At 49.4% G+C, this 107862-nt stretch overlaps 9 protein-coding genes and 1 long non-coding RNA gene across 29 annotated transcripts; 4 read left to right on the top strand and 6 right to left on the bottom strand.

The window, feature by feature from the left end:
- Positions 1-6465: 6465 nt before the first annotated feature.
- TNNC2 (troponin C2, fast skeletal type) lies at positions 6466-18131 on the bottom strand. Of its 3 annotated transcripts, none has more exons than XM_078371778.1 (7): positions 18035-18131; positions 17624-17701; positions 8271-8322; positions 8015-8158; positions 7812-7926; positions 7515-7651; positions 6466-6631 (listed from the first exon to the last, which is right to left on the bottom strand). In XM_078371778.1, exons 3-7 carry the CDS (start codon positions 8278-8280, stop codon positions 6600-6602), a joined length of 438 nt encoding a protein of 145 aa, XP_078227904.1. In that variant the 5' UTR covers positions 8281-8322; positions 17624-17701; positions 18035-18131; the 3' UTR covers positions 6466-6599. The 3 variants fall into 3 exon arrangements, with proteins under 3 accessions (XP_078227904.1, XP_078227903.1, XP_002747643.1); XM_078371777.1 differs by having other exon boundaries at positions 17992-18131; XM_002747597.4 differs by lacking the exons at positions 17624-17701; positions 18035-18131 and adding an exon at positions 10695-10761.
- Positions 18132-18172: 41 nt separating this feature from the next.
- On the top strand, positions 18173-63879 carry SNX21 (sorting nexin family member 21). 9 transcript variants are annotated; one of them, XR_004742894.3, is made up of 5 exons: positions 18173-18319; positions 18576-18846; positions 19327-19484; positions 24112-24203; positions 24294-26561. XR_004742894.3 is itself a non-coding variant. In XM_078371768.1 (5 exons), the coding sequence occupies exons 1-5, from the start codon at positions 18299-18301 to the stop codon at positions 24371-24373; spliced, it is 615 nt and encodes a 204-aa protein (XP_078227894.1). In that variant the 5' UTR covers positions 18173-18298; the 3' UTR covers positions 24374-26561. The 9 variants fall into 9 exon arrangements, 6 of the variants coding, with proteins under 6 accessions (XP_078227894.1, XP_035154617.1, XP_035154619.1 ...); XR_013535214.1 differs by lacking the exon at positions 24112-24203 and adding an exon at positions 21003-21138 and having other exon boundaries at positions 19327-19477; XR_008481325.2 differs by lacking the exon at positions 24112-24203 and adding an exon at positions 21003-21138 and having other exon boundaries at positions 24294-24428.
- ZSWIM1 (zinc finger SWIM-type containing 1) lies at positions 18496-63879 on the top strand. Of its 3 annotated transcripts, XM_078371765.1 has the most exons (3): positions 18496-18846; positions 19327-19484; positions 62114-63879. In XM_078371765.1, the coding sequence occupies exon 3, from the start codon at positions 62260-62262 to the stop codon at positions 63628-63630; it is 1371 nt and encodes a 456-aa protein (XP_078227891.1). In that variant the 5' UTR covers positions 18496-18846; positions 19327-19484; positions 62114-62259; the 3' UTR covers positions 63631-63879. The 3 variants fall into 3 exon arrangements, with proteins under 3 accessions (XP_078227891.1, XP_078227892.1, XP_002747647.1); XM_078371766.1 differs by lacking the exons at positions 18496-18846; positions 19327-19484 and adding an exon at positions 60704-60756 and having other exon boundaries at positions 62014-63879; XM_002747601.6 differs by lacking the exons at positions 18496-18846; positions 19327-19484 and adding an exon at positions 60704-60756 and having other exon boundaries at positions 62019-63879.
- On the bottom strand, positions 22069-41516 carry ACOT8 (acyl-CoA thioesterase 8). 3 transcript variants are annotated; one of them, XM_002747599.6, is made up of 6 exons: positions 41306-41516; positions 39282-39418; positions 32095-32320; positions 27978-28135; positions 27210-27404; positions 22069-25637 (listed from the first exon to the last, which is right to left on the bottom strand). In XM_002747599.6, exons 1-6 carry the CDS (start codon positions 41431-41433, stop codon positions 25519-25521), a joined length of 963 nt encoding a protein of 320 aa, XP_002747645.1. In that variant the 5' UTR covers positions 41434-41516; the 3' UTR covers positions 22069-25518. The 3 variants fall into 3 exon arrangements, with proteins under 3 accessions (XP_002747645.1, XP_017827565.1, XP_035154621.3); XM_017972076.4 differs by lacking the exon at positions 41306-41516 and adding an exon at positions 39555-39825; XM_035298730.3 differs by lacking the exon at positions 39282-39418 and having other exon boundaries at positions 25403-25637.
- On the top strand, positions 41733-58902 carry ZSWIM3 (zinc finger SWIM-type containing 3). The gene is made up of 2 exons (XM_002747600.7): positions 41733-42098; positions 56483-58902. The coding sequence occupies exons 1-2, from the start codon at positions 41944-41946 to the stop codon at positions 58416-58418; spliced, it is 2091 nt and encodes a 696-aa protein (XP_002747646.3). The 5' UTR covers positions 41733-41943; the 3' UTR covers positions 58419-58902.
- A 1546-nt stretch (positions 63880-65425) lies between the features above and the next one.
- SPATA25 (spermatogenesis associated 25) lies at positions 65426-66511 on the bottom strand. Its single transcript, XM_002747652.6, has 2 exons — positions 66425-66511; positions 65426-66040 (listed from the first exon to the last, which is right to left on the bottom strand). Exons 1-2 carry the CDS (start codon positions 66477-66479, stop codon positions 65457-65459), a joined length of 639 nt encoding a protein of 212 aa, XP_002747698.1. The 5' UTR covers positions 66480-66511; the 3' UTR covers positions 65426-65456.
- Positions 66512-66883: 372 nt separating this feature from the next.
- NEURL2 (neuralized E3 ubiquitin protein ligase 2) lies at positions 66884-70808 on the bottom strand. Of its 2 annotated transcripts, none has more exons than XM_002747602.5 (2): positions 69751-70808; positions 66884-67762 (listed from the first exon to the last, which is right to left on the bottom strand). In XM_002747602.5, exons 1-2 carry the CDS (start codon positions 70496-70498, stop codon positions 67647-67649), a joined length of 864 nt encoding a protein of 287 aa, XP_002747648.1. In that variant the 5' UTR covers positions 70499-70808; the 3' UTR covers positions 66884-67646. The 2 variants fall into 2 exon arrangements, with proteins under 2 accessions (XP_002747648.1, XP_035154622.1); XM_035298731.3 differs by having other exon boundaries at positions 67532-67776.
- A 44-nt stretch (positions 70809-70852) lies between these two features.
- CTSA (cathepsin A) lies at positions 70853-77247 on the top strand. Of its 3 annotated transcripts, none has more exons than XR_013535213.1 (15): positions 70853-70897; positions 71087-71271; positions 71425-71536; positions 71767-71817; positions 71901-71987; positions 72230-72385; positions 72720-72811; positions 73486-73570; positions 74145-74236; positions 74317-74395; positions 74488-74627; positions 75513-75588; positions 76193-76282; positions 76382-76581; positions 76835-77247. XR_013535213.1 is itself a non-coding variant. In XM_035298721.2 (15 exons), the coding sequence occupies exons 2-15, from the start codon at positions 71087-71089 to the stop codon at positions 76916-76918; spliced, it is 1434 nt and encodes a 477-aa protein (XP_035154612.1). In that variant the 5' UTR covers positions 70853-70943; the 3' UTR covers positions 76919-77247. The 3 variants fall into 3 exon arrangements, 2 of the variants coding, with proteins under 2 accessions (XP_035154612.1, XP_035154611.2); XM_035298721.2 differs by having other exon boundaries at positions 70853-70943; positions 76477-76581; XM_035298720.2 differs by having other exon boundaries at positions 76477-76581.
- LOC144582480 (uncharacterized) lies at positions 75793-76545 on the bottom strand. Its single transcript, XR_013535215.1, has 2 exons — positions 76406-76545; positions 75793-75983 (listed from the first exon to the last, which is right to left on the bottom strand). It is a non-coding gene; the product is annotated as an uncharacterized LOC144582480 (long non-coding RNA).
- Positions 77178-92030, bottom strand: PLTP (phospholipid transfer protein). Of its 3 annotated transcripts, none has more exons than XM_035298718.3 (16): positions 91957-92030; positions 91231-91341; positions 91033-91132; positions 89509-89637; positions 89084-89239; positions 87717-87780; positions 87570-87633; positions 86601-86692; positions 84158-84334; positions 84015-84074; positions 81082-81246; positions 80909-80976; positions 78200-78242; positions 78035-78098; positions 77875-77951; positions 77178-77480 (listed from the first exon to the last, which is right to left on the bottom strand). In XM_035298718.3, exons 2-16 carry the CDS (start codon positions 91328-91330, stop codon positions 77358-77360), a joined length of 1482 nt encoding a protein of 493 aa, XP_035154609.1. In that variant the 5' UTR covers positions 91331-91341; positions 91957-92030; the 3' UTR covers positions 77178-77357. The 3 variants fall into 3 exon arrangements, with proteins under 3 accessions (XP_035154609.1, XP_035154610.1, XP_035154608.1); XM_035298719.3 differs by having other exon boundaries at positions 91890-92030; XM_035298717.3 differs by lacking the exon at positions 91957-92030 and adding an exon at positions 91436-91550.
- Positions 92031-107862: the final 15832 nt, after the last annotated feature.

A 107862-nucleotide genomic window follows, 5' to 3' on the forward strand; every position in this document is an offset into this window, starting at 1 on the left:
AAAAACACTTGGGATCTTGTCAAATTAAAATCTTTTCAGTAGGTCTGAAATGGAGCCTAAGGCTCGGTCAGTTTATTTTAGTTTCTAAATAGTAGTTTCCAAGTGATGTCATTGCTGTGGTCTGATTGAGAATAAAACTTAGAGCAATGGGCTGGGCGCGGTGGCTCGCACCTGTAATCCCAGCACTTTGGGAGGCCGAGGCAGGCAGATTACCTGAGGCTGAGAGTTCAAGACCAGCCTGATCAACATGGAGAAACCCCGTTTCTACTAAAAATACAAAAATAAACCAGGCATGGTGGTGCATGCCTGTAATCCCAGCTACTCGGGAGGCTGAGGCAAGAGAATCACTTGAACCCAGGAGGCGGAGGTTGCAGTGAGCCAATATTGCGCCATTGCATTCTAGCCTGGGCAACAAGAATGAAACTCTGTCTCAAAAAAACAAAAAAAGTTAGAGCAATAATCTTAGAATTGGTCCTTCCAGCAGCATCAGCATCACCTGGAACTTGTTAGGCAAATTCTTGACCCCAAACTGCCCTCCAGGTTTTGAGGCTCTCCCAAGTTTGAAAATCGTCAGGTTAGCGGATACTGGAGAAAAGCAGAGCTCAGAACCTGGCACTAAATTGGTTAATAAATGCTGGCCGGGGCCAGGTATGGTGGCTCACTGCCTGTAATCCTAGCACTTTGGGAGATGGACGCAGGAGGATTGCTTGAGTTTAGGAGTTCAAGCCCAGCCTGGGCAACACAGTAAGACCCCTTCTCAAACAATAAATTTTAAAAGAAAAATAAATAAATGCTGGCCGGGCATGGTGGTTCACATCACCAGTCCCAACATCTTGGGAGGCCAATGGGGGAAGATCACTTGGGGCTAGGAATTCAAGGTTACAGTAAGCTATGATTGTAGCACTGCACTCCAGCCTAGGCAGCAGGGTAAGACCTTATCTCTAAAAGAAATGTTTCAAATGGTAACTGTGGTGGATGTGTTTTTGTCTGCCATGTGGTCCTTGAGCATGGTGTTTGGCACCCTACATGGCCACATGGCCTACCTTGGCCCAGTCACAGGTCTAAACTGTAGCTCAGATCCAATCAGTGCTCTCTGGAATTAATCACTGGTAAAGTTATTTTATTGATGGGGTTGCTAAAAGAGAAGGGAGTCAGTTTCAGCTGCTGGGGGAGACTGCTGCAGACGGAAGAAAGCCAAGCAGAGACAAATAGCTGGGACTGGGAGAGATGACATTAACTGAGACTCTGGCCTCCAGCTCATGCTTTGGCATCCCAGTTCCATGAACCAACAAATCCGTTTTTGGTTTAAGTCCGTTTGATTTAGATTTCTGGCATTTGCAAGAAGAAGAAGACTAGTCAGAAAGCATTTGAATTTCTGATTATGATTCCCATTATATCGAATTCCTACAAGATAAAGGCCCTCTGCTTGGGGCTGGGGACAAAACGGAAAAGGACACAGCCCTTAAAGAGGCTGGAGTTTAGGGGATAGACAGGCCTATCAACAGCGGAGAGTAAGTGCCATACAGTGACTGAGAGCTCAGACTAAGGCCTGCGCAGTGACTTGCGCCTGTAATCCCAGCACTTTGGGAGGCCAAGGCGGGATCACCTGAGATGAGTTTGAGACCAGCCTGGCCAACATGGTGAAACCCTGTCTCTACTAAAAATACAAAAAAATTGGCCGGGCATGATGCGGGTGCCTGTAATCCCAGCTATTCTGGAGGCTGAGGCAGGAGAATCACTTGAACCTGGGCAGCGGAGACAGTAGTGACCCAAGATCACCCATTGCACCACTCCAGCCTGGGCAACAAGAGCAAGACTCCGTCTCAAAAAAAAAAAAAAAAAAAAAAGAGCTCAGACCAGGGGGGTAGAACTGTTTCAGATCCTGGCTCCACCTTCATGTCCATAAACACATAGGTAGTTACATTTAACCTCTCCAAAAAATGAAGATAATAGTAGTACCTACCTCATAAGACAGTGGAAGGACCTTAGAACAATGCCTGGCACATAATAAGCACTCAGTTAATGGTGCTGAACTCACATGCTATGAAAGTTCATAGGTGGGGCATCTAATAGAATAGGAGGGTTAGGGAAAGGTTTTTGGAGAAGGGAATTGAGCCCTAAGGGAGATACACATTCCTTGGAGAGCAAGAAGTTCAGGAGTATGGTAAGGAGAGGAATACAGAGCTGGGCATGGTGGCTCATGCCTGTAATTCCAGCACTTTGTGAGGCTGAGGAGAGCAGATTACCTGAGGTATGCAGTTCAAGACCACGCTGGCCAACATGGTGAAAACCCAACTCTATTAAAAATAGAAAAAATAGCTGGGCATGCTGGCAGGTTCCTGTAGTCCCACCTACTCAGGAGGCTGAGGCGGGAGAATCTCTTGAACCCAGCAGGCAGAGGTTGCAGTGAGCCAAGATCCTGACACTGTGCTACAGCCTGGGTGACAAGTGTGAAACTCGGCCAGGCGCGGTGGCTCACGCCTATAGTCCCAGCACTTTGGGAGGCTGAGGTGGGTGGATCACAAGGTCAAGAGATCAAGACCATCCTGGTCAACAAGGTGAAACCCCGTCTCTACTAAAAATACAAAAATTAGCTGGGCATGGTGGTGCGCGCCTGTAGTCCCAGCTACTTGGGAGGCTGAGGCAGGAGAATTGCTTGAACCCAGAAGGCGGAGGTGGCAATGAGCCCAGATCGTGCCATTGCACTCCAGTCTGGGTAACAACAGCAAAACTCCGTCTCAAAAAAAAAAAAAGTGTGAAACTCTATCTCAGAAAAAAAAAAGAGAGAGAGAGGACTACAGAATGGGGAAGTCGCATAGATGTCAGGTCATGATGGGCTGGAAGGCCATATTAAGATACTTGGGCTAGCCTGGGTAACAAAGTGAGACCCCATCTCTACAAAAAATAAAATAACCAGGGCTAAGGGGACAGGATCCCTTGCACCTAGGAGTTTGAGGCTGCAGTGAGCTATGATTTTGCCACTGCACTTCAGCCTGTGTGACAGGGAGACTCAGTCTCTGAAAAGAAAAACAAACCTGGGTTTTATCTTGAGGCAACAGCAAGCTAATGAAGCCGTGAGCAGGGCAGCGACATGATCCGATATGTTTTATAAACATCTCCTTGGCTATGGTCTGGGGAGCGAAAGGCAAGGAGATAACTCCTGTTATCAAGAGCTAGGCAAGCAATGGTGCTGACCTGAGTTATACTAATGGGCATGGAGAGGAGGGATGGAGTGACAAGGAGACAGTAGTCGGGGATAGTCAGTAAGCAGAGGTGGAAAAGGAGCACCAGAATTTCTGACTTGGGCCCTCAGGGAACCATCCCTGTGATAGAAAACACAGGAGGCTGGGCATGGTGGCTCATACCTGTAATCTCAGCACTTTGGGAGGCCGAAGCAGGCAGATCACAAGGCCAGGAGATCGAGACCATCCTGGCTAACACAGTAAAACCCCATCTCTACTAAGAATACAAAAAATTAGCCAGGTGTAGTGGCACACACCTGTAGTCCCAGCTACTTGGGAGGTTGAGGCAGGGGAATCACTTGAATCCGGGAGGCAGATGTTACAATGAGCTGAGATCGCACCACTGCACTCCAGCCTGGGCAACAGAGCAAGACTCAGTCTCAAAAAAACAAAAAAGAAAAGAAAACACAGCAGGAGGACAAGATGGAGGGGGAGGGGAACTCATCAGATAGGACAGGACAAGCTTGAAGTGCTCAAGACGTCCAGATAGGGCCAGGCATGGTGGTTCACGCCTGTAATCACAGCACTCTGGGAGGCTGGGGTGGGCAGATTGCTTGAGCGCAGGTGTTCAAGACCAGCTTGGGCAACATGGTGAAACTCCATTTATTTTATTAGTGTATTTATTTTTTAAGACGGAATCTCACTCTCACCCAGACTGGAGCACAGTGGTGCAACCTTGGCCCAATGCAATCTCCACCTTTTGGGTACCAGTGATTCTCCTGCCTCAACCTCTCGAGTAGCTAACATTACAAGCGTGCTCCCAGCCAAGTTTTATATTTTTAGTAGAGAGGGGGTTTTTTCCATGTTGGCCAGGCTGGTCTCAAACTCCTGGCCTCAAGTGATCCACCTGCCTTGGCCTCCGAAAATGCTAGGATTACAGGCATGAGCCATGACCTCTATCTCTACTTGAAAATATGTGTATATTTCAAAAAAAACAAAAAAGATATCCAGGTAGAACCCATAACAGGTAGATGGCATCAGAGTTAAGAGCCTTGCTCCTATGCACGCCACACAGCACATAGCGATACCACCTGTTATTATCTGGGTGCCTATGTACTTCACCTCCCTAGGCCTGAGTTTTCCGACTATAAAATGGGGCTGATAACAGCATCTGCCTCCAGGGATGTTAAGTGAGTGAATGAGACAATGTCTGTAAGCCACAGTACACAGCACTCAGTAAATAGTAACGATTACCAAACCCCAGCACTGATCCTGGCTGGAAATAAAAACGGAAAAACATAGGAATGGGACAACAAAAGGAAGAAGATAAAAAGACAGATGGAGAGGAAGAACTAAAGCAATGAGTGAGGTGACAATAGAGGCTGGGCGCAGTGGCTCAGGCCTATAATCCCAACACTTCGGGAGGCCAAGGTGAGATGATCCCTTGTGCCCAGGAGTTTGCAACCAGCCTGGGAAACATAATGAGACCCCATCTCTGCTAAAAATTAAGACAACTAGTGGGGGAGTCGAGGGATCGTATGTCTGTAGTCCCAGCTACTCAGGAGGCTAAGACAGGAGGATCACTTGAGCCCAGAAGGTCAAGGCTGCAGTGAGCTGTGATCACTCACTGCACTCCAGCCTGGGCAACAGAGCAAGACTCTGTCTCATTTAAAAAACCAAACAGAAGGCCAGGCATGGTGGCTCAGGCCTATAATCCCAGCACTTTGGGAGACCTAGGCAAGCAGATCACCTAAGGTCAGGAATTCAAGACCAGCCTGGCCAACATGGCGAAACCTGGTCTCTACTAAAAATACAAAAATTAGCCAGGCATGGCACAGGTGCCTGTAATCCCAGCTGCTCGGGAGGCTGAGGCAGGAGAATTGCTTGAACCCAGGAGGCAGAGATTGCAGTGAGCCGAGATCGTGCCACTACACTCCAGCCTGGGTGACAAGAGCAAAACTCTGTTTCAAAAAAAAAAAAAAAAAAAATTCTTGCTATAGTCCAGGCACTGCTGTGAGCACTTTGTACACACTAACTTCTCACAACCTGAGTGTACTATCATTATCCCCATTTTACAGATGAGGAAACTGAGGAACAGAGTGGTTTAGTTTGTCACAGGCAGTGAGCACTCACTCAAGCAGTCTGACTCTAAAGCTAAACTACCCCCTACACTTAATCAGCTGTGATCTGATACCCATTGTATACAAATCGCTATGGGAGCAAATAGCCAGTGAGAGCAGGGTTCAAGGGAGGAGATAGTATCTGAGCTGGGTCTTGTAGGTTGAAGAATCTGCCAGCTTATAAGAAGGACAAGAGCATTCCAGAGAGGGCAAACAGCATGTGTAAAGTCCCAAGGGCTTGAAAATGCACCCCAGGTCCATATCAGGAATAAATTGCCCAGAGTGGCTGTAGTCCTGTGAGTACCATGAGAAGGAAGGGAGGGAGCGAGAAAGGGAGGGAGGAAGGGAGGGAGGGAAGGAATTTGGATCTCATTCTAGAAGCAGTGAGGAGCCTTGAAGTACTTTCAACAGGGCAGTGGCCAGGTCAGATATTTTAGCTCCCTGGTGCTGATGGCCCTCTGTAGAGCACACTGGCAGAGACCAGGCAGAAGCAGGGATCTGGGGTCAAATGATGAGATCAGAATCTCCTTTGTGGATACCTCCCCTCTCCCCCACCACCACCAGCAGGAAGCCAGGAGTAAGCACTTGGAAGAACAGAGGAAGTAGGAGGTCAAGCAGAAACAATGCTGCCTGGCATGGATGAGCACCCACTCCCCAACTCCCCAGCTAGGGAGCCTGCAGAAGGTGGCAGCTACAACACCCAAGACCAAAATATTCCAGAAAAGATGGACGTGGGGAAGTGAGGGAGCTCCCCTGCTCCTCCCCTCTGGTGGGGGTAGCCTCCTGCCACCCCCTTACCCTACCTGCCCTCTGGGGACCCCTCCGAAGTCCGCCAGCTCACCCTGACTCAACTCCAAGCACCTGCAGACTCCTGTCCACCACCACCCAGCCACCACCGCCGCCGGTCCTCCAAGTTGCCCACGCCCACGCCAGCTGTCGGGAGGCTGCTGAGAACCCTCAGAACGCGTTGGTGATGCCTACACTTGGGCACTCACAGCCACCGCCTCGGGCTCTGGGACCCAGCTCCCTTCCACATCCCACTGCTTAGACAGCTTCTCCCGGGGATCCCCGAGGGTGCTCCGGGTGGTGCCAGCCGGGATGGCGCCCTGGACCACAGCCCTTGAGACCTGCTGTCTCTGGGGTTCTTCCCTCATTCAGGCAAATTTTGGAACATTTGCTTTTATTCCTTCCAGAAAAAGACCCATGAGGGGCTGCACTTCCCTGGTGGGGACCCGGTGGAGCGGAGTCTCCCAGGCCTTAGGGATGCGTGATCTTGGTAGAGGTGACTGTCCACTCCTTATTGCACACCCTCCATCATCTTCAGGAACTCTGCGGGAAAGGAGAGGGAGCGGGTCACAGGTCCCACCTGGGGATGCAAAGGTCAGGCCAGGGCTCCAGTCATTCAGAGGGGATGACTTTTTTGTTTGTTTTGAGACGGAGTCTAGCTGGAGTGTAACCCAGGCTGGAGTGGAGTGGCAAAATCTCAGCTCACTGCAACCTCCGCCTCCCAAGTTCAAGCGATTCTCCTGCCTCAGCCTCCCGAGTAGCTGAGACTACAGGTGCATGCCACCAGGCCCGGCTATTTTTTTGTATTTTAGTAGAGATGGGGTTTCACCATGTTAGCCAGGATGGTCTCAATCTCCTGACCTCATGATCCACCCACCTCTGCCTCTGAAACTGCTGGGATTACAGGCCTGAGCCACTGCACCCGGCCTTGTTTTTTGTTTTTGTTGAGACAGGGTCTCACTCTGTTGCCAAGGTCTGTCACCAAGGCCTGTCGCCCAGCCTAGAGTGCAGTGGCACAATCACTGCAGCCTGGACCTCCTGGGCTCAAGTGATCCTCTCACCTCAGCCCCTGGAGCAACTGGGATCACAGGAGACCCCTGGCTTTTTATTTTATTTTTGTAAAGACAGGGTCTCACTATGTTGCCCAGGCTTGTCTCAAACTCCTGTCCTCAAGTAATCCTCCCGGCTCGTCCTCCCAACGCGCTAGGATTTTACAGGCCTGAGCCATCGCGCCCTGCTGCCTGGTCGTTAACTGATAAACTGCACGGAGTCGTGGAGCACTTCTATACCAACACTTAGGAGGAACTTGGTGAGGTGACGCCCAGCCCCGCCCACAAGGCCAGCGACAGCGCACGGGAGCCAGTGGCACCAGTACCCGCTGCCCCTGTGGCTCCCACCCTCTCTCCCAAGCTGCCGCGGCCCTCACCATCGAAGTCAATGCGGCCATCGTTGTTCTTGTCCCCGTCTTTCATCAGAGATTCGATCTCTTCGTCCGTCACATGCTCTCCAGAGGCCCTGAAAATCTCAGCCAGCTCCTCCGCGTCGATGTAGCCGTCTGCGTTCCTTCGAGTCCGAGGGATAGGGGAGGGCTCAGGACCGGGGCGAGTTGCCCTGGTTACGCTCGACACCCCGTCCCCACACCCCCAACCCGGGAACCTTCCGGCGCCACCGGTCGGGCTCTGACTGCTCGGCCCCTCCCTTGGCTCCCAGGCCTCCAGCACACCTGTCGAAGATGCGGAAGCACTCGGCCAGCTCCTCCTCACTCTTCCCCTTTGCATCCTCTTTCATCTGGCGCACCATCATGACCAAGAACTCCTCGAAGTCAATGGTGCCGCTGCCTGCGGGGAGCAGGTGGTGGACTGAGCCTGAGCCCGGCCGCCGCTGCCTCTCCCCACCATCCCCTGCCTCCGAGGGCCAGCCGCTCACCGTCCTCATCCACCTCCTCGATGATGGCGTCCAGCTCCTCCTTGGTGGGTGTCTGGCCCAGCATCCTCATCACGGTGCCCAACTCCTTGACGCTGATGTCCCCACCACCATCAGCATCAAACATGTCAAAGGCAGCCTTGAACTCTGCGAGGGAGAGCAGAGGGCAGAGGTGAGGATCGCTGGACTGTCAGCCTCACACCTACCCCCCAACCCTGCCGGGAGGCCAACTGCTTCCCAGCCTGCCGGCCTCACTCACCAGCGATCATCTCCTCGCTGAGGTAGGACCGGGCCTCAGCCTGCTGGTCAGTCTGCAGGAGACACAGAGAAAAAGTCAGCTGAAGAGGTAACCCTAGAGCAGCACCTCACCTCTACCCCATTCACCCCAACCCCCACTCTGCCAGCGCCCCTTGGTCCTCCAGAAGAACAACTTCAAACTCGTCACATATTTGTGTGCCCCCACAGCACCCAATCAGTTTTGTTTTATTCAGAAGACAAGGTCTCGCTCTGTCACACAGGTTGGATATGTAGTATGATCACAACTCACTGCAGCTTTGACCTCCTGGTCTCAAGTGATCCTCCTGCCTCAGCCTCCTAAGTATCTGGGACTAGTGTACACCATGCCTGGCTAATTTTTTAAATTTTTGGTAGAGATGGGGTCTGACTATATTGCCCAGACTGGCTTAGAACTCCTGGGCTCAAGTGATCCTCCCGCCTCAGCCTCTCAAAGTGCTGGGATTACAGGCTTGAGCCACTGTGTCCAGCTGCTGACCCCCGTTTTTTGTTTTTGTTTGCTTGAGACAGAGTCTCACCCTGTCACCCAGGCTGGAGTGCAATGGCAGGATCTCGGCTCACTGAAACCTCTACCTGCCAGGGTCAAGCAATTCTCCTGCCTCAGCCTCCTAAGTAGCTGGGATTACAGGTGTGTGCCATCATGCCCAGCTGATTTTTGTATTTTTAGTAGAGGCGGGGTTTCACCATGTTGGTCAGGATGGTCTCGAACTCCTGACCTCAGGTGATTTGCTCACCTCAGCTTCCCAAAGTGCTGAGAGCCACCGTGCTCAGCCTGGCACTAGTTTTGAGAAAAAGAGAGGAGACAGCAAATTAAGCCCAAGGCCTTCTCACTTGTCAATTGAAGGCCAAGTCAGGAATCCCCCCAGTGACCTTAGGCAAGTCACTTAGTGTGCCTTCATCTCTTCTCTGTAGCTTTTCAGGGATGAGATATCAGGGGTGTGAAAGGGCTTTGTAAAAGGCTAGCACCATTCCAGCAGTATTTTCCAGTTTTCTCTAGCTCCTAATGGTGCTCAGTACTTTAATAGTTGCTCAATAAAATGTTTGTTCTCAGATAAATAATAATGCAACACAAGCCGCGCACAATGGCTCACCCTGTAATCCCAGCACTTTGGGAGGCTGAGGCAGGTGGATCAGGAGGTCAGGAGTTTGAGACCAGCCTGGCCAACATAGTGAAACCCCGTCTCTACTAAAATTACACAGAATTAGCCGAACGTGGTGGCGGGCACCTGTAATCCCAACTACTCAGGAGGCTGAGGCTGGAGAATCACTTGAACCTGGGAGTCAGAGGTTGCAATGAGCTGAGAGCACGCCATTGCACTCCAGCCCTGTCGATAGTGTGAGACTTCAACTCAAAAAAAAAAAAAAAAAGGACACAAAGTTATTGAGCACTTGCTGCATGTCAGGCCACAGATCAGGCACTGGGACCACCAAGAAGAGACCGAGGATACATCCTCCTGCCCCTCAGAGAACTGGCGGAGTCGCAGATCAGCTTCCTTCTTAGGATTCAGTCATTGGAGAAAAGGCCTCTCATATTGGGCAGAATGTGAGGGGGGCCTTGACATGAAAGTGAGATTTCTGTGGGGGCTTCCAGGTCATATCCAAGCCAGACCATCTGGGTCGGAGGCTTTGGGCTGAAGCTGGCAGTAAGGATGGGGTGAGGCTTCCAAGGAGCTCTTCAGCCGGCTGGCCGCTGGCCCTCCTCCTTCTCCCCCTCCTTACTCTCTTCTTCTTTCCCTGTGCCAGGAGGGCAGGCTATTTTTAGTCAGGCATGGGCAACAGCAGCTGGCCTCTGGGATCTAGTTACTCCTTGAGGTGAAGTGAGGAGGGGATTCTCAGACGAAAACCACAGCACCAACTCAGAACCCCCTCTAGGAGAGCAGGGTTTCTCTAATTCTGGTCTGTCATCTTCTGTCTCTTCCCATCGTCCTCAGGGGTCCCGGAGCCCCTGTATCTGAGTGGGCCCCACGCCCTGCAGGCCTCTCATCTTCTGGAGGAGCCTTTCTTCTCTCCATGATGGTAGGAGGGTTTGGCCAGGAGTCTGGCTCACCCCTGCCACTGGCTTGCTGGGTAACTCACTCTGACCCCTCAGGGTCCCCACTATGTGAAAGAAACATAGCTAAGAGCTCTTCACAGGTCTATGAATGACAGTGCTGGAAGTTTCCAAAGGTGCATAGGCAGTCAGCAAGCCTTGACCATCAATCTCTGGAACACCCCAGCCCTCCCCTTCCAAGAAAAGTCAAAGGCCTTCCTCCAAGACACCTGGGTTCCAGGAACCTCCATGCTCCAACCTCACACATCCAAGTTACTGCCCCACAGAGCACCCATGCCTGGCCTCAAAGATGTCCAGAGTGTTCCCGTGAGTGAAGCCGCAATCCCTTCTTGTCCTTACCATGGTTGCTGGTGACCGGGTCTCCTCTGCTGCAGGTCACCTCCTTTGCACTCCACCACCCAAAGATGCCCTGGCCTGCTCTAGCCCCTGGGATTTGTAGGGGCACCCTCCCCTCCCACCTCCCTGCTCCCCAGCACTGGATGCCCTACCCAATCAGATCCTGGTGTCAGTGAGCCCCACCCCACCAAAGGTCTGAACCCATTACCTAATTTAGCCAAGGGCCCTTGCAGAGAAATTTAAGCCTCCGAGCAGGTGGCAGGCCTTGACGTCCCAGATTCTTGTGAGGAAGGCCCGCCCTGTTCCACCGCCTTGGAGTCCCCCTGCTCTCCCCCTCTCACCAGGGAAGCACACTGGCTCCAAGATGGTAAGGACAATCAGAGTAGTAAAGAGTGAGGCAGCACAGTAAAATGAGGAGAGTACAAGCCTTGAAGTCCAAAACCCAACATTCAAGGCCGGCCTCTGTGAGCTGTGTGACCTTGGGCAGGTCGAAATGCCTCTCTGAGTCATTTCCTCGTCTGTAGGATGGACCTCTCTGTGCAGTCTCCCTCACAGAGAAACCACGGTAAATGGGAACCCAGGTATAAGTCACCTAGCTTAGGCCAGGTATACAGGGTTAGTGCTTGGCAAGAGGAATGTCCTGTCTTTGAACCATGGTGAGGGGTAGGGGATAGAAGGAGGAGAAAGTGACAGCTAGGCCACTGTTTACTGAACCTCCATGACGTGCCATACACTGTGCTAAGTATTTTAACATGATCTCATCTAGTGCTCCTCCTATGAGATAGCAACTATTATTATCCCCATTTGACTGCAGAGCTTTATAAATCATAAAGGTCTATACTTGCTCTGTCACCAAGGCTAGTGTGCAATAGTGCTGTTACAGCTCACTGCAGCCTCAGTCTCCTGGGCTCAAGTGATCCTCCCACCTCAGCCTCCCGAGTAGCTGTGACTAGAGGTGCACTACCATCCCTGGTTTTTTGTTGTTGTCTGTTTTGTTTTATTTTTGTATTTTTTGTAGAGATGAGGTTTCACCATGTTGACCATGCTGGTCTCGAACTCCTGGGCTGAAGGGATCCTTCCACTTTGGCCTCCCAAACTGCTAGAATTATAGTCATGAGACACCATGCCCACCCATGTTGATGATTCTTCTTTTTCTTCTTTTTTTTTTTTTTTTTGAGACGGAGTTTTGCTGTTGTTACCCAGACTGGAGTGCAATGGCACAATCTTGGCTCATCACAACCTCCTCCTTCTGGGTTCAAGCAATTCTCCTGCCTCAGCCTCCCAAGTAGCTGGGACTACAGGCGTGCACCACCATGCCCAGCTAATTTTTGTATTTTAAGTAGAGACGGGGTTTCACCTTGTTGACCAGGATGGTCTCGATCTCTTGACCTCATAATCCACCCACCTCGGCCTCCCAAAGTGCTGGGATTATAGGCGTGAGCCACCGCGCCTGGCCCTCTTCGTATTATTTTTTGAGATGGAGTCTCGTTCTGTCGCGAGGCTGGAGTACAGTGGTGCGATCTCGGCTCACTGCAACCTCCACCTCCTGGGTTCAAGCAATTCCCCTGCCTCAGCCTCCCAAATAGCTGGGACTACAGGTGCATGCCACCACGCCCAGCTAATTTTTTTGTATTTTAGTAGAAACGGGGTTTCACCATGTTGGCCAGGATGGTCTCCATCTCCTGACCTCTTGATCTGACCACCTTGGCTTCCCAAAGTGCTGGGATTATAGGCGTGAACCACCACGCCTAGCCCAAATGATTCTTATTATGAATTCCGACTGGAGGAAAGTTGGGACACTGTCCTTTGGGTACCTGTGCAGATAGAAAAGTGTATGGAGGGGAGGGATGGAGGAGAGGAGGATGTGCATTTGGAGGAGAAATGATCATTGAAAGCAAACACCCTTCTTTCAAAGTTACCTTCTCCAGGGAAAGGTGGTTTGGATTCACTTTTAGGGGTGGCGAGTTGGCAGGGGAAGGTTCTTTAAGTGGTAAAAGGGCAGCTGGCCCCTTCCTAGAGCTCAGTGAAGAAATCTGGTCATCTAGGGAGTAAAGGGGTGGGCAGATCAAGTCCAGAGGGATCCCACCCTCAGAATCCACGAGGTGCATACTAGGCACTGGGGAGTAAGGCAAGGCTTGTGGACAGTAGCTACGTCGACAGAAAGAGCACCAAGACAACCGATAGCAGGCTCCAGGGCCAGGAAAGCGGGGCTGGACACCAAGGAAGACAGATGGACAGTGGCAACTGGGCTTCCCCTATATATAGACATTCCCAAGGAAAGTTCAGCAGGGCCATGCCAAGCTAGATAAGGCCTCCCCAGGCAGGCAGGGAGCCAAAGGGTGAGACCCATGGGATTCCAATTCCAATTTGGTTATTTTTGCTTTTTGGGTTTTGTTTTTGAAATAGAGTCTCACTCTGTCACCCAGGCTGGAGTGCAGTGGCACAATCTTGGCTCACTGCAACCTCCACCTCCTGGGTTCAAGTGATTCTCATACCTCAGCCTTTTGAGTAGCCGGGATTACAGACACATACCACCACACCTGGCTAATTTTTTTTTGAGATGAAGTCTTGCTCTTGTTGCCCACGCTGGAATGCAATGGTGCAATCTGAGCTCACCACATCTGCCTCCCAGGTTCAAGTGATTCTCCTGCCTCAGCCTCCCGAGTAGCTGGGATTATAGGCATGTACCACCACGCCCAGCTAATTTTGTATTTCATGTAGAAACAGTGTTTCTCCATGTTGGTCAGGCTGGTCTCAAACTCCTAACCTCGGGTGATCCACCCGCCTTTGCCTCCCAAAGTGCTGGGATTATAGGCATGAGCCACTGTGCCCAGCCAATTTTTGCATTTTTCATAGAGACAAGCCTTCATCATGTTGGCCAGGCTGGTCTCGAACTCCTGACCTCACTCAAGTGATCCTCCAGCCTCCCAAATTCCTGAATGTGGCCAAGCAAGGTCCCACTGGCCCTTCTAATCTCCCTGCTCCTCCCCTCCACATTGTGTTGCTGTCTGTTCTGGTCAGACTTTAAAATACTACTCTAAACACCACCTTTTACGAACCTTCAGGCCTTTGCATATGCTGGTCTTTTCTGCCAGAAACTCCCATATTCCCTCCCTTCATCTGTCTACTTCCCTATCATCTTTCTCAGCTCTAGCGTCACTTCCTAGGAGATCCTTCCTCCCCTATGTCCAGGCTGGGGAGTCCAAGGTGGTCTCCAGTAGTTTCCTCAATCAGAGCACTGAGCATGCCTTATGATCACCACCCATTCTATGTTTCATAGACCATCATATTTTCCAGTACTCAGCACTTGCCACATAGCAGGTGTTCAACAGATATTATATTCTACATAAGAATAACTGGGCCAGGCATGGTGTCTCACACCTGTAATCCAAGCACTTTGGGAGGCCAAGGCAGGCACATCACCTGAGGTCAGGAGTTGGAGACCAACCTGATCAACATGGAGAAACCCTGTCTCTACCAAAAATACACAATTAGCTGGACGTGGTGGCACATGCTTATAATCCCAGCTACTCGGGAGGCTGAAGCAGGAGAATCACTTGAACCTGGGAAGCAGAGGTTGCAGCGAGCTGAGATCGCACCATTGCACTCCAGCCTGGGCAACAAGAGTGAAACTCCGTCTCAGAAAAAAAAAGAAAAGAGGAAAGAATAAAAGAATAACTGAACTGGATGGTATTTAGTTCAGTATAAGGGGGAACTTCCTAATAGTCATAGTTGAAAATGGGAACAGGCAGCCTCAGAAGGTAATGAGCTCCCTGTAGCTAAGTATATGCAAGCAGTAGATAGATGACCATTTCTCAGGGAGGCTGCAGGAGATATCCATACAGAGTTTAAAAATGGGAACAGTAGCTCACATTTGTAATCCTAGCACTTTGGGAGGCGAGATCCTATCTCCAATAAAAAAATAAATAAATAAAACGAAGAATGGTGGATGGTGGCTCATGCTTATAATCCCAGCACCTTGGGAGGCAGAGGTAGGAGGATCTCTTGAGGCCAGGAGTTCAAGATCAGCCTGGGCAACATGAAACCCCACATTTACAAAAAATAAAATATTAGCCAGGCATGGTGGCACATATCTGTAGTCCCAGCTACTTGGGAGGCTGAAGTAGGAGAATCACTTGAGCCCAGCAGTTTGAGGCTGCAGTGAGCTATGATCGCACCACTGCACTCCAACCTGGCCAACAGAGCAAGACTCTGTCTCTAAAAAAGGAAGAAGAGGCCAGGCACAGTGGCTCACGCCTGTAATCCCAGCACTTTGGGAGGCCAAGGCAGGTGGATCATTTGAGGTCAGGAGTTTGAGACCAGCCTGGCCAATATGGTGAAACCCTGTCTACTAAAAATCCAATAATTAGCCAGGCGTGGTGGCACGTGCCTGTAATTCCAGCTACTAGGGAGGCTGAGGCAGGAAAATCACTTGAACCTGGGAGGTGGAGGTTGCAATAAGCCGAGATTGTGCCATTGCACTCCTGGGTGATAGAGTGAAACTCTGTCTCAAAAATAAAAATAAGGCTGGGCACAATGGCTCATCCCTATAAAACCAACACTTTGGGAGGCTGAGGCGGGCAGATCACGAGGTCAGGAGTTCTGGACATGCCTGACCAACATGGAGAAACCCTGTCTCTACTAAAAATACAAAAATTAGCCAGGTGTGGTGGCAGGCACCTGTAATCCCAGCTATTTGGGAGGCTGAGGCAAGAGAATCGCAGGTTGCAGTGAGCCCAGATTGCGCTACTGCACTCCAGCCTAGGTGACAGGGCAAGACTTTGTCTCAAATAAATAAATATAAATAAATGAAAAAGGAAGAAGGAAGAAAAAAGAAGAAGGAATAATATTAATAGTGGAGAATGCAAGACCTTGAGATTTCCTAGTTCTGACCGTTTTTGTAAGCCTGGCATAATCCTTCCCCTCACTAAGCCTCAAACTACCTATCTGTAAAATGGAGGTGACGGGCCAGATTTCTGAGGGGCCCTCCTGCTCTAACAACCCATGGTTTGATGAAGATCAGCTTTGTGCCCAGATATGTAAGGCATATATGAAAGGACAAGTTAATTTTTAACCAATGGTTGGTGAATGAGTGAGTGTTGAATGAATAAATGAAGTGTGTTTTTTTGTTGTTGTTTTTCCAATATCTTGCCCATAAGCCGAATGAAGGAGTAATTTGAGGTGTGAAATTGTGTAAACTGGCCAGGCATGGTGGCTCATGCCTATAATCCCAGCACTTTGGGAGGCAGAGGCAGGTGGATCACTTGAGGCCAGGTGTTCAAAACCAGCCTGGCCAATATGGTGAAAACCCATCTTTACTAAAAATACAAAAATTAGTTAGGCATGGTGGTGCATGCCTGTAGTCCCAGCTAATCAGGAGAGTGAGGCAGGAGAATTGCTTGAACCTGGAAGGTGGAGGTTGCAGTGAGCTGAGACTGCATCACAGCACTCTAGCCTAGACAACAGAGCAAGACTCCATCTCCCTCCCTAAAAAAAAAAGAAAGAAGAAATTGCACAAACTTAGGTTTAAATCCCAGCCTCTCTATTTCCGAGACGTGGATCTTGGAGAAGTCACTTTGCCTCAGTTTCTTCATCTTGAAAATTGGCCATTACTGTCCAGGCATGGTGGCTCACGCCTGTAATCCCAGCACTTTGGGAGGCCGAGATGGGTGGATCACCTGAGGTCAGGAGTTCAAGACCAGCCTGGCCAACATGTTGACACCCCATCTCTATTTAAAAAAAAAATTATTTAAAAAAAGAAAAGACAGTGGGCCATTACTGTCCAGTTACAACCTCTTCCCCAGGACGCTGTGAGGGCGAGATGTGACAGTATGTAAAGTGCCTAGAGCAGGTTGTAGGAGTCAGTGGGCCCTCAGAAAATAACCCCAGCCTTTCTGCTCACATGGAGGCAGGGAGCTGAAACACCTACTTATTCAAAGGCATTTTCCCCCACCCCTCTCTCCTGTGCCACTCAGAAAGGGTAGGAGTTACTTGGGATACATTTTGGTTTTATTTGTTGTATTGTATAACTATCAACATCTGCCCTAACAACTGATATCTAGGCTTTTTGAAAGGAAGCCACAATAACTTTTTCTCCCACCTGAAGCTGCCCTGAGGGTAAAAGATAAAACAAAGCTGGGGGTCCGGCTCCATTGCTCACTCCTCTGCATCTTCTCCTGATGTCCTGGGCTTGGATGCCTGTAATCCCAGCACTTTGGAAGGCCAAGGTGCTTGGAAGGCAGATAACCTGAGGTCAAGAGTTTGAGACCAGCCTGACCAACATGGAGAAACCCCATCTCTACTAAAAATACAAATATTAGCCAGGCATGGTGGCACATGCCTTAATCCCAGCTAGATCATGCCATTGCACTCCAGCCTGGGCAATAAGAACAAAACTCCATTTCAAAAAAAGAAAGAAAAAGCTGAGGAGCCACTGAGATGTTCAGGCCTGCTGCATGGGAAAAGGACAGTATGCAGCAGGGGACCTGGGCTCCAGGCCCCATACTCAGAGACCTCTGGGTTGGGGCGGTGGCTCAGGCCCATAATCCCAGCCTTTATGGAGCCAGAGGCAGGTGGATCGCTTGACCCCAGGAATTCAAGACCAGCCTGGGCAATATAGCCAAATCCTATCTCTACAAAAAATAGAAAAATTAGCCTGTAGTCCTAGCTAGTTGGGAGGCTGAGGTGGAAGGGATGACCTGAGCCCAAGGAGGCAGAGGTTGTAGTAAGTCGAAATGGTGCCACTGCACTACAGCCTAGGTGACAGAGACTCCATCTCAAAAGAGAGAGAGAGAGAGAGAGACAGAGAGAGAGAGAGAGAGAGGAAGGAAAGGGGGAAGGGAAGGGAAGGGAAGAAGGGAAGGGAAGCGGAGGGGAGGGGAGAAGGCAGGCAGGCCTCTGGCAAGCTGTGTGGCTTTAACCAAGTAACTCACCCTCTTTGGGCCTCAGTTTCCCCGTTTGCCTACTTCCCATGTGTGAGGTTCAAACGAGATTGTGCAAGCCTGCGAACACTGTAGAAACAATAATCATTTTGTAAGTGATCATTTCCTCAGCCCCTTCTGTATGCCAGGCATTGGATGTGGGGTTCTTACAAGAGGGGCAAAATTAGTTTTAACAGTATTGTTCCTGTTTTATAGATGAGAAAACCTAGGCCCAGCGAGGTCAGAGTCCAACCCAAATCACGCATCTTCTCCTGGCCTTCGTTTTCTCACGGGAGACATGGCCTCCCTAATATAGCATTATTATTTCGTGAAGTTAAAAGAGCGTTGGGTGGAAATGAGTGGGACAGATTGGAGCTGACCTGTGTCTCGGAAGGGGTGGGAGGACTCAAGGAGGGTACGCGCCTGGCCGAACTGGGATGATTCTGCGGCAGGCCTGGGACTCCCTCAGGCCGACCCAGGCTTCCTAAGTCCCTCCTGAAGCCAAGGGCCCGGGATTCTCGGGCGGCTCCTGCGAGCGGGCGGGGCAGGAGGCGGGGCGGCGGCAGGAAGCGGCCGGAGCTGCGCTGGGAGCGGCCTGAGCCCGGCGGAGTCCCCAAAGAGCCTGGCCGGCCTCCCTGGGCTTCGGGGGGGCTGCACCGGGACCGTTGGGGCGCGGTGCGCTCCTGAATGCACCGTGGGACGCAGGAGGTAGAGGCGCGCGAGGCGGCGCAAGAGACGTCCAGAGGGTCCCGAGCCCCTCCGGGGAGGAACGCGGTCCTAGGCTGAGTGGGTGGGGGGAAAGCGACGCGGGCTGGATCCCCGGGTTCACAGGACGGCGGGCGGCCAGGGGGCGGGGCCTCACCGCGCCCCTCCCTCTCCGGTCCGGGCCCCGCCCCTCCTCCAGCGCCGGGCAGGGGTCCTCCTCCTCCGGGACCCAGGACCCAGGGTGGTGCGCTCCCCCCAGGGTGCCATGGCCTCCCGGCTCCTGTACCGGCTGCGGCACGCCTTTGCCGGCGACAGCCCCGGGGAGGCGGCGGCAGCCAGGCCAGAGGCCGAGCAGTTCCCGGAGAGCTCAGAGCTGGAGGACGACGACGCCGAGGGCCTGTCCTCCCGACTCAGCGGCACCCTCAGCTTCACCAGCGCCGAGGACGATGAGGACGACGAGGACGAGGACGACGAGGAGACTGGCCCCGACCCGCTGCCCCCTGGGGACGGGACGTCAGGAGAAGACGCAGGCGAGTGCGGGAGGACGGAGGCGGGAACCCTGGGGCTCGGTTAGGCCTCCATCCCAGCCGCGTTCCCAGAGCATCCAGGGCGCTAAGTTGATCCAGCTGAAACTCCCACACTTAAAGCGCCTGGGCTACCACTTGGCTATGTGACCTTGAGAGAGTCTTAACACCCTTCTGAGCCAAGTTTTCCCATGTGTCAAGTGGGAGAACTCACTCTTATCTCAGAGTTGCTGCGGGCATTAAATGTATAGGGCCTGGAATCCGAATAGAAATGATGTGCTAGCGATATTTTGAGGGTGGAGCTTTTAATTTATCCCCTACTGTCTACCAGGCATGGTGTTTGGTTCCTCGGTGCCTCTCTGTTCCTCAGTTTCCATTTCTGTAAAGTGGGGATAAGTCCAGCCTTACACTGGGAGGACGAGTGAGGTCATGGGAGTGGTCGATATTGACCCTGACCCATTGATGTGACTGGTCATGTGTCTGCAGAACGGAGCCCCCCACCTGATGGGCAGCGGGGCAGTCAGCTTCTGGCGCGGCAGTTGCAGGATTTCTGGAAGAAGTCCCGGAACACCCTGGCACCCCAGCGGCTGCTCTTCGAAGTGACCAGCGCCACCGTTGTCAAGGACCCGCCCTCCAAGTACGTGGTGAGTGAGGGTCCAGCATCCCTGGGCTGCGAGTCTAGAAGTATGGCTACAAGCAAGTGGGAAAGACTCCAAGTTCCTGAGAGGTCTATATAGTTGTAAATGGCAACCTCATTTTACAAATGGGGAAACTGAGGTCAGAAAGGGGAGGTAACTTGAGCAAATCCTCACGTAAATGACTTAGTTTCCTTGAGACTGAGTAAAGTGGGGATTAAGGACCTTCCTCTTATCCTGGTTTTGAGACTAAGAGAACTGGTGTGTGCACTTCCCCACGTAGCCCACAAGTTTTTGCAAGTTATAGCAAGATGTGAGATACAGAGACAGGTTATCTGGGTCAAACTTGAGATCCCAGTTGCATGGGTTGGTGGTTAAGGAAATAGGCTTTCAATCCAGACCAACCTTGACTCCCACTTATTTCCAGTTGTTTGATTCTGGGTGAGTTGTTTAACCTTGGTCTTCCCTTTCCTCATTATAGCAATGGGGAAAACACAGAGAATTACAGCAGGGGTTAAATGAGACGTGGACAAAAAGCCCTTAGCAGTGTGCCTGGCATTAGGTACAATTAAATGGTAGCTATGTCATTATTATTTAACTTTGGGTTGTAAATGTCTTGTCTGTCATCTAGGGCCTGCTGTGTCCTTGTAAGGCAGGTGAATCAATTCTCAAGGACCCCACCCTGTATAGAATAGTCTTTTCCTAAGGGCTAGACTTAGGGGGTGTGTGGAGGTTAGGGTGAAGAGCAGTGTTGGCGAGGGTTTTGGAGTCCCTTGCTGTTTTCCTTGCTGTTGGGAGACTGACTTGGAAAATGAGTTCTGCCAGGTCCTGCTCCTTTAATGCCGGCAGCAACTCCTGCTCTGGTCACTTTTCAGGCCAGGCCTGAAAGCCAGCTAAGCTAGCCACTCCTGTCAGTGGCAGCCCTCCATCTCTCACTCCTGTCCTCTTCATCACCCTTCTCTACCTCTGACTCAGCAGGAGGGGGCCTGGAGCCCAGTCCCACATCTGGGCCTCTCCACCCTTCTCTGTTGCTGTTAGTGAGCAAGGGCCACACCCATCGGGTTAATACTCCCATTTCAGCAGAGACTGATTCTGATTATTTAGTCTTTTAAAAAATTTTTGAGACATGGTCTCACTCTGTCATCCAGGCTGGAGTCCAGTGGTGCAGTCACAGCTCGCTGCATCCTCCAACTGAGCTCAAGCGATCCTCCCACTTCAGCCTCCCAAGTAGCTAGGACTACAGGTGTGCACCACCACATGTAGCCAATGATGAAGTCTGAAGTGGCAAAAAGGTCTCAGAACTCTGGGGTGGGCGAGGATTCATACACAGGAAGGGGACACCAAGGAACAATTCAGAGGCAGAGAGGAATGGGGGTGACTCTGGGTACCTGGATGGGAAGGGGATGAAGGGGATGACACGACAGAGCAGGATGGCCAAGTTGTTCCCCATTTAACGTGTGAGGTGAAGAGCACAGGCTTTGGAATCAGATCAACCTGGGTTTAAATCCCAGCTGGGCTGTTTTCCAGCTGTGTGACTTAGAGCAAGTCGTTGAGCCTGCTTCCTCAGCTGTCAAGAGATAAGGATACCTTCCTTGCAGTGCTGTTGTGACGATTACATGAACTCATAGATGTAAAAAGTGCTGGGTACAGCAGGAGGCACAGGGTAAGTGCTCGGGTAATGGAACTACTATCATTATCACCCATCTGGCTGCATGTTACAAAGATCAATGAGAAAATGGATACAAAATGTAAACTAGATGAACATAAAGGCTTATAGACCAGTGTGTCTTGTGTCTTGAAGGAAATTGGTGTCCAAAAGTGTGTCTTGCAGAAAACTGGTTCCCTGGAATGTTAATAGCTGTTTCTTTTTTTTGGGATACGGAGTTTCGCTCTTGTTACCAAGGCTGGAGTGCAATGGTGCGATCTCGGCTCACCACAACCTCTACCTCCTGGGTTCAGGCAATTCTCCTGCCTCAGCCTCCTGAGTAGCTGGGATTACAGGCACGCACCACCATGCCCAGCTACTTTTTGTGTTTTTAGTAGAGATGGGGTTTCACCATGTTGACCAGGATGGTCTCGATCTCTTGACCTCGTGATCCACCCGCCTTGGCCTCCCAAAGTGCTGGGATTACAGGCTTGAGCCACCGCGCCCGGCCCCAATAGCTGTTTCTAAATAAACGTTTTGTAGGCAGTATGTTTTGAGAATGCAGTTAAATGAGAACACAGCAAGTTTTTTTATTATTAAACTTTTTAATCCTTAATATTCATGCACACTGTGAATCTTCAGGAGAGCAGAGTAGACAAACCTAACAGACCAGGGGTGGCTAGAGTATTGTAAGTTCACAGAACAAATGTGAAAGAAAAATCTGGATCTGGTGTTAGGGTGCCTTTAACATCTAACACTTGCTAACTCTCCTTTTGAACCTGTTGGCTCAGCATTATTATAGGTTAATCCATATTCAGATTCTCAGACCTGGGAGGCAGGGAGCTTAGTGATCATCTTGTTCAGTGTTTTCCCAAACCTCAGTCATTCCAGTACCTCCCTGATACTTGTCCTGTCTAAAATGCTACTTGTGCCCTTTTCTTCTTAACATTTTTCTTTAAATTAACCTATTTTTTCTTTTTATTGAGACAGAGTCTCACTCTGTTGCCCAGGCTGGAATCTTGGCTCACTACAACTTTCGCCTCCTAGGTTCAAGCAGTCCTCCCACCTCAGCCACCTGAGTAGCTGGGATTACAGGTGCCCACCATCACACCTGGCTAATTTTTCCATTTTTAGTTGAGATGGGGTTTCACTCTTGGCCAGGCTGGTCTTGAATTCTTGACCTCAAGTGATCTGCCCTCCTCAGCCTCCCAAAGTGTTGGGATTACAGGTGTGAGCCACTGCACCAGGCCAAACCTATTTTTTTCTTCAATGAAGTTTGTTTATTTTATTGAGACGGAGTCTTGCTGTCGCCTAGGCTGGAGTGCAATGGCGCCATGGTAGCTCACTGCAGCCTCAAACTCCTGTTCTTCTATGACCCTCCTGCCTCAGCCTCCTGAGTAGCTGGGACCACAAGTACCCAGCTAATTCTTTTTTCTTTCTTTCTTTTTTTTTTTTAGAGACAGGGTCTTGCCATGCTGCCCAGGCTAGTCTCGAACTCCTGGCCTTAAGCAGTCCTCCTGCCTTAGCCTCCAAAACTACTGGGATTACAAGTATGAGCCACACCACTGTGCCCATCCTTTAAATAAGTTTAAAAGACAACTTCATAGCACTACTGTACATGGAAAGCCTCACTTGCCACAAAGAGAAGCTAGCTATAAAAATAAAAGCAGTGAAAATGAAACATCATTAAATCTTGCCTAAAAGCTGTTGCCTGAAAGAGGCCCTGACCTGAGATCCACTTTCTGGCTCTTTTCTTAAAACAGAGATGAGAAGTGTTAGAGAAGTACTTTTTTTTTTTTTTTTTTTGAGATGGAGTTTCACTCTTGTTGCCCAGGCTAGAGTGCAATGGTGTGATCTCAGCTTACTGCAACCTCTGCCACCCAGGTTCAAGCAAATTCTCCTGCCTCAGCCTCCCAAGTAGCTGGGATTACAGGCATGCACCACTGTGCCCAGCTAATTTTGTATTTTTAGTAGAGACAGTATTTTTCTCCATGTTGGTCAGGCTGGTCTTGAACCCCCAACCTCAGGTGATCCTCCCGCCTTGGCCTCCCAAAGTGCTGGGATTACTGGTGTGAGCCACTGCACCTGGCCCAAGAAGTACTTTTTAAAAACCAAACTGAGAGCTCCTCAATTTGTAGTCAGAAAGATTAAAACAGGCTTAAGCTGGGTGCAGTGCTCATGCCTGTAATCTCAGCACTTTGGGAAGCCAAGGTGGGAAGACTGCTTGAAGCCAGGAATTCGAGGACAGCATGGGCAACATAGCGAGACCCGCATCTCTACAAAAAGAAAAAAAAAGTTTTTAAATAACTGGGTGTGGTGGTGCATGCTGGTAGTCCTAGCTACTCAGGAGGTTGAGGCTGCAGTAAGCTATAATCATACCACTGCACTCTAACCTAGCCAACACAGTGAGACTTGGTCTCAAAAAAAAAAAAAATTAAAAGGTGAACCACCTCCTGATTCTGATGCAGTGATATTTACTCTAGTACACATCACCCAAAAAACCTCAGGTACCAATACTTGTATATGTCCCATCTTTGGACAAACACTGGCCTGACCAAGCACTTCCTTTACTAGAAACAGAACAGAAGTGGACCCAGTGGAAGACTGCCTTGCTGAGGTCACACAGGGAGGAAGTAGCTGACCTGGGGTGGAACATGAGTCCTAGGCCAGTATACTTTTCACAGTTATGGCAACTGGGGCTGTCTGCAGACCTGTCCTCTGGGTCTAGTTTGGAAGAGCCTGACCAGGGATGTGGAGGCCAGGTGTCCAAAGTGGAACAAGCTCTGGGCTGGTCCTAAAGGTTGGCTTGGAGGCCCAAGAGATTGGCTTGGGTTTCAGCTTATGTCTGGTTTTCAAGCGGGGGCTGTTAGAAGAACTAACTGCCCCTAAGGGAAGGGAGTACAAAGGGGACAAAAGGGGTACTAGCCCTGGGCACTGAAGCTCATCTCTGTCTTTCTTTCTTCTTGCTGCCTTGGGCCTGGGTCATTTCAGACAAACCTCAGGTAAGATGGGACTGGGCTCCCCCGCCACTGTGGCAACAGCTCCCGCCCTCCTGGGTGCTGTCCCAGGGGTGAAGGGAACAGGTGAGGAGGCACAGCTGGGAGTGTGGGGAATGGTGAGGGAAGGGGTCCATGGACAACTTGCATTTGCCCTGACACCCACCCTCCCTGCAGCTCTACACCCTCGCCGTGATAGGCCCAGGGCCTCCAGATCGCCAGCCAGCCCAGATCTCTCGCCGCTACTCGGACTTTGAGCGGCTGCACCGAAACCTGCAGCGGCAATTCCGGGGCCCCATGGCTGCCATCTCATTCCCCCGGAAGCGCCTGCGCCGTAATTTTACTGCAGAGACCATTGCCCGCCGTAGCCGGGCCTTTGAGCAGTTTCTGGGTCACCTGCAGGCAGTGCCGGAGCTGCGCCACGCCCCGGACCTGCAGGACTTCTTCGTGCTGCCAGAGCTGCGGCGGGCACAGAGCCTCACCTGTACTGGCCTCTATCGTGAGGCTCTGGCACTCTGGGCCAATGCCTGGCAGCTGCAAGCCCAGCTGGGCACCCCCTCTGGCCCAGACCGCCCCCTGCTGACCCTCGCTGGGCTGGCTGTGTGCCACCAGGAGCTGGAGAACCCTGGGGAGGCCCGGGCTTGCTGTGAGAAGGCCCTGCAGCTGCTGGGGGACAAGAGCCTCCACCCTTTGCTGGCACCCTTTCTGGAGGCCCATGTCCGGCTCTCCTGGCACCTGGGCCTGGACAAACGTCAATCAGAGGCTCGGCTCCAAGCCCTGCAGGAGGCAGGCCTTACTCCCACACCACCCCCCAGTCTGAAAGAATTGCTCATCAAGGAGGTGCTGGACTAATCTAGGACGCTTGCCTAGATTTAAGGCCACTATGGGGAGAGAGGCTGCCCCAGAATGCAGGGGAAGGACCTGATGAGGACAGAATAGCTGGGAAGTTGCAGGGGGTGCTGGGAGCCCCTAGAAGTTCCAAAAGAGAATGTGAAGCAGATCAAAGAAACTTACTTGTGTTGAGCTGGGCTCAGGATGAGCTTTGGCCGGAGTTGCCCTAGGATAGTACTATCCTAGTACAGGGAAGAAGTCTGACACAGCCTCTCCAGTTTATAAACAAACAGCTGGGAGCTGTGGCACAGGTCAGGGGGCAATGTTCCCTTGTTGGTTGGCCCCCAAGCCGGTGAGGCCTCCTGGCTGAAGGTCAGGTACTCTGCCCCTGGAGTTGAGGGAGGAAGGCAAGGCTGCAGGTCTGGCCCAGGGGAATTAAAAGCCAGCCACTCCAGTGGTATCTGTCTCTTTATTGGATGTGAGGGCCAGCAGGACTGTAACTCCTGTCCCAGGAATGGTAGTATTGAACCAGCTAGGTTATTGAACCCCTAGGCCAAGCTGGTACCTCTGGCTACAGCTTGCTGTCTGAGACCCGGGGCTTCACTCGGATCACACCCTCTTGGGCACAGGTCACAGCTAGGACTCCATCCCGACGCCACAGTCGCCCATGGACCAGCCCCCGAGAGCCACCTGTGGGTGAGGTGAAGGGTAAGGATGGTCTCTCTACTTTAGAACAGTCAAATGCACTTCTTTGTTTTTTTCTGAGACAGAATCTCACCATGTTGCCCAGGCTGGTCTCAAACTCAAGGGATCCTCCCACCTCAGCCTCCTGAGCAGCTGGGATTACAGGCACACATGACCATGCCCGACCTCCAAGTGGACTTCTTGAAAAGGGTCTGGCCCAGGACAGGGCTGCCCAACACAAGGGTACAGTGAGTGTTGTGGCTGCTCCAAATGCCCCTTCATGAGCTTATGGACAGTCATTGAGGAGTAACTCCTCCCACAGGAACCCCGCTTGACATTTTAAAAGCACTTTCACATATTCGCTCACTTCCTCAAAAAAATCACAGAGGGAGGAGCTCTGAGAACAGTCTCCTTCAACAGCTCGGCCAAGCAGAACTTCTGTACCTCTGGCAGCTTGTGTTAGGAAACCTATCGGCTCCCTGTATAATAAGTCAAGCCAGGTTCTCCAAGCGGTAATTCATGAAAAATACCCCTATTACCACTACCAAGGGGAAGAAGGGGCTCAGCAGAGAGGACCTGAGGCCATGAGGTCTGGCCTCTTCCCTCCCCACCTGAAGATTCTTTCTCCCTTGCTGGCTTGGGGCCTGAGTTTGATGTTTATGAGGGATGATTGCTGGTTTCCCTTACACATAGCAGAGCTCACTCTGTCTCGTAGTAGCCAAGAGAAGCTGTTATGTGTTGTCCAGTTTTCCAGACCATGACTGAAATCCAGAGGGGGTCAGGAATTTGGCTCCAGGCTGAAGCCAAATATGAACCCATGTCCTCACCTCAAAGTTATCAGTCTTGGACTGTGATGCTGTTGATACTTGAGAGTACCCCTTATCTGAGTATAAAGAGTCCATAAGTTTTGTCCTTGGCTTATCAAGCAAAGCTTTTCTTCATTTGAAATTTACTCTCTTGGAAAGGAGGTCAGGGTTCTCAAGCTAGACATTAATGAATGAGTCTCAATTCTCTCTCCCCGCTACAAGGAATGTCCTAGCAATGAGGCCCTTAGAGACCACTGAATGCCCTGAACCCAATCAGGTTAATCAGAATCACTTAGAGAACTGAAAAATACAGTTTCCTGGACCTTATCCAAGACCTACTGAGTCAGAATCTTGAGGGTGGAATCAGAATCTATTTTGAAAAACCTTCCCCAAATGGCAGTCTGATGGGCTGCCGGGTTTAGATACCACTGCTGTAATGTAACCCTTTTTGTTTAGATGGGGAAACTGAGGCTCAGACAAAAGATGCGATTTGCCCAATGTCATACAGAGAATCTGAAGAGGTTCTGGGACTAGAAATAGGTCCCTGAATTAAAGTGAATGACATTCCCACCATGTTCTAGAAATTTAGAGCAGAGCTGTGTCCCGGCCTCACCCTCTCATTTTGAAGATGAAGATGCCCACGCCTGGGAGGGAAGGAAAGGAGGTGACCTGTGCAGCGCACAGGAAGTCGGGGAAAGTCAGCATCACCCAAGAAAGCAGGCTCCCTGCCACCCAAGGTCAGTGCCCTTGTCCCACATGGCCCCACACTCACCAGCCCAGGGGCTCTCGCACTCATAGAGCATCCAGTGGTCAGCTCGGAAGGGGGCGTGGAACCACATGGAATGGTCCAATGAGACCATGAAGTGCACCTTGTGCTGGCACTGGTGAGGCAGCATGGCAGTGCCCAAGAAGGCATAGTCAGAGATGTAGGCGGCCACGCAGCAGTGCATCTTCATGTCGCCCTCACCTGCAACAGATCCCCATCAGCCCTGGGCTCCTGGGCTTTCCAGCTCAGGACCTGCAGGGAGGTAGGGAAAAAGGGACTCCCATGCATGGATGTGCAGACTGGTTGCTGCACAAGAGCACTTGGCCTACTCTGTGTGTGTGTGTGTGTGTGTGTGTGTGAGAGAGAGAGAGAGAGACAGGGGATAAGCGAGATGGGGACATGGGGAGGACAGGGGAGAGCAAGGACTGAAATCCAGTCTTCACTACCCAGGTCTCCCACACTGGGCCCCCAAAGCGGTGTCTTCCTCCAGTTTGCACAGAGGTACTTTACGGTTATCAGCAGAGCTGAACAACAACCCCAGCGAGGTACCTTGCCTTCCCCAGAAAGGCCTAGTGTTGGATTATAGTCACCTCCACATTCTCCCCATGCAAAGGGCTGAGAGGGCCCAGTGAGAAGCTGAGCCAACTTCCCCATCATGCAGATAAGGAAACAGGCCCAGAGAAGGAACTAATGTGCCCAAGGCCACACAGCAAATGAGTGGCAGGCCTAGACCCCTTGGAGAGTGGTTTCCTCCCATCTGTGGGGTCCTCTTACCTATGTAGCCCTGGGCTCGCACCCAGAACATCTGTTTGGGCTCCATTCTCTGCAGCTGGCTCAGGGTGGGTGGGTTTACAGGCTTGATCTCAATGGGCATCTCCTGAGCAGCAATTTTGTTGAGCAACACTGGGTAGCTCTTTTGGAGGTTAGGGTCTCTGAAAGTAAAGGGGGGAGGGACAGGGTGAGACCAAGGAAGAGAGGAAGTCTCATCTCCATCACTCTTCTGACTCCCCTCACTCTTCCACAGGGACTCCTGATATCCCCAAAGCTCCCCTCCCCTCATGGCAGGCCAGATAATGCAGGGTTTGAATTCCTTCTTTGCCATTTATGAGCCATGTGGTCTTGTGCTAATTAGTAATCTCTGAGTCTATTTTCCCATCTGCAAAATGTGGATAATGATAGTAACCTACTTCCTAATCAACACATCATAGTAATAAGGCATACCCTATAATATGCACTGTTGAAAGCACTGTGCATCCGACAGTATTCCTCACAACAACCCTGTGAGAGAGGTACAACATTATCACCCCCTTTTAATCACTGAAAGAAGCACAGAGTCCATGTAGTTTGCTTAAAAATTAGAGAAGACAGGATTTGCACTCAGGCAATCTGGGTCCACAGTATGATTTTTTTTATTTTTTTTTACTTTTTTTTGAGACTGAGTCTCTGTCACCTAGGCTGGAGTGCAGTGGCACGATCTCAGCTCACCACAACCTCCGCCTCCTGGGTTCAATCGATTCTCCTGCCTCAGCCTCCCGAGTAGCTGGGACTACAAGTGTGTGCCACCATGCCCAGCTAATTTTTGTATTTTTAGTAGAGACGGGGGTTTCACCATGCTAGCCAGGCTGGTTTTGAATTCCTGACCTCGTGATCTGCCTGCCTCAGCCTCCCAAAGTGCTGGGATCACAGGCATGAGCCACTGCGCCCGGTTTATTTTTTATTTTTTTAGAGACAGGGTCATCTTCTCACCCAGGATGGAGTGCAGTGGTGCAGTCAGCTCACTGCAGTCTCCAACTCCTGAGCTCAAGTCATCCTCTTGCCTTGGCCTCCCAAGTAGCTGGGACTAGAGGTATACACCACTGTGCCTAGATAATATTTTTACTTTTTTTTGTAGAGATGAGGTCTCTCTATGTTGCCCAGGCAGGTCTCAAAATCCTGGCCTCAAGTGATCCTCCTACCTCGGCCTCCCAAAGTGCTGTGATTAAAGGAATGAGCCTCTGTGCCCAGTTACTTCATTATTCTAAACACTCAAGAAATGGGCTGCCTGACTTGGCCTGAGATACCTAACCCTATATAGTAGGGAACATTGTGCTCCGCCAGGGGGAGGAGCGCATTCCACTGAATTCCCTTCAATAAGATGACAAGCACCCACAGTGCTCTGCACAGGTACTGCCATTTTCACCCCCATCCGCTAGAGTGCTGCCCAATAGAACCTTCGATGATGGAATGCCTATATGCACTGCCTACAATGGTAGTCAGAGGCCACACCTGAAATGTGGCTAATGCAACTAAGGAACAGAATTGTTCTTTTTTTTTTTAGGTGGAGTCTCACTCTGTTGCCTAGTCTGGAGTGCAGTGGCTCAATCTCAACTCACTGCAACCTCTGCCTCCCAGGTCCAACCGATTCTCCTGCCTCAGCCTCCTAACTGGGTTTACAGGAACATGCCACTACTCCTGGCTAATTTTTGTGTGTGTGTGTATTTAATAGAGATGGGAGTTTCACCATGTTGGCCAGGCTGGTCTCGAACACCTGACCTTCAGTGATCCACCTGCCTCAGCCTCCCAAAGTGCTGGGATTACAGGCGTGAGCCACTGCACCTGGCCCTATTTAATTTTAATTAACGTAATATAGCCACAAATGGCTAGAGACTACCTTACTGAACAGCACAGATCTCAATTCAGGGTCCTTTAACAATGTCTTCCTTTCATTTCAGCAAACATTTGTTGAATTGCAACCACACACCAGGCCCTGAGTTTTTCCTGTTAATGTGATATAACTACAGTTTACTGCCATTGTGCTAGTTAATACTAGCACACTAAGTACCTTCTCTCTCTCATCTCATTGAATCCTCACAGCAGCCTTATGAGGTAGGAATATGATTAGCACCATTTTATAATTGAGAGTACTGGCTCAGAGTGGGAAAGCAACTTGCCCAAATTCACACAGCTCGTAGGGACAAAGTCTAGAATTGAATCCAGGCCTTTCAGGTTCCCAAACCCATATCCATTCCATCATACCCTGTTGCCTTCCCAGTGTCTAGCACGAGACTAGAGACCCTCTCTCCTTATGATACAGCTAAGAAGTAAGCAGGATAGAAATGAGCATTCCCGTTTTTTAGGAAAAGAAACTAGGGCCCTGAGAGGCTGGGGAATTGGGCAATGTCCCACAGCAAGTGAGCATTAACAAAGGCACAGCCCTGGCTAGAATCCATGTCTGTCCTGTGTCTGGTCCCAGAGCTTTCCCTTCCACTTGCATTTTTCAAACATTATTAGATGTGATCCAAATAAATATATTTTACCAGGTATTCCAAATATCTAACATGCTCCCTGGTGGTCTAATGGTTAGGGGAAAATGCATATTTGTATTTTTGTGCATATGTTTTATATACATAAAAACATGTGGCCGAGCTCGGTGGCTTATACCTGTAACCCCAGCACTTTGGGAGGCCAAGGCAGGCAGATCACTTGAGGTCAGGAGTTCAAGACCAGCCTGGACACCATGGCAAAACCCCATCTCTACTAAAAAAAAAAAAATACAAAAATTAGCTAGGCATGGTGGCATGTATATATGTGTGTGTGTGTATACACACACACACACACACACACACGTATGTCTCAGCCTGTAATTGTAGCTACTCAGGAGGCTGAGGCATGAGAACTGCTTGAACCCGGGAGGCAGAGGTTTCAGTGAGCCAAGATTGTGTCACTGCACTCCAGCCTGGGCAACAGAGCAAGACTCCATCTCAAAAAGCACCAAGGCAAAGACAGTGACCGATCAAACATAGGCCATAGCTCTGCTGCAGAGTCCTAGAGGACACTCACTCCTGGTGCACATTGAGTCCTAAGCTGCTGGACCAGGGGCTTGAGGGCAGAGAGGGAATCACTTAGGGGACTGGGGATATATATATAAAATCCCCAGTCCCCTAAGCCTCTGGAGGCCGAGGCAGGTGGATCACCTGAAGTCAGGAGTTTGAGACCAGCCTGACTAACATGGAGAAACACCATCTCTACTAAAAATACAAAATTAGCCAGGTGTGGTGGCAGGTGCCTGTAATCCCAGCTACTTGGGAGGCTGAGGAGGGAGGATTGCTTGAGCCTAGGAGATGGAGGCTGCAGTGAGCCAAGACTGAATCACTGCACTCCAGCCTGGGCAACAAGAGCAAGACTCTGTCTCAAATATATATGTGGAGAGAGAGAAAGACGTGTGTGTGTGTACATACACACACACATATTTTTTGAGACGGAGTCTTGCCCTTGTTGCCCAGGCTGGAGTGCAATGGCGCGATCTTGGCTCACTGCAACCTCCGCCTCCTGGGTTCAGGCAATTCTCCTGCCTCAGCCTCCGGAGTAGCTGGGATTACAGTCATGTGCCACCATGCCCAGCTAATTTTTTTTTTTTTTTGTACTTTTAGTAGAGATGGGGTTTCACCATGTTGACCAGGATGGTCTCAATCTCTTGACCTCGTGATCCACCCGCCTCGGCCTCCCAAAGTGCTGGGATTACAGGCTTGAGCCACCACACCCGGCCCTATTTTTAAATTAGAGATGGAGTCCTGCTATGTTAGCCAGGCTAGTGTCCAACTCCTGGTCTCAAGCAATCCTCCTGCCTTGGCTTCCCAAAGTGCTAGGGTCATAGGTGTAAGCCACCACACCCAGCCAAGCCCTTCATTTTATACCATGACCCAATATAGACACATATCGGAAACACACACAACTGAACCTCAAGTTTCACAAAAGGATTCCTGCCCTTAATACATACATATTATTCACTCCAATATCTTCTTTTCTAGTCTATATTTTTAAAATGCTGGTTAAGACCCACTAAACAATCCCATGATCCACAAACAGCAGCTATATTTTGAAAAATCTGCCCTGGAGCCTCCAGGTCTCTCACCTTAAATAATGGTCAGTGAGGGCCTCAGAGTCAAGCAGCTCTTCTGGCGGTGGCACTGTGGGCATGGAGAACTGGTGCTGCAGGGGGCTGGGCTGGGCCTGCTGGAAGGAGGCCTGGAAGATGAAGATGGGCTTCCCATGTTGCACGGCCTTCACAGAGCGCACCGAGAAGCTCGACCCTGTTCGCGTCCGCTCCACCTGGTACAGTACTGGTACCTTTGGGTCCCCTGCAGTGGGCACAAGGGCACAGTGGGTCCACAGGTCCCATCATCATCACAACGCCTAACAGGCACTCTGCTACTCATCTTCCATTCCATTTCAGCTCAGTAACTACTAACTGAGGTCTGCTAAGGTCCAGGCACTAGGGATAGAGAGAGACCACCAGGTCCTGTCATCAGGCTGCTCCCTGTGCAGGTGGAGCTCCTCTCTAATAGCACAAACAGCAGAGACATTGATAGATTCCCTGCATTCAAATCCTGGCTCTGCCACTCACCAGCTGTGTGACCCTTCACTTCTCTGAGCAGCCTGCTCATTTGCAAACTGGGAATCATCATGGTACTCATACCTTAAAGGATTTGAATGATAAGTAAATGAGTCCATAGTTGTAAAGTGTTTAGAATAATATCTGGCACATACTGAGGGCTCTATAAGCGTTTGTAAAATAAAATTAATACTCCTTGCTTCTTTTTTGCTCTATCTGTGCTTGGGATCTTGTCATCAGTCCCAAACCATTATTCCACATCAGTAAATCAAGCCTGCTGCCTGTTTAGTGTTCACTTTGCTGTTGTTCTTTTTGGAGAACAAACAAAGGCTATATATTCAAAGCTTGCTTTTTGTTGTTGTTGTTGTTGTTGGTTTTTGAGATGGAGTTTTGCTCTGTCACCAGACTGGAGTGCAGTGGTGTGATCTTGGCTCACTGCAACCTCCACCTCCCAGGTTCAAGCGATTCTTATGCCTCAGACTTCTGAGTGCCTGGGACTACAGGCGTGCACCACCACCAGCTAATTTTTTTTTTTTTTTGAGACAAGGTTCACTTGGCTGCCCCAGGCTGAAGTGTAGTGGTGCCATCTGGGCTCACTGTAGCTTCCACCTCCCAGGTTCAAGCGATTCTCCTGCCTCAGCCTCCTAAGTAGCTGGGATTACAGGTGCATGCCACCATGCCCAGCTAATTTTTGTATTTTTAGTAGACATGGGGTTTCACCATGTTGCCCAGGCTGGTCTCGAACTCCTCACCTCAAGTGATCCACCCACCTTGCCCTCCCAAAGTGCTAGAATTACAGGCATGACCCACTGCACCCAGCCAATCAGAGCTTGTCATAGCAGGAAGTCAACCACCATCACTTGCTTTCGGCAGAGACTCAGAGGCAGGCAAAGGAATGGGAAAGCTCTGTAGTGGGAAATAAAGGCTTCAGAGATGCTCTGATTGGAGGCTGTTGGCACAGGGAAGCTGTAGGTGGGCTAACTAGAAGCAGGACATCCAGCCAGGCGCAGTGGCTCACACCTGTAATCCCAGCACTTTGGGAGGCCGAGGTGGGTGGATCACCTAAGGCCAGGAGTTTGAGACCACCCTGGCCAACATGGCAAAACCCCATCGCTACTAAAAATTCAAAAAATTAGCTGGGCATGGTGGCATGCACCTGTAATCCCAGCTACTTAGGAGGCTGAGGCAGGAGAATCGCTTAAACCTGGGAGGTGGAAGCTACAGTGAGCCATGATTGCAGCATTGCACTCCAGCCTGGGCAAAAGAGCAAAACTCCATCTCAAAAAATAAATAAATAAATAAATAAGCAGCAGCAGGACATCCTGTGTGATTGGTTAGGAGTGCATATTTGACTTTCTCGAGTTGGTCCTAAGTTGGAAGCAGGGGCAAAAATTAGGGAAGCTGTCAGTTATCCATCAAGTCCTGGCTTTGAGGGCCAACTGTTACAGTGGTCATTATTTGGCTTACTGGACTGGTTGGTAAAGACAGTGGTCGGAGCCAAGTGCAGCGGCTCACATCTGTAATCCCAGCACTTTGGGAGGCTGAGGTGGGTAGATCATGAGGTCAAGAGTTCTAGACCAGCCCGGTCAACATGGTGAGCCCCTAACTCTACTAAAAATATTTAAAAAATTAGCCAGGCGTGGTGGCAGGTGCCTGTAATCCCAATCACTCGGGAGCTGAGGAGAAGAATCACTTGAACCCAGGAGGTGGAGGTTGCAGTGAGCCACTGCACTCCATCCTGGGCAACAACAGAGTAAGACTCCATCTCAAAAAATAAAAAATGAATTTAAAAAAAGATACTGGTCTGACTTGTGGATAGCAGGCTGGCTTCCTTTGCTGGTTGCTGCTATTGCGGATCAGAGTTCTGTTTGTTTTTTTGTTTTTTTTTTTTGAGATGGAGTTTCACTCTTGTCGCCCAAGCTGGAGTGCAGTGGTGTGATCTCAGCTCACTGCAACCTCCGCCTCCCAGGTTCAAGCAATTCTCCTGCCTCAGCCTCCCAAGTAGCTGGGACTACAGGTGTGCACCACCATGCCCCGCTGAGTTTTGTATTCTTAATAGAGATGGGGTTTCACCATGTTGGCCAGGATGGTCTCCATCTCTTGACCTCGTGATCCACCTACCTTGGCCTCCCAAAGTGGTGGGATTACAGGCATGAGCCACGCGCCTGGCCTCAGAGATCTGTTTTCATACATGGTCTAGCCACTGGCTGTTTGTATATTCAGCCTCTCTCAGGCAACAGCTGCTGTCAGTCACTTCATGCCTGATGTATATGGAACCCATCTGGTCCTTCCCTGTCAGGTGTCTCTGCTCCAAAGCAGAGAGGAAGAGCCTGGCAACACAGGGAGACCCTGTCTCTACAAAAAATAAGAAATAAAAATTAGCTGGACATGGTGGCATGTTCCTATGGCCCCAGCTAATCAAGAAGCTGAGGCAGAAGGATCACTTGAGGCCAGAAGATCAAGGCTGCAGTGAGCCATGACTGCGTCACTGTGCTCCAGCCTGGGTGACAGAGCAACACCTTGTCTCAAAAACAAGAACACCACCAGAGTAGAAGGCACTGGCCAGGGATAAGGTAGCCAACAACAAGCATATGAGGGAAGATTTGGAGAGGGAGCTTCCCTGGTTTCCCCGAAGTTCTCACTTTGTCTGAGTCAGACTGACCTTGGGGAGCTCTGACATCTGGGCCATGAAACATCTTGGGAATGACTTTCAACCTTCAGATGAAAGAAGCAGGTCTAGAGAAGTGTTGCTTCCTCCACTCTGATCCAAACAGGGAGTCTGGTAGGCACCAGGGCTCAATCAACAGCAATAAACATCACCATCTGAAGCCAATTGGCTTGCTCAGCTGTCTGTTATCAGGCCCTGCCACAAGTGGGGCTTTTATCAGAATGGGAGCTCCTCAAGGTCAAAGGCATCTGAGGAGGGCTTACCAAGAGTCCAAACAGCAGAGATAGCTACTTGTGCAGTCTGATTTCAGACACTGGAAGGAAGCCTCCGTTCCCTACCACCAAACTTGAGGGGAAGAACAAAAAACCTCTAATCCAAGCCTTGGTCTGCAGGGAAGCTAAAGTGCAGATTTCCTAGGAGGATCACAGAACCTTCAGTACTCTGGTACCTTTCAGTGTGAATGAGTTCCAGCCCTATTCTTGAAAATTGTTATATGAACAGAGCACGTAGGCCCTGAGGCGTACTGAAGGAAGGGAACTAACCATTATGAAGTGATGCAGGATGCCAGACAGCATTAGGCAGGGGGGTATGTTTCCTCATGTTGGTCTCACAATAACTATGCAGAACCACTCTTAACCCCACTGTACAGATGAGGAAACTGCTGCCTTAAAATACAATTTTTTGTAATAAAGTCATGCTCATTTGTTTTCATATTGTCTATAGTTGCTTTCACTGGCAAAACCTGAAATATTTTCTATCCAGCCCTTTCTAGAAAGTTTGCTGATCTTGTTCTGAATTCTTCAAGCTCTAAATTAGCCTCTATAGAGAAAAACTAAAAACAAAACAAAATCCGAATTAATTAACATTCTTTCCTGGGCTTCTGGAAAAAGAACTGATATGATAAATGACCAAGGACCAACCCTCCCCCTCCCCCATAACAGCCTTTATTTAAAAATATAGTTAAGCTGGGTGTGGCTCAAAAACCCAGCACTTTGGGAGGCTGAGGCGGGTGGACCACCTGAGGTCAGGAGTTCAAGACCAGCCTGACCAACATGATGAAACCCCATCTCTACTAAAAACACAAACATTAGCTGGGCATGGTGGTGCACGCCTGTAATCCCAGCTACTTGGGAGGCTGAAGTAGAAGAATCACTTAAACCCGGGAGGCACAGGTTGCAGTGGGCTGAGATCACGCCATTGCACTCCAGCCTGAGCAACAAGATTGAAATGCTGTCTTAAATTTAAAAAAAGGCCAGGCCCGGTGGCTCACACCTGTAATCCCAGCTCTTTGGGAGACCGAAGTAGGTGGATCATGAGGTCAGGAGATCAAGACCATCCCAGCCAACATGGCGAAACCCCATCTCTACTTAAAACATACACACACACACACACACACACACACACACACTCTCTTAGCCAGGCGTGCACCTGTAGTCTCCACTTCTCAGGAGGCTGAGGCAGGAGAATTGCTTGAACCTAGAAGGTGGAGGTTGCAGAGAGCTGAGATAGCACTTCCACCTGGCCGTCAGAATGTGACTCCGTCTCAAAAAAAAAAAAGATGTTGAAAAGAGATGGGGTTTCGCCACGTTGGCCAGGCTGATCTCGAACTCCTGACCTCAGATGATCCACCTGCCTTGGCCTCCCAAATTGCTGGGATTACAGGTGTAAACCACTGCACCTGGCCAAGAAACAGCATTGGTTTTAATATCTCATACAGCTGGCAGAGTCATATCACAAATTGATAAGAGAGCTGTCCTTTTTGCCTTGCAGCCAGGAATCTCGGAACTAAATGATGTATGAAACTGCAGTATGTCTTAGCCAAATTTTTTGACATGGATGATTTCTCCCAAATCCCCTGTTACTACCAGCCTGATGTCCTTTGACTTTTAATATTCTCATAATGGCTACCAATTATTTTAGTTATCTTGCAGCCTTTCAAGACACAGGCAGGGGCACAAATAATTATTAATTTATTTTTTTATAGAGATGGAGTCTCACTCTTGTCGCCCAGGCTGGAGTGCAGTGGCACAATCTCAGCTCACTGCAACTTCAGCCTCCCGAGTTCAAGCAATTCTCCTACCTCAGCCTCTGAGTAGCTGGGACTACAAGCTCATGCCACCATGCCCAGCTAATTTTTTGTATTTTAGTAGAGATGGGGGTTTCACCATGTTGCCCAGGCTGGTCTTGAACTCCTGAGCTCAGGCAATCGGCCTGCCTCGGCCCTCCAAAGCGTTAAGATTATAGGTGTGAGCCACTGCACCCAGCCAAATAATTATTAATTTTGAAATGGTAGCTTGGACATGGCTCATTTCATGTTGCTCCTAGATGGAGCATTTCCAAGAAAGAGGACCTTTACCCCATAACCTGGGTTGAGTACCCTGGCAGCTCTCCCACGGTTTAGAATTATCACCCAAGAGTTTGAGAGAAGCAAAGAAGCAGGAAAGAGTTTGGCACTTGAAGACACATAAACCAGGTTCAAATCCTGGCTCTGTCTCCCTGGGCACTGAGGTTTGGTTCTAAACCTCTTCCAGTCCTTAGCTAAGAATGATGGCAGGAATGCCTGCCACCCATGTTTACTTATGAAGACCAAACAAGATAAGGCACATAACTATGCCCTGTATCATGCAAATTTTAATTATTCCCATAAGTTAATCATAAAAAACTAATAATATTTATGGAAAACCAGATCATGCCAAGCCCTGAACTAGGTAACTTTACCTGCAAAGACAGGTATCTTTCGGACTTCTTCCATCACAGGACGAAGAGATTCAGAGTTCAAGTCATGCTACCACCCCCACAAAACAAAGCAGCCAGGTGTATCACTAGGCTAGAAGGATTACAGTATCAAAAGGCTGGTACTTATAACCAAATTAAAGAAACAAAGCACATATTTACTACCAACTAGTGTAAAGATGAGAACCTGGTTGAGGCCATGGTAAGTATTCAAATACTTTATAGCAGTGACTGGGGGAAGGGTACCAAGCAATACTCCCCAGGGATGAGGAGTAAGGGACATGGGACAGTATGAAAAAGTTTATTTACTATTACAGGGATAACTTTCATATTTATAAAATGAAGGGGGAAACCCTACTCTTTTCTTAATACAAATCACATACGGTAAGGGTTCACAAACTTCTCAGCCGAGGATCCACACAGAACACAGTGATTATTAAAACCAGAGCATCTGCTCTAGGGGTGAGAGGGAAGGAGAGAAAATGGTGAGGTGTTTTTTTTGTCTTTTTTTTTTTTTAAGCATAGGTTTTGCTTTTATTTTCCATTTATTTATTTATTGAGACAAGGTCTTGATTTGTTGCCTAGGTTGGTCTTGAACTCCTGGGTTCCAACAATCCTCCCCCTCGACCTCCCAAGGTGCTGGGATTATAGGCGTGAGCCACCACACATAGGTTTTAAGTGATTTTCTTTATTGACCCCAGAGCTATAAGAAGCTGTGACGATCATCCCACTAAAATACCCCTGGTCCTGCCCGCCTCCATTTCACAGGTGAAGTAAACCAAGCCTTAGGGCGGGGAGCTAACCTCACTCAAGGCTGCATGGTAAATTACTGACAAAGCTAAAGCTAGGCCCTACATCTTTGGTTTGTTTTTATTGACCCTATGCTCAGTTGACAAAAGAAGCCTTAGATCCCTTGATTCTCAGGCTGGTGCCCTCTTCTCCAAGCCAAGCTGCCCTAACTCCGCACCTCTAGCAGAGGTTATAGCACCCTGAGAACCTAGCACAGCATTTGGCATCAGGAGCTATGTTCAGAATGAAAGAACAAAAGTCCCACATGGAGCAGACAGGTGACAAAGTCTTGTGTTATTAAGAGCCAGATATCAGGTACCCAGTGAGTCCCAGCAGGTGTGAGGTCCAAGGCTCTTTGTTAGCCCCAGACCTTTTTCCACCCTAGAGACCTCTTAGTGTCCTCCACCCCTCCTCTTGTCTTCCAGTCTCCCTCTCTTTCTTTTAACCTCAGCCCCCAAGGCCAGAAATGGCTGCTGGGCCACCAGGGCTGGGTTGGGACAGGAAGTAGGGGGTTTACCTGCCCGAACAAAGTAGCAGTGCAGGGAGTGCACGTGGACGTCTTCACTCACAGACTTGGCTGCAGCCACCAGGGCCTGGCCCACGATCTGACCCCCAAACAGTCTCTTGGAGGCCGGTACCCAGTAATGCCTTCCTCTGTAGGGAGAGGGGGAAAGAGGGAAAGACTTGGAACTGGGCCAAATTCTACTACCCGTGATGAGCCTCTAACATATGATCTCTTCACCGTATTGGGATTTAAGTTTCTTTTGAGAATATGGTAAAAGCCACAGACCTTTTCTCCAGGCAAACATCCTTCTGCATAAAAATCCTCTTGGCCAGGCGCAGTGGCTCACACCTGTAATCCCAACACTTTGGGAGGCCGAGGCAAGTGGATCATGTTAGGTCAGGAGTTCAAGACCAGCCTGGCCAACATGGTGAAAACCAGTCTCTACTAAAAATACAAAAATTAGCTGGGTGTGATGGCATGCACCTGTAGTCCCAGCTACTCGGGAGGCTGAGGCAGGAGAATCACTTGAACCTAGGAGGCAGAGGTTGCAGTGAGCTGAGATCACACCACTGCACTCCAGCCTGGGTGACAGAGCAAGACTCCGTTTTGAAAAATAAAATTAAATAAATTATAAATAAATAAATAATAAGAGCCCTCAGACATCAAGTCTAGCTCCTTCAGTGTACAGATGAGAAAACTGCAGCTTGGCCCCAGAGATGAAAATGCTTGTGTAGTATATAGGCCCACTGGAAGCTGAAGAATTATGTCTCCAGCCTCCCACTTCCCAGCCTTTTGGCATATTTTCCATAACAATGAATTACAAACAGCCCTCCATCTGGCAGGTGGCTCTTCCTGTAATCAATCCCAGCACTTTGGGAGGCCGACGTAGGAGGATCGCCTGAGCCCATGAATTCAAAACCAGCCTGGCTCCAAAGTGGGGCCTCATGTCTAAAAAATAAAAAAGTTAGCTGGGCATGGTGGCACTCACTTGTGGTCCCAGCTACAAGGGAGGCTGAGCCAGAAGGGTCGCTTGGGCCGGGGAGGTTGAGGCTGCAGTGAGCAATGTTCGTGCCACTGCACTCCAGCCTGAACGACAGGGCCAGATCTTGTCTTCAAAAACAAAAATAAATAGCCCTCCAAGAAGTTACTTATAATTCCGTAAGCTGAAGGCAGGGAGATCAAAGTAAGATAACTTCCAATAAAGTCAGAAGCAGCCTTGGTCAAAGCTGTTAGAAACCCTTGCAGTCAAGAACTTCGATGATGCTGGGAAGGAAACATGCTCAAGCCTCAGGATGAGTAATGAGATGCCAGATGCCAGACCCACCAAATGGTACTGGGGGCTGGCTATTGTGAGAAGAAAAGGATACTGAAGACGCAAGATGCTGCGGCGTCTGTTTTTTGTTTTGTTTTGAGACGGAGTTTCGCTCTTGTTACCCAGGCTGGAGTGCAATGGCGCGATCTCGGTTCACCGCAACCTCCGCCTCCTGCGTTCAGGCAATTCTCCTGCCTCAGCCTCCTGAGTAGCTGGGATTACAGGCACGCGCCACCATGCCCAGCTAATTTTTTGTATTTTTAGTAGAGACGGGGTTCCACCATGTTGATCAGGATGGTCTCGATCTCTTGACCTCGTGATCCACCCGCCTCGTAATCCCAGCACTTTGGGCGACGTCTGTTTTAAGCCTGATCGATCAGCTGTGTGCCCTCGGGCGAATCACTGCCCTCTCTGGGCTAGTTTCCCCGGTGAAGGGTTAGGGCAGGCTGACGAGTAGGCTCTCTCAGGTCACCACTGTATTTGCTCAGATCTCCAGGATTTCCTAGAGGTGGGACTGCGCAGACCTCGCGGTGCGGAGAGGAAGGCAGGAAGCCAGGGCAGCGAGAACAGTTCTGTAGGGGGCGAGTTCTCTCCTAATCGTGGCAGAGCGTGCATCCCACGCAGAGCCATCCTAGTCCCGGAGCCAGGGGCCCCGGGCGGCGGCAGTCGAGACCAAAAGTCTCTGCCTTAAAGGAGGGGATGCTGGGCAGGAGCTGCCGGCTACCTGAAGAGATCCTCGTCCAGCGGCTCGAGGTTGAGCACGCTCGTGACCAAGACGCTACGGAGGTCCCCACGGGGATCGCCGCGACCGCCATGGCCCTGCCCATCTTCTGGGGTCTGCGGGGATGACATCTCGTTCAATGTTGCCGGCCCTGCACACCCGCTGCGCGGAACACGCCGAAGACATACACAGAACCTGGCGCTTCCGGCAAACTGCTTTAGTAACCGGAATTCTCCTGCAGATCACTGGAAGGTGGAATCTAGGTTATGATTGGGCAGAACTCCTGTCAGTCTTCTGGTGGGTGTGGCCCTCTTTCTCTAACAATTGGAGAAAATGAATGCCAGTCTGCTTATCCTGTGTGTGACTGGATGTGCCGGTGAGGGGGCGGAACCTCGGGACTAGATAATAAGGACTGAGTGTCATTTCCCCTGTCTGATAGCAAAGACACCCCCTTCCTCTTGTAATGCGGTCAGTTCTAGGACTCCTCCTGAGTTCCAGAATAGGTCACCCAGTTGGGGCGGACCCTTAAGGCGTTCTGGGCCCACGACAACCTGTAAACCCTCATAGTGTGACCTTTGACCCCTGGTGTGATCTTGGGCCCGGGCTGGGACCAACCCTTAGTGTGGGTTGTGGGGGCGGCCATGGAGCTGGGCAGCTGCTTCAAGACCTATGAGGACTTCAAGGAGTGCTTCAGTGCCTACAAAAGGGAGAACAGGTGCTCCTTCATTCTCAGGGACTGCGTTTCCGTCCGCTTCCACAACCTCAACCATGGCACCTCCATCCGCGAGGACGTCCTGTAAGGGCGGGCGGGGCGGGGTGGGGCGGGGCAGGAGGGTGGGAAGGAGGCTGGACCTCCGGAGGGCTGCCTGGAGGAGGAGGGGATGCGTTGGCAGGCATTGGTCTGCGTGGCCATTTATTCAACAGACACTCACTGAACACCTGCTGTGTGCCTTGTGAAGCGAGCTAAGCCTCCACGGCAATCGCTTTTTGACCACCCACTTCACTTTCACTCCATTCACAGGCTTTTCTGGAATTTATCACTGCAGTTTCTCCCATATTGTTTTGAGAAGCTGCAGTAACCCAAACACAAAGTATGGCCTTCATAAACGGATAAAAACACCTTGGCGATAATTTCCTTCTTCAGTCTCCTCTTTACTAAACAGTCACATGGGCATTTGAATGTTCGTTCATTCATTCATTCATTCAGTTTTTAGTTCTTATATATTTTTTGAAACAGGGTCTCTGTCCCCCACACTAGAGTGCAGTGGCACAATCATAGCTCACTGAAGCCTTCAACCGCTGGGCTCAAGCGATCCTCCCACCTCAGCCTCCCAAGTAGTGGGACTAGAGGCGCGTGCCACCAGGCCTGGCTAATTTTTTTTTATTTTTATAGAGACTGGGTCTTGTTACGTTGGCCGGGCTGTTCCCAAACTCCTGGACTCAAGCGATCTTTCAGCATCTCAAAGTATTGGGATTACAGGCATGAGCCACCACACTGGCCTATTCATTCATTTTGTAAATGGTTTTTGAGTTCCTTATATTAACCGTTTTTCAAACACTTTCCATGTGCCAGGCAGTGTTCTCTGCTTTATGCATGCTTTACCCTGCAGGGCTTTTTTTCAGAATTGTGGATGTTATTTTTTCCCATTTGACAGATGAGAAGTCAGGCTTAGAGGTTAAGACAGAGGTTGAAAACTCAAATGCCTTCAGGGTTTAGGTGAAACTGCCTATATAAGAAAATTTTAACTTTGAACTTTAAGAAAAAGAATGATGAAATAGTAACCAACACCAGGTCTTTGTGCTAGGGACGACAGAAGTGTGAATTGGGCAAAATGAAGAGCAGATGCCATCTAATCAGCTCCAGCTGATTGTTGCCATGTGAAAATAAAGATCTAGTGTTGCCAGAATTTTGGTCAAGAGTTGTCAGAAATCCATACTTTATGTGGATTTTTCCATTAAAAAAAATTGAATATCGCTGGGTGTGGTGGCTGACGCCTGTAATCCTAGCACTTTGGGAGGTGGGAATATCACGAGGTCAGGAATTCGAGACCAGTCTGACCAATATGGTGAAACCCCATCTCTAAAAAAAAAAATAAGTAAAAAAATAAAAATGGATCCTTCTGAACCACAGTTCTTAAGTTTAAAAAAAAAAGAAAATAAATAAAAATTGGATATCTATTCAAATTTTAACTCAGAGCATGTGGGCCAACTCAGAGTTACAGCATACCTGAGTTTGAGACTTGGATTGAGATGCTTGGCTAAAGCTCCTCAATTAGAGAGCCAGGCTATATTCTTTCCACTATTCTGAAGTCCAGTGCTATGCTGGGTATAGATGACATAAAGATGAATAAGTGCTCAAACTCTCCCCAGAGAGCTAGGATAAACTTGAACTCAAGCAAATTTGCATGTGATAAATGCTTTAAAAGGAATGAGCGAAAAGAAAAAAAAAAAAAGGGCCGGGCACGGTGGCTTACCCCTATAATCCCAGCACTTTGGGAGGCCAAGGTGGGTGGATCACGAAGTCAGGAGTTCGAGACCAGCCTGGCCAATATGGTGAAACCCCATCTTTACTTAAAAAAAAAAAAGAAAAAAATAGCACGCGTGTTGGCATGTGCCGGCATTCCCAGCTACTCAGGAGGCTGAGGCAGGAGAATCGCTTGAAACTGGGAGGTGGAGGTTGCAGTGAGCCGAGATCACACCACTGCACTCCAGCCTGGGTGACAGAGTGAGACTCCATCTCAAAAAAAAAAGAAAGAAAGAAAAAAGAGGAAATATACAGAGAAAGAAGTGACAAATGCCTGGGAGGTGGGGAAAGTCTTCTCACTGGAATTAATGGTTTCTCTGGGCTGTAAATGCATGTAGAATGCTAGAGTAGAATTGTGGTTAATTACTGAGTAGCATGGAGACATTTGACCAGAAGTTGCTGTGCAGAAGGACCTGCAGGAACAAAGACAAAGATAGATGAAAGAAAGTGGCATGTTAGAGAAACAGTGAGGGATCCCATGTTTGGCAGGAGGTGTAGTCTAGGGGTCTTCAGATACCATTGTGAGGTGTTTGGACCTTGTCCTTTATGGGTAGGATCTTGCTAAGTAATGAGAGGAATACAAAAAAAAAAAATCACAATTGCTCCCAAACACCCTTCAGGAAGACCATCCCCAGTGTCTAGGCACAGTGTGATCCATAGCAGACATTAAATAATTATTGAATGAGTGAGTTATTAAGTACTAACAGTGTGATTCAGGGAAACAGGTGCTGCAGGAACTCAGAAAAGTTGCTGCAAGCTAGAGATGTAAGAGTGAAAGGGAGGCTTGAGCTGGGTCCCCAAAGATGGAGAGCTGTCGAAAGGTGTACTGGTTTTCTATTTGCTGCTCTAGCAAATTATGAGTTTTTAGTGGTGCAAAGCAACACAAATTTATTATCTTAGAGTTTTTTAGGTTAGAAGTCAGACACAGGACTTACCAGGCTAAATCAGGATGTCTGCAGGGCTGCACTTCTTTCTGGAGTCCCTGGGGAAGAATCCCTTTCCTTTCCTTTGCCACCTCCTAGAGGCTGTCCAACACACCTTGGCTCATGGCACCCTTCCTCCATCTTCAAAGGCAGCAGTAGCAGGTTGAGTCATCACATCACTCTGACCTTACTTCTGTCATCATGTCTCTGACTCCCTCTTTTGCCTCCCTCTTCCACTTTTAAGGATCCTCATGATTATATTAGGCCCACCCAGATAATCCCAGATAATTTTCCTATTTTCAAGTCAGCTGATAGCAACCTTAATTCTATCTGCAACTTAATTCTCCTTTGCTATGTAACCTAACATATTCACAGATTCTAGGATTACAAGGGCATCTACAAGGGAACATTCTGCCTGCCACAAGAAGATTAATATCCTGGAGGGAAAAATGGTGTGAGTTAGTGCAGATATAAACATGATGTGCTTCTATTAGAAAACAGCGATGGGCCAGGCACCGTGGCTCATACCTGTAATCCTAATACTTTGGGAGGCTGAGACAGGAAGATTGCTTGAAACCAAGAGTTCAAGACTAGCCTGGGCAACAAAATGAGATCCCTGTCTCCACAAAAAAAAATTTAAAAATTAGGAGCCAGGCATGGTGGCTCACACCTATAATCCCAGCACTTTGGTAGGCTAAGGCAGACAGATGACTTGAGGCCAGCCTGGGCAATATGCCAAAACCCCATCTCTACAAAAAATACAAAAAGTAGCTAGGCATAGTGGTGTGTGCCTGTAGTACCCGCTCCTCTGGAAGCTGAGGCAGGGGGATTGCTTGAGTCCAGGAGTTGCAGGTTGCGGTGAGCTATGATGACACTACTGTACACTGTACTCTAGCCTGAGCAACAGAGTAAGACCCTGTCTCAAAAAGAAAAAAAGGGGGGTGCAAGCAGTGATGTATGTTTGCATGTATCTACAAAAGACATGAGGAGACACCTGCTTAGCTAGAAGGAAGGATTTGTGCTGGAGCAGCAGGAAAGGAAATTGCAAGATTGATAATCAGAGTGGTGGGTTGGGGTTTGTTTTGTTTGTTTTAGGAGACAAGGTCTTGCTCTACTGCCCAGACTAAAGTACAGTGGGAAGATTATAGTTCACCATAACCTTGAAATCCTTACCTCAAGTAATCGTCCTACCTCAGCCTCCCAGGTTGCTAGGACTACAGGCATGTACCCTCATGCCAGGCTAATTTTTTAAAAAAAACTTTGTTAGAGATAGGATCTTGCTATGTTGCCCAGGCTGATTTCAAACTCCTGGTCTCAAGCTATTCTCCTGCTTGGCCTCCCAAAGTACTGGGATTATAGATGTGAGCCACCATGCTGGACCTATTTTTGTTTTTGAAGGGGAACAATTTTAAAAGTGTTTTTGGGCCAGGTGCAATTCAAACACTTGAACCCAGGAGGCAGAGGTTGCAGTGAGCCAAGATCATGCCACCGCACTCCGGCCTGGGTGACACAGCGAGACTTTGTCTCAAAATAAAATAAATACATAAAGAGTGTGTGTGTTTTTGAGTGATTAACATAATCAAATTGTTTTTCAAACAGTACAGAAGGGACTAAAAGGGTCACTTCCACTGCATTTTTAAAATCTATTTATTTCATTTTTATTCATTTATTTATTTATTTGTTTTGAGATGGAGTCTTCCTCTGTCACTCAGGCTGGAGTGCAGTGGCGCAATCTCAGCTCACTGCAACCTCTGCCTCCCGGGTTCAAGTGATTCTCCTGCCTCAGTCTCCCAAGAAGGTGGGACCATAGGCTTGCACCACCATGCCTGGCTGTTACATTTTTAGGAGAGGCAGGGTTTTGCCATGTTGGTTAGGCTGGTGTCAAACTCCTGACCTCAAGTGATCTACCCATATCGGCCTCCCAAAGGGCTAGGATTACAGCTGGGAGCCACTGCACCCAGCCTATTTATTTATTTATTTATTTTTCATAGAGACGAGGTCTCACTATGTTGCCCAAGCTGATACTGAACTCCTAGGCCCAAGTGATTCTCCCTCCTCCATCTCCCAAAGTTCTAGGATTACAGGCATGAGCCGCTGTGCCCAGTCCACTGCATTACGTAGAGGCAATCAGAGTTACCTTCCTGAGAGACACTGAGGCTGAACAAACATGTCTTGTATATGCATATGCATCTTTTTGTTGTTTTAACACAGTGGCAGCATACTATTTAGACATAGCCTTCTGCACCTGGCTTTTCTGACTTATCAATATATCTTGGAAATTATTTCACTCTATGGGCAGTTTCATTGATTTTATTTTCGTGGTTTCCTTGATTCTTTTTTTCAGTTGTTTGTTTCAGTTACTGAAAATTTGCTTCATGCTAGTGTCTGGAGATACGTTGTTGAAAAAGATAAATTGAATCTCTACTCTTGTGGAGATAAATACTAATATATAATCACAGAAATAATAACTTCTTTAAAGTGGTAGTAGAGCTCCAAAGGACAAACCCGGGGTGCTGTGTGGAGGGGTGATGGTGACACTTACTCTGGTTGTCAGGCAAGGGTAGGGGTGCTGGTTGACACCCTAAACCAATGCAGGCTCTTGCTCAGAAAAAAACTGTCAGCCCTGAGATTTTGCAGCTACTTTACAAAGCACATTCACCTTTATTACCTGACCAGGTTCTCTGAATAGCTTTGTCCAAGAGGCAAATTTTGTTGTTCCCATTAAATTAGTTAATACATGTAAAGTGCTTAAAACAGTGCCTTGCAGATAACAAATAGTCCATAAGTAGTATATTATTTTGCAGATGGAGAGACAGAGTCAGGAGAAGTCAAACATTAAGAGACAAATAGTGTAGGGCCAGGCGTGGTGGCTCATGCCTGTAATCCCAGCAATTTGGGAGGCCAGGGAAGACTGATCACCAGAGGTCAGGAGTTCGAGACCAGACAGGCCAACATGGTGAAACCCTGTCTCTACTAAAAGTACAAAAATTAGCCAGGCATGGTGGTGTGCACCTGTAATCTGAGATACTTGGGAAGCTGAGGCAGGAGAATCACTTGAACCCAGGAAGGGGAGATTACAGTGAGCTAACACCACTGCACACCAGCCTGAGCAACAGAGCAAGACTCTGTCTCAAAACAACAATGAAAAGAACTGAAGATTAGACCTAGCCTATTTCCTGACGGAGCTCTTGACTGTTGTACTTAGCCACTGGGCTCTAATAGCTTTCTAATGTCACTTGTTAATTTTTCCCTTAACAAACTTGTAGTAAGAGGCTGAGTGTTTACCATGGGCCAGGAGTACAAAGATGAATAAATTGTAGGCTCCACCCCTGAGGACAACAGTGGACTGAGATAGCTTAGGAAGTGGTGAATTCATGAGCAGCACAGGTCTTTAGCAGAGACAAGTTGACTGCGGTTGTGATGTTATAAGGACATTCTTGGATCATTTATTGCACACTGGCTCTGTGTAGAGCTCAGTGTCTTCGGCTTTTTGAGTGATATGGGGATGTCTTGGAGGACTGGAGGATAGGTGGGGTAAATGTTTTTAGGCCGTAATTTAGTACATGTTTCTGCAGCCAAATACACATACTACTGGGTGGTCGGCTGAGATGATATTAAGCAAAGTGAAGCAAGTGACCTAATTTAAAGAAAACCATTTGCAGATGGATGTGGTGGCTCATGCCTGTAATCCCAGGAGTTGGAGACCAGCCTGGCCAACATGGTGAAACCATCTCTACTAGAAATACACAAATTAGCTGGGTGTGATGGTGGACCTCTGTAATCCCAGCTACTCGGGGCTGAGGCAGGAGGATCCCTTGAACTCAGCGGAGGTTGCAGTGAGCTAAGATTGCGCCATTGCACTCCAGCTTGGGTGATAGAGCAAGACTCCATCTCAAAAAAAAAAATTGAAAATAATAGTGCAAGTATTATATGGGTGGTTAGGCAGATGTAAATGTTATTGGCAATTCTTTTTCTAGAAAAGCTGGCCTAACAGTTAAAAGGAAGAGCTCTGGATTAAAAGAGACTGCCTTTGCTCTTGATCTTGGGCAAAACTTAACCTCCTGACACAGTTTCATCATTTAAAAAATGAGAAGGATGTGGCGATAAGAAAATTCAGGCTAAGGGCAGTGGCTCACAGGCCTGTGATCCCAGCACTTGGGAGACCAAGGTGGAAGGATTGCTTGAGCCCAGGAGTTCGAGACCAGCCTGGGCAACATGGCGAGACCCCACTTCTACAAAAAATAAAATAAATTAAACTGGTTGTGGTGGCATGTTCTTGTGGTCCCAGCTACTCAGGAGGCTGAGGCTGGAGGATCACTTGAGCCCAGGAGTTTGGAGCCATGTTTTCACCGCTGCACTCTAACCTGTGCAGCAGAGCCAGACCCTGCCTCAAAAATGGGTGGGGGGAGAGAGAAAGAAAGAAAAAAGAAAAGGAAAATGCATGTAACAGCTGAAACAGTGCTCAGTAAATGTTTACTGAAGCTGTAACTATAGCATATAATAGAAAGTAGTCGTTATTTAAAAGAGAGTCAAAGAAATGTGCTCTGGATATTACCACCAAATGACCAAAAGTTCATATCAAAAATAAAATCAGATCAAGTTAGAAAAATTTTTATTATGCACACAAAAGAACAGTTGGAGATTGGTAAGCTCCAGTCACAGTAGAGAGGGCAGTGTTAATAAAGCCTAAAGGAGGAGGTATTTTGACCTTTTTTGTGATTGGCTGTTATACATTAACATCTGTTTACAGCCAGGAGAGCTCTTCACACTGTTTTGTCTATAACTGATCCCTTTAATGTTACTGAATCATGCTGACAAGGATGTAAAGCTTTGTGTTTTGTTTACAACTGATTAGAGCTAGCATTTCAGGGACTCAGAATATCTTAAATTCTGGCTAGTGGCTGTGGACAGTTGGCCCTGGAATATATCTAAATGTGGCCTTCATTTTCATTTTTCTTGAACAGCGCTATCAGCTGGGAAGAGTCTGTGACTTTATGCTCAGTTTCCCGCATCACATTTTTATATCAATTGCTTTTCTTTTTGTTATACCATTTAGGGGATTGATGTTTCTTTTCTTTTCTTTTCTTTTTTTGAGACGGAGTTTCGCTGTTGTTATCCAGACAGGAGTGCAATGGCACGAAACTATGAAGAACTCAGGTGTCATTCTCCATTGCTGTTTGGGTTAACAGCCTCCATTTGTAAACACTTTGTGGGAGCTCATTCCCTTCTGTGCTAGGAACTTGACAGGCATTGTCTCATTTAATCCTACTGCGCCTTAGGCAGGACCCTTATTATCAGGGTTTTCATTATCCAAGTATCCATAGTCACAAGGCTATATAGAAAAGCAAAAGTCATCACACAAAAATCTTGCTAACTACTTATAAAATTAGTCACTACTTAACCATCCCTCTGCTTATCCCTGCCAGTCCCATTAACATGTTTGGTAGTCAATTTCCGGCTGATGAAGAAATTCCATAGGCATCAAGGTAATGCAAAGGCAAATAAAACTGACCGCAGACTGAAATGTCACGGCTCTCAAAAGTTGCAGGACTAGGCGAAATCCCTGAAAGTGATGATACAAACTTTCAGCTTTATACCAGTTAACAAAGGAAGAAGGGAAATCAACAAGGACAATGAGATGATAGAAACTTGAAAAGCAGAGGATTTGCCTAGCAAAAAATTAAATTAAGCCATTGGGAAACTTAGTAAACCTCAGAAATATTTTCACAAAACCATCCTTTGTATGTTGCAAAAGTGAGACAGGAAATGAAGTATGGTCTTTGGGAATTTTTTTTTTTTTTGGGGGGGCGGAGTCTCGCTCTCTTACCCAGGCTGGAGGGCAGTGGCACAGTCTCAGCTCACTGCAACCTCAGCCTCCTGAGTAGCTGAGATTACAGTATGTGCCACCGCATCCAGATAATTTTTGTATTTTTAGTAGAGACGGGGTTTCACCATGCTGTCCTATGTAACCCCAGCTACTTGGGAAGCTGAGGCAGGAGAATCACTTGAACCTGGGAGGCAGGGGTGGCTGTGAGCCGAGATCATGCCACTGCACTTCAGCCTGGGCAACAAGAGCAAAACGCTGTCTCAAAAAAAAAAAGAAAAGAAATGTTTCTGGGTATGTTTTTGGCTGCAATTAGCTGAAAACCCTGACTCAAAATGGCTTATAAATTGCAGATACTTGGAAGCCCAGAGGTGGGCCTCCAAAGGTCATTGTCTCAATGGCCTGGACTCTGCATCTTTCCACTCTGCCATGTTCAGGTCTCAGTTTTGTCCTTAGGAAGGCTCCCCACATGGCACAAATGCAGGAGTCACATCCAGAAGAAAAAGCCTTTCTTGCTGGGGCACGGTGGCTCACACCCGTAATCCCAGCATTTTGGGAGGCCAAAGTGGGTAGATCATGAGGTCAGGAGTTCGAGACCAGCCTGGCCAACACGGTGAAACCCCGCCTCTACTAAAAATACAAAAATTAGCTGGGCCTGGTGGCATGTGCCTGTAGTCCCAGCTACTCAGGAGGCTGAGGCAGGAGAATCGCTTGAACCCTGGAGGCGGAGATTGCAGTGAGCTGAGATTGCACCACTGCACTCCAGCCTGGGCAACATAGTGAGACTTGGTCTCAAAAAAAAAAAAAAAAAAAGCCTTCCTTGATTTCCTGCCAATTGCCTATCAAGTTTCTTTGCCCAGAATTGGGCCAATATCCATGCCCATTCCTAATAAGATTACCTTAATTGGCTTAGACTAGCCCTGAAGCACTTAGCTGTGTGGGGGAGGAACAATAACTGAAGAAAATAGGAAGGAAGGGACAGAGGATGTTGAGTTGGCAACCAACAATTTCTGTCATAGCCTTTTAAATTAATTCACCTTAAGTGGTACTGATTATTCATATTGTTATTCCATATATACATAGATAAGAAATTAGGGGCTTACAGGAAGTGAAGTAACTTGTCCAAGGTCATACAGCTAAGTGGAATTTCTTTTGTTTTTTTTCTTTAACCTTTTTGAGACAGTCTCACTCTGTCGCCCAGGCTGGAGTGCAGTAAGTAGCATGATCTTGACTCACTGCAACCTCTGCCTCCCCTGGGTTCAAGTGATTCTCCTGCCTCAGCCACCCAAGTAGCTGGGATGACAGGTGTGCACCACCATGCCCGACTAATTTTTTGTATTCTGAGTAGAGACGGGGTTTCTCCCTGTTGGCCAGGCTGGTCTTGAACTCTTGGCTTCAAGTGATCCACCCGCCTCTGCCTCCCAAAATGCTGGGATTACAGGTGTGAGCCACAGCGCCCAGCTACTAGAATTCATGATGCAAACTACTCTTGTTTGCATCATGAATTCCAAACGTAATGGGCACTAAGTCAAAGTTATTTTTTTCTGTTTCCCTTAATCTTCTATTGAAATATAACATGCATTGAAGCACAGAAATCTCTGGAAAGAATTCATCGAGCACCATAGTTTTATTCATCTGAACTTATTTCTGTTTCCCTGGTAAAGGCATAAACTCCCTTCAAGGTGGGGACAAGATGTTGTTATATTTTTCTGAATCTCCTTTAGTGCTTATATATAAGAGCGCTTAACCAGAATCTGGAAGGAGTCAGCCAGTCTTGCTTCCTTCCAACCTACTCTATAGGTGTTGTGTTTTTCTGTTGTAACTACAGAGGTAAAGGAGCCAGTGGTGTCCCCAGTGTCTGGCACTGTGCCTGGCACATGCCAGATGCTCTGTGAATGTCACCTGTATGAATGACTGAGGCATAAAAGGTTCTTTCTATAACATAAGCAGTATAGTAGGAAGATCAATTCTAAGAATTCTCTTAGAAGACTTGGCTTCTAGTCCTAACACTATTACTCTTACCAACTACAACTTTGGACAAGTCATTTGTTTAATTTCAAACATTTACTGAGTTCTTTATACCAAACACTATATGAGTTGTTCAAAAGGCTACAGATGGATAGTCTCTACTCTCAAAGTCTAGTCAGGGAAGAGATTACACAGGAGTGAAACCCCATCTCTACTAAAAAAAAAAAAAAAAAAAGAAAAAAATTATCCAGCCATGGTGGTAGGCACCTGTAATCCCAGCTACTCAGGAGGCTGAGGCAGGAGAATGGCTTGAACCCGGGAGGCACAGGTTGCAGTGAGACATCACATCACTTGCACTCCAGCCTAGGCGACAGAGCAAATCTCTGTCTCAAAAAAATAAAAAAGAACAGTATATTTAGAGACCCTTAAGAAAGTTTTGAACCCAACCAATGTGTTGGGAGTCAAGATGAGGAGGGTGAAAATGGGAATTCAGAGAAAGGAGAAATATTTTGAAGGAAGACAGGCAGCATAATGGTTAATGAGTCAGACTGCAGACAAGCAAAAAGTACAAATCCCACATCCCCAGGTCTTAGCTGGAGGATTAAATCCCAGATTCTCATCCTTGAGAACCTCTTTAAGCTTATTTTCCTATCTGTAAAATTAGATGATAATAGAATCCTTTTCCTTGTATAAAATGATGCACATTAGGGGCTTAATATAGCCTGATATATAATAAATTCTCAATACACATAGCAGTGGAAGGGAAGAATTAAAAGACTTGTTAACATACTGTATGTAGGTGAGAAAGAAGAAACATAAAGAACATCCAGTTTCCCACCCTGGGAGGGGCAGACATAAATGGAGCCAGGAATGGCACAAAGAGCTTTGTGGTTGGCACTCACTAGTGTCTTTCTTTGGAATAGCTCAACAAATGTTCACTAAGTGCACATAAAGTCAATATAACTTGATGAGCTAGAGCTAGGCTAAGATGTTGAGTCAGCAGAAGGGTAGTGCCCAATTAAAGGCTGGAGGAAGACTTCCTAGAAAAGATAATGGGTGCATGTAGTCCTGAAGGATGAGCAAGCTTTGAGAGGAGGGAAGGTAGGAAAGGAATTACAGACAAAGGGGCAAACATGCACAAAGGTAAGACAGAGCATGGTGAATACACAGAGTTGTAGGCATTTCTAGGACACAAAAAGCAAGGTGATGGAAACAAGGCTGGAGAGACAGGCAGAGATAGTAAGGCCCTGGCTGGCCTTACTATACTACTGGAATTCTCCAGCCCTTCCTGGCCCAGAGCTAGAGCTGGCACTACCCCCACATTGGGCACATACACTCTCAGCCCCAAGCCCCTCCACCCTGCTACTGTGAGACTCACACATCCTGTTTTCCTAAGCTTGCCCCACAAGGTGAGCAAACTGGACCAACTGGATTAGAGTATTTGGAAAAGTGCAGGTGGGGCTTCTAGGCTATGCCACATCAGGCCAGGGGCTGAGATTGTTTTCCCCTCCCCTGGTTTTTGGGCTGGGGCACTCCCTGAGGAGGCATGGGTGTGACCCTTCCCACCCACTGGTGGTCCATGATTCATTCATCCAGTACATCATCCATAAGCACCTGCTGAAGGCATAGCATTGTGTTAGATGCTTGGACTACCCTGAGGAATAACAGTGTTGACACTTGAGGACATCCCCATCCAACTGAAAAGCCACTGGATAAACATCTAAGAAAATGTCACAAGGCATAAAAGCTGTGATAATAACAGCTAACTTGTATTTAGCATAAACAAAAGGCTGAGCCAATCTCTGGACTAAATGTTTTGCCTGTGGCTCATTTAATCTTAATAACCCTAATGAGATTATCTCACTTTATCATGAGGACACAGAGAGGTGATTGACTTGCCTAAGGTTGAACAGCTTATGAGTAGTAGGGCCAACATTCAAATTTAGTCAGCCTCCAGTGACCCCTCTTTAGCCACTAGGTATAGTGCCACCCAGAGAATCTGCTAACCCTTATATATAGTATTTATATACTATGAATTCAGAGGCAGGAGCAATTACTATGACTTGAGGGTATCCACAAAGACTTTCTAAGAAGGGGGACCTGATTTGGGCCTTGAAACTGGCTGAATAGAGATAGGTAAAGAACAGATACTCAATTTAACTGACCCTCTCTTTTGAATTATCACTTTCAGCCTAGAATGACAAAGCTAGAAAAGACTGTAAATATCATCTAGCCCAGCGGTTATCAAATTTTCTTAGGATGTGGACATTTTTCTTTAAATGAAACATGAGCAGAAGCCAGGGGCAGTGGCTCATGCCTGTAATCACTTCTACTTGGGAGGCTAAGGTGGAGGGATTGCTTAAGCCCAGAAATTTGACCCCAGCCTGGGCAACAGCAAGACCTTGTCTCAAAAAAGAAAGGCTGAGCATGGTGCCTCAGACCTGTAATCCCAGCACTTTGGGAGGCTGAGGTGGGCAGATCACTTGAGGTCAGGGATTCGAGACCAGCCTGGCCAACATGGAGAAACCCTGTCTCTACTGAAAATATAATAATTAGCCAGGTGCAGTGCTGCAAGCCTGTAGTCCCAGCTACTCAGGAGGCTAAGGCAGGAGAATCAATGATTCTCCTGATCAAATGAATCCTGGAGGCGGAGGTTTCAGTGAGCTGAGATCCTATCACTGCATTCCAGCCTGGGTGACAAAGCGAGACTTTGTCTCAAAAAAAAAAAAAAAAAAAAAGATGAGCATTAATATTGTCTCTTCAAGAGGAGGACCAAACATACTCTAATCTCAAAAGGCCCTGAAAAGTTCAGTTGAGAACCACTGAACTAGTCCAATGTCCTTGGAACCTAACTTTTATCTTTGCTATCTCGAGAAGGAAGAGACAGTAGTAGTTCCCAAAAGACACAAATGATGGGGACATTTTAAACAGGGAGTAACCAACTGAGCATTCCGCTTATTTATTTGCCCTCATGTCCTGCCTCAGCATGAATTGTGGGCAGCTACAAATGGCAACAGAGAGAATGGAGTTGGGGCTTAGAAGTGCTGTAGAGGTATATGAAGGGAGCTGTAGTTGGAGAGGCTCTGAAAGAAAGAGCCGACTACTTTGGGACTGGAGAGTTAATGCAAATCTCTTCTTGGTTCACAGGAATTTGTTGCTGTTATTGTTTTTTCCCCCGATACAACCCTCAGGAGATCCTGAGAACACATGCCCTGATTTTTTTTTTTTTTTAATTTTTTTTTTTTTAATTAGAGACAGTCTCTCGCTGTTTTACTCAGGCTGATCTCAAGCAGTCCTCCCACCTTGGCCTCCCAAAGGGCTGGGATTACAGGGGTATGTTAGAGTACCCAGCTTTCCTTCTTTCCTTAATTCTATTAATATATAAATCCTTTACTTTTAAAAAAAAGAGATAGGGTCTTGCTCTGTTGCTTAGGCTGGAGTGCAGTGGCACAAGCATAGCTAACAGCAGCCTCAAACTCCTGAGCTCAAGCAGTCCTCCAGCCTCAGCCTCCCAAGTAGCTGGGACCACAGCTGGTAACCACTACACTTGGCCCTACGGGGTTTTTTTTCTGTTTGTTTTTTTGAGATAGGGTCTCACTCTGTTGCCTGGGCTGGATTGCAGTGGCATGAACATGGCTTACTGCAGGCTTGACCTCCCAGGCTCAAGCAATCCTCCTTCTTCAGCCTCTTGAATAGCTGGGACCACAGGAACATGCTACCACTCCTGGCTTATTTTTAATTTTTTTTGTAGATCCAGAGTGTCGCCATCTTGCCCAGGCTGGTCCCAAGCTCCTGGGATCAAGTGATCCTCCCACCTCGGCCTCCCAAAGTGCTGGGATTATAGGCATTAGCCACTGCACCCGGCCCCCTTCAGGGTCTTATCTTTATAAGAGGTTGGGGGTGGTCAGCACCTTTCTCATTGTCACCACTACCTTCCCTAGGTATGTGCAGGTGAAATTTGTCTGTATTCGGACCCAGTCAAACAGGAAGAGAACGCGGGAGGCAGATATATGCCCAGCATACTTGCTCCTAAAGTACAACGAGAGACTAGATAGACTGTTTATCAGTGAACTAAACACACAGCACATACATGGTGACTCTAAAGTGGCTAGTTCTTCAGAAGACACCATTAGCAAATCTCAAAAGACAATGTGCCTGCAGAGACTCCAGCCTGTGCAGCCCACAGCCCAAAAAGACCTTGACACTGCCGAGAAGTCCCTGGTTGAGCCATCGTTTTGCCTAGATAAGGCACAAGTGTCCTCAAAACCAGAGCAGGAAGGCATCACTCCTTCCGACCTGGCCAAGATAGCAAAAGTGATGAAGAACTTCCTTAAGGTAGATGAGGGTTCCATGGCTTCCTTCAGTGTGGGTGACAGCCAAGACCTGGACCGGCTCAGCTTCCAGAGCAGTAAGATGAGCGACCTATTCATCCGCTTCCCAGAGAATCTCTTGCTACACCGGGTGGAGAACACCCAGGGCCACATCCTCTATGCTTTCTTGGTGGAGAACAAGGAACGAGAAAGTCGAGTAGTGCACTTTGCTGTGCTCAAGGCCGAGACAGCCACCTCCGTGGCCAAGATGCTGAGCATCTTCACAGAGTTCAACTCTGATTGGCCCAAGGTCAAGGTGGTCTTTGTGGACCCTTCATTCCATCACCGGGCTATCCTGCAGGAGATCTTTCCTGCGGCCCGCATCCTCCTTTCCATCTACCACACAACCCGACTCTTAGAGAAGAAGTTGCATCGTAGCTCAGCAAATCCATCCTTTAAAAGGCTCATGAAGGAAGCCCTGCGGGAGGCCGTGTTTGTCACTTCTGAAGCCAGCCTGAAAAATCTCTGCCAGATGTCCCAGGCCCTGCTAGATGAGGATCTCTTCAACTTCCTGCAGGCACACTGGTTCACCTGTGAACTGCTGTGGTACATGCACGTTAGGAAGGGCCTGCTTGCATGTAACACCTACATGGACAGCCTAGACATTGTCACCAGCAAGGTGTCAAGCCTCTTTCGGGAACAGCAGTCCCTGCTGGACTGCATCCTCTGCTTTGTGGATTACATAGACTTCTTTAATACCAAAGGCTTGAAGAATTTGCCCACAGCTCCTCCCAAGTTAAAGAGAGCTCGGCCAGCAAGCATGCCACTGAAGTCCAAGAAGGCTTTTGTAATCTGTGGAGGGAGCCTTAACAGGCTCCCTGTAGAAGAGACCAAGCCAGACCCACAGGAGGTGCATGTGCAGCAGCAGTCACAGGTGCCGCCCTCGCAGGTTGGCATGCTAGACACCTTGCACCAGAGTGGCTCCGAACTAGCCTACAAGCTGTGCCACAATGAGTGGGAGGTGGTACAGAACTCCACCCACCTGGTGGACATGGCTGGCTCCTCCGTGGACGTTCAGCTACTAGAGGACTCTCACCAGGTTAGCAAAGATGGCTGTAGCTGCAGCTGTTCCTTTCAGCAGTGGTACCACCTGCCATGCCGACACATTTTGGCTCTGCTGCACACCAGCCAGCAGCCCGTTGGGGAAGCCATGGTGTGCCGCCGGTGGCAAAAGAAGTACCAGCACCTCCTTGGGCCCAATGGGGAGCTCCAGGATCGTGGTGCAGTCACAAACACAGGCCAGCCTGAGAAGCAAGGACGGAACGACATGATTCAGGACCTAAGCAGGGAGTTAGCAAACCTGCTCATGCAGACTGAGGGGCCAGAGCTGGAAGAACGCTACTCCACCCTGCGCAAGATTGTGGATATCTGGGCTGACCCCTCCCAGCCATCTGAGTTCCTTCAGCAGCCAGGAGACTTTAAGGACGTGGGCCACCTGCCTTTCCTCTGGGAAAAGCAAGAAGAGGAGGAGGGATTCCCTCCTACTGCAGCTGTGATGCATTATTGAAGCACTTTAGCTGAGGCATTGGACCACAAACACTTCTCCTTGGAAGTGTGAGAGTTTAAAGTGGGCAGGACATGCTAGGGGTCAGCATTTTAGCCAGTGTCTTCCTAGGTAGGGCGAGGAATATTGTTACAGTAGAGAGGAGAGGAACTCCACTGTGTGACAGTCCTTTCAATCTGCCCCTTTGCAGCCCTACCTTTGGCATTCCTTGGGAGCCTCATTCGTTGTTCAAGGCCAAAGTTATCTCTGTGCTGCAAGGTCACCCTCTTCCTCCCCCAACCCCTGAGATCAGATCTGATTTGCCCTGCAAAAAATAAATCCCTGCCTCAGAATAGGGTGAGAAAAAGTAGGTCTGGAAAAAGGGCCCGTTTTCAGGGACAAAGGGAATGAGGGTGATCTTTGGCTGTTGCTGCTCTTTGTGAAGAATCTGTTATTTGTAACTTTTTATTCATATTAAATAAAGTTGTTTTTAATAAAATCAAATAAACAAGGGAAATGTGTTCTGCTTGATGAGGGAAGGAAGAGGACTTGCATAGCAATAGGACTCGACTTTACTGTCAGGAAGTGAGTGCTCTAAGGTGGATTTATTTTAAAGAAAATTGAGGTTGGGTGCAATGGCTCATGCCTATAAAACAACACTTTGGGATGTAGAGGTGGGTGAATCACCTGAAGTTAAGAGTTCAAGACCAGCCTGGCCAACATGGAGAAACCCTGTCTTCACTAAAAATACAAAAATTAGTTGGGCGTGGTGGTGTGCCTATAATCCCAGCTACTTGTGAAGCTGACGCAGGGGAATCACTTGAATCCAGGAGGCGGAGGTTGCAGTGAGCCGAGATCACAGTGAGCCAAGATCACGCCACTGCACTCCAGCCTGGGTGACAGAGTAAGACGCAGGAAGAAAAGGGAGGGAGGGAGGGAGGGAGGGAAAGAAAATTGAGTGTTAGCAACCTAATGGGGTTGTGGAGCCAAACAGAACCTGATGCCTCACATTGAAGGATTTAGCAATCTGCCTCTTACTTTGCCCCCTTCCTACAACCAAGCCTTCAAGGTTGATTTCAGGTTGCCTTCTATTCTAGCTGGAAGAGGCCAACTAGACTGGGGGTGGATGGGAAGAAACCTGAATCTTAGACTTGACTACCAGCAACTTGCTGGGGAACTGTGGGCAATTTCTTTGACCTGCTTCCTCTGTAAAAATTAGCATGTTGCGGAAAAAAATTAGCATATTGGCCTGTCCTAATTCCAAATTTCCCCTCTAGGTTTACATAACCAACTTTTTTGGGGGGATAGAGTTTCACTCTTGTTGCCCAGGCTGGAGTACAATGGCACAATCTGGGCTCACTGCAACCTCTGCCTCCCGGCTTCAAGTGATTCTCCTTCCTCAGCCCACTGAGTAGCTGAGATTACAAGCACGCACGCACCACCATGCCCAGCTAATTTTTTGTATTTAGTAGAGATGGCGTTTCACCATGTTGGTAGAGCTGGTCTTGAACTTCTGATCTCAGGTGATCCACATGCCTCGGCCTCCCAAAGTGCTGGGATTACAGGCGTGACCTACTGCGCCCAGCCTATTAACATTTTCGATGCATAAGTGCCAACACTGATTTGGGGTTTCTAGTTGGTAATCTTAATCCTCCAAGGCCTGGTAAACACCTAGCTTTCTAAGTGTGCCATCTTCAAGGGAACTGAGGAAAAGAGACCAGTCAGTTGGCTTTTGCGCTATTGTAGTAGGACCTTAAATAAGTCATGGAGCCATTCTGTAGAATATTGGAGGGGGTCAGGCTAGAGAAAACCAGGTTTTGGCTTGTTTCAGGGGATCTGGATTTCCTCAACTCTAAGACGTGGGCTCCCCACCCCCAAAGGAGCGCCATAGAGTTTGAGACCTGGAACTCAGTTTCTCCATAACGTAGAACGCACTTTATGACTGCATATGCACCGTTTCCTAAACCCCAGGGGCTTTAGAATTTGACCAAAAACCCAAAATCGTAAAACTGCTATTTATTTTCCTTTTCATTTTCTGCCTTTGAGGGAGTTTCCATAGTAACATGCCCTTCCAGTTGTCTGGCCAGGAGAGGGGCTGCAGAGCTCCAGCCTCAAAGATCAGCTCTCCCAGACGCAAGTATCATGAGGTTCTCATTGGTTACCGCCAGCCGAGCCCCTCGTAACCCTGGCAATACAAATCATCGCGCTACAATTGGTCCGTAGCACTAAAACCTGAAAGCGAATTCCTCAGACATTGGCCCGAGTCACTGCGATGCTGATGCCGTGGTTGGTGAGTTTGGAGGTCAGTCAGAGTCGGAGGCAGGGTCAAATAGAGAGAAATGGCGACGGAGCTAGGCTGTGGGTGAGTGATTCCTGAAGGGGTGTTTAAGTGTGAGACAGCGGATTTCTGCGGTCAGCCGTCACACAACTCCCAAAGGGGTGGGAGGAAGGTTGTCTTATCCGGCTTCAGCCGGGCTCTGGGAACGTCAGCCATCCACATCTCCCGCCCAGGTTACAGGGGAGAGGTCAAAGGCCGTATTCCCTCTCTGTTGGTTTTTGGAACCCAGGTACTGTGGGCAGCAGTCAGGATCCCGAACCAATGACTCAACTTTCAGCTACTTACAGAGTAATGGTAGGCAAGTTACTTAGCTTCTTTGAGCCTTAGTTTATCATTTGTAAAATGAGGACAGTAACTCGGTCTGGGGCCAAATAGAGAAAACATTGGAATAGAGCATTGCTGCTAAAAGAGGGATATAGTAGAGGCCGAGAAGCTATGCACATTTGTTAGCCCCATTCTATGGTGGAAGGGATTGAGGCTCAGAGAGGGTCACTGACTTGCCCAAGATCACCCAGCAAGTTTGGAACAATTGCAGTTCTCTAATATATACAAGGACCAAAGGAAAGAATGGATGCCAATCACTTATAAATGTAAAATAATATTTTATGTTGTTTGTTTGAGATGGAGTTTTACTGTCACCTAGAGCTGGAGTGCAGTGGCATAATCTCAGCTCACTGCAACCTCCACCTCCTGCGTTCAAGCAAGTCTCCTGCCTCAGCCTCCCAAGTACCTGGGACTACAGGCATGGGCCACCACGTCTAGCTAATTTTTTTTTTTTTTTTTTTGTATTTTTAGTAGAGATGGGGTTTCACCATGTTGGCCAGGCTAGTCTCAAACTCCTGACCTCAAGTGATCTGCCCACGTCGCCTCCCAGAGTGCTGGTATTACAGACATGAGCCACTGTGCCTGGCTGGAATGCTATTTTTTTGTGTGAAGGCCATATGCCTGGTAGTTGAAGGTATCTAACTGGGCAGTCTTGCTAACCTGGTGCAGCAGCATCGGTGGGCTTGAGTCTGCTTAACCCAGCATGGGAGAGAGTCTGTACCATCCTGGTGGCCATACTATTTAAATCCCCTGGATCGATATCTTTCCATAGCTAACTTCTTATCATTTAGGTCTCAGCTCCAATATCATCCTTGAGAGGCTTTCCCTTCCCACCTTAAAGTATTCCTCCCTTCCCCCTTTACTCTCTGACATGTTACCCGGGCTTGTGGTCTTTGTAACCTTCATTATTGGATATATCTTTGCTTATGTATGTGTTTATTGTGTATCTCCCCCTAGAACAGTGCTGACACAAAGTAAATGTTCAGCAAATATTGTCTGGATGAATAACTGAAGAGCCAAGTTCCTCGTCTCCTTAAACCTCTGTTCCTCTCCATAGGCCCATCTTTGGAAAAAGATCTGGGAACAATTGTCTAGCCTCAAGCCTCAACTTACTTGGAGCTTGAGAGTCTCAAAGCCTCATGGACAGCTGCCCTGCAGAGAAGATATTTTGACCTTGGCATTTGGACATCTCCCATCCCCGCCATGGCCCTGACAATGCTGAATGGGCTCCTGATTAAGGACTCAAGCCCACCGATGCTGCTGCACCAGGTTAGCAAGACTGCCCAGTTAGATACCTTCAACTACCAGAGCGGCTTTATGCAGAGTGTCTTTGACCATTTCCCTGAGATCTTATTTATCCACCGGACCTATAACCCAAGGGGTAAGGTCTTATATACCTTCCTGGTGGACGGACCTCGGGTGCAGCTGGAGGGTCATCTTGCCCGAGCAGTCTACTTTGCCATCCCTGCCAAGGAGGACAATGAAGGCCTGGCCCAGATGTTCCAGGTATTCAAGAAGTTTAACCCAGCATGGGAGAGAGTCTGTACCATCCTGGTGGATCCTCATTTCCTTCCACTGCCCACTCTAGCCATGGAGTTCCCTGCAGCTGAGGTCCTGCTCTCAGCCTTCCATATTTGTAAGTTCCTCCAAGGCAAGTTCTATCAGCTGTCCCTTGAACGGCCCGTGGAAAAGCTGCTCCTGACCTCCCTGCAGAGCACAATGTGCTCAGCTACAGCAAGCAACCTGAGAAAGTTGTATTCACTCCTGAGCAACTGCATCCCCCCAGCCAAGCTGCCTGAGCTCCACTCACACTGGCTGCTCAACGACCGCATCTGGCTGGCTCACCGCTGGAGAAGCCGAGCCGAGAGCAGCCGCTACTTCCGGAGCCTCGAGGTCACCACCCGCATCCTCAGCCAGTTCTTTGGCACCTCCCCATCTGAGAAACAAGGTATGGCTTCTCTGTTCCATTACATGCAGCAGAACTCTGCAGACAAGGCAAACTTCAACCAGGGCCTGTGTGCCCAGAACAATCATGCCCCCTCAGACACCATCCCTGAAAGCCCCAAAGTGGAGCAGCTGGTAGAATCCCATATCCAGCACTCCCTTAATGCCATCTGCACAGGGCCAGCAGCCCAGCTCTGCCTGGGTGAGCTTGCTGTGGTCCAGAAATCCATACACCTCATTGGCTCTGGTTCAGAAAAGATGAACATACAGATCCTGGAAGACACCCACAAGGTACAGCCCCAGCCCCCTGCCAGCTGCAGCTGCTACTTTAACCAGGCCTTTCACCTTCCCTGCCGCCACATCCTAGCCATGCTCAGTGCCCGCCACCAGGTGCTCCAGCCTGACATGCTGCCAGCTCAGTGGACGGCAGGCTGTGCCACCAGTCTAGACAGCATCCTGGGCAGCAAGTGGAGTGAGACCTTGGATAAGCACCTGGCAGTGACTCACCTCACCGAGGAGGTGGGTCGGCTGTTGCAGTACTGCAGCAAGGAGGAGTTTGAGCGGAGGTACAACACTCTGCGGGAATTGGCTGACAGCTGGATTGGACCTTATGAGCAGGTCCAACTCTGATTATTCTTAGCCCCCAGAGATGCTTGTGCACCTGTGCACACTCACATCTGCCCCTATACACGCATACACACATAGTTACACTGTTGTACTTCCGTGGTCCCTCCTTCCAGAATAAGGACAAGGTTCAAGCGTCTTCTCATCTACCATGGCCTGCTACATAGCATGTGTCTAGCTCCATGAGACAGGAGTCAGCAAATCTTATCTGTAAAGGGCCTGATAGTAAATAGTTTACTCTGTTGGCCACATAAAGTCTCTGAGGTATATTCTTGGTTTTAACATTTTCATAAGGTAAAACCATTCTTAGCTCAAAGGTCTTAGAAAAACTGGCAAGCTGGCTGGGTGTGGTGACACATGCTTGTAATCCCAGCACTTCTGGAGGCGAAAGTGGGCAGACCATTTGAGGTCAGGAGTTCAAGACCATCCTGGCCAACATGGCGAAACCCCGTCTCTCCTAAAAATACTAAAATTAGCCAGGCATGGTTGTGGGTGCCTGTAATCCCAGCTACCCAGGAGGCTGAGGCAGGAGAATTGCTAGAACCTGGAAGGCAGAGGTTGCAGTGAGCCAAGATTCTGTTGCCACTGCACTCCAGCCTGGGAGGGTGAGACTCAGTCTAAAAAAGAAAAAAGAAAAAAAAAACAGGCAACCACCTGGTCTAAAATTAGAGATAAGACATCAGGTGGTGAGGTTGAGGGTTGGGGCTTGGTAGCAGTTGGCCCAGTCATGAGATGACTAACCTGACCCATCTTTGACTGAGCTGGGCTGGGAGGCTTCCTACAGGGAAAGAGGCCCCTCTAGGGAGCTGGCTCAGCCAGGCTCCCTGAACTTTTTTCCTTGTCCCATCCTGGGGTCAATAAAACTGAATGTTGCATATTCTACTACTTGTCTAGTTTTCCTTTTTTCCATAGCAGATAGTTTAGGGTATATTATGGAAAGAATAGACTTAAGAGTGTTATATAACACGTGAATCCTGGTTGGTTCCTTCCCTGCTTGTTTTTTGTGCCTGGTTCTGCCTTTTACTAGCTATGAGACTTATTAGGGTAAGTCACCTCTCTAAACCTCAACTTGATTATCTATAAAAATGGGGACCAGGGATCTTCACAGGGTAAGTTTACAGAGCAGGTGTACCTAGCAGGTACTCAATTAAGTATTAATTTTCTTTCCTTGTCTATGGTCTTATGACCTGCCATCAACATGCTGGGAAATTTAAGGCAAGAGGAGAATTCACATGCCTAGGACTTAATATGAAATTATGGGCAGGCCAGGCATGATGGCTCACGCCTCTAATCCAACACCTTGGAAGGCCAAAGGAGGCAGAGCAGAGCATCCTAGCAACATGGCAAAACCCCTTCTCTACAAAAAACACAAAAATTAGCTGGATGTGGCACATGCCTGTAATCCCGGCTACTCAGAAAGGCTGAGGAGGTGGGAAGATCACTTGAGCCCAGGAGGTTGAGGCTGCAGTAAGCTGTGATCGTGCCACTGCACTCCAGCCTGGGTGACAGAGTGAGACCCTGTCTCAAAAAAAAAAAAAAAAAAAATTCTGATCAAGTCTTCAAAACAACGTAAAAGCAGTCTCAACTCTCCAAGCAGGGGCCCCTATCTCAGGTAATTTCAATTATCTACCTGACAAAACCTATCTCCTGTCTTAGTGGTAACTAGAGATACTTTCTAGGGTGTGGAAGTCCCTAATGAAGGACTGGAATTTGTCAGAATGGCTGAACCACCCATGCTATCCCCATCCCTGCCATAGGCTCTTCTCCCAAGCCTGTCTCCCCAAGAACCATACATAGAAGCCACCATACGTATCTGGTGCTATTTCATCCAGCTACAAGCAGGAGCCAGGAGGCTGGCCCCTCTTGGGTCTCAATATGGGTACCTTCCCAGAGGCTGTGCCAGAGCAGGCATGTGCCTGCTCCCACCACGCCCCCTCCCCAGCACCCTCTGGCTCTGGATGGGCCATCATGAAAGCTTGAGCGGCCCAGATCAGGTCCTCTTCCCGTACGCCTGGGACAGGCACAGTGGGGATGCCAGCGATCATCATAGCGAGGGTGAGGATGCAGATGTCAGGCTGGGAGCTGGCCTCCTTCCCCATTGCCTCAGGGGGTACTGGCAGAACTTCAGGGGCTCTGCTTCTGGAGTAGCCATTCTCCCAGCCCAAGCTCTCCAGTTGTCTCATGTGTGGGAATTTGTGGCAGTATTGGCTGTATTCCTTCCTCCGTAGTGTCTCCCAGCTAGTCCCCCAAGGGCAGCCCCTGGCTTGTGGCATTGCCAAGGCTGGGCCCCAGGCCTGGGCAGTAGGTGTCGCCTGCTTAGTTTTCTGGCCCACTGGGCCTATTCCACCAGAGGCCATCACCGCTGGCTCTACAGGACTACAGAGACCAAGGGACAAGCCTGGAGAAGCAGCCCCACCTGCAGAGACAGAAATGAAATGTAAAGTTATTCTCGTTCTCTTTGAGGAAGGGGCCCTGAGGGGCAGGGCATGAGAGCAGAGTTTGGGGGGCATAACTAAGACCAGCCCCAGTGGACTGTCTAGAGGCTGGGAACTAGGTGTTACTCATACCCACACTCCCAGTCCCCAGCACAGAGTAGGTGATGGCAAGTGTTTGCTGAACGAATACTGAGCAAGCAGGTAATTATTGATTGGCAAGCACATTTAGAATGGCCTTTCTTCTAAAAGAACTGATTCTAGGGCCAGCCCCCAAATGCCCAGTGGAACCACCACCTCCCTAGAGCCAGAAAGCAACTTCTCAGAAGCTACAGCACTCCCTCCAATCACAGGTGCCTCCCACTCACCTTGGCCAGAAGACAGAGGACTTGGATGAGTTTGTGGAGTCCTGAAGTAGGACATGGCTGCCCCAAAGCCCCTGTTTGTGAGGGAATAGTGATCTGCCTCCTGTCCTCCCTTCTTCACCCTTCTAGAATGTCACCTCATAGACCCTCCCTGTTACACTCAGACCCACCTTACAGCACTGACCTCTTCATTCTAGAACCTGAGTATGACAATAGGATGAGGTTAAAAGAGCACCAGACCAGGAGATGGATGTTCTAGGTTCTTGCCCTTACCCTTGGACAAGTAACCTAGATAGTTTTGTTCCTTGATATGCTCATCTGTAAAGTGGGTCTGATGACTGCCACTACCTCATTAGGAGTTTTGAGGATGAAATGAGATCATTTGTATGGAAGCAAATGACCAGAGATGGAAATACAAGAGCCTTGTAGCGTGAGACCTGGGGTCAGACCAAGGTATTGGTATTTTTCTTTTTCTTTTTTTGAGATGGAGTCTCACTCTGTTGCCTAGGCTGGAAGGCTGGAGGGTAGTGGCAAGACCTCAGTTCACTGCAACCTCCACCTCCTGGGTTCATGTGATTCTCCTGTCTCAGCCTCCTGAGAGGCTTCGACTACAGGCACCCGCCACCATGCCTGGCTAACTTTTGTATTTTCAGTAGAGACAGGGTTTCACCATGTTGGCCAGGCTGGTCTCAAACTACTGACCTCAAGTGATCCACCCACCTAGGCCTCCCAAAGTGCTGGGATTACAGGCCAGGTATTGGTATTTTTCAAAGTTCCTCAAGTGATTTTAATACATGACAAATTTGGAACCGCTACTCCAGGAACATGCTTCTTAGCCCTGGCTATACATGAGGAGATCTTGAGAAGCTTTTACAAAAAACAATGTCTCAGCCTAATTTCCCAACAAATAAAATACGAATCCCTAGAGATGGGGTGTGGGACACCAGCACTCTTTACATATCCCAAGATGACTCTGACAATCAGCCATCCTAGGGACCACTGGTCTAGATGGTATCTAAAATGCTCTCTTGCTCGGACCTGCAGTGATTCTAAAAGAAGTGCCTCTCATTGGCTGTAGGGGCAAGGAGACCTTCCAGTGATCAAGATGTCAGCATCAACTGTTTATTTCTGGTCCTGCCCAGCAGCGGTGTGACCAACTTCAGACCAGCTAGCCACAGGTCTGGGGCCCCGGGATGCACTCCTGCTCCAGGTGCACTGCAGGTCTTCACTCATATTTGCAGAAATCCTTAAGTTCTTTGGGCAGGTGGAGCCCATCAATGGCCAGCCGGTGCACCAGGCTCCGCTGTATCACTAGGCGGCACAGAGTCTGCAGGGACGGCACTGTGGGAAGAAGGCTGTGAAAGGCAAACTGAACTGGAAGGTGGGTCTGAGGCCAAGACACAGAAGATCTAGGTCTTGGTCCCCACTTTGCCATTAAATGTGGGCAAGTCCTTACTGCTCTCTGGGCCCAGCCTGCTTCATGGGGCTGAGAGAAGCACATCTTCCCAAGAGCTATCACAGTGCTGCACTCCTGTGTATACCATAGCACTTAGCACAATCCCTTCCCGGTCACTTAGCAGCTTCTGGGGACAGGGGTACTGTCTGATTTGCCTGTGTAACTGCAGCCTCCAGCACAGGCCTGGCACAGAGAGGGTTCGGGTTCATTGAATTCACAAAATATGATCAGAGGTATAACTAAAATTCTTACCAGGGCTACAGTGAACCATACCTCAGCATTAAGAAGCTCTGTCTGGGTTTTGTGATGCCTCTAAGTCAATATGCCCAAGTCTATGAGCGTTTTTTTTTTTTTTTTTTATTTAGAGGGAGGGTTGGCCTGGATGTGGTGGCTCATGACTGTAATCCCAGCACTTTGAGAGGCTGAGTGAGGTAGGCGGGTCACGAGGTCAAGAGTTCAAGACCAGTCTGGTCAACATGGTGAAATCCCGTCTCTACTAAGAATGTAAAAATTAGCCAGGCTTGGTGATACATGCCTGTAATCTCAGCTACTTGGGAGGCTGAGTCAGGAGAATTGCTTGAACTCAGGAAGCGGAGGTTGCAGTGAGCTGAGATTGCACAACTACTGTACTCCAGCCTGGGTGACAGAGCAAGACTCCATCTCAGACCAGAAAAAAAAAAAAAGAGAGAGGGTCTTGCTCTGTTACCCAGGCTGAAGTGCAGTGGTCATAGCTCACTGCAGTTTTCAATTCTTGGGCTCAAGCGATTCTCCTGCCTTAGCCTCCCAAATAGCTGGGACTACAGGCATGTGCCACCATGCCCAGATAATCATTTAATTTTGTGTAGAGATGGGGGTCTCACTTTGTTGCCCAGCCTTGATCATGTTTCTTTCTTTTTTGAGACAGAGTCTCACTCTGTTGCCCAGGCTGGAGTGCACTAGTGAGATCCTGGCTCACTGCAACCTCCACCTCCAGGTTCAAGTGATTCTCCTGCCTCAGCCTCCCCAGTAGCTGGGATTACAGGTGCACATCACCATGCCCAGCTAATGTTTGTATTTTTAGTAGAGAGGGGGTTTCACCACGTTGGCCAGGCTGATCTCGAACTCCTGGTCTCAAGTGATCACTGGTGAGATCCCGACTCATTGCAACCTCCACCTCAAGGTTCAAGCATTCTCCTGCCTCGGCCTCCCAAAGTGCTGGGATTACAGGTGTGTGCCACCATGCCTGGCCAAACATATTAGTAAGAAAAGGGCAAACAATTCTCAAAGAGGCCCCTAATATCTAAAATCGGTTTAGAATCCCAGCCCTAGGTGAATAGAGGTAACACCGTCAAAACTAAAAGAGAACTTGTAGGGCATCTTAATCAGCCAAGATGGGTACCAAGGCCCAAAGCCAGGTAGAGGCTTGTGCAAGAGCACAAGTAGAGGTGCAACTTGAAGCTGGATTCTCTCACTCTTTTTTTTTTTTTTTTTTTTTTTTTGAGATGGAGGCTTGCTCTGCTGCCCAGGCTGGAGTGCAGTGGTGTGATCTAGGCTCACTGCAACCTCTGCCTACTTCAAGGGTTCAAGCGATTCTCCTACTTCAGCCTCCCTGTACAGGTGCCTGCCACCATGCCTCGCTAATTTTTGTATATTTAATAGAAACAAGGTTTCACCATGTTGGCAAAGCTGGCCTTGAGCTCCTGACCTCGGGTAATCCGCCCGCCTCGGCCTCCCAAAGTGCTGGAATTACAGGCTTGAGCCACCGCGCCTGGCCGATTCTCCCCTTCTTAAACTAGTGCCGGACAAACCAAGGCCTAGCAAGTTGGCTAGGGAGTCCTAGCAGCTTCCTGTCCCCACACTGAGCCAGGAGGGGTCGTTGCCCAGGGATACCTACAGCCATACTCGAGCTGGACAAGGCGCACGCTCTTGGTGGAAGCAAACACGTCCACCACCGCATAGAGGGGCTGCGCAGCTGGCAGTCCCCGGGCGCTCGGGCCCATGTCCTCGCCGTTGATGACGATGTGCATGTTGGCCGTGCCATCAGGGCGCGGGCAGAAGAGGACGCCCAGGCGGCTACGGCGCGCGGTCGGAGGCAGCACGTTCAGCTCATAGAGCTGGTCTAAGAGGTGGCTGTAGAGCCCTGGCCGGCTCCGGCCCACCAGGCGGTCCCGGGGAATGCGAAACTGCTCAATGCACAGATATGGTTCCACCAGGAGGGCCGGAGGTCGGCTGGGGGCCGCTGCCTCCGCCTCCGCCTCCGGGCTGTCCTCTCGGGGCACGCGGTTGTGGTGGCGCGTGATGGCGAAGACCCAGGTGTGGCCCAGGTTGACGAGGTCGGGCAGAGAAAACTCGGGCACGGCGGCCAGACTGGCGGGGTCCAGCGCAGTCAGGCCGAGACGCAGATGTCCGCACCAGCCCAGCTCTTTCTCCTCGATCTCGACCAGGAAGACCTGTCCCGGGGCCAGCGGCTCGCGGCTGAAACACACGCCGTGGGCGAAGCTCTCCACACGTGTGGCCCGCATCCCAGAGGGGTCTACGCGGATGTTGGCACCATGCACCCGATGGAAGCGGGTGGGAGGGGGCTCCGGGCGCACCGGTCCCCAGAATGCACCCGAATCCACGGGCTCGGAGGCGGCAGCCATCTCCCAGCCATGAGGCAGGCCAGCGGGCGCCTGGGGCTATTTTGGGCGCCGGGATCGGATGGTCACCGCAAGGGGACCTTGTAAGGCATTTCCCCCGTGGCTCCCTTCCCGGAGCTTCTGCCCGGGGGTCCTAGCGCCGCTCACTCAGTCATCCCGCCTAGAACTTGGCCGTCCACACCAGGATCATCTGATCGCGTGCGCCCGGGCTACGACCCGCGAAGCCCGCAGACCTTGACCCGGCATTGACCTCCACCGCCCCCCAGCCCGTAGGCACCGAAGTAGGGGCGGGGGGGGTGGGGGGAAGACTGTCACGTGGCGCCGGAGCTCACGTGACTCGGAGTACACATGATCTGCAGTTCCCGGGCGCCTCCAGGAGAGGAAGGACGCGGGGGAGCAGAGGTGAGCTGGCACTGGAGGCTGCAGGGGTTCCCCGAGCCCGGGATCGGTGCGCGGCGGAGGAGGCTCGCGGGTGGGAGCTGGCGCTGGGGCCGGGGTTTCCCTCGCGGAGGCGCCCTCAGCTCCTTCCCGGGGACTGCGGCGCAGAAGCGCTGAGGAGCGAGTCCACAGCCCCTCTGCTGCCTCCCGCAGATGATCCGAGCCTCGCCGCCGCCGCTGTTTCTGCTGCTGCTGCCGCTAGTGTTCTGGGCGCCCCTAGGCGAGGCAGCCCCCGACCAGGACGAGATCCAGTGCCTCCCCGGGCTGGCCAAACAGCCATCTTTCCGCCAGTTCTCCGGCTACCTCAAAGGCTCCGGCTCCAAGCACCTCCACTACTGGTCTGCCGCCCTGTCTCTGAGCGGGATTGGGGGGAGAGATGATGGAGGAGGGGTGGGGGGTAGTTTCGCAGACCCCTGAGGATGCCTGGGAGCCCGGAGGGCTGGAAAGGGCCCCTCCACTTGGCGCCAACCCTGCTCTGACACCCCTCCCAGGTTTGTGGAGTCCCAGAAGGATCCCGAGAACAGCCCTGTGGTGCTTTGGCTCAATGGGGGTCCCGGCTGCAGCTCCCTAGATGGGCTCCTCACAGAGCATGGCCCCTTCCTGGTGAGTGGACAGCAGCAGGAAAGCACAGTTCCCAAAGCAAAAGGCTGGGGAAAGGGAGGAAGGGACTTTGTGATTTTCCAAAAAGTTTTCCTTACTCCTGAGCATCGGGATTTTCCTGTGCCTTTGGCTTTGCTGCCTGTACCTCTGAGGGGTTTTGCCATGTAAAGTGCCTCTTATAGTGGCCCTTTCCCTCCACCATGAGACTTACCCAACCATCTCCTCCTCCTCAGATCCAGCCAGATGGTGTCACCCTGGAGTACAACCCCTATTCTTGGAACCTGGTATAGCTGGAGCTGTGGGTCCTGTGGAGGTGTCTGGGCACTTGGATGGGGTGGCGGTTAGCTCATTTTTCCCTCCGCTCTAGATTGCCAATGTGTTATACCTGGAGTCCCCAGCGGGGGTGGGCTTCTCCTACTCTGATGACAAATTTTATGCGACCAATGACACTGAGGTGAGTCCTGTGCCTGCCCATCTGCCCCAGGCTCCCCAGTCCTCCATACATGGCCCGATGATGGGAGAAAGAGCCTGGCCTTGGAGTCCACTTTTAGCTCTGTCCTATGCCATTGTGGTATAGTGGCCAAGTCACTTCCTCTTACATAAACAGGGTGGATTGATGTCATTATCGCTGAGGTTCTTTCTAGTCCAAATACCAAAGCTTCCTGATTACCCTCTGTCTTGCTTTCCCGTCCCCAGGTCGCCCAGAGCAATTTTGAGGCCCTTCAAGATTTCTTCCGCCTCTTTCCGGAGTACAAGAACAACAAACTTTTCCTGACTGGAGAGAGCTATGCTGGCATCTACATCCCCACCCTGGCCGTGCTGGTCATGCAAGACCCCAGCATGAACCTTCAGGTGCAGGGCAGTTGCAAGAGGGAAGGGAGGCACCTTGTGACTGTGGCCTTGCAGTTAGCAAGGTCAGAGTGGTCAGCATCCCCATCCAACCCAATTTCCTGCATAACCTCCCTGCCGTGGCTGCCCTAGGACTGTCTGTGTGCCTCCCATAGCAGGAAACTCACTTGTCAGGCTGCCAGCTCTGTCCTTTGCATTGAGTAGCCTCCCACACCCACCCGCCCCCACAAACCATCCTGGGTTTCAGCTTCCGGATTGCTGAAGGTCTGGGTGTTAGGTGAGGGAGGCTCCTCCTCCTCATCCTCCACCTGAGCTGAGCACCCTGGGTGTTTCACAGGGGCTGGCTGTGGGCAATGGACTCTCCTCCTATGAGCAGAATGACAACTCCCTGGTCTACTTTGCCTACTACCATGGCCTTCTGGGGAACAGGTATGGGATAGGGCAGTTGGGCAATCTCTAGGGTGGGGCAGGTTACATGATCTTGGGTCTGTCCTCCAGGTACATGATATGCCAGGCCCATCCCAGGTTTATGAGCAGCTGGTGAGTTGCAGAAAGAACTTAGCGCCAAAAAAAACCAAAGAATAAAGATCAGATTTTCTTTTTTTTTTTGAGACAGAGTCTCACTCTGTCTCCCAGGCTAGAGTGCAGTGGCACGATCTTGGCTCACTGAAATCTACACCTCCCAGGTTCAAGTGATTCTTGTGCCTCAGCCTCCCTAAGCAGCTGGGACTACCACTGCTCACACCACCACGCCTGCCTAATTTTTTGTATTTTTAGTAGAGATGGGGTTTTGCCATGTTGGCCAGGCTGGACTTGAACTCCTGGCCTCAAGTGATCTGCCCACCTTGGCTTCCCAAAATGCTGGGATTACAGACATGAGCCACAGTGCCCAGCCAGAGATCAGATTTTAAAGGAGACCTGTTTTTATGACCCTGGGGCACCTCTTTGGGAGCTAGCTTAGGTGATATACAGACCACACCCCGTGATATCTTTCCTAGTCCCCTAGGGTCAGAGAGGTTGGTAGGAGGTGGGGGGTATGCTCACCTCCTCTGCCTTCCTCTTTCCACTAGAGGCTGATGCACTTTTCCTCTCATCTCCTACAGGCTCTGGTCTTCTCTCCAGACCCACTGCTGCTCTCAAAACAAGTGTAACTTCTATGACAATAAAGACCCGGAATGCGTGACCAATGTGAGGTTCTGCCGTCACTTTGCATCAGCGCTGCCATCCCTAATCCTGAGAACAGGATCACATTCCCTCCTTGGGGAATCCTTGTTCTCCATCCCTCATTGCTTTCTTATCTTGCACCTTTAAGCAATTTAGTGTTCTCTGGGACACGTGTCTAAGTGTGTATTCCCACCACCTGCACCTCCTATGGTGGCAAATCCCATAACCTCCGTGAGGGAGATAGGACTCCTTCACATTTATGGAACACCTGTACTGTGACAGGCATTGTGCTGAACTGTGTCTATGTAGATTATTTAAGCTTCAAGATTCCCCCTGAAAGATCATACTACCCACATGAAACTGAGGGCCATGAATTTGAAATCACTGTCTGAAGTCACAGTGTTAGGAGACAGTGACACTAGGATTTGGACCCAGGTCTGGGAAGATTCCTGCCACTGAGCCTCAGTTTCCCTACCTGTGAAAAAAGTGGGTAAAGGGTGAAGAGGTGAAATACAAGAGCAGTATATCTTGGGACAACTTGGTGGGTGGTGGAGGGACCGGGGATCTGGAAAGCATGGTAGCTTGGTGTGTATTGCAGCTTCAGGAAGTGTCCCGCATCGTGGGCAACTCCGGCCTCAACATCTACAACCTCTATGCTCCATGTGCTGGAGGGGTGCCCAGCCATTTTAGGTAGGTACTGCCAGGTGCCCCTGGGGCCCATCCCAGCCCGATCTGGAGGCTCCACACTCATCCCTCCACTTCACATGCAGGTATGAGAAGGACACTGTTGTGGTCCAGGATTTGGGCAACATCTTCACTCTCCTGCCAATGAAGCGGACGTGGCATCAGGTGTGCAAGGGCATGGGCTTCCTCCTGGTGAAGTGAGGGTGTGGGGAGAGGCAAGGAAGCAGAGGCTCTGACCCTTTGTCGGTGCCCTCCAGGCACTGCTGCGTTCGGGGAATAAAGTGCGCATGGACCCCCCCTGCACCAACACCACAGCTGCGTCCACCTACCTCAACAACCCATACGTGCGGAAGGCCCTCCACATCCCGGAGCAGCTGCCCCAATGGGACATGTGCAAGTAAGGCTCCATGGCCACCCGTGACTTGGGGTGGCAGGTTGCTGGGGCTTGAGGGTGTCGGCACATTCCCAGGGATCTTCTGTCTCAAGCAGTCCTCTCTCCTTGGCCTCCCAAAGTGCTGGGATTACAGGCATGAGCCCCCACACCTGGCCATCACATTGGTCATTAACGATATTACTTCTAGCTGGGTGCCGTTTCTCACGCCTATAATCCCAGCACTTTAGGGGAATGAGGCAGGCAGATCACCTGAGGTTAGGAGTTCAAGACCAGCCTAACCAACATGGTGAAACCCCGTCTCTACTAAAAATACAAAAATTAGCTGGGTGTGGTGGTGGCTGCCTGTAATGCCAGCTATTCGGGAGGCTGAGGCAGGAGAATCACTTAAACCTGGGAGGTGGAGGTTGCAGTGAGCCAAGATTGGGCCACTGCACTCCAGCCTGGGCAGCAAGAGTGAAACTCTGTCTCAAAAAACAATAACAAACTATTACTTCCATGTCCAATCTCCTGTGACCCCCAACAAGTAAAAGGGTGACACTGGGCCCAGCAGGGGCTGCTCAGGTCCATTTTGATTATTCAGTGGCCACACTCTCCCGTTATATGCTGTGACTCTCACACCTGCTGGCCCCTAGACACTAAATGCCAGTTGCATCCCAGTCCTCGTAACAACCGAACATGTCCCTATACATGTCTAAATGGGGGTGAGTTGAGGCTCTCCGAATCCCAGCCCATCATCCAGGTCCTAGAAAAGCTGACCCCCTAAAAACGGTAGTGGAACCCAGCTGTTTGCCTCCTGGGTTGAAGCTTGGAGATAGGAGAGATTTAATCTGTTGACTACTTTTTGTCCCTACCTGGTCTTCCTGGGGCCTCCTCATGTGTTCCTGGCAGCTTCCTGGTAAACCTACAGTACCGCCGTCTCTACCGAAGCATGAACTCCCAGTATCTGAAGCTGCTTAGCTCACAGGTGAGTGGGGACAGCACAGCTGGATCCACTAGCAGCCTTAGGACCCCAGAGTAGCACAGCAAGCTGGGCGCCCCTTTAGACTTCCCGTCAGGACAGGGGAAGCTGAAATTCTAAAAGGCTGTGCAGAGTCAGGATTTGAACCTGGGTTTATCCCCACCCATGCCACCCTGCTATAGAAGGTCTTCACCAGCCAAAGAGCCTTAATGGTGAGAGGAGCTTCATTCATGCCAAAAACAGGCCAACAGAGGTCCAGGGTGGGAGGAGACCTTGTCCAAGTTCATGTAGGAGGCACTGGCAGGGCCAAGTTAGGAGTAGATTCTGTCCAGCACAGCGGTTAAATTTGCCACATAATCTTGGGCAAATTTCTTAAATATCATGAACTTCAGGTTGCCCATCTGTAAAATGGGGATAATGATATCTACCTTCAAAGGTAAAACGTTTAGCAGAACACCGGACATGCAGTAAGTCATCAGGAACGTGAGAATTCCCTGGTTCGTGCTATCTAGCTCATCCCCTTGAATTCCCTGAGGGGTAGGCCTCGAACTAGGGAAGGGCTGGGGCCTGGGCTTCTTCCACCCCTCATTTTTACCCCATCTTACTTTAGAAATACCAGATCCTATTATATAATGGAGATGTAGACATGGCCTGCAATTTCATGGGGGATGAGTGGTTTGTGGATTCCCTCAACCAGAAGGTAAGGCAGAGATTCCTGGCCCTGGGATAGGGCTGCTTTGGAGGTTGGGGGTGGGTATGCCTGGGAGCGGCCGGCTGGCTGCCTGGCTATGGTCCACAGAGGGCAAGTGGAGGAATTCCCAACCCCGAGGTCTTGCTGGCAGCTGTGAGCAAGGATGCAGCTGCTGTAGGCTGATGTCTTTCCTGGTGGAGCAGATGGAGGTGCAGCGCCGGCCCTGGTTAGTGAAGTATGGGGACAGCGGGGAGCAGATTGCTGGCTTCGTGAAGGAGTTCTCCCACATTGCCTTTCTCACTATCAAGGTAGGGCCTGAGCCTGCTGAGAGATAACTGGGCCAGAGGCAAAGGAGCAGGGCCCACCCGTCCTTTCCCTCCGGCTGCCTTTTATGCTGGGTCATGGGTCACCATCCAGCCCCTGTATGGGCAAGTTTTTTTTGAAGAGGGGTGGGGAGGGTTCTGGGAAGAATAAAGGACTTGGGATGAAGGAAGCCCCCACGGGTGAGCAGTTATATGAGGAGGGAATGGGGGTCAGAATCTCACAAACGTTGCTCCTCAGGGCGCTGGACACATGGTCCCCACCGACAAGCCCCTCGCTGCCTTCACCATGTTCTCCCGCTTCCTGAACAAGCAGCCATACTGATGACCACAGCGACCAGCTTCCCCACGGCCTGCTGCAGTTCCTCCTAGCCTCTCCTGCTAGGAGAGTCCTCTTGTAAGCAAAGTGCCCCTGCAGGGCAGGTTCTGCCTCTGGGACTCCCACAGACAGCCTGGGGGTAGGTTAGCACTTCGTTCTCAGTAGTTCCTGAATGGGGTGGCCTGGCCCCCTCTCTGCTTAAAGAATGCCCTTTATGATGCACTGATCACATCCCAGGAACCCAACAGAGCTCAGGACAACCCACTGGGAGGTGGTGGAAGGACTATAATTGATGGATTCACTGATTATGGAATTAAATTGGATACAGCTTCAAACCCCGTCTTCTCTGTGGCACTGGGGGTTAGAGGGGCCACTATAGGATACGAATGTGGGGAAAGAGGGGTTGGAGTCCTGAATGACAGCTGCCAGTGTGGGGTTCGAGGGCTCAGACAGCTGCTGTGGAGGGTGGGGGGGCAGTGGATGCCATGACATCAGCAGGCCGGTTCTTCTCAATCACCTCTCGAAGCCCTTTGGCAAAGTGGAGATCAGCCCCAATGGTGAGGAAGCCCTGTTCAGGGGACAGAGAGGGGAGTCTCATTTATTCATTCAGTTACTGAAGCCAGAGTTTAAAGAGTCTTTGTCCTTCAGGGGCTCAATCTAATGGGTAATTCCTTGTCAAGGTGCTAAAACGAGGCTTTAGGACTATAGACTATGGGTACCAAGGAGGGCTTCTTGGAGGAGGTGACCTCTGATCTAAGACCTGAAAGATTAGTAGGTGTTGGGAAAGAAGAAGAGTGCTCTAAAGAGAAGTTACAGTGTGTGCAAAGGCTTTTAGGAGTCTTAAGATTAAAACAGGAGCTGGGGACTGGTAAGTGAGGAGCTGGGGTCAGTTGGTGGAGGGCACTGGGGGGTTATAGAGGGGAAAAGCCCTGCCCTCCTTCCCCATCCCACCCCCCACTCACCGCATGGTTCGTCACCACCTCACGCACAAAGTTGATACCCTCAGGTAGTGGGATCTGCACCCCACGCCAGGTCCGCTCTGTGGGTGGGAGCACCCGGCTCAGTCTGGGTCTGCCCAGCTCAGCCCTCCTTCCTTCCTCTGTCCTCACTCCCCAGCCTTACCATTGAGCATGGGCATCACTGCTATCTGCAGCAAGGTCTTCAGAGGGGCCTGTAATGGGATCAGCTGGGAGGGGAGGGGGGAAACAGGGCAGCGAGTGGGGGGTGGGCTTGCCTTTACCTGCCCACTCTGACCCCAGCCCAGCCCACCCACCCTTCCCCACTCACAGCCAGCGATTCCAGTGCAGACTGGTTGGAATAGATTCGAAACCTGCGGGAGAGAAAGCCCTGTGGGCATGAAGCCTGGAAGCTCCCCTTCCTCAGGCCACCAGGCCTACCTGCCAGAGGTGCATGAGCTGCAGGCTCAGACGCCCCACCCAGGCACCTTTCCAGGTGCTACAACTTTACAGGTATCCCTGGGCCAGTCACTGCTCCCTCGTGGGTCTCCTTTTCTCCAAGTCTGCTACTGTTTATTTATTGAGCACTTCTAATGTTCCACACTTCTGCTGGTGGCTTTGCAGGTGTTATTTTATTTAACAAAACTCACATTGCTTAGTTCCTGTCCGACACTAAGCATATTTATTTACTTTTTTTTTTGAGGCAGGGTCTCACTGTGTTGCCCAGGCTGGAAGGTAGTGGTGCAATTTCAGCTCACTGTGGCTTTGACCTCCAGGGCTCAGGTCAGCTTCCCACCTCAGGTTCCCAAGTACCTGGGACCACAGGCCTGCATTACCATGACAGGCTAACTTTTAAATTTTCTTTTTTCTTTTTCTGTTTTTGAGATGGAGTCTCTTTTTTTTGAGACGGAGTTTCTCTCTTGTTACCCAGGCTGGAGTGCAGTGGCGCAATCTTGGCTCACTGCAAGCTCTGCCTCCTGGGTTGAGGCTGGAGTGCAGTGGCACGATCTCGACTCACTGCAATCTCTGCCTCCAGGTTCCAGCGATTCTCCTGCCTCAGCCTCCCGAGTAGCTGGGATTTCAGGTGCCCGCCACCACACCCAGCTAATTTTTTGTACTTTTAGTAGAGATGGGGTTGGCCAGGCTGGTCTCGAACTCCTGACCTCAGGTGATCTGCCCACCTCAGCATCCCAAAGTGCTGGGATTACAGGCATGAGCCACGATACCCGGCAACTTTTAAATTATTTGTAGAGACAGGATCTCACTTCGTAGCTCAGGCTGGTATTGAACTGGCCTCAAGCAATCTACCCACCTCAGTCTCCCAAAGTGTTGAGATTACAGGTGTGAGCCACTGCGCCCAGCCAACATGTTTAAAAAGTTAATATCAAATATTTTAAAATACAGTACCAACCGATTTAGTCCTTCTAACAAGCCTGAGGAGTAGGCACTATTAGGATTTGCACTTTATAAATGAGGAAAATGAGGCCCCGCAAGGTTAAGTATGCCTGAAGTCACACAGCTGGGAAGTGTCAGAACCTGCCTCTAAAACCTGGGGTCCTACATCATCTGTAGCCCTAGAACAGCACTGTCCAGTCGGATTTTCTATGAAATGTGGCTTAGTGCAACTGGAAAACTATTTTGTTTTTTGTTTCTTTGAGACACAGTCTCACTCTATTGCCCAGGCTGGAGTGCAGTGGCATGATCTCGGCTCACTGCAACTCCCGCCTCCTGGGTTCAAGCGATTCTCCTGCCTTAGCCTCCTGAGTAGCTGGGACTACAGGCACACGCCACCATGCCCAGCTAATTTTTTTTGTATTTTTAGTAGAGAGAGGATTTAACCATGTTAGCCAGGATGGTCTCAATCTCCTGACCTCATGATCCACCCGCCTCAGCCTCCCAAAGTGTTGGGATTACAGACGTGAGCCATGGCACCCAGCCAAAACTATTTAATTGTAATTAACTTAAACGTAAATAGTCACATGTGGCTAGTCTACCATATTGGCCAACACAGCCCTAGAAGGCAGATGCTACTTTTACCTGTACTAAACACATGTAGAAAATGAAGCCTAGAAAGACAGAATGGGCTGGGTATGGCGGCTCATGCCCGTAATCCCAGCATTTTGGGAGGCTAAGGTGGGCAGATCACTTGAGCCCAAGAATTGGAGACCAACCTGGGCAACAAAGTGAGACCCTGTCTCTACAAAATATAAAATAGTTAGGCATGGTGGTGCACACATGTAGTCTCGGTTACTTGGGAGGCTGAGGCTAGAGGATCACTTGAGCCCAGGAGATTAAGGCTGCAGTGAGCTATGACTGCACCACTGCAATCCAGCCTGGGCAACAGACTGAGACCATCTCAGAAATAAATACAGTAAAAATAAAAGAATAAGGCCAGGTGCAGTGGCTCGTGGCTGTAATCCCAGCACTTTGGGAGGCCAGGACAGGTAGATCACTTGAGGTCAGGAGTTCCAGACCAGCCTGACCAACATGTTGAAACCCTGTCTCTACTAAAAATGCAAAAATTAGCTGGATGTGGTGGTGCACGCCTGTAATCCCAGCTACTTGGGAGGCTGAGGCAGGAGAATTGCCTGAACCCAGGAGGTAGAGGTTGCAGTAAGTCAAGATCTCACCATTGCACTTCAACGTGAGCAACAAGAGCAAAAGTCCATCTCGGTGGCGGGGTAGGGGGAAGGAATAACATTTTTAAAAAAGAAAGATAAAATAGCCTCAAGGTCACAAAGCTGTGTTGTGCTGAGGTTTTTATCAAAACCCACGTTCTGATCTTTGCTGTGTGACTGTGGCCATGTTATTTAACCTTGTGGACCCATTTGCTCATCTCTCATATCTGCCCTGCCTGCCTCTGGGATGTGCGAGAATGCAGAGGAGTTAGGCTTTACCAAAGCACTTTTGTGTACATTAACAAAGACAGACCCCAGCTCTCAGTGGCTTATAGGTATGACTGAATTTTAGCTCCAACATCCCAGTGGACAGGTGGGATTGTCCCCAAGACACTGAGATGCAGGGAGGTGTGCCTGCCTACCTGCGCAGGTCCAGCTGCGTGCGCAGGGCCTTCCCCCGGAGAGCCATCTTGGCGCTGAGACGGGCATCCTTCGGGAACATGGGGAGGAGGATGTTACTGACCCAAAAAATCAGTAACCCATAGCCCATTTCTCCCTGACCCCTGGCCAGCAGCCCCCACTCTGGGATCCGCACCATAGTCATGCTGGACAGCTGGACCTCAGGCTGGTCTGGTGGGACCAGGGCAATGGTGACGCTGGCAGTGACGGAGATGGTGGTGCCAGCAGGCTTGATGGTGCAGTGCGGTGGGGCCAGAACACGCAGCTCCAGCTTCAGTGGGGAGTCAATCACTGCTGGGCTCTGGGGGATGGGCAGCAGGGGTGGGTCAAGTCCCTGCTGTTTCCTGTAGAGCCCCCAGGGAAGAAGGGGAAGGAAGGCAGGTGCGGCTTCTGCCCTCTGGGGACCTGGGGACTCAGATATTGCAAATACAGAGACAGCTGTGGCTTCCAGAACCCTCAGAGCTGCATCTAGCCTTCATGCCTTTGCCACACAAAGGAACAGGAATGTATTCTTCTCTTCTGCTTCCTGAATACCTCTCAATATTCAGGTCCATCTCCAATCCAGACTCTTCATGAATGTCCTTTTTGCATTTGTATCTCAGCCCCTTGTCATATCTTTTTTTTTTTTATACAGAGTCTCTGTTGCCCAGGCTGGAGTGGAGTGGTGCGATCTCAGCTCACTGCTACTCTGTCTCCCGGGTTCAGGTGATTTCTCGCCTCAGCCTCCCATGTAGCTGGGATTACAGGTGCCCGCCACCACACCTAGCTATTTTGTATTTTTAGTAGAGATGGAGTTTCGCCATGTTGGCCAGGCTGGTCTCAAACTCATGACTTTGGGTGATTCCCCCACCTCAGCCTCCCAAAGTGCTGGGATTACAGGTGTGAGCCACCGCGCCCGGCCATATCTTCTTTCTCTAAACTGCTATGCTTTCTTCTATAGGCAGCGTAGGAACACTGTAAGATGCAACTGCCTAATCTTCACCAAACATGATTCTAAACACTGTATATGTGTTGGCTCCTTTAAACCTCATAACAAACATTTGAGGCAGGTATTATTACTGCCAATTTTGTTGTTTGCAGGGGGGAAAACCCTGCAAGAGCCAAGTCAAGGGTCTGAAGCTTCAGCATGTTCTCATATAAATATAGAACTAGAAAGGAATTAGAGAAACAGTTCAATAGTTATTCCTATATATATAAATAATCACATAGCTATTTATATGTAATCATAAATATATACATATATAATCTTTAATCTTACTAATAAGTCTCAGGTCACTAAATATGGGACTGAAGTGGCACTGGAAAAGAGGTGACCCTAAGGCAAGATGCTCTAAGCCCTCTGTCACGCCTGCATAAGGGCTGCTGGAGGGTGCCTCGGCTGTGCAGCAGCATCAGCGTTGGGAAAGCGCCCACTGTTAGCCGGCTAGGGACGGAGACATCCAAGCGCTCTCCCAAGCTCTTGTGGCAGGCCTGACAGCTGTCAGAGAGACCCACAAACATCCGGGGACTTAATTGTCTCTCTGTGGTGCTGTGCTTCAGCGGTCACATTCTATAGCTACTTTTAAGTTCTGCTTCTGCACCTGGTTCCTCTTTTTCTTTGAAGATAAGAATTAGTAATAGTAACATAAATCTTAGTGACCTTGTTATTTCTTTACAAGTATGAAAAAAGTTCTCCTTGCCTTGGCTTCTTCAAAGTCTTGGGCCCCTGTCTCCAAGACACATGATTTATGTGACCCTATCACTAACCACCATTACCTCAGCCTACCTGCCCTGCCCCCTGCTGTGTATGCAATAAAAGTCAGAGCGTCCAGGCACTTGGGGCCACTGCCGGACTCTGCACCTTGGTTGGCATGGACCCCTGGGCCCAAACTCTCTTTTCTCTATCTCTGTCTTGTGTCTTTTGTTTCCACAGTTTCTCATCTCCACACCAGCAGAGAGGGGCTCACGGGACCCTGTAGGGCTGCACTCGATGGTTGTTGTTTATTTCTTTTTGAAATTTATTTTTCAGGCTGGGTGCCATGGCATAAGAATCGCTTGAACCTGTCAGGCAGAAGTTGCAGTGGGTCAAAACTGTGCCACTGCACTCCACCCTGGGTGACAGAGTGAGACTCTGTCCCCCTCTCCAAAGAAAATCTGACTAAATATTTATTTTTCAATAGGGATAGGGTCTCACTATATTGCCCAGGCTGGTCTCAAGCTCTTGGGCTCAAACAGTTTTCCCACCTTGGCCTCTCAAAATCCTCAGAGTATAGGCATGAGCCATCACACCCAGCCCTAATCCCATTTTTGAGATGGGGAAATTGAGGCACAGGGAGGTTAAGTAACTTGTAGAGCTTATGTACTCAGTTTCAGAACTGGGCTTGAAGCCCAGACAGTCTGATAACAGAAACCCTGCCCTTAATTGCTTAGCCATAAATTTGATGATGACAGCGACTGAATTATTTCTTCTGAAATGTGGAACTCTGTTGGGTGTGGTGGGTGGCTCACACCTATAATTCCATCACTTTGGGAGGTGAAGATGGGTGGATCAGTTGGGCCCAGGAGTTCAAGACTGAGCAACATGGCAAAACCCTGTCTCAACAAAATATAAAAATTAGCAGGGCGTGGTGGCACAAGTCTGTGGTCTCAGCTACTCACTCAAGAGGCTGAAGCAAGAAGATGACTTGAGCCCCGGGAGGCAGAAGTTGCAGTGAGCCTAGATTGTGCCACTGCATTCCAACTTGGATGACAGAGTGAAACTCTGTCTCAAACAATAAATAAAATGTGTAACTCTTACTCCCTTCCCCCATAAGCAAAAGAATATGTTAATTATTATTAAAGCCCCCATACTTGCAAAGCTTGAGTTCTCTCTCATCCTCAGCAACTCTGCGAAGGAGACAGGGCAGGAAGGAGCAGGAAGGACCAGCCTCCTTCACAGATGGGAATAGCCATGACAAGGCAGAGGGGACTGGCCACAGACAAGAGACCAGGCCCCTGTCTGTGTGGCTGCCACTGGGATCCCCACCTGCACCCCTCCCTGGTCTCACTGGCATGCAGGTAGCCCTATCCCTGCCCCTCGCCAGCACTCACCAGCAGGACAATGCTCCCAAAGTAGCTGGCCCTCAACAGCATATCCAGGTCATGGGGCACCTGAACAGGGGAATCAGGAGTGAGAGAGTGGGCTCTGTCACAGACCCCCCTCTTGCCCATCCCACAAACTGGCCCTGGCATACCTTGTCCCCCACCAGCGAGAGCTGCAAGGCCCCTGCCCGGAAGTAGCTCTCCATGGCAGAGTCGAAGAAGAACTCAGAGAAGGCCACATACACCATCCGCTCCTCCTCCTGCAGCTGGGGCTCCACCGCCCGGTTGGGGAGACTCCAGTTCTTTTCTGTCAGGGGGAAGAAGGCCCCCTGGGGTGGGGCACTCAGGGTCAGGGTTGAGGCAGACTGGACTGACAGCAGATACCTCTTGGCCCTGTGCTAGGCATTGTGGGGGGATGGCAGGAACCCAGCTGCTGTTCTTGGTGGACTCACAAGCACATCTCTTGTTGTTTGTTTGTTTTTTTTGGCTTTTGAGATGGAGTCTCGCACTGTCGCCAGGCTGGAGTGCAATGACGCTTTCTTGGCTCACTGCATACTCTACCTCCCGGGTTCACATGATTCTCCTGCCTCAGCCTCTCAAGTAGCTGAGATTACAGGCGCATACCACCACACCCGGCTAATTTTTTGTATTTTTAGTAGAGACAGGGTTTCAGTATGTTGGCCAGACTGCTCTCAAACTTCTAACCTTGTGATCCACCCACCTTGGCCTTCCAAAGTACTGGGATTACAGGCATGAGCCACTGTGCCAGGCCAACAAGCACATCTCTTTTTTGAGACGGAGTTTCGCCTCCCGAGTAGCTGGGACTACAGGCGCGCACCACCATGCCCAGCTAATTTTTGTATTTTTAGTAGAGACGGGGTTTCACCTCGTTGACCAGTATGGTCTCGATCTCTTGACTTGGTGATCCACCTGCCTCGGCCTCCCAAAGTGCTGGGATTATAGGCGTGAGCCACCGCGCCCAGCCAAGCACATCTCTTAAAAGGCATTGGAGGGAGGACACCTGCTACAAGGCAGGGAGCCCGTCAGACTGGAGGAGGGAGGGTCACAAAAGGTTTCACAGAAGAGGTGACATGTGAGTGGGCCTTGAAAGCTAGAGGCAGTAACAACAGCTACTGTTTACATATACTGTGCAGACTCATCAAGCTTCTGTGCCAAGTTCTCTAAGCTGTTTACCTAGATCAACTCTAATCTGCATAGCAATGTATGCTTTCTTACTGGATTATTTCCATTACACAGACACTGAAAAGTTATGCTTAGGGCCATGCAGCCAGTCAGTGGCAGAGCTAGGATTTGAACTTTTCGGGCGTTCTTTTTCTTTTCCTGTAGAGATGGGGTCTCGCTATGATGCCCAAACTGGTCTCAAATTCCTGGGCTCAAGCAATCCTCTCACCTTGGCCTCCCAAAGTATTGGGATTACAGGCATGGACCACTGCACCTAACTGATTCTAGCTCCCGAGTCTGCACTCTGAAACTGCTATACTCTGGAAGACCAAAGGTAGTGTCTACACATAGCTACGTGGCCTTGGGCAAGTGATGTCACCTCTACAAGTAAGTCTCAACATCCCTAAAATGAGGATGATGTTACTACCTGACTCACAGAGTTGTGAGAGGATGAAATGAGATTATTTGCATAGAGATTTGTGTCCAACTCCTTCAAGGGAGCTGGGGAAAGGCCATGCATGAGCAAAGGCCCTGAGGTGGGAATCGAGGGGTCAATTTGGGGAACAGCAAAGAAACAGGATAAGATTTAAAAGATGGGACCAGGCAGAATGCATTGGCTAACGCCTGTAATCCCAGCACTTTGGGAGGCTGAGGTGGGTGGATCACCTGAGGTCAGGAGTTTGAGGCCAGCCTGACCAACATGGTGAAACCCCTGTATCTACTAAAAATATGAAAATTAGCCAGGCGCGGTGGCTCAAGCCTGTAATCTCAGCACTTTGGGAGGCTGAGGCGGGTGGATCACGAAGTCAAGAGATCGAGACCATCCTGGTCAACATGGTAAAACCCTGTCTCTACAAAATACAAAAAATTAGCTGGGCATAGTGGCACGTGCCTGTAATCCCAGCTACTCAGGAGGCTGAGGCAGGAGAATTACCTCAACCCCGGAGGCGGAGGTTGCGGTGAGCTGAGATTGCGCCATTGCACTCCAGCCTGGGTAACAAGAGTGAAACTCCATCTCAAAAAAAAAAAAAAAAGGAAAGAAAGAAAATTAGCTGGGCATGGTGGCACGCACCTGTAGTAAGCTACTTGGGAGGCTGAGGCAGGAGAATCGCTTGAACCGGGGAGGCAGAGATTGCAGTGAGCCCAGATGGCACCATTGCACTCCAGCCTGGGCAACAAGAGCAAAACTTCATCTCAGAAAAAAAAAAGATGGGGCCAGGTAAAATTAACAGGGCTCAAATGCCAGACCCAGGAGACTGAACTTATTTCTGTAGTAATAGGTGGCCATAGCATTCTCACTATTGAGAGTGGGCTCATCAGAACTGTGCTTTAGGAAGTAAAATCATGCAATTTAGCAGAGAAAGAAGTCTCTTTAGGAGGTCAGAGGTTATACAACCAGCCCAAGCAGCTCACCCGGAAGTCCATGTCCAGGTTGCTGGTAGAAGCCACAGGATCCTTCATGAGGGAGTAGTCAATGCCAACGAGGTCATCCACAGAACTGCGCACTGCAGGAAGGGGCTCAAGTCACTCACAGCTGTGTGATATGGGACAAGGTGCTTAACTTCTCTGGGCTCAGATGATGATACATTCATCCCTCATAGGCTTGTCATGAGGATCAAATTAGTTTTTTTTTTTTTTTTTTTTTTTTTTTTTTGAGACAGATTCTTGCTCCATTGCCAGGTGCCAGGCTGGAGTGCAGTGGTGCAATCTCAGCTTGAGTTCGAGAGCAGCCTGGTCCAACATGGTGAAACCCTGTCTCTACTAAAAATACAAAAACTAGCCAGGCATGGTGGTGGGTGCCTGTAATCCCAGCTACTCAGGAGGCTGGGGCAGGAGAATTACTGAACCTAGGAGGTGGAGGTTGCAGTAAACCAAGATTACACCACTGCACTCCAGCCTGGGTGGCAGAGCAAGACTCCATCTCAAAAAAAAAAAAAAAAAGATGGGATGGGGTTCCTTTCCCTTGGTTTCTCCTACCTCCTCCTTCCCTTCTCATGCCTGTGTGTGATGGGACAATATCTTTCCCCCACAGGAGACAGAGGTCATGGCTTAGAAAAAGGGAATTTATGTTAATTGAGCACCTATTACATTCTAGGTGATGAAGACAAATGAGATGCCAGTTATCAGCACACACATATTGAGGACCTTGACAGCTATTCTCGGATAACCCTCACAGCAAGCCCAGGAGGAGGTACTGCCAGCCAAGTGAGAAAACAAGCACTTTGCCCAGAGAGAAATCAGCACTTACCCAAAATCACAAAGCAAATCAGCTCCAGAGGCCACATTTGAACCCAGGACTGTTCAACAGCAGGGCTTGGAAGGGGCCTGCTCTGAGGTGCTGCATGACAGCTGCACACCTGGCCTCACCCCCCACCAACTCACCAGGAATGGTGTCCAGGAGGGAGTTGAGCAGGACCGTCCCTGCATGGTAGAGTACGGGGCAGATCTGCGAGGTGGGTCAGAGTCAGGGCCTTCTCAAAGTGAGAGCATGCCCACCCTGGCCACCCCACAACCTGCCACTGCCCACACCTGCTGGTTGAGGAGGAAGCGCATCCCTGAGGTGATGAACGTGGAGAGAAACTCATACACCTTCCTGCGAGGAGAGGAGAGGCCAGGTGAGCCCAGAACCTGCCCCTGCCCCAGTCCAGGTCCAGATCCAGGAGAAATCAGTGAGGGAAATAGTGGCAGTGGGAGTCCTCAGCTTCAGCCTAAATAATAGCTCCTCCATGAAGGTTTTCCAAGAACCAGGCCCAAATTCCCTCTTCAGCCTGATCCTCAAGACCTCGCGACCTACTCGCTGCTCCCACCAGCCAAATGAATCCACCCGCAGTGCTTCAAACCCGCTCTGAGCATCCCCACATCCATCCCTTCCACCCTCTGCGTTCCTACCCTGTAATTTCCCATCTGAACTCAGATGCTTCCTCTTCCAGGCTGTCTTCCCAGATTCCTCTCCTCTGAATCCCCAAAGCACTTTCTTAGTCCCTCTCTCCAGACCCTGACAACAAATGTTTCTTACTCCAGATAGACTCTGAGCTCCTTCCTGCATTCTCAGAGCCTGGCATATACTTTGATGAATAAATAATACTGTCAGTGTACCAGCACCAGGTGATAATCCACCATGTTCTTTCCCCCACCCTCTTCCAGAACAAAAACCATATCTCCTTCTCAGCAGGAAAAATTAAAAAATAGGCCAGGCACAGTGGCTCACACCTGTAATCCCAGCCCTTTGGGAGGCCGAGGTGGGAGGATCATCTGAGGTCAGGAGTTTGAGACCAGCCTAGCCAATGTGGTAAAACCCCATCTCTACTAAAAATACAAAAAAAGTAGCTGGGCATGGTGGTGCATCCCTGTAGTCCCAGCTACTTAGGAGGCTGAGGCAGGAGAATCGCTTGAACCCAGGAGGTGGAGGTTGCAGTGAGCTAACATTGTGCATTCCAGCCTGGGCAACAGAGCGAGACTCCATCTAAAAAGATATATATATATATATATATATATATATATATTATTTTTGTTATAATTATTTAGAGATACCAATTGAGAATCCAGTACATAGCCAACTGTGCATATTAGTCCTCACAATTACTCATATCTAAGTGGCCAGCACTTAAATATGCATTTATCATATGCCAAGTGCTGTTCTACATATTTTTACATGTACCAACACAATCCTGGCAATGAGCTTATAAAATAGGCTTTACTATTATCTCCATGTTACCTGTGATGATATCAAGGCACTGAGCTTCAGTGACTTGCCCAAGTTCACACAGCCAGGAAGTGACAGAGCTGAGCTTTGGACTCAGTTGGTCTGATTCCCAAGCCTGTGCACTTTGCATTGCGCTAGGCAGATGAGCTATGGGGCTCAAAAGGGGTGAGCTGGGGTTGGGGATGGGACTTACTTGAAGGTTCCACCAAAGGCCGCATGCATCCTGGAGACAGAAGCCTGGCAGGAAACATTGGACACTTTCATCCGGCCAGTGGGATCCCGGGACAGCTCCAGACCAGTGCGGATGAACACACCCTCAGCTGAGGCGTTGATGTAGCCCCCATCATAGCTGCCAAGGGGGTTAATATTCACTCCAGGTAGGAGCTTAATTAGTCCTCAGTGCCCCCATGCATCATGATACCTCTTAGTAAGGTTTCACTTCCTTCCACACATCCTACCAAACCCTCCAATCAACTCTTATGAAGTGAATATGCTTGTTCCTATTGTACAGATGAAGAAACTAAAACTCAGGAAGGCTAAGGGGGTTGCCCACAGCCCCACAGCACCTCGGGCCCTCCTGACCCACCCTCCACTTCCCTGAGGATGCTGGGCCCTTACAAGAACCAGTAGAGCAGCTGTCTCCGGAACTGCAGCCCCAAGGAGGCATTGGTGATTTGTAGCATCAGTTCCTGCTGTGGCTGGAAATCGAGCTCGGAAGATGTCAGCTGCAGCTCTGTGACCTTCACCCTACAGGCAACCTCAGGGTCAGATCCAGGGCAAGCAGAGAGAACTCCACCCAGCCACAGGAAATGTGTCTGCTCCTCTTTCAAGTCCAGGCTTGGGGAAGTGGGAGTGGGTGGAATGAATTCTTCTTCCATTGTCTCTCAAGTGCCCAACTTAGACTTGGGTGACTCAAAGTTGAACTTGGGTGGCTGAGAGATGAGGTCTTCCTGTTCCAGGTGTTAAAAGTGAGCTTAACCCCATCACTTAGAAGTCTTGTTTGCTTGTTTGCTGGGCAAGGTAGCTCATGCCTGTAATCCCAGCACTTTGGGAGGCCGAGGCAGGCAGGTCACTTGAGGTCAGAAGTTTGAGACCAGCCTGGTCAACATGGTGAAACCCCCGTATCTATTAAAAATACAAAAAGTAGCTGGGCGTGGTGGCATGAGCCTATAGTCCCAGCTACTCTGGAGGCTCAGGCAGGAGAATCACTTGAACTCAAGATGCAGAGATTGCAGTGAGCCAAGATCGTGCCACTGCACTCTAGCCGGGGCAACAGAGCAAGACTCCCTCTCAAAAAAAAAAAAAGAAAAAGTCTTGTTTGCTTGCACCACCTCCCCTCCCACATCCTGGGGTTGCTAGACTCAGTCTTTTTAACTTTTATTTATTTATTTATCTATTTTGAGACAGAATCTCTCTCTCAAGCTCAGGCTGGAGTGCCATGGCATGATCTCGGCTCACTGTAACCTCCGCCTCCTGAGTTGAAGCGATTCTCCTGCCTCAGCCTCCCAAGTAGCTGGGTTTGCAGGCGCCCACCACCACGCTTGGCTGATTTTTGCATTTTTAGTAGAGACGAGGTTTCACCATGCTGTCCAGGCTGGTTTTGAACTCTTAACCTCAGGTGATCCACTCGCCTCAGCCTCACCAAAGTGCTAGGATTACAGGCATGAGCCACCACGCCCAGTCTAGAACCGGTCTTTTAACAGAGGTTCACTTTGCTTCCATCACCTAAGCTCCGCCCCTTATCTCTTAGTCCCCCCCATCCTAAACCAAACGTAGAGCCTTGAGTTCCCCCACCCATCTCATTAGCTCCACCCCATGCCCAAGACTCCACTCTTATCCATTGGCAAGTTCCTTTACTCCACCTATCTGGTGCTCTTCGGCCACGCCTCACATCCACGAGTTCTGCTGCTTTCTTCTTGGCCCCACCTACCTCCTCCAGGCCACGCCCATTTGCCTGGTCCCGCCTATGATGGCTTGCTAGGTATCTTTTCGGCCCCATCCGGTTTTTTAAGTCGTGCCTCATCGGCTTGGCCACGCCCCCTCCCACTCAGCCTCCAGTCTCCCGAGACCCCGAGATTTCTCGGGCCCCGCCTCCACCGCCGAGGCCCCGCCCCGGATCGCGAGGCCCCGCCTCCCACTTACTCAGAGATGTTGTAGTAGAAGTGGCCCTCTTTGCCCCGCAGGTCCGGAATGGTGATGGTCTCCAGTTCTTGCTCCAGAAAACGCAGCCCCTCCTGCTTCACTGAGGCAGAAGCGAGACCCTTAGCTCCCACTCACACTGTTGGGGCGACCCCTACCCCCGTCCTTTCCCGTCCGTCCCTGTCTGCCCCTGCGCCTTACCCAGCTCCAGCGCCTTGGAGGTGACGCGAATCTTGCAGCCTGGGAGCTCTGCGTGAGCGCCTACCAGCAGCGCCAGGAAAAGGGCCTCATAGAGGGCCATGGCGAGCGGGCCTGTGGGTGGGGTGGGGTCGCAGGAGTTATCTGAGCGGTGTAAACCCATTCCTTGGACGTCCAACCATAAGTGTAGACTGGCCTGGATCGTTACCCTCCAGATAACTCTTCGGGGAACTTGGAACCAATAATCTTGTCTCCATTTGGCAGATATGGAAACTGAGGCTCAGAGAGGCGATGCGACTTGCGCTGTGGCTCCCAAAGGATATGGGACACGGGGGAGGGGACGTCCCCAGTTCCCTCGTGCTACCGCCGCGTGATGAATTTGGACCGCCAGGGACCAGCCCCCACACCCCCCAACAACCTCCCCTTTCCTTTAGCAGTGGGTCCGCGCAGGCTTGCACGTTGCCATGGCAACGACTGCACGCGCATTCCTGGAGGGTGGCTTGCGGTCTCCTAGGCCTCGCGCCCGGGGAAGAGAGCGGGTGGCCGACCAGGCCATGGTCTCTCGGGTCTCCCGGCTCCCTCAGGTCCTAAATCTCTCCCATCAGATATTCTGCCTGGTGTCCCCCGTGTCAGCGCCCTCCTTCAGCGGCTCTCCTCCCCACCTCAGCTTCAGTGCCCACGCGGCTCGGCGAGGAACTGGGGACGGGATGGGGACGCGCCCCAACTCACTTAGCGGTGGAGCTGGGGGGCGGCGCGGTCACGTGGGGTGGCGGGCAGCTTAGGGGATCCGAGCGACCGGGTCTGGCGAGCAGGGCTGTTCCAGCCTCTTTTATAAAGCCGGGCCTCCCCGACCCCTCCTCCTCTCTGCAGCTCTCCCCTCCTCCTCCGGGGGCTGGGAGGGGACGGGGCGGGTCGCTGGCAGCTGGGTGAGGGAAAAAGGCTGTACGGAGCCCCGTGACAAGCCCAGCCGCTGTCTGGACAAGTGGGGGACCCAAGCCCAGGGAGAGGGAAGGAAGTGCAGGAGTCAGCCCACTCAGCCCCAACAATTCTGCTTTGCTGGGACCTTGGTTCAAATTACAATTACCCATGTCTTCCTGGCACGATCTTGGGCAAGTCACTTCACTTGGGTCACTGACCCTCAGTTTCTTACTTTGCTAAATGTGCACGATGATAGGAACTACCTCTTAGGCCTTTATTGTGACCAAGTCCAGGCACAATGTCAAGGCACATTTTTTCCTTCCCTGCCACCCATCATCATCTCAGGACCTCCTTGCTTGGCTTTGCTATAGGTCCCACCCATCTGTCTCTGTGTCATCACCTGGAGACCTTTCCCACTTGGGAAAGCAAATCTAGGCAAGTGCTATCAGCCAAGGAACACACCACACCAGCAACTGGAATCACCCTAGAGGAGGAAGGTTTGCCATTTCTCAGGGCTGATGGATTTTTTTTTTTTTTTTTTTTGAGATGGAGTTTCACTCTGTCACCCAGGCTGTAGTGCAGTGGCGTGATCTCAGCTCACTGCAACCACTGCCTTCCAGAGAGAGATTGCTTTGACTTCCCAAAGTGCTGGGATTACAGGTGTGAGCCACTGCACCTGGCCTTTTTTTTTTTTTTTTTGACAAAAAATTATTATTTTATTTATTTAAGACAGGGTCTCTCTATGACAGGCTGATCTCTAACTCCTGGGCTCAAGCAATCCTCCCACTTCAGCCTCCTGAGTAGCTGGGACTACAGGCACCCATCACCACACCCAGCTAATTTTTCTAATCTTTCTTTCTCTCTCTCTCTTTCTTTTTCTTTTTTCTTTCTTTTCTTTCCCTCCTTCTTTCCTTTCTTTTTTTTTTTTTATTTTGAGAGAGTTTCTGTCACCCAGCCTGGAGTGCAATGACGCAATCTTGGCTCACTGCAACATCCGCCTCCCAGGTTCAAGTGATTCTCCTGCCTCAGCCTCCTGAGTAGCTGGGATTATTACAGACCCATGCCACCATGCCTGGCTAATTTTTGCATTTTTAGTAGATACCGGGTTTCACCATGTTGGTCAGGCTGGTCTTGAACTCCTAACCTCATGATCTGCCTGCCTTGGCCTCCCAAAGTGCTGGGATTACAGGCATGAGCCACCTCGCCCAACTAATTTTTGTATTTTTAGTAGAGGCAAGGTTTCACCATATTGGTCAGGCTGATCTCGAACTCGAACTCCTGACCTCAGGTGATCCACTGGTAGATTTTTAAATGAACCCTTGGAGCAAGGTGCTCTGCACAGCACCCCCACAGCCTACTCCCACTCCCACCTGCATCTACTGCTTACAGGGTTCCCAAACCCTGGGACAGGGCACAGAGTGGGTTCTTGCCACCTTTTGTTGCCAAATAGCTGAAAGAAAAGGGAAGCAATAATCATGTCCACTAAGCATGTATTTAGCCCCAAGTACTCTTCTGGGAAGGATGACTAACTTGTCCTGATTTGCCTAGGACTTTCTCCACTGTGTCTCTCTCTCTCTCTCTCTCTCTCTCTCTCTCTCTCTCTCTCTCTCTCTCTCTCTCTCTCTCTGTGTGTGTGTGTGTGCTGATATAATCTACAGAGTCACAAAAATAGTTCCATTTCCTTTTTTTTAATTAATTAATTAATTTTTTTGAAACAGTCTTGCTCATTCACCCAGGCTGCAATGCAGTGGTGCAATCTTGTCTCACTGCAACCTCTGTCTCCTGGATTCAAGTGATTCTCCTGCCTCAGCCTCCCAAATAGCTGGGACTACAGGCGTGTGCCACCATGCCTGGCTAATTTTTGTATTTTTAGTGGAGATGGGGTTTCGTCATTTGGCCAGGCTGGTCTTGAACTCCTGGCCTCAAGTGATCCACCAGCCTCAGCCTCTCAAAGTGCTAGGATTACAGGCATGAGCCACCATGCCCAGCCTATTTATTTTTTTAGAAACAGAGTCTTGCTCTGTTGCCCAAGCTGGTGTGCAGTGCTATGATCATGGCTCACTGCATCCTTGACCTTCCAGGCTCGAATGATCCTCCCACCTCAGTCTCCCCAGTAGCTGGAACCACAGGTATTGTGCCACAATGCCTGGGGTTTTGTTTTGTTTTGTCTTGTTTTGAGACAGGGTCTCACTCTATTGCCCAGGCTGGAATGCAGTGGTGCGATCACAGCTCACTGAAGCTCGACCTCTTGGGCTCAAGCGATCTTACCACCTCAGCCTCCTGAGTAACTGTGGCTACAGGCATGTGGTACCATATCCAGCTAAGTTAGAGACAAGGTCTCACCATGTTGCCGAGGCTGTTCTTGAACTCCTGAACTCAAGTGAATCTGTTGTCTTGGGCTCCCAAAATGCTAGGATTACAGGAGTAAGCCACACTCCCAGCCATCCCCAGTTTGAAACTGTTCCTGGGAACCCACTCAGTCCCTGGCAAAACTTACGGCTGGTCATCTGAATTCTAGGTAATTTATTTAACCTTAATGACCTATCAAATTGGCACTATTATGAACCGTCTTTAGCAGGAACCAGAGTTTGAAGCCATTCTGTGGCTGCTGTTAGGGAATCCATATACTGTTCATGGAAGAGTGGAAATGTATTTTGTTTTTTGTTTTTTGAGACAGAGTCTCGCTCTATAGCCCAGGCTTGAGTGCCGTGGCATAATCTCGGCTCACTGCAACCTCCACCTCCCGAGTTCCACCAATTCTCCTGACTCAGCCTCCTGAGTAGCTGGGACTACAGGTTGCGACACCACGCCCGGCTAAGTTTTGTATTTTTTTAGTAGAAATGGGGTTTTACCATATTGGTCAAACTGGTCTCAAACTCATGACCTCATGATCTGTCCACCTCAGCCTCCCAAAGTGCTGGGATTACAGGTGTGAGCCACTGCGCCCAGCCTGGAAGGTGGTTTTCATAGCCTGGTAGTTATGTGCTTAGACTCTTGTGTCTGACAGACAAGAGTTTTACATCCCAGGTTGTCAGTTCTTAGGTGTATGACCTTGATCCTTTGCTTAAGCACTCGGAGCTTCAATTTCCTCATCCTAAAATGGAAACAATTTAAGGTTACTGCAAGAATAAATGGGCATGGTACATGGCACACCATTAGTACCAAATAAATGCTAGCTATCAGGCCAGGCGGGGTAGCTCATGCCTGTAATCCCAACACTTTGGGACACCGAGGTGGGTGGATCACCTGAGGTTGGGAGTTCGAGACCAGCCTGACCAACATGGAGAAACTCCGTTTCTACTAAAAGTACAAAATTAGCTGGGCATGGTGGCACAAGCCTGTAATCCCAACTACTTGGGAGGTTGAGGCAGGATAATTGATTAAACCCAGGAGGCGGAGGTTGCAGTGAGCCAAGATCTCATCATTGCACTCTGGCCTGGGCAACAAGAGCAAAACTCCACCTCAAAAAAAAAAAAAAAAAAAAAAAAAGCTAGCTATCCTAATTAGGGGCACATACCACAAGCAAACAAAGCAGAAAAGATGTAGAAGGAGAACAGAGAAAGTATTAAGAGTATCCAGAGGAGGAAGTATCTGTGTTCTTTGAACTCCAGTAACCTTCCTAGAGCCTGGGTCAAGCAGAAAACTTGGTGGATGTTAGTTTGTTTGTTTTTTTGAGTTTTTTTTGAGGCGGAGTCTCACTCTCATCCAGGCTGGAGTGCAGTGGCATGATCTTGGCTCACTGCAAACTCCACTTCCCAGTTCAAGTGATTCTCCTGCCTTAGCCTCCTGAGTAGCTGGGACTAGAGGCTCCTGCCACCATGCTCAGCTAATGTTTGTATTTTTGGAGACAGGGTTTCTCCATGTTGTCCAGGTTGGTCTTGAACTCCTGACCTCAGGTGATCTGCCTGCCTTGGCCTCCCAAAGTGCTGGGATTACAGGTGTGAGCTGTTGAGAAATGTTAAGTTGTTGAGAAATGCGAAGTGCATGATTGCTGAGAAATGCTGAGTGAATGATAGAATATATTGTTTGCTGGGAAAACCTTGCCCCTCTCCCCACGCCAAGTAGAAAATGATTTGGAGTATTCTAAAGTGGCAGGACAATATATAAATATCATACACTGGTTAAAACAATTCTTTAAGCGAGGGACATCTGACCCTGCCCCTATGGCTCCCTCATGGAGAATACTTTTTAGTTTGTCTGTGATCAGTGGTAAGTGAGCACCAGCTGCCTACTTGGTATGTTTTTGTGTTTTGAGAAAATATCGAACCTCTGTTTGTTAATAATCATCACCTGTTCAGAGAGAATAAATGTGTGGGTCAGAGTTTGCTTGAGGCCTTCAGCCTGGAATGTTGTCAGTCCTTGAGGCTCTCAACTCGTAAGGTTCCTGGCCCCTTGGATAGTCCCACTTCGTTGTTCTATCTGGGGGGTGTCTGCCTCTCAATTCCTTCAGCACCGCCTGGTCTCTACGGCGGAGCTGGTCTTGGTAGTGAGCCACTGCACCTGGTCATTTTTTTTTTTTTTTGAGATGGAGTTTTGCTCTTGTTGCCCAGGCTGGAGTGCTATGCATGATCTTGGCTCACCACAACTTCTACCTCCTGGGTTCAAGCTATTCACCTGCCTCGGCCTCCTGAGTAGCTGGGATCACAGGTGTGCACCACCATGCCCAGCTAGTTTTGTATTTTTAGTAGAGACAGGATTTCACCATGTTGCCCAGGCTAGTCTCAAACTCCTGGTCTCAGGTGATCTGACTGCCTTGGCCTCCCAAAGTGCTGGGATTACAGGCGTGAGCCACCACACCCGGACTTTTTCTTTTTTAACAAAATTATTATTTAAGACAGGGTCTCACTGTGTGCCCAGGCTGATCTCCAACTCCTGGGGTCAAGCAATCCTCCTACCTCAGCCTCGCAAGTAGCTGTGACTACAGGTAAGCACCACCATGCCTGGCAGTTTTCGCTCATTTTCTTTTTTTTCCCTCTTTTTTGAAAAAGGTCTCATTCTGTTGCCCAGACTGCAGTGTAGTGATGCAGTTACAGCTTACTGCAGCCTCAACCTCCCCAGGCCCAGGTGATCCTCTCAGCTCAGCCTCCTGAGTAGCTGAGACTATAGGCATATGCCACCATGCCCAGCCAATTTTTGTATTTTTCGCAGAGATGAGGTTTCACCATGTTGCCCAGGCTGGCCTTAAACTCCTGAGCTCAAGAGATCTGGCTGCCTCAGCCTCTCAAAGTGCTGGTGTTAAACCGCACTGGCCTTTCCTCTCATTTTCTTCTTTTTCTTTCTCTTTTTGTTTTTGAGACAAAGTCTCATTCTGTTGCCCAGGCTGAAGTGCAATGGCAGGATCTCGGCTCTCTGCAACCTCCACCTCCTGAGTTCCAAGCAGTTCTTCTGCCTCAGGCTTCTGAGTAGCTGGGATAATAGGTGCCTACTACCATGCTTGGCTACTTTTGTATTTTTTAGTAGAGACAGGGTTTAACCATGTTGGCCAGGGTGGTCTCGAACTCCTGACCTCAGGTGATCTGCCTGCGTCAGTCTCCCAGAGTTCTAGGATTACAGGTGTGAGCCACTGTGTCCAGCCTTCCTCTCGTTTTCTTAGCTGAAATATTTCTCGCTATGTTGCCCATGCTGGTCTTAATCTCTTGGCCTCGAAAGATCCTCCCATCTTGGCTTCCCAAAATACTTGTATTATAGGCGAGAGCCACTGCTCCTGGCCTCACTCTTCCTGGCTTTGAAGAGTGAAGAAGAGGCTTCCCAGCACTTAAAGGAATGGGAAAGAAATGCTTTTCTAACTCCAGTTGTGTACCCAGATGAATGTGGGCTTCATCTTTGTATCATTTTTATCTCTTGCATGGTCTTGTCCCAGGCAATTCACTGGCCAGTGGCCTAACCCCTCTGGGTCTCAGTTTCCTCATTTGTAAAATGAGGATAATCCAAGTACCTCCCTCTCAGGATTGCTTGTGAGGATTAAATGAGTTAATGCATTGAAGAGTGTAATAAGTACTTGGCATTTCCTAAGGGTTTAAAAAATGTCAGCTACGATCATTAGTATTATCAGCCATCATTGGCTTTTCATCGTACTGGAACAGACTCCTGCCTGCATGCTCTGACTCCCGGGCATATGATAGGGCTCCTTTCTCTGTCTCACCTTTAGCCTCTCTTGCCCTTTGCATTCGCCTCTGGCCACACTGGTTTTTCTGTTCCTTGAATGTGCAAGTTCTTCTTGCTCGGGGCCTTTGCATTTGCTGTTCTCTCTACCTAGAAGCTTTTCCACCTGATCTTCCTTGTCGTTTTGTCTCAGTTTATTTTACTATTTAAGGGTTATTTATTGAGCTCGCTCTTTATCTCAATAAATAAAGTTGCCCAGGCTGGAGTGCAGTGGTGTGATCTTGGCTCACTGTAACATCCATCTCCCAGGTTCAAGGGATTCTCCTGCCTCAGCCTCCTGAGTAGCTGGGATTACAGGCAGGCACCACCACACCCAGCTAATTTTGTATTTTTAGTAGAGATGGGGTTTCACATATTGGCCAGGCTGGTCTCGAACTCCTGCCCACAAGTTATCTGTCCATCTCGGCCTCCAAAAGCACTGGGATTACAGGGTGAACTACAGGTGTGAACCGTTGCACCCGGCGTTTTGTCTTAGTTTAAATGGCGCTTTTTCAGAGAGGCCTTCCCTTCCTGCCTATCTAGCAGTTGCTCTCAATCATATCAGCCTGGTTTATCTTTTTTATAAGTCTTATTACTATCGAATATTTTCTTTCTTGTTTGTTGTCTGTCCCCATGAGAGCTGGAATTTTGTTCAGCCCTGTGTCCAAGAACTATGCCTGGCACACAGCAGGTATTCAATAAATATTTACTGAGTGAGTGAACTTGGTTGGAACCCTTGAATGTCCCTGGGCAGCAGGCAATCCCTGTGCCATCCCAGATCCTTTGTCACCTCCTTCACTGTGTTAGCCTCTGTTCAACTGACCCTAAACACAGCCCTGGCTGACCAGACACGGTGGTTCATCCTTGTAATCCTAGCACTTTGGAAGGCTGAGGCAGGTGGATCACCTGAGTTTGAGTTCAAGACCAGCCTGACCAACATGGTGAAACACCATCTCTACTAAAAATACAAAATTAGCCAGGTTTGGAAATGCAGCCTATAATCCCAGCTACTTGGGAAGCTGAGGCAGGAAAATCCCTTGAACCCAGGAGTCAGAGGTTGCAGTGAGCCAAGATCATGCCATTGCACTCCAGCCTGGGCAACAAGAGCGGAAACTCCATATCTAAATAAATAAATAAATACAGCCCTGACCTGGGCTGGGGGAGGAGAAAGTATAGTCTCCGACCTTGAATCCAGGGCCTTGTCCACTCTTTATTACATGGATTTCCCCTTTTCTCTAAAACATTTGGTGCACACAACCCTCATGCTTAAGAGTGATGTTGGCAGGTGTGCAGTATGGGATGGGCTCTGGTAGCTTCATCGAGTCCTCGTCGCTGGGCTTGAGGCATGGAGAGAACCAAATCCCCAAATCCCTTCCTACTTTCACTCCTGGTTTTGTTGTTGTTTGTCTTTTGAGGCAGAGTCTTACTCTGCCTCCTAAGCTGGAGTGCAGAGGCACGATCTTGGCTCATTGCAATCTTGACCTCCTGAACTCAAGTGATCCTCCTACCTCAGCCTCCTGAGTAGCTGGGACTACAGGCACGCACCATCACTGCTGACTAATGTTTGTAATTTTTTTTGTAGAGATGAGGTCTCACTATGTTACTCAGGCTGGTCTCCCTCTCCTGGCCTCAAGGAATCCTCCCACTTCACCCTCTGAAAGTGTTGGGATTCCTGGTATAAGCCACTGTGCCCCTGGTTTTGAAGAGTGAAGGAGAGGCTTCCCAGCACTCAGAGGGACAGGAAAGAAAGAAATGACTTTCCAGCTTCAGTTGTGTACCCAGCACAGCACTGGTAAAAAGCCAGGATAGCAAAGTGCTTTGGATCCACAGAGACTTGATTCAAATCCTGCTTCTGCCTTTTTCTAGAACAAATGTCAGCAAGCTGTTCCTGTAAAGGCTAATGAGTACATATTTTAGGCCTTCCATGCCCTGTGGTCTCTATTGCAGCTGCTCAGCCCTACTCTTTAGTATAAAGCAGCCATAAACAGTATCTAACAGTCTGGGAGCAGGAGTTAGCACACCGGCCATAGTTTGCCAACCCCTGTTCCAGAGGAAATGAAAATCCCTTTCTCGGCTGGGCATGGTGGCTCATGCCTGTAATTTCAGCACTTTGGGAAGCTGAGGCAGGAGGACTGCTTAAGCCCAGGAAGTTGGGGGTGTAGTGAGCTATGATTGTTCCACTGTACTCCAGCCTGGGTGACAGAGCAAGATCCTGTCTCTTAAAAGAAGGGAAAAAAGAACACTTGGCCAGGCGCAGTGGTTCATTCCTGTAATCCCAGCATTTTGGGAGGCCGAGGCGGGTGGATCACCTGAGGTCATCAGGAGTTCGAGACTAGCCTGGCCAACATGGTGAAACCCTGTCTCTACTAAAAATACAAAAAATTAGCTAGGCATGGTGGTGGGCACCTGTAATCCCAGCTACTCAGGAGGCTGAGGAAGGAGAATCACTTGAACCCAGGAGGCGGAGGTTATAGTGAGCTGAGATCGCGCCATTGCACTCCAGCCTGGGCAACAAGAGTGAAATTCTGTCTCAAAAAATAAAAAAACAAACCCACACTTTCTGAACCTCAGTTTCCACATCTGTAAAATAGGATGATCTAGTGCCCGCCTACTTCCTAGTTGGCAGTGAGGACTTAAAATGATAATGTCTACAAAGTGCTGAACCTAGTACTCAGCGGGAGTGGGGCAGGGGGTTCTGACTATGTTGCCCAGGCGGGTCTAGAATTCCTGGGTTCGAGTGATCCTCTCACCTTGGTCTCTCAAAGTTCTGGGATTACAGGCGTGAGGCATGAGCCACTGTGCCCGGCCTGATTATTAGTATTAATAGTTGCTTAACAGGCCGGGCACAGTGGCTCGTGCCTGTAAGCCCAGCACTTTAGGAGGCTGAGGCAGGCAGATCACAAGGTCAAGAGATTGAGACCATCCTGGCCAACATGGTGAAACCCTGTCTCTACTAAAAATACAAAAATTAGCCGGGCATGGTGGTGCACGCCTGTAATCCCAGCTACTCAGGACGCTGAGGCAAGAGAATCCCTTGAACCTGGGAGGCAGAGGTTGCAGTGAGCCGAGATTGGGCCACTGCACTCCAGCCTAGGCAACAGAACGAGACTCCATCTAAAAAAAAAAAAAAAAAAAAAAAAAGTTGCTTAACAAACAGAAAGTGCCTTTTTTTTTTTTTGAGATAGGGTCTCACTCTGTTACCCACGCTGGAAGGCAGTGGCACGATCATGGCTCACTGCAGCCTCATCCGGCCTGGCTTCAGGTAATCTTCCTTCCATCTCAGCCTCCCAAGTAGCTGGAACTATAGGGATGTGCCACCATGCCCAGCTAACTTTTAAAAAAATTTTGTAGAGATAGGATCTCACTGTGTAGACAAGACTGATCTCAAACTCCTTCCCTCAAGTGATCTGCCTGCCTCGGCCTCCCTAAGTGTTGGGATTACACCCATGAGCCACCACACTTGGCCAGAAAGTGCTTCCAAATATTAACTCACTTATACTTCATAACATCCTACAAGATAGGTATCATCACCCCCAGTTTACAGATAAGGAAATTGAGGCCCAGCAGTTATTAGCTCAAGTCAGTCTGGCCTCAGAGCCCATGCTTTTAACCAGGCCTCTGTTTCTCAATTTTTCATTGTCCCATTTAACCCTCACAGCAATACTTTGAGACAGCTATTACTGCCCCCGTTTTGCAGATTTGGAAACTGAGGTTCAGCACAAGGAAGTAACTGGTCCAAGTAAGTAAACATGGGCTCCACTGATCACGGGAGGCCAAGCTGGATTGCTGCCCAACATGTCAACATGCGCTGCCCTGGTTCCCTCCTGCCTCGCTGGGTCTCCAGCTGTGTTTTCTTTGGATCTCTGCATGGCTTGGAGAAGCTGCGTCAGCCCATCTCCTCCCCTGCCCATTCCCCACCCCCAACGCCCACCCAAGTTACCCCTCAGGAAGTGACCCCCTTCTTCTCACTCTGCCTTAGCTCATGGGCACTGCAGCTCCTCTGTCTGTGTTGGTCAGCATGGGCATGCCTGGGGACATGTGATAGGGAACCCAGTTGGAATGTGAGGGGGAGTATCTGAGGAGGACAGATCTCAGGCCAGGAAGACCCTGATTACATCTCTCTAAACAGGCGAAAAAATCATCTGTTTCCAGAATGCAGCTGGACTAAACAGTCTGCATGAAGGCTGGACACAAATGGGGAAAAGGCATCTGAAGAACTGGGGCTTGCTGAGTTCAGTCAGGGCAAAACTGTGGAGTGGCTTTTTGTGATTTCTAAAGCTGGGAGACCTGTTGTTTTCTTCTTTCTTTCCCATTTCCTCCTGGGAGACCAGTTCCCTTTCTGTGTGAAGAACAGGCTGCCTGGTGTCTGAAGTCCCTTCCAGATTTGAAACTCAAGGATTTTAAGGTTCTTTACAAGGTGGTGCTTTCCCAAGGTCCTAGATCCCGGGTCATTGCATTCCCACACCTGGTGCCTCTCCATTGGGGCTTGGATGCAACTTTGGGCAGCTCGCTCTTTCTTTCTGACTTCCCTATTCTTCTTCATATCCCTCCCTCCTTCCCAGTTCCTAAGCCTCTGTCAGCTTAGGCTGACTCTGACTCATGGGGCCCTCTTTCTGTGGTCCTCTAAGCCTCATAACTGTCTGTGCTTTCATTGTACTCCACATGGGCTTGCCAGCTTCTACTTGTTTCGAGAAAGAGATGAAGAATCCACAACAGTGCTGTCTAGATGTTTGGATTTCATAAGCCAGTCATAACACTTCAAAGTAAGTAAAGGGAGGGGCCCCAAAGCTAGGGATTTTTTCCTTTGATAATAAGGGATAGGCCACCATCTTCAGCCTAAGCTTGTCCCTTTTCTGCAGGGCCTGCTGAAATGTTACAAGCAGCAGCCAACATAATCCAACTTGAATTTTTCCAGGTGCCCTAATACTACAGTCTTTGGAGTCCCCACATAACCCAGGCTTTGGTCTAACAAGGATTGCCAACACATAGCCAGGAACCATGAAGATGTCACTGCCCTTTGGCCGCCTTCCTCTCCTCCACCCAGCTAGATCCATATTTTAGCTCCCCTCCAACCCTGGGAAGTATCAAACCCTGCTCCTTTTTCAAGCTTCTCCATCACAGGTCATGGCACTAGTGCTCAAGTCAAAAATATAGGAGTCATCCTTGACTTTCTTTTTTTTTTTTATACCCCACGTCAGCAAACGCCATTGTCTCTAACTCCAAAAGATGCTCCACCTTACGCCTGTAATCAAAGCACTTTGGGAGACTGAGGCGGGAGGATCACTTGAGATCAGCCTGGGCAACATATGAGACTTTGTTTGTACAAAAAATAATTAGCCAGGTTTGGTGGCACACACCAGTAGTCCCAACTACTTTGGAGGCTGAGGTGAGAGGACTGCTTGAGCCCAGGAGGTCAAGGCTGCAGTGAGCTGTGATTGTGCCATTGCACTCCTGCCTGGGTGATAGAGCAAGACTCTGCCTTAAAAAAAAAAAAAAAAAAAGATACCTCACATCTATACAGTTCTCTCCGTCAGCACCAACACTGCTCCAGGCCATTTTCATTCATTACCAGGACACCCTCCCTCATCTTCCTGTAACTCTAGTCTCTCTGTATCAATTTAAGTGATATTTTAAAAAGTGGAAATCACAGAATTTTTCTACCCTGCTCAGCATCCTCTCCATCACACTCAAAATAAAACCCAGACTCTGGCCACACCCCCTGGAAACACTGCAGGTGCTCTAGCCCCTGCCTACCTTTCTCTCCAAGCCTGTCTTCTCCCACTGTTGGGAATGCACCACCCATGCCTCAGGCTTTCCTGAATTCTTTTCTCCACCAGATACCTCATCCCACACACAGACCCATGCAGAATTACTCAGATCCCTACTCAAATGTCACCCCCACAGAGAGGCCCCTCTGTGTCATTACCTGTTGTTCTGTTTGTTTAATTCTTTATTGCCTGTTTCTTCCAGTAGACTGTAAGCTCCCCGGGGCGGGGACAGGAGCCTGCCACTCTTATTCATGGCCATATGTCCAGTGCCCAGCACAGGGTCTGGTACACAGAAAGTGCTCAATAGATGTTTGTTGAATTCAAGAATAGGGTGTTATTATCATCCCTAGACCCTTCAAAAGGAGCAGCTTTTATGGTGCACTCTGTGGCCCTGATCTAATCCCCAGCTGAGCCTCTAAGCTCTGTGCTTCCTGCTGGTACCACCCATTTTCTTGCATTTATCCGGAATTATCTGGAGCTGGTCTGCAGCCAAGAATGTTGTACTTACCTAATCTTTCCAGAGAACTGAGAGATGCCTAAGGTCATGGGAGGTATCCCCATAGGATCTCAGTGGGCCGAGCAGAAATCCGGACTCCTTGACCTAACCCACCCCCAGGCCCCTTCTAACCTTCCGTAGATTGGTCTGCTCCGGGACCCTGCATGTGCCTTCTTGTGAGGGTGTCTTGTCTCCCACTTATGTGTTTCCTGGTATGGGAGAGGCTGCTGGCCAGCTGGAGCTCCCTCTCAGTGCCCTGGAGGACACAACTTCAGACTTGAAGTTAGATCACTGGTTCCCAACCCTTTGCACATTAGTAGCTTTTAAAAACAGGAGGCTTCTGTTTCATTTTGAATACCCATGCCTGGGCTCCAGTCCCCAAGCTTCTGGTTTAATGGGTTTGGGATGGAGCTGGGGAATTGGTGGGTGTTTTTTGTAAAAACTTCTGTAGTATGATATGTATTATTTAAAAAAAAAAAAAAAAAAAAAAAGGCCAGGCGTGGTGGCTCACGCCTGTAATCCAAGCACTTTGGAGGCCAAGGCGGGCGAATCACCTGAGGTCAGGAGTTCAAGACCAGCCTGACCAACACAGTGAAACTCCATCTTAAAAAAAAAAAAGACTAATACTCACAAGGGTCACAGAGAAACTAGCACCCTCATACATTGTTGGTAGAAATGTAAAATGGTACTGCTGCTTTGGAAAATAGTTTGGCAGTTTCTTTAAAAGTTGAGCACAGTCCGGGGTGGTGGCTCATGCCTGTAATCCCAGCACTTTGGGAGGCTGAGGCGGGCAAATCATCTGAGGTCAGGAGTTTGAGACCAGCCTGGCCAACATGGTGAAACCCCGACTCTACTAAGAATAAAAAAATTAGCTGGGTGTGGTTGTGGGCACCTGTAATCCAGACTGCTCAGAAGGCTGAGGCAGGATTGCTTGAACTCAGGAGGTGGAGGTTGCAGTGAGCCAAGATAATGCCACTGCACTGCAACCTGGGCGACAGTGCAAGACTCTGTCTCAAAAAAAAAAAAAAGAACACAAATTTACCACACAGCAATTTTGCTCCAAAGAGTCTACCCAGAAAAAATAAAAATGTATGCACTTGTACACAAATGTTGATAGTAGTGTTATTTATAATAGCCAAAAGGTGGAAGCAATCAAACTATCAACTGGTAAACAAATAGAATGTGGTGTATCTGTATAATGCAACATTATTCGGCAATAAAAAAAGAATGAACTACTGATATATGCTTCAAAATGGATGAAGCTCAAAAACATAGTGCAAAGTGAAAGATGCAAGCTGTAAAAGACTACATCTTGTGTGATTCCATTTATATGAAATGTCCAGAAAAGGCAGCTCTATAGAAACAGAAAGCAGGCCAGTGGTTACTAAGGGCTGACAGTGGGAACAGGAGCTAACGGCAAACAAGCCCAAGAGATCTTTTAGGGTAATGGAAATGCTCTAAAACAGAACTGTGGCAACTGCTGTATAACTCTATACATTTACTAAAAAAATCATTGAATTGTATATTTATTTACTTATTATTATTTAGTAGAGACAAGGTCTTGTCCAGATTGGTCTCTAACTCCCGGGCTCAAGCAGTCCTCCTGCCTTAGCCTCCTAAAGTGCTGAGATTATAGGTGTGAGCCATTGTGCCTGGCCAGAATTGTATATTTATTTATTTATTAAGATGGAGTCTCACCCAGGTTGGAGTGTGATGTTGGCTCACTGCAACCTCCACCTCCTTAGTTCAAGCGATTCTCCTGTCTCAGCCTCCCCAGTAGCTGGGATTACAGGCACCCACCACCATGCCCAGCTAATTTTTGTATTTTTTTTTTTTTTTTTTTTGAGAAGGAGGTTCCCTGTTGCTGCCCAGGCTGGAGTGCAATGCGCAATCTCAGCTCACTGCAATCTCCACCTCCCGGGTTCAAGGGATTCTCCTGCCTCAGGATCCCAAGTAGCTGGGATTACAGGCACGCACCACCATGCCCAGATAATTTTGTATTTTTAGTAGAGATGGCATTTCACCATGTTGGTCAGGCTGGTCTCAAACTCCTGACCTCAGGTGATCTGCCCACCTCAGCCTCCAAAAGTGCTGGGATTATGGATGTGAGGCACTGCACCCGGCCTGATTTTTGTATTTTTAGTAGAGATGGGGTTTCACCATGTTGGCCAGGCTGGTCCAACTCCTGACCTTAGGTGATCCACCATCTTGGCCTACCAAAGTGCTGGAATTACAGGTGTGATAGAGTTATATACGTAAAACAGGTAAGTCTTGTAGTCTGTAAATTACACCCTAATAACGTTGCTAAAAAAAAAAAAATTTTTCCTAGCTCGGGTTGAGATCTCAGGGTTAGATCTGTCCTGGGAACCCTGCTGGGACCCATGCTTGGTGGAGTGTCCTCTTTCTCTCCTTTCTAGGTCAGTTTTCTGTGATCTCAGACTTTTCAGGAAGCTACTGGCTGTAGCTCGTTTTTTTGTTTTTTTTTTTTCCCCGGAGAAGTCTGGAATTCTGTGGACTCAGCTCATATGGGAGTAAACATCCTGGCTCTTGGCCACTCTGCCTGGAGTGCAAAAATGAGCATCACAGGGAATGGGTGGGCGAGTGGAGGGGACCACCACAGGTGGTCCACCCCTATCCTGATACGAACAAATGCCACCTGGGATGCTGAGCACTAACCCAGAACAAAGGGTTGAATCTGGACTCCAAGGCCCTGGTAAGATCTGCACCTCTCTAGCTCCCTGGCTGTGCTCAGGTTGACCAGCTCTCCAAACACATCATCCCCCTGCCTTTTTTTTTGAGAAGGAATCTCGCTCTGTTGCCCAGACTGGAGTGCAATGGCACTATTTCAGCTCACTGCAACCCCCGCCTCCTGAGATCAAGTGATTTTCCTGCCTCAGCCTCTGGAGTAGCTAGGATTACAGGCGCCTGCCACCATGCCCAGCTAATTTTTTTTTTTTTTATGTCACACTAGTCCATTTTTTTCCTTCTTTTCTTTCTTTCTTTTTATAGTGCCCAGCCAACTTTATGTATTTTTAGTAGAGTTTCACTATGTTGACCAGGCTGGTCTTGAACTCCTGACCTCATGATCCACCTGCCCAGCCTCCCAAAGTGCTGAGATTACAAACGTGAGCCACCACACCCGGCCTCACACCATCCCTTTCTATACCACCAGGCCTTGCATAGGCTGTGCCTTCCCCTTTTCCTCGCCTACCTGGAATATCTGTTCTTCCAAGAAGAGTCAGCTTATTGTTATCTCCTCTAAACCTTCTCCTTTGTGTGTCCACCGCCCCCTGCCCCTGCCATCCCTCCAGA

This window comes from Callithrix jacchus, chromosome 5 (genome assembly GCF_049354715.1).
Source record: "Callithrix jacchus isolate 240 chromosome 5, calJac240_pri, whole genome shotgun sequence".
NCBI lineage: Eukaryota > Metazoa > Chordata > Mammalia > Primates > Cebidae > Callithrix > Callithrix jacchus.

Coding starts and splice junctions, on each gene's coding strand:
- ZSWIM3 (XM_002747600.7), top strand. CDS start 41,944: ATGGAGCTGGGCAGCTGCTTCAAGACCTATGAGGACTTCAAGGAGTGC. Junction 42,099..56,482: donor TCCATCCGCGAGGACGTCCT/GTAAGGGCGGGC, acceptor TACCTTCCCTAG/GTATGTGCAGGTGAAATTTG.
- ZSWIM1 (XM_078371765.1), top strand. CDS start 62,260: ATGGCCCTGACAATGCTGAATGGGCTCCTGATTAAGGACTCAAGCCCA.
- NEURL2 (XM_002747602.5), bottom strand. CDS start 70,498: ATGGCTGCCGCCTCCGAGCCCGTGGATTCGGGTGCATTCTGGGGACCG. Junction 67,763..69,750: donor TGTCCAGCTCGAGTATGGCT/GTAGGTATCCCT, acceptor TTCTTCCCACAG/TGCCGTCCCTGCAGACTCTG.
- PLTP (XM_035298717.3), bottom strand. CDS start 91,484: ATGGAGACAAGATTATTGGTTCCAAGTTCCCCGAAGAGTTATCTGGAG. Junction 84,335..86,600: donor ACCTGGACATGGACTTCCGG/GTGAGCTGCTTG, acceptor GCCCCACCCCAG/GGGGCCTTCTTCCCCCTGAC. Junction 81,247..84,014: donor TTGGGAGCATTGTCCTGCTG/GTGAGTGCTGGC, acceptor CCCATCCCCCAG/AGCCCAGCAGTGATTGACTC.
- SPATA25 (XM_002747652.6), bottom strand. CDS start 66,479: ATGTCCTACTTCAGGACTCCACAAACTCATCCAAGTCCTCTGTCTTCT. Junction 66,041..66,424: donor TCCTCTGTCTTCTGGCCAAG/GTGAGTGGGAGG, acceptor CTGTCTCTGCAG/GTGGGGCTGCTTCTCCAGGC.
- TNNC2 (XM_002747597.4), bottom strand. Junction 8,159..8,270: donor CAGCGAGGAGATGATCGCTG/GTGAGTGAGGCC, acceptor TCTCCCTCGCAG/AGTTCAAGGCTGCCTTTGAC. Junction 7,652..7,811: donor TGCTTCCGCATCTTCGACAG/GTGTGCTGGAGG, acceptor TCGGACTCGAAG/GAACGCAGACGGCTACATCG.
- ACOT8 (XM_002747599.6), bottom strand. CDS start 41,433: ATGTCATCCCCGCAGACCCCAGAAGATGGGCAGGGCCATGGCGGTCGC. Junction 32,321..39,281: donor CTGCTACTTTGTTCGGGCAG/GTAAACCCCCTA, acceptor TGCCCACTGCAG/GGGACCCAAAGGTACCAGTA. Junction 27,405..27,977: donor GCGAGCCCAGGGCTACATAG/GTAAGAGGACCC, acceptor GATCTGTTGCAG/GTGAGGGCGACATGAAGATG.
- SNX21 (XM_002747598.6), top strand. CDS start 18,299: ATGCACCGTGGGACGCAGGAG. Junction 18,847..19,326: donor GACGTCAGGAGAAGACGCAG/GCGAGTGCGGGA, acceptor ATGTGTCTGCAG/AACGGAGCCCCCCACCTGAT. Junction 19,485..24,293: donor ACCCGCCCTCCAAGTACGTG/GTGAGTGAGGGT, acceptor CCCTCCCTGCAG/CTCTACACCCTCGCCGTGAT.
- CTSA (XM_035298721.2), top strand. CDS start 71,087: ATGATCCGAGCCTCGCCGCCGCCGCTGTTTCTGCTGCTGCTGCCGCTA. Junction 71,272..71,424: donor TCCAAGCACCTCCACTACTG/GTCTGCCGCCCT, acceptor CACCCCTCCCAG/GTTTGTGGAGTCCCAGAAGG. Junction 72,812..73,485: donor CATGGCCTTCTGGGGAACAG/GTATGGGATAGG, acceptor CATCTCCTACAG/GCTCTGGTCTTCTCTCCAGA.